The sequence below is a fragment of the Zonotrichia leucophrys genome, chromosome 17, assembly GCF_028769735.1.
Source record: "Zonotrichia leucophrys gambelii isolate GWCS_2022_RI chromosome 17, RI_Zleu_2.0, whole genome shotgun sequence".
Taxonomy (NCBI): Eukaryota; Metazoa; Chordata; class Aves; order Passeriformes; family Passerellidae; genus Zonotrichia; species Zonotrichia leucophrys.
In genome coordinates this window covers 1,007,392-1,149,380 of record NC_088186.1, presented here as the reverse complement: position 1 = coordinate 1,149,380, position 141,989 = coordinate 1,007,392, and the positions used below count along the sequence as shown (strand labels likewise).

The window sequence follows — 141,989 nt, the reverse complement described above, 5'->3', positions numbered from 1 at the left end:
TGCGGCATTGCTCAGGTGCGAGGGGCTTTGGGTGAGGCTGTGGCCTCTGCAAAGGGAGTGATTTATCCTCAAGGGGAGGAAATCCCACAACTCGCTTGAGCACAGTGACCGCTCGCGCAGTGGCAGCGGCGGGAAGCTCCGTGAGGCGCCGTGCCCTGAGGCGAGCGGCCGTGAGACGGAGGGCACGCGGGGCAGCGCAGGCGGTGCCCGGGGACCCAGCGGAGCAGCAGCGGCCTACGGTGGGCACCCTGTGAGGAAACAGCGCCCAGAAGCCGACACCAGGTAAGGCTGGAGGGGAAAGCGGCTGGAGGTGTGTGTGGATGGATGCCCGGTGGCTCCTCAAGGTGGGCTTGGCCCTGCGCGGGCAGGAGGAGGCCATGAGGGCCTGGGTGGGGATGCACAGGGGCCTGGAACTTGGGCTGGCAAGCTCACAAACCTTTATTATGAGGGACCTGGAGTTTGGTGTGTGTCACACCTGAGCCCTGTGGAGATCGGCGGCTGCCAGGCTGGCAGGCAACAGCGGGAGCCGGGCTGTGGGCATGGAGGGGTTTGCCGTGGAGCAGAGTTCAGCTGTACTTCAGGCTGATTTAAAACAAAGGTTTGTGTAAGTCCTGTATTGGCTCTGTGCTTTGGCTGTTTCATGAGGAGGTGCTGGCGCTTCTCGGTTCCCTCCTGTTGCAAGGTGTGAGGGGCCGGCAGTGCTGGCAGGTGCTGGGTTCGGCTGCCTGAGGTGTGCGGGTGCTGCCTGAGGTTTATTTCTGTCTTCTAAATGCCAAGCAGCCTGATGTGGGACAGTCGTGGAGCCAGGCCCAGCAGGGTCAGGGATGCTTAGGCGCTGGGGTTGAGCAGGTTAAGGAAAGGACTGGTGACATGTCACTCTGAAACCTGGAGAGCTGGACAGCCTGTCAGGAGACTCAGTAAACCTCATTTTGACCAGACCACTCCAGCACAGTGGATATCCACTTATTTTCTGATGCTTTCACACAGCAAGTCTGCACCAGAGCATCGGAAAGTGTGAGGTTAGGTGCAGAGCTGTTCTCTTTGTGCAGTTATGTGAATTGCATCATTATATTTCACTTAGTTTTTATCCACTGCCCACTTGAGTTAGTGACAAAGGATTTCAAGGCTAAGCATGCAAATTAAAGCAAGAGCTGTATTGTTTTTTCAGATACCTGTCAGCTCTTCTTACTCAACCTAACGCAGACTGAATTTGAAAGCAGAGGAGCCAGGGCTGTGGTATTCCTGGCAGAATGATAGCTGACAGGCTCCTCACAGCTCCAGAATCAGAGTCATGTCTGACACAGAGGAACATGTGTTGGCAACCTTGCTTGAGCCACGTTTCCAGAGCTGTAAAGAAACTGGAGCATTTCCAGGGGATGACAGGAAAGCTGCTGTTTCAGGGGAGAGCCAGAGGCCATGTCATTGTCATTCTTCTCAGTTTGGCAATCTGCTCAGATTCCTTGGAAGAGCACCTGAGAGCATTTATGGGACAGGAGAAGTAATAAAAGTTAAAGTGATGGCCCAGTACTAGAAAGAAACTTAGTAATGCAACATTTATGGCTACAAAGGTGCTCCAGCCCTGCATGGGCTTGCTGCCATTCTTTTGGGGGGCAGAGTAGTACAGACTGCTGGAGCACAGTCTGTATGATGAAAACCACAGCAAGACGAGAGCACTTATTTATTTGTTCTTTGGGAATCTGGCGCTGGTAGATGCTGGTGTCCCCTCCATGAGGTGCTTGTCATCCTGTGTGCACTGTGAGTGCATGGTGAGTGCTGCCAGGGGTACTGTGACAGATGGAAAGATCCTGCTTAGTACCAGTGATTCACAATGCTTTGCTTTGCTCAAGATGCATCTGGAAAGCTTCCCAGATTATACATCTGCCCCTTTGACACTGAAGCAGCAGTGCAAGTTGGAGGCCAGAAAGAACAGAAAACAGATTTAGTCTGGGCTGTTCTTTGGGGCAGGGATTGTCTGTCTCCATGCTTGGAAAGCAACTGGAGAGCTACCCCAGCCCAGAACAATTCCTCCAGCAATTGCAGGAGAGCTGGGTGCCAGCAAACGTGATTGGGGAAGTTCCAGTGCTGGAACTGAAATTGTTGATTTCCCATGCCTGAAAGTGCTCCAGTCCAGGCTGGACGGGCCTTGGGGTGACCTGGTCCCTGCCCATGGCAGGGGTGGGGAACGAGATGGTTTTAAGGCATTTTCCAACCCAAACCATTCTGGGATTGTTATGATTGTTTAATTCGTTTTGTTGTGATAAAATTTATAAGAATATAAATTTATTTTAAAGCAAATACAGCCCGGGTGTGAGGGCTTTGCCTGAGCTTTGCTTCTTAGGAAGGTGAGACCAGAAAAGTTCCTTATTCTTCATTGTCCAGACTTTTGACTCTGAGCAACCTGCCCCATATTAACTTTTGCATTTCTCATCAAGATGCAACAGACTTTAAATAGCATGTGCATGACTGACTCTTTTTTTTTTTTACTCCTATGGAGGCTGATATACAAAGTACCTCAAGTGGCAGCTGTCACCGGTGAGGTGGCATTTTTCTTCACTGAGGCTGACAGCAGCTGTCCAGGAGAAGTATGAATGGAATGAGAATGACATCATGTTTATTCAGGAATGACATTCCCAGCCATGGATCAGTGTCAGCAATATTTTGATAAGTTTTAGAATGAGAAAACATTTCTTGAAATGTTCCCTGATTTATCCTTTGTAAAATACACAACACAAAAAATAATTGAAGAGATTGCATGAGGACAAAGCAGGGCTTGCCTATCGTATGTTTCCACACAGTGTTTTATCCGTGCTGCAGACAGTCCGTAGGCACCAGGACTCACAGCAGCTTTAACTCTTGCCAGCCCAGCTGCTTCACTCCACGTGCTTTTCCCTGCACTGCTGCTTGCCCCAGCCCAGTTTGGAACTGGGCATAGTGGATTTCATTGCTGTCAAAGACAACGAGTAGCTGTCAGGCAAGTCAGTCAGCCACAGCAAAGGAGGCCTGGACTAGTTTTTAGGATTATCTTTTAGGATACTGGGACAGAAATAGGAACAACTTGGCTTGGTTCTTTCCAGTGCAACTAATGGGACTGGTATCTTAAATATATATAGATGGTTCAGTCAGGGTTATCATGTGGTGACTGATGAGTCTTTTTGTGGCTGACTGACCTGGATGAAATCTCTTCTGCTGCTAGAAGCTGTTCATCCTGAAGCCTAATAAAAAGTTTTAGGCATTAAGGACACAACTCAGTGGATTTGAACGCCTGAGTCTCACAGGCCTGGAGATCTGGTTCTTATCTTTATTGTATTACTTCTTGTGAACTTTCTTTGTACAATGGTACAAGTTGCCTCCTTTGCTTCTGTGAACTCATTTTCTTGTATTTTTTTGTGCCTGGGCTCCTTAATTACATTTTTGCTAATATGCACACACTAAGTTCTGATCCTTTCTCAGGTCCAGCCACCCAAGCCACTCTCCCCAAACCACATTTTAAGCATTGTTTGAAAACTGGCTGGCAGGGCCACCCACATCAGGAGAGAGCCCAGAATGAGCCCTTGGCTGGGATTGCAGCACAGGCTGCCACAGGCTTTGTTGTTGCTCTCTGACATTAACTAAGAACTGATTGTTATTGTTGTCAGTAGGCTCCAAAATTAGTCCTGAGACACCTGCCTTTTCAGAGCTTCTGACTTGCCCTCTTGTACCTCAGTCAGTCAGACACTGCTGTAAGTGCTGACAGGTCAGGGAGACAAATGTTGGTCTGAATTTTCATTCTGTCTGTAAAATTTGAAGATTTGTATGTGTCTGCCTAGTAAGAGGCATAAAGCAGAAGGACATGTGAGGGTGACCTCACTGCAACTAATACTATAGCTGAGCTGAAAAGAAACAGCCCCAGTGTGCGTCGGAGTCAGATGTGCAGCCGGGTGTTAACTTCGCAGCTTTAAATGTATTTGTTCAGTTGTGATCTCCTCCTCATTCTCTCTCTCGCCTCCAGCCTTGATTCTCTCATGGTATCAGATTCAGCAGGGCTATATTTAATTCGAGTTCAACAGAAGGGCTTATTTAAATATAAACTTGGGGAGTGACAGCGCACTGGCTCAATATGCAGGAAGATGGATGTATGGAAGCGGCTGGTGTCTGGAGAAGGGTGGGAGGAGGTCACAGCATGCCATGTGAGCAGCCAGTGCAAACAGCAGATGGGCACCTTACCCTGAGCACAGCCTGATCTCTGAGCCAGTGGGTACCTGCAGACTCCTGCTCGAGGTGATGTGACAGTTCAGCACAGGTGCCACTCAGCTGAGAGCTTGTGCAGTGTCTCAGCCCTGAGCAGATCCTCAGGGCCGCCTGATCCAGGTGTTGAGCTGAACGAGGCCACCCCGTGAGCTGCTCCCACAGCCCTGCCTGTGACCTGGAGCTCATCAGGAGCACCACAGCGGGATGGGGCTCAGGTAGTGCCTTGTGCTGCTGGCTTGGTAAGGGATGCCTGAAGGATCCCTCTCTGGGGGAGCTGCTTTCCTTCTGATGCTGATTCTGTGCAGGGTGTCAGTTGCTGCAGTCAGGCTGGAAAGCAAACCATAAATAACTGAGTACAGGAGGAGACGTTTCAGGGAAATGTTCCACTGCAGCCTGGAGAGGATTATCATTACCAACTGAATGGATTTTGTCTTCTGTTTTGTAGGTTGTTTCACACCGTTTTTTTAAATCTCAGATTTTTTTTTCTAAAAGGAGAAATATTTTCATACATTGTCATTTGCATTAACATATGAAATGCCTTTTCTGACCAAAACGACATCATTATCATGAACTTGCTTCTAGTTTTGACTGAAGGAGGATCTAGAATGTAGAGTACTTTTGTATCCATGACCTGATGCACAGTATGTCAGAAATTCCTGTGTTATACATACACGTGTTCTTTTTCCCATAGCAGAAAAAAGAACTGTAAAGAAATATACAATGTTCATCTAATTTACATTTCTAGATACACAGCTTGGGGAGGTGTTGGGAAAGAGCAAAAGCAGTGGCTGAAAGCTCTGGCTTTAGGATCAGCGTGTTTGCAGAGTGTGAAGCTGCTCCTCTGAGCGTTGAACGAGTCTTACATTAGTACTGAGGAAGCGGCTGTTTCATCTGTGCAAGCTGTCCTACTCTGGAAAACAGATCACTTGGTTGATCGCTTTACAACCACATGCTAAACATTCTAAACAATTTATGCATTTAAACTGTATGTTTTTCTCTCTCAAAACTTGCTACTCTGCAATGTTCCACAGATCTTGTTTATAACACATTCATCTAAAATTATCTCAGTGCACACAGCACCCTCCTATAGAACAGATGCTATGTAACCTGAAGTTCTGTTTTGATCTCAAATCGACGTGTTTAAGCTACTTGTGTGAATTATAAATTGAAACTAAACTAAGAAAATGAAATTGTGGTTTTTTTCCATGATGCTTCCACAGTTCAATAGTTCTACTCATTTTAGAGTGCTTTTCTGGTGTGATACTTACAGTTGCTATATAAGGTTTAACTATTTTTATATTTAAGGATCTTCTGGGTTATCTTAAAAAAATCTCTAAAAATTAACCTTTCCCAGCAACATTATTGAACTTTTCTTGGGTATCTTCTCAGTTTGTTTTTTGCATCACTTCTGAATTTAGATGAGATTTATATACAAGAGACATTTTCCTTTGTAATTAGCCTACTTATATGTCTTCAAGCATCTTGAAAGGATGGCTAAGTATCTCAGGAGATTAGCACTTGCATCCTGGGGCCTTTCCATTGCTAAATCACTGGTTATCATCCTCACATAATTATTCATACTTATTTACTATTTATATTACGATAATTCCTAAAGGAATCTCCCAGGTTGGGCCCTGTGTGCTAGGTGCTGTAAGTGCACGAATGAGACACGTGGGCAGCACTGACCTCCATACTGCTCTGTGAATCTCCTTTCTGTAGGGAGATCACATTTTGCAGTCCCACTCAGCAGAGAAGATGGACAATGGCTGCCCCTTTGCTCCTGTCCAAATTCCTGGCTTCAGAGGCCTGCCAAGATGGCCTTTTCCCTGTTTAGAGACTCTGGAAAAGGTTTCTTCTGCACTCTTCTGGCCTCAAAATATTTCAGTTTCTTAGGGTCTTGGGTTTCCCTAAGATGGAAATAAACTGATTTCCCCTCCCAGAACCTTCTGGCTTACAATGGAGCAGTACCTTTTCACTGTCCCTCTTTTGGACACCAATGTTCCTTTATAAGAGGCCCTCATATTCTTATATATGAATGAAGAGCTGAAACCAGGATTGCTTTAAAGCAGAAGTGTCAGATTCACTTTGGCTTCAGTATTTCACTACGGGAAACAAACACATAATCAAAACAGGGGCAGTAATAAGCCTTGTGCTGGGTTTCCCCTGAAACTGAGGCATTGCAAACTCTTTGCCTCTTCAGACCCCTGCAGGGTCCCACAAGAATTGGTTCTTTTCCAGCCTTCCCTAGGTTTATGGGAATCGTGTTTCCTGTTTTCTCATCCCTCCTGCAGTGAGTAGAGGTGGCAGCTCCTGGCTGTGATCCTGACATTGCTGGGGGCTCATGCCTGCAGGTCTTTGGGAATGAGGGGGATGAAGGTGAGTGAGAAGGAGAGAGAACACCTGCTAGCAGTGGGAAAACTACGAAAGCAAATAACGATGCTGTGGCCAGAATTTCCAGCCAGGTGCAAGGAAACCCAGGAACAAGGAGGCACCTAGCAAGAGCTGCTGCTGGTACACAGCAGGCAGATGGTGCAGACAACCCGACCAGCCATGGTGTCAGCTTCCCCAGCGCTCCCTGGATCCGCCAACGTGTGCTGCAAGGCCATGGGACTTAGTGAGGTCATCAGTCACTTCCAGAGGTGAGCAGCTCTGCCTCCCCTGCACGCCGGGGACACCAGCCCAGGCTCGACCTGCTGCTAGGGAGAGAGGCAAAGCGTTGGAGAGAAGTGGTAGCTGCAGGCCCTGGTACTGCTAGTGAGAGCCCATTCACAGCTCTGTGCTGGGGAGGCTGAGGCACTGCATGAATGGAGAGGGCCGGTGCAGCCGTGCTGAAAGGAATATAAGGAAACTGCTTTTGCATCCAGCACAACTCCAGAAGGACCATGGCTGGGTGAGCAGAATGTGCATTTTCCTGTTGGCTATTGTTTAATTAGGCTGTTGCTGATGCTGACACTGTGTATTTTCTTTGCTCTATCTCCTTTCCTTCTTTATTATTTCCTACTTTGGTTTGATGTTGTTGGTATATAAAATTTAAAGAGCTCTAAATTTTTTTAAAGGCCCCTAAAGGGAGCGGTGCTTTTTTTGTATTAAAGTCATTACATGAACACCTGTGAACTGTTGAGTTTAATTGGGCTACAGCTGTTGGGGAGCGAGGGGGGATTTATTGGTTTGATAGGCTGTCTTCAGATTGCGGTGTGTTGTCACGCACTGCCCTTCCAACATGTCTCTTTAAACAGAAGCACGTGTGCGTATCAGGTGCTTACGGGGACTGGGATCTTAGGGATGGGCCTGTCCGAGCAGAGTGGATGCTGTGGCCGTGTGGGGACGCAGAGGCAGCCAGCAGAGAGCATGGGAAAGCTGTGTCAGCTGGGGGAGCAGCAGATGGCCGGCTGGCCAGCCCGCCCCGCCGCGCTGGAGGGGCTGCCAAGCTCCCAGAGACATTTCTGAGCAGTGACTGATTGTGCCGTGGGGCTCCTGGGCAGTGCTGGAGAGGACAGGATGCTTCCTAGTGGGAAAGTGAGATCCTGTCTGGAGCATCACATCTGCATGGACAGCAGCAGAGGTCACACAAGAACTCCGTTAAGGAGGCAGGCAGCGGGAAAGCCAATAAACCAGGGCACCTCTGGGTCAAGAAGTCCTGCTAAGAAGAGGGATCTCATACACAGCTAGGGCAGTCACCTGAGCTCCACAGGGAACACAGATTCTGGGTGTACACAGAGATAGGGAGGGGCCATGAGGAAACTGCCAGGGTCCCACTGAGTACCACAGAGGCAGCTTGTGTTTGGTTCATTCTTTCCTGCAGGGTTTGGCCCAGTGAAGAACACCCCTGCCCTCTCCCTGAGGGTGCATGGCATGGGGTGGGGAGGGTGACCCAGGGCAGCCTGAGCTCAGGTGTGCTCTGCCCCTGCAGAGGAGGCAGCTGGTGCTGTGCTCACCCAGCTGGGTGGCACCTTTGGACCCTCATGGCCTCTGGCAGAGCCCTGCAGGCACTTTGTGCCCATTCCCTGCCTGTGTCTGTTCTCAGCTGAAATGTCTAATGAGCTGAGAGAATGTTCCTGCTCTCTCTACAAGTGTCCTGTCACCTGCACCTTTGTGCCAGTGTCCAGACTCTCAGGGCCCAGTAGCACCCTGGTTACCAGCTCATCCTCTGCTCTATTGTTCTGAGTCAGTTCACTGTGTGTGTTTGTGAAGGATATGGACAGAGATACCTCTCTACCGTGCCTCAGGGTAGGGGGAAGGGTAAAAAAATTCCTTTTGATTCCTTTTTTTTCTGTTGTTTTCACACCATTAGAAAATAATTAACCTCCTTAGTGAAAGCATGTCTCCTTTTCACCTGAGTAGGAAAACCTTAAAATATACATACAATATTTTTAACACTAAGCTTAAATTATGCAGTTGCTGCATTTTGATGATAAATATGCAGATGAGAAGATTTCTGCCTCTTTTATCTTGTGGTTCTAACTCTGTCTAAAAACAGATTGTCGCAGTCACCCTAATTCTGAGAAAAACAGCCTTTTGTGCATTGAAAAGCCAAAACAAGCAAGTCTGATGATCAGATCTTCTCTTCCTAGCTGGCATATGTCTGCCATGCTAGTGAAGGAATCACTTATTTCTCATGGTGACGGCAGTTGGTGCCATCAATTCCTGTCAGCTGGGGAAAGGAATGGGAAGCCAAATTCATACACTGGTGATTAATTCTGGGAGCTCACACGAAGAAAGACTCTCTGAATACCACTGGAAAGCGTTGAGATTGCCCATTCTGCTGCAATGCAGATATATTCTATACAGATGTGAGTAGATAATCCTTGTCTTTCTGCATCCTGGGGAGAGCCCTGAGTGGGAATCCACTCACGTGAGCTCTGGGCTGTAGATGTCCAGAGCAGACCAACACAAGATGGGATGGGTGAGTTGCAGGCATTAGGAAAGGGCTCAGTCAGCACCAGATCTTGTTCTGCATCTGTGCTTACCTCTTTCCTGTAGTTTGGAAGGTCATTGAAGGCCACAACTGCTTGAGCAGTTTGTGGACGGGGTGACCCATTCCTCTTCTGTGGGAGGCAGAGCTTTGGAAAAATCACCTGGTGCTTCCACCTGTTCTTCTCTCCCTTGTCTCACGTTTTCTTATATGTCTTATTCTCATATATACATGCAAGCAATCATTTTGTCTCCAAAACAGGCCTGGTGCCCTGCTTTTTGGTCTTTCTGGCCATAGTAACATCCCTTCTGGTACTACCTATCACAAGCAACAGGGAGTTGCTGTGTTTGTCATCATCCCTTTGCCTTCTCCTGAGTGATCTCTGTGGTCACTGGCTGTCCTTGGACTGGCCACTCACACCACGAGCTGCCAGCTGGAGGCAGCTGCAGGGGTGCTGCTGGCAGGGCTGACGGCCTTACCTTCCATGTGACACTGGGCACGGCCACAGCAGACAATGCCTGCCGGAGCCAGCCGGGCACATCCTCCTCCTTCCCCACCCAGGAAATGCACTGTGCGTCTCTGACATTGCAAGTGAGGGTAGGGCATCTGGCAGAGCACAGTGAACAACACTGAGCAGATCTGGAGTTCATGGGCCCGAGCTCCTAATCCCATCCTTTGATCACTGTGTAGCCCCATGCATTTCTCTGGACACCTGTCAGATTAGTGCTGCAAACATCACCTCAGACCTTACCTCAGCCAGCAGAGAGGCTGCGAAGTTGGGCCCTACCTGAACTTACGCAGATGATGGGCTCTGGTGAAGCCAATTGGCCTTGAGCTACTTGTACAGAAACCCCTGTAATGTCATGGTTTCCAGGTAAACAGCATAAAATCAAAGAAGTGTAAAAACCAGTAACAGTCTGCAAGGATTGTGAAACCTTGATCCCAGACAGGGTAACTTCTGATTTGACCTGTTAAAATCCCACAGTCAAACATGAAGAGCTTTGGACTCTTAACACCATCTGTGGGAATGTGATCCATTGCCTAGTTTGCAGCTGTTCAGCACTCTTTCAAGATACACTGGAATTGCTAAGTTCAATTGAAGTAGGCAGTGAAAATAAGTGTGAAGGGTTTTAATATCGATCTATGAAGATTATAGTGTTCATAGGCAAATAAACACTCTTTTGTTATGTTTTTTTGCACATAACGTGCTTTTATTTTAGGCTGAGGAAAACTGTAGTGAAAAGGAACAGAAGGCAAGTCCCCATGACAGCACGGGCTGTGTGTCTGCACACACATGTCTGTCAGTCTTTTGCAAATGGTTGCAGACACTGAAAACAAAAGTGCTGTACAGAGGAGAGTTCTTACAGCCATACAGATAGAAAATAATGGGCACTCGTGCTTTGGGCTGCATAATCCATTTGCACTCACACTTTCAGATATCTGAAAATACACTTTCTGATCTCCTCAGAAGACCACCCCCCCATTTTAGGCTGTTGGGTAATGAGGGTGAGTCAGCCACATTGGGGCTTCTATTCATCCTATTTCATTGTGCTTAAGCAGGCAGTAGCTACTGGAATTGTGCAGGCCATCTCTGCACCAACTCAATAGCGCTGCTTATTTCTCCATCTCTTTTAAAGCCTGTGCAAAAGTAAACCTGCTGGGGCTGTTCATTGGTTTTCTTTTCACTCCATAAGCTTTTCCTTTCCCAAAGAGCCCAGCACCTTGCTGCTAATCGGCTCATATACACAGTATAAAGTAGAACTGTAGGAGATTCTGTGGAGAATCTCCACTAGTTTTTAATGGTGTTTTCAGTATTTTCTTGATTAAAGAGTTCTGTCAGAAGAGCAGTGGTCCTGGGGGCATCTTTCCTCAAGAGACTGTGAACAGTAGTTCCTCCTCTTGGCACCCGGATCTGGTGTCTCCTTTTCAGTATCACGAGTCCTGCATGTTTAGCACATTACAAGTTCTGTTTAAATTGAACTGGTATTTCTGCAGCTGCATCATGTGATCATCCACATTAAAATGGTTGTTCTTGGATTAATAGTTCTTTCTCTACCTTTTGGACTGTAGCTTCCTTTTCCAGGAGGGGCAGGAAATCACATCCTGTGTTTTACATTGGCAGTCTTGGCTCCTTCCCAAAAAAGAGCAGAATTTAGTGCTGCTGATGCTTGCAGCTCAGTAAGATTGTTCAGGGAAATGGAGAGTGTGCTGTCCCCCAGCGGGATGCAGGGGAAGCAGGGGAAGCGACATTTTGACTGAGCTCTGCTGACTTCGGGAGCGTCTCCTGGAGCAGGGACGGTGCTCCCGAAGTTCTGCCGAGCGCAGAGCGCAGCCAGCGGGGTCACGGCCGGGGAACGGCCCTCGCACGGCCCCGTGCAGACAGAAATACACGTGCATGGGCTGCAGGTGCAGGAGCGCAGCGCTGCCGCTCCAATGCTGGCCGTCCGCAGTGAGCGAGCTCCAGCAGCTGCCGGGGCCGGGCTGCCGGGGGAGGAGCGCCCTCGGAGCTGAGCAAGCCTGCGGGGAGCGGGGCTGCCCGTCAGACTGGTTATACATAGCGTTAGCATCCTTCCGACATGACGCTTGACACATCTCACTGGCCTCCTAAGTGGAAACCAAGAAGAGTTAAAGCAGCTCCTCTTTGTGTTCAGAGCTCAAGAGATTGTGAATGTTTCTCCAATCTCAGCATTGCTGCTATGCCGTGTTAGTGCGACCACTCCAGGAACCCACGGAGGACACAAACTCTCCCCTTGAGAAGGGCAAATGATTCTACACAGCACAGCCTCTGCCTTTACAAATGGCTGCTTCCAGCCTGAGGTTCTCCCTGCTTTTCTCAAAATCTGCTCTTGATACAAGTTATGGATGAGCTGGATATTGTGTTTGTTTGATAGCTAAATGGTGTCGTTTTCCTTATCTAAGTATCGTTGACTTCCTGGTTTTGACCTAAGACAGCCCCACTGTAGTGCAGCCACCCAGCACTCTCTTTGCTGTGGCCTGCTTTGGATGTGGCACCTCCAGTGCTCACAGTGCTCCAGTGGAGTGGGCTGCAAGGCTCACAGAAGGGTTTGAAAACCCTAAAAACCAGAGAAGTTGAATGAGAGGCCATGTAAGGATCGATACCAAAAAGCTGTGTGCCTTTTGCAAAACGGAGCAGAGCACAGAGCACCATGAACAGCCAGGCTTTCGGATGCTGGGGTGTGCTTTAGTGAAACCTGATGAAATGCAACAGGATAGAGAGGAAATGAAAGAGTTTGTACAAGCTATAGGGGCAACATATGGCAGACTGGGGATGGGGAGACCTTGGAGAGCAGTTTGTGGCCACAGAGATACTCAGCTTGTTTTACAGCACAGCTGCTCAGAACAAAAGAGTCTGTCTGGATCGCTCGTGTGTTAGCTAATGCTGGTGACAGGAAGTTTGGGAAATGTCTAAAATATTGCTCATTAAATGGGCAAGTGCAGTGCTCAGGTTTGCAACATACTGATCAAATATGTTGGTCATAACAGACACGTCAAGAGATGGGTCAACAATTCAAAGGAGTGGATGGAAATGAGGCAAACAGAACCAGGATAGCAAAAGGGAGCAATGTGTTGTTGGTTAGCACACTTTCAGGAGAAATTTTCCAGTGTAAATCCATGTAATTGAAAAAGGCAAAGCAGAGAGAGTATGTATGGATGAACCATATGAATGGACCTCAGAGTACCTCAGCTTGGATTCTTGGGAAGTGGATCAATGAAAATATCTTTTTCTGGAGCTGAGATTCACAGTCACAAGGAGCAGATGATTATTGGGTATCACAACCAAAGCACACCTTGCCCATGGTGATTACCTGATCTACTAGAGTTTCTGTAATTGAGCCCTGATGGTGCAAAATGTATTGATAAGTTCTATGAAAGTGTAATCTTGGAAATGAATTCTTCTGGTGACAGATGTCGCACATTCAAAACCAGGGATCAGTAGGATCCACTATATTTCAGCTGAATTTGCTATGGGGTATGAAATAGTACCATCAGGTGAGGAAAATATTTTCAGTAATGTTTGCAGAATTTATTCTTTCCTGACATTCTGAAAGTAATTATGGATGAAAAGAGTTTTTGAATCTGGGTACACAGCACTGCTGCTACTTTGAGTGCACAAACAACCCTACTATTGGGGAGCATTAACTTGAATTGCATGAAAATGAGATTTGTTGTGATCAGGTCTGTGTTACAGTCTGTAACTACTGTGCTACAGCATACAAGAGAAATTAATTACCTCAGAGTTTGTTTTGCCCTGTACAGCAGCATGGTAAAATCACAGGTTTTTTTGACATTAAATAAAAATGTATCTATTTTCTATTATTCTTGAAGCAAGGGATGTTTCCCCTTGCAGCTAAAGGAGAATTCAGAGCTTTCTGTAAAATTACCGTGGCATTGCTGCCTTTGTATTCCTGCAGATGCAGAGCAATTTTGGCCATCCATCTCTCTGGGTGTGGGGTGGGCAGCTGCCTTCAGCATCTTGGCTGGAATTTTGGCTCAGTGTGACCCAGACATTTTGCAGACCCCCTGCACATTGCAGTGCCCATTGCTGTGACTCCAGCTCCTGGAAAGGATTTCTACTTAGAAAAATCATTGGCATGTAATGAGTGAGGAGTGCTTTACCCAGTCTAGCTTAGATCTTTGCTCAAGAACTGATTCAGGATAATAACAGGCTGAGATAAAATACAAATGGCCACTTTGCTAGACAAAGACAATTGCTTGTGTAGAGCTTTGGCTACCATGCAATTAATTTCTTTTCAGAGCCACGCAGCTAATATGTAACAGTCATTTGCAAGACATTGCTGATTTACATAGTGCCCCCACGTCTCCTGCAGCCAGCACTGAGAAAACGAGATTGGCTGGAGGCTTACAGAGATGTTAGCAATGAATAATACATCATCTGCAATCTGGGCTTCTTTAGCCATATTATTTGCAGGCTTCAGGGTTTTTTTCTGGCTTAAGCAATATGTTTTTAGTGGATGTGTTGGAATCTTGTTTTGTCCCTTCTGCCATAGCTGTGCCTGGGATGTTTGGACCTGCACATTAACACCAGGAGCTGGTTTACACAGTTGGCAGCACGTTTATAGCTCATCTTTGTGCTGTTTAGTGGTGGGACGGAAACAGGCGGAGGGACGGAACCCGGTGAGGGAACCATCGAGCTTGGTGTGTGTCAGCCCCGCGTCCCCGCCCTCCCGCTGGCTTTGGGCGCCCCTGATTTCAGAGCCCTGGAGGAGTCTGGCGGTCAGCGTGCGCAGTTCGGGCTGTGAGTTTGCCATCTAGTGGCTACTGGCTTGGATATTGGCGGCCGAAGCACCCCGGCTAAAGCCGCGCGGTTCCGGCGCTGCTGCCGCTCCCGCTGGACTGGCGGCAGCGCAGGGAGAGCCGCCAGCCGCTGCCCCTTCACCCGCTGCCGTGCTGCTGCTGCTCGCGGCTCCGCTCCCCTTTGCTGGCTGGCATTTGAGCTTCGCTTAAAGGTGAAACATGCTGTCAGGCCAAAAGTCCCGGACTGGAGGCGGAATTTGGAAACATTTGTGTCAGGTTCGGCCCTCCAGGGCCAGGGGCCAGCTCCGTGCGCAGTCCTGCTGTGCCAGGCTGACGCTCTGAGGTTCCTTCCTGGCCTCAGCAGCATCTCAGGCTGGCTGCACTTTCCTGAAGCAGAACCAAATTCTCCCCACTGTAGAGATCCAGCAGCTTATGGTTCAAGTAATTTTCCTCCTGGCTTTGTGAACGAGAGCAAAGCTGTTGTGTTGCTGCCACTAAGTCTCCTGTGCCAAGGAAAGGCTTTTCAGGCTGGTGATCTGCCGTGTGCTCATGTGTATGTGTACACAGGTGAGAAAGACTCTCTCCAGTGACATGAAATTGTTTATTTGGAGCAGCCTTTGCCCCACTGATATCATCACACGGTGCAGTCTGTGTGCTTGGGTGGGAATATGGAGGAGCACCAGTACAAAGAATAGATATTAATTTGGGTAGAAAAAAGAGCTGTGCTGGAGAAATGTCCTCTGCCCCTTCCCCCACTGGCGTTTACAGGAGTTGCACTTGTTTGCTGTCCCAGGTACCAGAAGAGATGAGGTGCTGCTCTCATGCATGTCTGTTTTGTGCCTGACTCTCTCCTCCATGATCTCATGTCTGAATCAAAGCTTGCCTACAGGTGGTGATCGAGCCCAAAAAGGCTCATCACTTACCAAACAACCGTCTGCAGCTATTTGTTTGTCCTCTGCAGCCAGCTTAGTTACTTATTGATATCAAATGTTTGTCTCACCATGTTGTAATGAAAAGGAAGAGATAAAAGCCCCGTTCTTGCTTGAAGTGCCAAATTAGCTAAGAATGGTGACATTCTGCTACTGTTCTCTTGTGTGCTCAGATAGAAAGGCATAAACCATTGCTCTTTATACACGGGGTAGCTTGTTACCGTGGGACAAGGCTGGTGCGAATGCTTGAACTGTGAGCCAGAAGCATTTGAAGGATTTACTAGACAGTTAAAATAGAGGAGATGCTGCCTCGTGCATTGGGCATTGCTCCAGGAGCCAGGATGAAGGAAACATTTCCTCCAGGGTAGCTGCAGTGGAGCCTAAAGCCAGCAACAAGGCCAAGGGTTTGCTTTCAGAAATCTAGTCCTAAGGCACTTGTAGAACATCCTGAAAGAACAAATCCCCATTGTCTGAGCAAGGCAGCACAGGTTCTGTGGCGGGAGCACAGAGGCAGCGCCTGCTCTTGCCAGCAGCCTGCATGGTGTGGTGCAGCATCTCGGCATCTTCTGGGGGTGCAGGCAGACTGCTCCAGGCAGTCTGGTTGCACAGAATTCTAGTTTGGGCCCTGCTGCAAGTCAGTGTTTAAAACCCCCAGGGATTTTGTGTAAATGTGCCTTGTAAGATGATGTCTGCAGACATTCTAAGCAGACCACAGCATTTTGATGGAAGCCAGGGTTCGAATCAAAACCACCTCATTTACCTCCAAACCCTGTCTCTCCATCAGACTCGTCTGGATCCCATTTGAAATGTGTTAATCAGAGAAAAATGACATATGCCTCTGCTGTGAGGTCTGTATAAATTTAGTGTGACATTGAGAGAGACCCAGTGCTCCATTCTTCACCAGACTTGTGCTCCTGCTGTAAATGCAGGAAGATTGGAGATTCTTTTTAAATAGCAGTACATGTAACATTGGAAATATTTTCTTACAGGTGTGAGAGAACTGTCAATCAAGAAAAGCCATGCTTGTGTTCCTGAGGGTTTTGGGTGGAGGCAGCAGTGAGAGCAGAAGGTTTGCTCTCTGACTTTGCCTAGCTGTTCCTGAGGCAGAACTGTTATTGGGAACAAGGTGCTCAGATCATGCCCTAGAAGAGGGCTCACTGCATCCTGTTGATAGTGTGACTAAATTCTGTAAGATTTGATGGGATTTTTTTCCTTCCAGATGCTGAAAGAAATGGCTTTTTGTGCAATTTGAGCTCTTATATTATGAAAGATATTTCTAATCTTTGTGGTTTTGTGAGAACGTTTTAAGACATGAAATGAATTCAGTGAATGGACCACAAACCAGAAGGCAAAGAAAGAGAAAAGAAAGTATATCTCTTCTCTCCATCACGTGGTTGATCTGGGGAGGAAGAATGAGTCACTATTTTTTAGCACATTAAAGTGGCTGTGATTACCCCCGTTCCAAACCTGCCAATGTGCACAGAAAGAAGGAGCTGCACTCAGCACTTGCCCAGGCTCTGTGGAACCGACCTGCCCTCCGCAGGGAGGTGAGGACCCTGGCAATTTCTTGGCAAGGGATGGGAGAAGAGCGCTGAGGCTCTGCCCCCTCCTGTGCCCGAGCCACCGGGGCTGCCCCTCTGCTGGCTCGGCCTCCTGCTCACCATGCCTAACCTACTGGGGAGTCAGTACATTGGAACAAATTCACATGTTGAGTAGTCTCTCATTTTAATTGCTTTCTGTTAGTCAAAATTATCTTGCCTTTTGAGGCAGATAAAATCAGGACAAAGATGGATACATGGGAAGAGCAAGCTTTTAAAGTTAGAGCACATGTCGTTTGTTCAGTATGAGCTCCCCTGGAACTGAGAGCTGGAGGAATCCTGCTGGGCTGGAAAACAGTAGTTCATCAGAATAACTACGGAGCTGGGGAGAAGACAGAGGTGGAGGCTTCAGATCTGCTCTGTTTACAGCCAGGGATGGGAGCAGAATGGTCTTCTCTCTCCTGGGGTTTAGTGCCTGTATAAACTGCCAATACCCCACTTTCCTGGTAAGGGGCTGCTTGTCAAGGCAGAAGGAATCCTTGAAGGCCCTTTTCTTGAACTTAGAGAAAGGTCCCAGCCAGCCCAGAGCTGAAGCAGCACTTTTTGGTTGTAGTTTCCAGATTCATCAAGTTCTGCTTTAATTCTTGGTGCTCACAGTTTTAATTTCTAAAATCCTGCCACTTCACGATCTCCACCTCTGAGATCCCTATTATCCCTGTTGTGCAATTACTGTGGATCACAGTTGAATCTATTTTTACTCTCTTGTTTTTCCCTTCAGTTTGTAATGCCTCTGGGAGTGAGTTCTGGGAAGAATCTGCTTTGGTTTTAAGCTGTATGGTGCTGCCTCCTCTCCCATTATCACTCTCCGGTTTCAATGGCCCCATTGTGCTGTGTGTACTGGCACTTTGTTTGCTTTGAAGTGTGGGTAAGAAGTTGCTCCGTCCCTCCAGTTTTATGCCGTGACTCGCGGCACTGACCTTGCTGCCGGGAGCTGTGACAGAGCGGCCATTGCTGCTGGGGCAGGTCCGAACTGCCGCGGCTTCCCCGCAGCCCCGCCGGCACCCGCGCCTGCTCCTGCGCCGCCTTTGCCTTGCTCTGCTCCCTCGTCCTTGCATGAGAGGAGTCGGGATCCCACGGATCCCATGTTTGTAGTACTTTGACAACGAGAGTTTTTCCTTGGGAAATTTTGGCTTCTGCCATTGATCGAGAGAGACAAAAAATTAATTCCAATGAGGCAAGAAATGCTGTAAAGCAGAATTGTTCTAACGTAATTTCTGACTGCATTAAACTCCTTCCACTGTGCATTTCTCAGGCTTTATTGAATCCCAGCCAATTTCCTTCAGCTTTGTCTCATTTCCCTTCAAAGTTGGCGTTTCTCAGCTCCAAGATATTTGTGTTGCTGCCCTTTCTGCAGACCCTTATCTGCATTTCAAACCTGGTGAGAGATTACCATCCCTGTATCTTAGGTATCTCTGTAGTCATTTAGTACACCTGGCTCACATCCAGCCCTTGGACGCAGACTTCTCTGTGATCTGGCTGACAGTGTAAAGCAGCTGCTCTCCTGTACTATCCCCAGGAACACAGGCCCTTCCGTAAGCGTCCTGTTGTTTCCCAAATGAAGTAAAATCCCCTCTGGACCACACTGCTTGCCCTGTTGACAGACCTCCCAAGTCTTTTCCCTTCCCTTTCCTTTTCTTAGGCAGCCACAGTCACGCTGCTTGGTGCTCTCCTCGGAGGCTGTAGCTCTGTGCCCATATGTTTGGCTGCAGCCGTGGCAGGTCCCAGGTGCTGAGTGCTCTGCTGGGGCACGGGGACAGGCCAGGGATGAGTCTTTGTGTAGGCAGGCACCTGGATGTGCTTCTGATGAATATGTAAGATCTCACCGTGAGCACTGGGCTAATGAATTGCAGTTCTAGCATTTACTGAAGAAGTGTCACAAACATAATGGGGACAAAATTTGCTTAAAATATGTTTTGAACATCTGTGGCATTTTTCTCTCAGTTTATTCAGCTCTGCTTTTTGTGCATCTTATTTATTTTGGACTGTGAAACTACACTAGTTATTTTAACTTTGCTTGTTTGTTTGTTTTGAATAAACTTTCTTTTACTATTCTGGAGACAGAATGGTACCACAAACTGTTTGCCTTACTTCCAGGAGACATTATATTATTAATGCTTTCTAAAACTTTTGGTTTTATTTCTACTAAAGCTTGGACTCGAAGCCTACTGTCACTGTTCAGAAGAGAGGTATTAGCTGTGACCCACTTGTACTGTGTGGAATGCAAAGGTGGGATTAGATGGGGAGAGTTTTCAGTATACTCTGAGTGCACAAATCCTGCAAAGCTCTTGTGGTGCTGGTCTCTCCCTGGATGACTCCCTGGCAGAATTTCTCTCAGTCTGCCCCGAAGGCCCATCCCTGAGCTGGTCAGACTGTGCCCTGTGCTCGGGCTGCTGGGGGTGGCAGTGTCCCATCCCCCTGAACTTGTCTCACAAAGCAGTTCTCAATTGAACAGCGTTAGCCCACGTGATGGGTGAATCCAGGTCAGAGAGCATGGTCCCTTCACATCTGCTCCGTGCTTGCTGCTGACATTTTCATTCAGCCTGCCTGTACTGGGCAGCAATGGAGGTCTGTGAAGGGGGGACAGAAACATCTTTCTGCTGGGGGAGGACAATGGCAGGACCTCCCAGTAACTGCAGCTGTGTCGGGGCTCTGAATACAACGGGCCACTCTTGGCAGTGCTACTGAGGTCTGGCTCTTGGAAAGCAGCACTGTGATTCAGCTGTCACTCACCTCCCAGCAAAGGGAGCTTTGAAAAGGCGCCTCTGCTGCTCTCCTGGAGTAGCAAATATTTCCTAGGCCTGTGCTGCTGAATGGGAGAGATTGCCATTGTCCTCCTTCCCCTCTCAGGCTTGCTGGGCTTGCTCTAAATGGGCCTTTTGCAAGGGAACAATAAGCCCAGCGAAGGGTCCAGGTTGCACATGTCTGAGCAGTGAGAACACTCCAGCACTTGTTCATTGGCTCCTGTGATGTGAAAAGCTGTGCTGCCAACAGGGCAGGGGTTTTCCAGCCACAGCTGTGGTTTGTTTTCTCTCTCAGGTTGTGCTGCTCTGGGTGTACATCTGCATGTTTCAACTAATTTCCTAGAAAATATTTTTGCCCCAAGATTTACACTGGCCTCAGAAATCTGTTTCCTTTTGCAGCTGGAGCTCTGTGATGAGTTTGCAGTGAAACCCACCAGGCAGGTGGGAGCTGAGTTCAAATGGCTCTGCTCTGATAAACTTTAGCTTAGGTTTGGTAGAATGTCCCCAAACTTTCTATTGCCTCGTGGTTTTGTGGCAAAACCACATGCACCTCTCTGATTCAAACCTGGCTGAACAGCTGTGGCTTGGGCTGACATTCACAACGAGCTTCAGGGCTAGAAGAAGTTGCTTCTCAGGAATCTGTATAGAGACAAAGGTACAATTTTCTTCCTGGACCATGGAACATTTTCTAGTTTTCCTCTGACCTTCTCATGAAACTTTCAGTGGCACAGAATTACACACTGTTTTTCTACACAACTGAGGTTACTCCTGCTCTCTTTCCCCCTGCTGCAGCTGAAATAATGATTTTTGTGTATGCAGCATGGATTTGCAAGAATGTCTTAGTATTCTGAAGCTTTTATTTATTGGGAAGGAGGACTAGGTCCTACCCAAGGAAGAAATTGGTTTGGTCTCCCATTGGAAGCGTTAAGCTGTACAATAGAATACAATAAAAACTTATTACAGGGAGACAAATATAAACATATTGTGTTACAATCTGGATTTCTTATCTGAAAATCAGAAATATAGCCATAATCATCTTTGGGTCATTAAAAAAAAAGTCTTTTAGTTTTTAGACCCCACCAAGATCCCAAATATAGTAGAATATATTCACTTGCTCTACTTGCAGTATTTCTTTTTAGGGGTCATTTAGCAATGGTGTGTCTAAGAATGCCTTAAGACTAGGAACAGCATTTGGTGGCTCACAGTGTCCTTACTCCTCCGAAGTGTGGCTGACACGATTGGCTTTGTTTCCCAACATTGCCTGTGTAGATGCCTGAGGGATTGGAGAATTTTTCAGTATATATAATCTCTACTTACATACTCCTACAAATCAATGTCAGCTTTTATTTAAAAACACTATCAGAAAAATTAGTTCTTTCTTCTCTTCAGACATTCGATGGTCTGATTTTTCTCCTGTGCTACTCTTGCTCTAGTGCAATTTCCGCTGGTGCTTTTCCTGATTTAGGGCTGTCTGAGTGAAAGGAGAATCAATGCTTCCTTTGCAAAGTGGCTCGGACTGCAGCCTGGCCGCACCACCCGTCATCAGGAAGTTTGCAGAATTGAGGTGACCGCACCCTGGCTGCGAGTCTGGGGTTCTGCGCTGTGGCGTGTCCTCCAAACGCCAGTGAGGAAAATCTCTTTGGAAGTTTCTGCCTTGCTCATCCCATTTACTGAAACTAAATTTCAGGAAGCTAATCGGGCAGAGAGTGCAAAGGATGAAATGTTAGAAATCAAATTAATGAAGCTGAATCACCAATTTGTGACCTAGAAGACTATTAGGAGTGATCAGAATTAATTAACTCTCCTTTGCGATGCTTCAGAGGAGGCCAGCGAGCATGGAGGCAGAGGACATGGATGGGATGTGACTACCTGGGCTGGGCTGGCCCCAGCCGGGCTCCAGTGGCCGCTCATGGAGCACAATTGGCAGGAGCGGGCAGGAGAGCTGCCATGGTCCATTCCCGTGTCCTGCTCTTCTCTGCTTGCTCGGGGACGTGTGGATGAAGCTGTGAAGAAGCAGCCATCCTGTTATTTGTGATGGAAGTGCAGGGCAATCCAAGGGACTGAGTGGGATTTTGAATTTTCTAGTAGAACGGTACTGACAATTCCTAGGAAAGGTCTCATCACTGCTCCCGTTCTAGTACTTCGTTTCTTTGGCTCAAGCGCTGCTTGCGGGTTGAGGCTGGGGGTATCTGATGGCAAGTGGCCACATTCCATCTTGGAAGCCTGGCAGCAGCCACCAGAGGCAGAGAAACCATGGCACAAAATCTTACTGGTATTTTCCTGGCTTAATCAAAGCCAAGATTGAGTCCTAAACACTTATAGGGAAAGATGATACATGTATTAAGTTGTAGCTTTTTTTCTTTCAAAGGTCAGAGTTTCAGACAGCTCTGGTTGATAGCTGCCAAAATTAATTGGTCATTTGGGATACTCACTGAGATGAAGTCAACTTCTTATTGAAGTGAATGTGAAAGGTAATATCTACTTTAGTAATATTTGGGATTTTTAAAGAAAGTGAATATTTTCCTCACCATTCTTTTTGGGACAAATATGGAGAAAGAAGATACGTAATCATAATTATTTTCACTAACCAGAACTGCAGTGTTTCTTCTTGCATCAATAAATTCTTTTCATATTCTAAACTGCCCATGGGAGGAAGAATTGGTGAAGAGATGGCTCCAGTTTCTTGAATAATGCATTGTTTAGTAAATGGACTGTCCGATCAGGAAATTGTCCTCTGAATATGATCAACATCGACATTGCTGGCTGGACAACTTACAAAGGAGCATTTTGAAATTAATTTGATGATTATGAAAATGTCTTGGATCCTTTGCTGAAGGCTAAATAAACACAATTAAAATATTCTTAGTTTTCAATGTGCTTTGTTCAGTTCATTAAGTGTAACTAGAGCTTCCAGTTATCTGCATTTAGTTTTTCAAAAAATTGGAGGGTATTTTTAGAGCAATGTAAAGCTTATTGCTAATTACACCTGGGGGGAAATCTCATTAGATATTCATTTGCTCTCAGAGCTTAAAACAATTCTAATGAGCTGCATTAGTTGTGATAACACTAACTGACTCTCTCTTGTCTGCTCCCTCTGGCTTGTCTGGAACAAACAAAGATTCTGTGGAGCCTGGAGCTCAGCAAATGTGACCTTGGCTATCTTTTGGGCCAAGGGGAAAGAGGTACAGTCCGGAGGACAGGGAGAGTCTGCTGCAGTCACGGCTTGGAGCTGAATGACCTCACAGCCAGGACACCAGAGCAGGGGAGATGCCTTGTCCTGGCCCTGCTGCAGCCCTGGCTGTGCTGGGGAGGGCCAGTCCCCCTTTCCAGCCTTTCCTGCCACCTCTGCTGAACTGATGCTTTAAGATCTCTTCGAGGCCCTAAGAGGCAGCCTGGAAAGCACCTGTGAGAGGCCTGACTTACCTTCTCCCCTACAGAATGAACCGTCCCTAGGCCATGCCTGGCCAGGTGGGTGCAGCTGGGGAGCCCTTGGACTCAGAAGAATTCAGGAAAACCCAGAGGAGCAGCTGTTTTTCCACTTCACGTGGCTGCTGCTCAGAGTAGCCCACAGTGTAAAGCTTTGTCAGCCAGGTTGTCTGCCTGGAGCAAGGCCATGAAGGGTGACAAGCTTGGTTCTCAGTCCTCTGCTCCACCAGCTGCCAGAAGAATTGCTGCTTTGTTTTGCCTGCGGGTTGGAAGGGTTTCTGGCAAGGACCCATCTCTGTCTTGGATGACCTAAACACAGGACAGTGAAAGAGAAGCTGAAGGGAAGAGTTGCCTTGCCTTGCCTTGCCTTGCCTTGGTGGGAAGGACATGGAAGTCAGAACCGTTTTTACTTCTCCCTACATCAGTACATTGTGGATGAACTGGGAAGCCTGTGAAGAGTTTGGTCCTTGCTGGACTTAGAAATTATTTACAGCTGGTCCTTCTATTGCTTCACACTAAGCGCCACCAATGACTCAAACTCAAAAACAACTGCCTAAATTAAGTGTTGATGTTGCTCCTTTCCATTTTATAAATGTAGTGTCTTTGTCCAGGGCAATGAGAACACGCAGAGAAAACAAACTGCAGCCACTCCCCATGATGGACTGTAACAAGCCCATGAAACTGTGGGAATGTGTTTAAATCAGCTCTTTCTAATCATGCAGAACAACCTATTGGCCTGGGAAAAAGCCTGTTTATGTAGCTCTGTAAGCAACATAGGAATTCATCTCCTCATGTGGTGTGTGAGGAAGCTGCTTGTTCTCACAGGTATCTCAATAAGTGGCATGGCAGAAAAGTGGCTGTGAGTTGAGACACTCCTTGGAGGCCAGGGAGACTCAATGTGGGTGCAAAGTGGCACACTGAGAGGGTTTACTGCTGCTTCTGGGGGAGGCAGGTAATGGTGTAGGAATGATCACACACAGAGCAGGATATATGGGATTCTTTGGTAATTGGGGACATTTTGGCATTGGAGCTGAGCAGGTGAGAACAAGCTGCCAGAGTCTGCTCGTCAGCAGGAAGAAAAGGGCTGGCTGCAAAGATAGAAACTAATTTTGTTCTAATCTATTGGTTGTAGAGTAGGGAAAAGGCAAGTAGAAATATCAGGCTTGGCTACTGGTAGAGAGAATACACCTGAGTCAGAGAGAAGCTGCCTGGACCAAAGTTGTAAGTAGAAAGGTGGAAACCAGACTTTATTCCTCAAAGGCTAAGAGAGCACAGAAAATGAAGCTTTCAGGGAGCTGAAGGGTGTGAAGTGGATGGTTGGTACCAAACCCCCTACTCCATGGCTCTCTTATTAAAGAGGTTAAAGGAACTGTGGGTCTAAATTGGAAAGGTTTTCACAGGCACTTCACAGAGCTGAAGTGTTTTGCAGGAGATTCCTCAAAGGTGGAAGGCGGACAGCCTCCCACCATTATTTAAGGAACGACCCAGATGTGCACCAGGGTCTTGCAGGGAAGTTCGTTTCCCTTCAGGTGAAGACAAGTCTTAGAAAATGTTTTAATAGATGAAAGGTGGCCTGTTGAGAAACGCACAGCTTGACCAAAGATAGCCAGTATGGTTTCCGGAAAGGACCTTTTCTGCCTCGCTAACTTTTGGAAATTTCTTTTTTTAGAACATACACTCCTGTCGGCATAGACAAGAGGCTAAGCAGGAGTCAGGAGAGGCTTGGATCTTCAGACGGTGTTTGACAGGGTCCCGCGTCGGAGGTTAATGTCTAAAGGTGGGGAGTTGGAAAGGGGAAGAATTGGCTCACTGATTGAAAATTGGCCAGAGGACAGGAGCAGAGTGGGGAAAGGAGGCATAAATAGAAGCCTTTCAAGATGAAAGACAAGTTAATAAAGGAGCGTGTACTGTAGGAGACTGCACTGGCAGATCCTGGTCTTTCTGATAGTTACAGTGTATGAAAGACTTGGCTGAGGACATAGAAAGCAAGATTTCCTAGTTTGCAGATCACATCAGGTTTGGGAGGAGTGGTGAATAATGAAGAATTCCAATACAGGCAAAGTGGAGATCACTTCTAGGCTTTGATATGATGACAAACACAGACCTAGACAGAGCAAGACATTTTACAGCCACATATTGGGTTACTGGTATCTAACTTCTTTTTAAAGAGTCTGGGATGGTCATTGGTTTTAATACTTCCCAGTAGGTTTTATTTCTTGCCAAGCTGCTGGAAGAGGCTCACCGAGAGTCTGCTTGTGTACATCGTAAATTTTATTTTCTGTTTTGGCTGGTAGAACTCATGATAGAACAACTGCACATGTTTGAAAGAGCAAAGGCATCTTGAATTGAAAAGGGCAGAAAGTAAGACTGAATGGACCAGTTTAGAAGGAATATACAGAGGGTCCTTTCAGGTTCAGCCCAAAGGTCAGAATAGCTCAATGACCTTGGAGAACAAACCAAATCCACCAAACCCACACATATAGTAAAACCCATCTGCCTCAAAATTGAAGTGGCATCTTTCCAGTATGTCTCGTTCCTGCAGTGGTGAACAACGCTAGCCAAGATGAAGCCTTTTAGGAGCTTCAGTCACACTGCACAGCTGGGGAGGTAATTCACATGTCTGTGTGTAACCTAAAGGAGCCTGGTTGATGGTGGGGGAGCAGATCTGTGCACTGGTCTATCTTGGCTCTCTTGAATTCAAAGGATCAATGATGTTTTCCACTGTCCCACAGTAAATACTGTGGTGGTGGAAGGAAGGGGTGTCTGTGCTAATGCTTAGGTCAAGTTTCTCTAAGTCAGCTTCAGGTGTTTGGAAGGAACTGGTGGAAGAGGGGGATTCTTGGAAGCCAAGTGCTGCGACGAGAGTCAGCCCCCCGCAGCCAGGCTGAGCGTCACCTCAGTGCCTCTGCCAAGGCAATGGACACCAGGGCCCCCAGTCTGGGCTGGGACCTGTTTGGAGATTGCTGACATCAGCCACATAAAATCACTGAGCTTGTGGAACGAGATGGAGCTCAGCTGTCTGATTATGGCACAGAGACTCTCCTTGAGACCCATCAGAGCTTCTCCCAAAATGTCTGTTTTGAAAGTTAAACCTCTGAGTGTTTTACATCAATAGTGAAAGTGTCCTCACTGGGGACTCTCCCCAGGCCTACTCCTCAGTGATTTATTTCTTGTCCTCCAACTAGGCTTGTGTAAATTCCTTAGGTTATTTTTTTGGGTACTAATTAACTGTGCAGTAGAAATCATATTATACAACTGGTAATGAGCAAAATCTCAGACACACTCATACACCAACCAAACCTTGGCAAATAGTAATTAGCTCAGGAGTTGATACTCCCTGATTCTGCATTTCATTTTTTTTTTTTTCCTGAGGAAAAAAAAAGCCCTACATAATGAGCTCTTTGAACCTAAATCAAACAACATTTTCAGTGGGGACAGGTAATGAAATGTTAGTCAAACCCATTGCAATGGGCAGATCAATCACTGCCTTGTAAGATCTGAAAAGGAACTCTGAGATAATGGTGGCAGAATGGCTCCCATTGCAAATCTTCCAGGCCCAGCCTCTGTGGCTCACCCAGGTATGGAGCAGGGAGCTCTGTCTTTCAATCCCAGCACTCAGAAAAGCAAGTTGCCACTTTGCTGAAAGCAACGGGATTGAGACAAGAAAAGAGGCTTTCACTTTTGGATCAAGCCAGCAAATTCTCTGTGCCAAGAGGGAACCTGGAAAGGGTATTAAGTCTAGCAGGAATGTTGAGGGAACTGAATATGTGTTCTTGGCCTCATGGCAACAACAAGGGAGCGTATAAAGCAAACAGTTGTGAGCTACTGAGCTCAGCTGCTCACCAGGGAGATGAACGGTTTGCTGGAGCTCCAGTTTCCACATTAGCATCATACAACAGCCTCATCTATTAGTACAGTGTGCTCTCGTGTCACAGATGCTGTTGCAGCACTGAATCACTTCCCAAGGCACTAACTTTTTAGTTTCTCCTCAGCAATAAGGCTTTTTGGAAAACAAAATATTGGTCCCTCAAGAAATTCTAGTATTTCAGATTATTTTTTTTGGTCCTAAATTGTGATTAAAATCAAAATGTTGAAATGTTATATTAGTCACAATAGCTGAAATATTTCAGTTGGGAAAAAACCTGCAAAGTAACATTATCAAACCATTACAAATCTCTTATACTGAAGCATTTCTTTGCAATAATTTCCAAGTGTCAGAGATGATATATAGCAGTAAAGTATATAGGGATATACAGTTCAGAATGGAGGAACAAATTGTTCAGAAGTATTCCTATTTCAAGCTTTGTTGAGCTGCCCACGTTCCCAGGGAGCACTTCTGTTCTTGATGAAATAGCATTTCCTGATTTTTGACATTTGGTCAAAAGCATTTGGAGCATCTCTGCTCAGCCGAAGTGGCTGTGGTGAGGGCAGGCACAGCTCTTGTCACCCAATTTGTTTAATGTTTGTTTTTGCTTCAGCTGTAACCCTGAAAGTCTCTTACTCTTGCTGTACCTTTAGCATTATCTCTCTCTGCATTATTACTGCATGATTTGGAAATTAAATCCAGGCTGTGACACTTTGTCATGCATGTTGGAGGATTTGCTTCTGGAGCAGACCCTGGCACTGATGGCATCAATGGCTGTTTCAGTGTCCTGGTCCTCTTTACTGACAGGCACTCCTCACCTGTCAGTGTGCTACTTACTGTCCTCCAAATCCATGGGACACTTCATCTGTCTGTCTGTCTGTCTGTCTGTCTGTCTGTCTGTCTGTCTATCCATGGTCCTCTAACAGGGCTGCTGAGCCTTGGTGCCTGAGAGCACACACTTTTGGTGACACCATTAATCACCTGCCTGATGAGCTGCGCTTTGAGTTACTTGAAATACATAAAAGTGCTGCTGGTAATTTGGTTTTTCTGATTGTTTCCCTGGGATTCAGATCATTGTGGCTGAAGGTGCCTGGTCCCTGGAGGTGGAAGGAGGAGCACCATCCCAAAGCAACCTCTGAGGAGGGGTTGTATTTCTGTTTTCCTCCTTTCTTGGGCAGAGATGCTGGTGCAGGTTAATCCTTGAGCTGGGCACCTCCACCCTTTGTATTTTATTGTCTGGCATGCATTTTGCAAGCCAAATTGATTAGTGTTCAGCAAGGCAAGAGCCCAAGTCTCTTGGCCTCTGCAACAGGCCTTCCCTGACATTCAGACAGCCTCGGGGCCTTTACTATCTTTCTAAACACTTTCCTTCTCTCCTGTAGAGCTGCCTTATTACAGCAATAAAAATAACAAGGTCCCTGCAGACCTCTTTATAAAGAACAATTTAGAGCCAGGAGTAAGTGTGAGGATTGGGATGAAAATAGGCTATCACAGTGCTAATGTGATATACAGGTACGATCTGTGTATTATATTGGCACGGGGAAGTTGTGTGTCTTGGGAAGCAGGGACTCAGTGTGTGACTGGTTTAGGTGGCTGCAGACAGACAGAAACAGTGGGTTTGACACCCACCTTGGGAAGGGCCTGGGACAGCCTGGGGTGACCGTGTCAGGTTTGGAATGGTTCTGTTAAATGTAGGAAATGCAAACACCAAAAGTAATGTAAATCTATCCAAGGACAATATTAATGTTTAGATGTGTTAGACTGGAACAACAAATACAATATGAAATCCTGGATCTCATGTTTTCCCTCATTTCTGTGGGCATTTTCAAGTCCTTTTCACGGCCTCCATCAGAAGCAGCTGGGTTGAAGAGAGATGTAGGAAACAAAGGCAAAAAGGTGAAACCACTCCAGATCCCACCTCCTACCTCAAGTTTTGCTGTGTGTCTGCCCCTCTGATCTGTGTTGCTTCAGACAGCTGAGGAGACACAGGTACAAAGCAATGGCAGATCAGTTACTGAGCTTGCCCAGGGCAAAGCAGAGGGTTAAATGGCTTGCAGGGGTGGCAAGAAAAGGTAATTGAAGCTTTTGCTGCTGGTCTGGGGGAAGAGGAAAGGAGAATGGAGTGGTGTCCCTTATGGAAGAAGTATTTCTGAACTGAGAACCTGCTGGTGGTGGAACTGCTATTTTCTTCCAAAGGTCAAAAATCCCAACTGGTACATGGAGCAAAAGAATGGGCTCAGCTGCAGCAGGGGCAAGGGCAGCCATACCATGGAGACAAAAGGCAAGAACTGCAGAAAATGAAAGGATTTTACTCCCCTTGCCTGCTTCATTTCAAATGGAGGGTGAAGATGAAGCAGACTAGGATTCCTAAGGAGGATTTCAGGCACGTACATTGCATGCACTTCTGTCGGGAGGGGAGCAGTTTGAAGGATGACTTGTGATACTGGTACTAGCACAATATTACTGCATTATCTTTATTTTATTTTAAAGACCCTGTATGCATTGCGAGACATGTGAAAAAACAGCAGCCGCACATATCAGTGAGGTGGAGCAGATAGAAATATAAAGGCTTATTAACAGAAGGTTGATGTATGAATCACAGCCACATGTTTTTTTCCTCCTGCTCTACACACAATTTTTTTTATTTTATGTTGTTTTTCAGAGGAAGTGAGGTGTTCCTCTGCTTACAAAGAAATGTTGAGTACCTGCTGCAGGGCTGTTTTATTCTGTGATCCTTTCTTCCAGAGTGGTTGCTCTCCGGTACCTCTCAGTCTGAAAGGCTCCTGCTCTGCCTGGCAGCTGGAGGAGAAAGTGCTCCAAGCACGGGAGCCCCGACAAGGGGGCTCTTCTACTGACTTCCACTGAGGTGTGCTAGATTCCAGTGTTTGCTGTGCAGGAGGAGCTGCCCAGCGCTGGGATTTCCTGTGCGACATCTGCCCTGCCGGCAGTTTGAAACACAGCAACGTCAAGGTCCTGGAAAACCCAGAATGGCTTTACCTGGAAACCTCATTAAAGGGAAATGAAATTGCTCTTGCTCTAACCACACTCAGTGATAGCTGCAGCAGCCTGGCCTGTCACTTCCTGTTGCCACCCTGCTCCTGGGGCTTGGCTTGGCTGAAGAGCTTGCAGTGCTGTGAGATTGCACCCAGAACCTTGGGCACTTACTTGTCCTGCATCTTCCACATCCAGGTGATTCAAAGCCAATTCTAGTGTTGCAGCTGCATGGACATAGGAGAGGATTGAAGTCTGTTGCTTTCATTTTTAAGGTGTAATGAGAAATTACAATCCCAGCTGAAGAATTCAGAGCTGAAGCTACACTTTTCAAAGGGTGCAGTAACTCCTGGTGATCACAGTGGCAACTCTTGCCCCAGCACAACAGCTGGAGTCTCAGACAGACCCTGGGGGCATCACACAACTTTATAATAAAAAAGATTGATGTGAAAAAGTGGTTTTGTCACTCAGTATAGCTAAGGGAGAAAAATCAGATGACAGAGGAGGTGCAGTTTGCCATTGTCTGGTGCAATTCACAGAGCCACATGCTTGGTGAACATCTGGCCTCAAGGCTGTCGTGGGGATGGAGGAGGGAGCAGGAGAGGAGTGAAATGAGGCAGCAGGATAAGGCTTTGTCTGAAGACTTTGAAATACAGGTGTACATAATGCTGAAAAAGCAGAATGAATCATAACCTATTTTGTGGCTTTTTGATGTCTAACTTAGCTGCCAGTTGTGGTAGCAGCTTTGTTGGTAGCTGTCTTAGAACAGAAGGTGTGTTGTTCTTGCTGTCCTGCTCGTGCTGTTGTTGGGAAGAGGGTTTGCCCTGAACATCCTGGCTGAAAAGCAGAGGCCCCTCTCTCCCCCAGTGACCCCCAGCACCAGCCTCAGAGGCCAGGGCTGAGTTAGAGCCTTTCTTTCAGCAGCAGACTTCATGTCTCACAGACCTACTTAGAAGTGCCCCAAAGGGCTGAACTTCAGCTGGATGGCCAGAGGGACGTTTTAGCTGTGGGCTTGCCAGTGTTTGCCAGGGGACCAGCTCTGCTGGCACTGAGCTCCACTGTGGCAACAGGCACTGCCCTGCTGAGCTGGCAAGTGGGATGGGCACAGCTTTCGCAGGCCCTGTTCTCCTGGTCCCGTCATTGGCCACGTACCTGGGCAGCTGAGGCCAGGGGGAACAGAGTCCTGATTTTGTTTGGCTCAGTACTACTCCATTCCATCCTCTTGTTTTTGTCCTGGCTCATTCCTTGGCTCCTCTAAGATGTAACTTGGCAGGAGCACAATGCCCAGTGCACACACTTGGCAGCCCAGCTCTTGCTCCATGGCTTGAGTGTTGCTAAATGAATGATGCAACTGACTTCTGAATCCAGGCCTCTCTTGCATATTAAGTTACTGTTGCCTCCTCAATATGTTTTTCTGTACTACAGGCAAGTCCCTCTGGTCTTTCTTTGTGCTTTAGTGAGGATTATCTGCCCCATGTAAAAAGCCTACCAGAGCTGTCCAACATTTGGGCTGGTCCCAAAGAAACTTAAGGACCCGCAGGGCACTGTTTAAAAAATATAAAACAATGTCTTTCTGTGCTATCCTCCACAAAACCTCCTGCTGGCCAGCTGACTTGTTCTCCAGGCAGTCACCCTGCAGCCCCCAGCTCTCGCAGTGCTGCTCAGCAGGACATGCAGCCCGCCAGGCTCGTTTGTCGTGGCTGGAGGCGAGCGTGCAGCGCTGCTCTGTGCCTGCCCTGCCAGGGGCGGCTGCGGGAGCCCCCTGGCAGAGTCTCCTCCTCGACTCGATCGAGGCTTGCGAGCACGAGATTGCTGTAATATTGAGCAAGGTTTTCCAACACATGCTTTTCTCTGGCAAATCGCCACCCACAGTGCCGTGTGCCAACATAACACTTTGACTTAAAGAGGGAAAACTGCCAGATAAATGTTTTAGTTGCAGGCCTGTTTCATTGTTGAATTCTAAAATCTTGGCGAAAGCCTTTGCCAGTGGATGGGGAAGCAGCCTTGCTGTCGATGCTGGTGAATAGGGACTAAAGCAAATGTGCTCAGGGATGACATTTGGTGGACATCACCCGCCAGCTAATTACGTTCTGTTCCCTGCTTCTGCACCAAAGGCATGCAGAGTGGATCAGGGACAATGGAGTGAGGGACCCTTTAATTGTCCAGTGATCAGCAAGCAAGAAGATTTCTTGTGATTTTGGGGAATATAGCAGTGATTTGGGGGTACTTTCTGAGTCTGCAGATTGCTTGCTCAGTGAGATACTGGTCTTTCATGGTTAGGGGGATTTGTTCCTAGGACCAAGCAGCGCTTCACTGGGGCAGAACAGTAAAATAACTAAAGGAAAATTTTCATTGCACTTGAGTGCCTGTAACGGGATGGAACACAGCTCTGCTCCCCTGTTCCGTGCTGGAACCCACCTGCTGGGGTGTTGCCATCCCCGGGCTCTGTTAGCTGCATGCAGCCTCTGCAGCCACCCTGGACACAGAGAAAATGGGGGCTGGGTGCACAGTCCAGGCACAATGTCATCAGCGGATCATTCTGAAACAACACGGATTAATACTGCTTTGCTTCCCTCTGCCTGGAGCTGCAAGCACAGAGGTGTCAGAAGAATCTGTGCTCTTCTGCCCCAGACCCAGAGAACCAGACAATAGCAAAATGTCAAAGAGTTAAGCAATAGGAAGGAAAATGCTGAACTTCCCTGTGAAAGCACTACTTGCAATAGAAAAATCTACAGTAATTGTTGTTTTCTAAAGAAACCCTTGTTTGCATGGCCTGTGTCTTCCAGGGTAGCCACCTACACAGTTTTTCTTCATCAGGGATCATTTATTTTGTTTTCAGATCATTGTCTACACTAATTGTCTTAAACAAGAGTAACTTCCTTTCTCTTTATTCCCTGGTGGTCTTGATAGGTTTTAATTACCTTTAGGTGGTTCCCCGTATAATTGCGCATCAAGTTCATTAATGATCACAATATGTTCACCTAATAGGTTTCCATTAAAATCCAATGGGTTCCCATCAAAATGAGTTATGGGAACTGACAGAAAACTCACTAAAATCCCAGTGTCTTTAGTTACAGTGAATTAAACATTGTGTCTATTAAGAAAGATAAAAAACAAATGTCAAGACAAAAAAAAATCATCTCACAAATTGATAAATTTATATGTACACAGTTCTGCAGAAACTAGCAAAAGGCTCTTACTGCTTTAGGTCCAGTTGAGCAGTGAAGTTTTGCTACCTTAACCATATCACTGAAGTTCAGCTAAATGAGCAGGAAAGAGAAGCTAACTTCGTTCCAATGCACTGGTTTTGGAGGAACAGAGAAGTCTGGATCCCTTGCTGATCTCAGTTCAGTCCACGGAGAGCACAGGGCTGGGTGTGCGGGGAGTGAGGAGCGAGTGCAGGCAAGAGCCAGCCGGGGTGAGAGAACGAGGGGCAAGGCCAGAGTGTGTGGATGGAGCCTTCTGGGCCCTCCTGCCCCTGCACCTTCCGCTACAAGCAGGTCCTGCCTCTCTCATTTGCTCCAGCCCCTCTCACTTTCCCTCACTCCCAGCTGCTGTAACCTTCTGAGGCCCTGCAGCAAACTGGAGGAGCTATTTTTCCATTCTGCTCTCTTGACCCTTGATCTCTTCAGTGACTGGCAGCCCAGGTGCTTTCCAGGGATGGTTGGAAAGGAGAGGTCATTCCTGCATTTTAACTAGGAATGTCTGGAGGCTGTGAGGTGATGTCAGCCCTGGGGCTGTTTGTATTCTCTCATTCCATCTGGATCTTGTAGGCTAAGAGCATCTTTGAGTTGACAAAGTGCCCAGGACAAACCTTTTCATCTGTACCTGAGCTGCCCCTGCAGTGCTGAGCTCCACTGAGTGGTTCTGCTGCTACATATGGGCTTCTGCTACAGCAAGCAGGACTTTGGAGAAAAAAATCAAACTGCTCTAAATTCCAGTAAGCAAATCTGTGACTTATCATGGCAACTCCACATTATTCCCAGGTTGTTTGCTATTTTCTCTGTTCTTCCTTCCCTGCTGCCTTCATTATCACGCTGAATATCACCAGGGCAGCATGACAAGAATCTAGAGAGACCCATTATTAGGACAGCCATGTTCATACCTCTGAACTGCAGCGTTTGTTAACAATTCTGAGCTTGAAGAGGGGGAGGATAGCAAAATCTGCTTTGCCAAATTAGAAAGATGTATTTTAACAGTGTGTCTAAGTGAGATATGTACTCCAGTGGCTAATAAGTGACACTCCATTGCTCCGGCACATAGAAGGCCCCTTGGAGTGGCACAGACCTGGCAGGGGAGTGTCAGATGTGCCCCTCCAGGTGTGCCACGCAGAGCATCTGCACTGTTACCCTGGCCTGCCCTTTGCACTGTGGGTCCTGTTTCCTGTGCCCAGGCAGCCTGGCCCCACACAGCAGTGACAGGGCATTGTAGAGCTCTGTGTACTCAGAGCCAGGACGGTGACTGGCAGAAGAACTTCAGCAGCACTGACCAACTGGCTCCTTAAAACCAGGGGCAAACTTGCAGCCCCTGCTCTGAGCCTGCATGGGCCACGCTGGCAGAGCAGGGGCAGGATGGCAGCGGGAGTGGCTGGAACCTCAGGCAGGCGTGTCTAAGGCTGGAATGTGGACACTTCAGTGGGACCTTATGTGACATGCCAAAGGACTTGATTTGTGATGAGTTCAGCTTTCCTTTTGTTGCCACAAAGGTTGTCTGCCTTTTAATGTTTGTGAGAATGCTGCCATGAGTGCAGAGGGCAGTACCTGTCTGTGTGCATGGACAGCTTCAGTCTGGGCTCAGACTGCCTCACTCTGGTCCTCCAGGGAGATTGGCTGCATCGCCTTGAGAAACAGAGCTTGGGAGAGGAAATCTGGGCATTACTTTTCCTCTTTTAATTCCCTTGTGTGGCTGAGTTAGGAATGCAGAGCTGCCGGACACAGACCTGTCCTTTCCTGTTCCAGCCAAGTGCCAGCAGCCTTTCAGGGGCTCCCAATGCCCTCAGCAGGAGACAGAAAGTGAACAGAACTGGCTTCCTGCCACAGAAGGGCTTTTGTGCCTGTTTCAGGCAGCTTCCTATGGTTCCCTTGGTGCCAGGAGGGGACCAGAGGAAGTTCCTACAGACAGAAATGTGTTATTACTATTTCCTGTTATGAAAAGCTACCAATGCAACAAATCTAAGGGGCTTCATTTGTTTATCTCAAAATGAACTAAGAAACTTAAATTTTTTTTTTTCACGTGTAATTAACTTAGAATTTTTCTCTGCAGTTGCTGGAGGTAATTTAGCATTTTAATTAGGTCTAAGCTACATGCCTGACCTTAGAAAGAAACAAAAACCTGTTTTCTGGCACTTACAAGTAAATAAAATAGTCTCCTCTTGCCATCATCTTTTATTTAGTGCTCCTGAAAGGTACCAGAATGTCAGCTTTGGAGATTGATTCTCTGTCCTAGCCTGGAGACTGTTCCTGAGGAGGTGAGTGCTGCTGCTGAAGTGCAGTGGGTTCCTGTGCCGTGCTGACCCTCTCTGCTTGTTACACTCAGTCACAGCTAAATAAGCATCTGCAAGAGAATGCAGCAAGGGCAGGACATGGAGGGCAGCCTGAGGTTTGCAGAACTGCCTTCTCCCCTCCTCATTCCTTCTTTTTCTGTGCCCTTCCCTCATTCTTTGGCTGCAGATGTTTTCAAGCCATCCTGATTGCACTGGTCTCCAGTTGGTCACATTTTTTGTTGACTGGCTTTATTTTCTTTCCAGGAACACATGTGCATTGCTTTCTCTCCAACTCTGTCACTTTTTATTAACTCAAACAAAATGTCGGGAAGCAAACACCTCTTTGAAAATACTTTCAGTCATTTGATATGATACTGTCTGAGAAATGCTGAACCCATTCCAGGGCTCCAGGAGAGCAGACTGCGGTGGTGTCAAGGAGAGCTTTCCAGCACGTGCAGCTGGGGCACAGCTCCTGTTACAGCCCGTCAGGGCTGGGGGTGCAGCCCGCTCGGCTGCCGCCGGGAGTTCCAGCAGGGATCGCAGGGCAGCGCCTGCCGCTGCCGTTCAGGCCATGGGCAGGGCGTGCGCATCGCGCAGTCACTTGCCCAGCCCGGCTTCCTGATAATCCCTATCCCATTCAAGCCATCTCGTCTCAGCTTGCAGGCAGTATTTTATACATTTGGAACACTAATATGGGCCAGACAGTGGACAGCTCCACGGTGTCCTTGCCAAAGCTGGATCAGAGCACCAGTGCGAGTCTGTGGGTCCAGCTGACCTCAGTGCAGTCCGGCTCATTTACATCATTTGAGCGTCTGGAGTATTGGGAATACAGTGGGCTTGGCTTCAGAGCTGAGGAATGGGGACATGGAGATCTGGACTTGCAGGGTTTGTGCTTTCAGTGAACATAAGGCACCTCCTGGCTGTGACAGGAGTTGTGAGTGCTCCGTGCTTCTTAAAACCAGACCTAGTATCTGACTTAACACACCCAGTTACACAGTAGTGTGTCCTCCTTGAGGCAAACTGCACTTAACTTTGGCATGGCTGAAGAGAGACAAAATATTTTCACTTTAGGAAGAATATTGATTTGTCAAGAGACACTGCTTAGCAGCACAGACCAAAGTAGGTAGGTGTGAAAGCCACACACAGGAAGGCTGAGCTGTGCTGCAGTGCCTGACTTCTGATGCTGCACGAGAAGGGAAAGCTGTACAACATGTGTGTGGAGCCCCAGCTCTGCTCCATTTTTTATGGAAAAGCTCAGGTGTTGTCCAAGATCAGACATGAGATGTTGTTTGACACATATGACTGCCAGACCAGAGAGGAAAGATTACGTTTTCATATTAACAGTTCTTGGCAAGCTCCAGATATTTCAGCTTCTCATGGTTTGCAGAAGTGCCAAGAATGGAGGCAAACAAAGGGTGAAAAATATTTCATTCATCCTGTGAACAGTGAGTTCAGGGACACCCGTTATTAATTGAGTCAAGTGCAGAGCTCTGGATCCAGCCCTGGGCAGGAATGCTCTCTTTTGAGACCTGCCTTCTTTGGATCTTTGAAAAGAAGAAGAATGCTTTCTGCATGTGAAAGCAGTAAGTGGGATGGAGCAAATGCAGGGACAATTTAGTGAAACTCTGCTTTCTTGTCAAATTGAGCAGAAGATGTAAGTTTGTACATACCAGAACTGAAAGGCACTTGCACTCCAGAAAACAGTTCATAAATTTCCTTGTGCTCCACACCCTCTCTGTAAGGTCCACAGCAGAGAACCCCTTTTTATTGCCAAGGGAGACATGTGCCCCAGGAAGGCTTTAAGGAACCATAGCTACCTCCTGAATCTTCATTAACCTTCCCCCATTTCAGCCCTGGGGCAGTTTCCACTACTATGAAAACTCTTGCAGAGACAATGTTCTGCAAAGCAGGAGTCTTAAGATAACAAAAAAGAGAGTCTTCTTTATTCAAATTATCCTTTGAATTTGGCAAAATTATCGTATGCAAAAAAGGGCAAAAAAAGTTATTTGTCATCTCGGTCTGGATTGTCTCATTACTGCTGTAGAATAGTGAGTTTACAAACACTGGTGGTTCTGGGCTGGGTACCCAAACCTGGCTGCTCAGGCACGAATCACCCTCAGCTGAAGGGTCAGGGGAACTTGTGCCGTGGGCACAGCACCCTGGGCAGCACCGCTGGCCCTTCTGTCCCTGGCAGCTGTGGGTGGGCACAGCACCCTGGGCAGCACCGCTGCCCCTTCTGCCCTGGCAGCTGTGGGCACAGCACCCTGGGCAGCACCACTGCCCCTTCTGTCCCCGGCAGCTGTGGGTGGGCACAGCACCCTGGGCAGCACCACTGCCCCTTCTGTCCCTGGCAGCTGTGGGTGGGCACAGCACCCTGGGCAGCACCACTGCCCCTTCTGCCCCAGCAGCTGCCGCTGGCCATGTGGGAGCTCCAGCCCGGCTGCTGGGGAATTCGGGGGTGACAGCACCACGGCTCAAGCAACACCTTTCATTGTTGTGGTAACATCCAGCAGTACAAGAGCTTTGTTTGGCTTGAAAGGCACAGGTGCAAACTGATGGGGATTTCAAACCTTTGTGAGGAAAATACTTCTTGCTCTTCCAGCCTTGATATATCAGACGAGTTCCAGCTTTCAAAAGCAAAAGGTATCAACAAGCATGAACTGCAGCCAGGCACAGGAGAAGTGGCTTTGCTGAGCAGTGTGTTTCAGTGGAGTGATTTAGGGAATCTCTCTGTGTACAACTTGTGAACTCTGGCTGAGGTTACAGAACTGCTACATGAATGTTTCAAAGTATGTTGTTCCACGTGTCACATATCTTTCAGATCAAGCATAATGGAGGTCCCTTATGTGTGAATAGGTCCCACTAATATGACAAAAAGGAGGGTTGCAGCCTAGGAAATGCCTCAGATGATTCTGTCTGAGAGCTGGAAGAACTGGAGAGCCAAATAGGGTGAAATGCTGGGCTTAAACACAGCAGAATCTGAGAAGCTGAGGAAGAATTCAGACTCCCTCCTGCACAGAGAAAGTGTGATTAGGAACACAGTGAAGAGATTATGCTTTCATCTGATGGAGAATGTTGTGTCCTTTATGACTCTTGGACCAGCCACATTAAAGGATAACATTTGCATAGGAGAGGAAGAAAGAACTAAAGATATTTTACTGTCCTTTGGAATGAAGAGCTATTTTCTGCTGTCTCCAAACACCATTTCTCAAGCATGCTTCCTGATGGCTTTCAACAAGCCACTGAGTTACTTTACACACTTAAAAAGCATTCCTAGTAGCCACTTTTCAGTTATACACATCATTTTTGAGTTAATTCAGTTTCTGCAGACTCATGATAGGCTGCCATGGGCACAGAGAGCTTCAAGTAGCAAGGTGTTGAAGAAGCAGACTGGCTTCTCTGAAGGAAACACAGTGCTTGAAGTACTTCAGTTCTGAAGGCCTCTCTTATCCAGTGGTAATACTGCTGGGAGTAATCAGCAGAGCTAATAGCATGTGCACAGGGAAAGAGTTTGCCTTGGTTTCCCTGTGCTCATGTAAATCCAGGCCCAGCTAATAACAGAAGATGAACACACTATATGGAATGAGCTCCCTAGGTACAAATGGCAAAATGGATGTTCCCAGCATAGGTGGCACAAAGTGAAGGGAGCACACACATTCAGGGCTCTTTGGAGAGCCCCTCTCCAGAAAACAGACCGATCTGATTTCTATTATGGGAAGGAAACCAGGGGGCAAAAGCTCAGCTGGTCACTAGAGAATGACCAGCATGCACAGGCAGCATGTCTTGGAAGTGTGCAGGAATGCAGCCTGGACATTCAGTTTGGGATGCCAGCTCTGGGAATGGGCACTTCCCAGGGAGCAGCAGCCGGGGCAGAGTGGTGCCAGGCTGTGCAGTGCAGAGCCATCCCCGAGTGTGTTCACAGTCAGCAGAACCTGTGCTTTGTGCCCTGCTGGGGCTCAGCCAGGGCAGCCCCCAGCCGAGGAGCTGGGTAAACACAAGGGGCTGAGCACCCCCACGCTCTGAGTGCAGCAGCTGCACAGGCCTGGGCTGCTTAAATCCTGCCCAGCACTCCTGCCACGGAGCCCACTTAGTCACTGCAGTGACTGCAGTGTAGGCAAACCCCATTAGAAATAATGCATAAAGGTTAATGAAATACTTGTAGCTGTTTTAATAAGTGATTAATCTTTTATTACATACTGTTACACAGTCCAGCAGAGCAATAGATTGCTTTTAATTGTAGCTTATCATTATCTATGGTAACTTGCTCTGATGTGCTGGTAACCATTTTGAACACATGCTGCTTATATATAACAGGCCAACCACTCCAATTCATTATTTATTAATGCCTTTTGAGCAGTGTAAAACTGGGACTGTAACATGAAGCATAATCAGGGCAGGTTTGTAAAGTGTCTGTGATATTGCAGGACTGGCTGGGAATGCTTGGAAAGATAGCAGTGTTTGGTAGGGACACACACAGGTGGCTGCAGGAGAGTGTGAGCAGTGGGGCTGGGAGTGCTGTAGCACTTTGGGAAATCTGGAATGCTGCCATGCTTATGAGGGAAATTCCAGCTCAGCCTGGTGTGTCTTTCCTTGCATGAGCCCCTAAATGAACAGCTGACCTGGGTCAGCCTAACAGACAGTGGCCTAACTTTAAACCCTGTGTAGGCATCTGTCTTTGGCTACTGCTGGAGATGGGACACTGGCTCCATGAACCTCTGCTGTGGCCACACACAGCTCTGTACCTCTACCAAAACCTGCCAGTGCAATACATGAGTGTCTGTGGAGGCTCCTGCAAGCGTCCTGCAGGCTCTCTGCCATGGTTTGCTGTGTGTTTCCAACTGCAGTGGCAGTTCAAGGATGTGTGACACAGAAGGAGCCCATCTGGCAGTGAGATAAGGGACTCTCCCTTATGCTCGTGGTTGAATGCAGCCTCCCACTCTTCTGCTTTCAGTGGTGCCTGAAATTTGCCTAGCAGCCCCTTTAGTTTTGGAATGTAGATCAGTGATTTGGATTTACACACTGCCTGGGGTTTGTGTGGCTGTTCTTGCAGCGTGAACACGAGTGTTCAGTTTTTAGGTCTCTGTGCACAGAGAGCAGTTCTTCTCATTGTTAGCTCTGCTTAAATAAAAGCTAGTAAAGAAACCTCTGAGCATGAGTCACTATCTCACTCTCTGGGTCTTGAAGTCACTTCTTAGAAAATGAAATGGGGAGATACTGTTGCATCCCTCTGATAATTGTCAGCAAAGAGGGTGATGTGAGTAATGATCTAATTTTAGCACGTTGTGGTTTGAAGAGGCATCAGGCTGGTTGCAGGTCTGCAGTTAGAGTTGGCTGGCATGGGGTATCTGACACAGTCCTCACCCCGACTGAGGCAAGGTGGAAAACAGAGCATGAAGGGGACACTCAGCTCAGGGTGCTTTTTGTTCCATCAGGGAAATGCTGGGTGTTCCAGGACCAAGCAGTCTGGTTACTCTGATCTCACTGTGCTTCAGTAAACACCAAAGCGATCATTAGCTCTGAGGAAAATTCCCTCTTTTCAAAGCAGTGTTGCTCTGAGTGGCCCCTTTCCCTGTGTCACCCTGTGGATACATGGGCAGCTGTCACACTGACTCCCCTTCCCAGTTATTCTCCAGCTTTGGTATTGGACCTGGCTGGATGGGCTGGAATTTGCCACATGATCCTTAAAAGCATCAAAGAAATGAGACAAAGGGCAGGATTCACCCAGTTTATCCATCAGGATTACTTCCATGTGTTTGTTCTCAGCCCAGTTTCTGCTACTTTGCAAATCCCAGGGAGTTGTGGTGATGAAGATTCCTGTGGAGTGGGTAGTCCTCACCCTGTTGAATAGTCTGTTTGAACAACAAAAATTTTCTTGAAATAGCAACATCAGTGGGCAGAAAAATGTATAAGAGGTTTGGTTTGCCACAGCTTTCCTGAGGAACAAGGATGTGAGTCAGCTGTAAATAAAGCATTTATAGGGACGCTCACCTTGGGGCAAATGTCTTGCCTAAGATGCTGAGTTGGGACAGGTGGGGACAGCAGAGGGAGGAACAAAGACACTGGAACCTACAAAACCAAATTACAGCTCTGCCTTAAGAGAGCATTGCTAACACGTTCCTTTTCCTTCTGACTGACTCCAGGTCACACGACCCTTCTGCTTCTGCAGCAGTTTGATGAGTGTGTTTGTTAGTAATCCCATCTCAATGTGTTCTTTTTCCTTATGTCATCCTGCAATTTACTGCTTTTGAGAAACCACAGACTGATGTGGTGCTAAAACACCTTGGATGGCAAGAGTGTGCCAAGAAAAGGGTTTCCTTTTTTCTGGAGATGGAGAGAAGGCAGCTGCAGTTCAGCAGGCAAAGAACACTTTAGATCTAGGAGAATAAAATGCAAACCAGTTTTTGTTATTTCAGGATCATGGACCCAGTTCTAGACCTTGTCTGAAAATCTACCGAGTCCTGAAATTATCCTAGGAAGCCTTTCCTGTTGATCCTGGGTCCCACCCAACTGGCAGTCCTCACAGTCACCCCAAACATCTTTGTTTAATGTTTCATTCAATATCTGTAGATAGGTCTCATTCTCATGCTGGAAGGTGCCACACGGAGGACAAAAAATGGAAGCATACACTGAGAAAATGACCTCTCAAACATGCACCCACCACTCCTCTCAGCTGGGCCTTAGGGTTTAGGTGCAAATGAGAAGCACCAGGGTCTCACTACCCCCTCCAAGTAACATTAAGTATCAATAATGGAAGTGCTTACAGATACCCTGTACAATTCAACCCTTATCTTTTATTTATAGCTGACAAAGCTCAGAGAAGGAAAAAATATCATCATACTTTAAATAATAGAAGGTAGAGGTATTAAAACTACCCAGGCAGTTACAGTAGTTGCAGAAATGTCTCCCAGCAGACCTGAGTGTGTGTACACCGACTGCATTTTTAATTTTTAAAACATATTTCTTTCAAAATTATTCAGCAATACAAGAGAGCCACTTTTATGGGGTGATAAATTACTGTAATAAAGTGTCTTTTGTCCAAGCATACAGACAGAAAGCCATTGCAGGCAGCAGAGACAGGCGTTAGCCCCCAGAGAGCCCAGACCCATAAGCAGAGGAGCATGTTGATTTGTCTCACATGTTTTTAATTACTTTTAGAGCATCCTCTCTGTTTTTTAACTGCAATTTTGCTCTCAGTTAACATTTATATGAAGGTTTGATTTCTCTGTGAGTTTTGAATGCAGCATTAGACCTTTGCACGGGTTCTGGAGGGCTCTGCTGCCCCTTCCCTGCAGCCCAGGATAAATGACTCGGTACCTGTCATTTACGTGCAATTAGAAATACTTTGATAAGATTTATATTCCTTTGAAACTTTAGAAACTCCTTGCAAGCGTTAACTGAAAAAGGAATCACGAGTGATAATTAGGGGTCTGATGGAGCTCCCTTCAGGGCCAGTGTGTTTTTATCACAGCTCTGTCCATCGCTGCAGCAGGCTGCTGGGTATTGCAGGTGCACATGGAGTCACTCGGCTCTCAGCGGACTTAGTGCCAGTGGACACAGGACCTTTCCTTGTCCCTCTGGACAGGAGTGTCAATCTTGTACCCTTTGCATCTCAATTAATCACCAGCATTGTTACTTGGTAAACCCAAGCAGAGCGTCTTTAACCCCAGTCCTATATATACCTTATCCATGTTCTGCACGTAATTCTTGCCCCCAAAGCTATGGCGTTTGAACTTCACAGAATAAAGTACATTTAATTGGACCTATTATTTTCTTGCAGAGGCAAAGCCTTTCAGATCAGGCTTCAGCCTCTCTGTGCCAATGAAAATACACACGCCTAATTATTTCCATTTTTCAAAGAACCTCAAAGGCAGCTGATGAAAGGAACCTTTTGCAAAAGCTCACAGCAAACAGAGTGAAGTCACCTAATGTGCAGCGAGAGGAAGCAGTGATCTCCTCCTGTGTGCACGGGGCCAGCGACTCTCTGCAGTGCCTTGAAAGGGTGTCTCGCTGTTGCTTTGGAAAAGAAGATTGCTGGGAAATCTCTGAATTCATGTCACCAAAGAGGGTTTTTTTGAGTTTAGAGCTTTGCGGGCATCAAGTCTTTTGAGACAGGACGAAATGTTTTACCATGCTGCTGACACCTGCACTCGCAAGAGGCACGGTCCACTGCCCAGATTATTCAGGTGTGTTTCTTCCTCAATTTGAGAACAATTCTCTTCAATTGTAATTTTTATCCTAAGGTCTTCGCCTTCACTGACAATGTATTTTCTTTCCCTAGGTGCTGTGTACATAGTGAGTAAGAATTTGCTGTTGCCCTGAAAGGCTCACGGTTTAATGAGCAGCTCTGTTGGTATCAGCAGAGGGTTGTGTGATCAGTGGTTCTGTGCAGTTCCTCCCTCTTGTCCCAGTATTGCCCAGTGCAGCCCAGCAGCCCCAGACCACCCTCCCCAGGCAGTCCAAAGGCCTCTTACTCTCAGCTGGCATCTGTTGGCCTTGGCATTGTGTGAGCTGAGACTCCATCCTTTTCTCTTTGTGAGCCAGGTGCCGTAACTTAAAATGTAATACAAGTTTCCTCCACTTAACAGAGGTTCAAAATCATTCCCTATAATTTTTATCCTACTCAGATTTTAACATACCCCTAGGCCATGGTCTCACCCAGGCAAGTCCCTAAGCCCTTCCCTGTTTCCGTGGGCTGGAGGTAGGTCAGACAGACAGACAGACAGACACACACACACACACAAGCACACACACACGGTGATGGACCGGCAGGGAGGAGCCCTCTCAGCTCTCTCCCCCTCCTGAGCCGAGGATTCAGTGCCCTGATGGTCCGGAACGCGCTGTCACTGATCAGTGAGCTGGGAAATCTGGGAGCAGCCTGACAGGGCCCTGCCGGCTCTCTGAGGACTCGGGCAGCTCAGGGGTCCCTGTGTGTGCTGCCCAGCGTCTGCCCATGGCATCCCCTCCTGCAAAAGGAGCGGCTTCCCCCGGCAGGGAGGGGAGGGACACGGCGATCTCCTGTGGGAGAGCTGCAGGCCTTTCTGCACCGCTCTCAGCAACAGAAGTGTGCCCCAGCTAGGAGGGTGGGCAGGGAGTGGGATCCCACAGAGTGCTGCACTGCTGCCCAGCTCAGGAGAAGGGAGCAGCTGGGAGCTCAGGCCCCTCCTGCATTTTTTCATACAAAGCAGAGGAAGAGCAGCTCCTGTTCAGCTCTCTACAGACACCTTTGCTCCACTTGACTTCTGCTGGTGTTGCTTGTAACTGCTCTCTCTCTCTTTGGCTGTCAATGGAAAATTGAAAGCTTTTTTCCCCCATCCTTCAAGGAGAGTGTTTGTTATGAATTTATCAGAGAGAGCTTTGTATAGGCCCAGGCAAAGAGTTTTGTAACAGCAGGACTTACTTGAAACAAAGAGTGAACTTAAATTAAAACTATTATGGGTTTTTTGCTCAGTCTGCAATCGTTTGCTCAACTTTTACTGACTTTCCCTTGTCTATCAGAGGACATTTTTTCATCTGGACTTAAGCCCAGCTGAACTTAAGCACATGCTCAAAGCTAAATATGAGTTAAATTACTGTGCTGAATCAGGCCTTTTCTTCTTTCTGAGTTATTTTGCTGTGAATGCATTTTTGGCGCGCATGAATATCAACTGTAGCTGTTATGCTAATAAAGTTGAACCTCCTGATTTTAATATTCTATATTTCTTTTCATTCTACATAGAGACGGTGATGACTTCTTTTGTATCTGAGATTTACATGCAGTCCCATATTTTAACAGTGACACATAATTTACATGTGATTAGATCAAAGTATTTACTTCCACGAGTTTTAAAACAACAAAATCTGATATTGAATATGCCTATTTTCCACACCTTTTAAGTGAATACAGAATGGAAATAGCAGCTTGAAGCAGCAGAAATTTCAAGAGATCTGAATTTAAGAGAGAAATTTCACTGCACTCTCCTCCTTTCAACTGCTGCTGTCATGGCTGGGGAGTGGAAGTGGCAATGTTTTTAGAAATGTTTCATGAAATATTTTATAAGTGCAGTTTAAATTATTTTTAAGTTGGGTAATCTGCCAAAGCTTTACATTGTTAACAGAGAAGGAGAAATTGCTGCAGAACTGAGAGGTGCGCTCAGGAAATGGAAGCGCAGCTCCTGCCGGGAACACACTGTGCTTCCCAGAGAGTGTTCCAGCATCTCTTAGCTGTGTCCAGAAGCAGCCCTACCTGGAAAAGGTAAGCATGTTTTCTGAGCAGCACAGGAAATCAAAGTACGTCTGCAAGGAAATGAACCCAGACCATGTGCCCTCCCAAACGGGGCCCCCATTCCTTTGGCAGAATTACTGCTGAGCGATGGGTGTCTTGTACTGCCCATTTCCAATCAAATTCAACTGCAGAAATTCAGCATTCCTGAACCTGCTTTTTCTGAAACTCTACTTAAGCCCTCTTTCTGCCCGGTGGGTGAATTGTCGCGGTGGTTTGTATCAAGTGCTCTGTGCGCCTTTCGTCCAACGCCGGCTGAGCGAGTCCGGCAGGGATCCCGACTGGGTGCCCTGGGGCTGCCCCGTCATCCCTGAGCTGGGCACGCACAGCTCCACCTCGTACGGGCTGCGGGGCTGCAGAGGTCACCGGCTGCATTGCAGCTCCTTGCTCCTTTTGGTTAGGACGGGGCTGAGCAGAGCTCGGGCACTGCCGCCGGCTTCCCGCGGTCTGTCCGTGCAGGAGCTGTGGGGCCGGGGGCTGTCCTGCGGACTCAGCTGCTCGGCGGGGTTGGTCTGAGCCGTGTCAGGCCCTTGCAGGAGCGACCCTTCCTTGTTTCAGCGCCGCTCGGGGGTGTGGACGCGTGCAGGGCTCCGCACGCCTTGTGCAGACCTGAGCCGTGCCGGGCTGGGCCGGGATTGACTTCAAACACTGAGCGAGCCCTAATTCGTCTGTCTTAGAATTCCTCTCCTAACACAAGGGAATCGTCTCTCTCCACTCTCTGCCCGGGCACAAAGAGCAGATAATTAATTCTCTAGGGTAGGGATGAGGCTCTGGGGAGGCTCCAGACGCAGAGTCCTGCCCTTGGAGAAGCAGGAACAGCTGCACTGGCCCTCCTGGTTGGGGATTTTTTTTTCAGCTTACCCAGATAATAAGATCCTTTCTCCTCTTAACCTCTTACCTAGAGTGCAATTAGGGGTAAACTGAGCCGGCTGCTCTGTAAAGAAAGATGTGTCCTTAACCTGGTAAGAACAACTCCTTAATTATTAAGCCAGCAGTGGGAAGAGTAGTCTGAGTCTGTCTGAGCCAGGTGAGCAGGGGAGCCTGTGAGACTCACCTGGCTCAGTGTGAATGCCACACAGTGCTTTGATGAGATTTCATCTGCTCAACAGGCTCTGTGAAGGAACAAGCTCAGCGAAATGAGTCCTGACCAGAGCACAGAGCCCACCCCTCCCTGCAGACCTGCTCCCAGAGCCCATTAGCACAGTCCGTGAGAGTGCCCAGCAGGGCCACACGTCCTGTCCTGCCGTGCCCTGCCCAGGGCTGCTGGTGTGAGCAGGTCCCACCCTGTGCGTGTGCACGGTCATGCTGGTTAACCAAATCCAGCAGTCTCTGTGGTGTTCCTGTGGGAGCAGGCACAGTTAAATGGATCACAGGACACTTCCCACCTCTATTATCTGATTTCCCCTGAATGCATTTGTTCAGGCTCTGCTGCTGTTGTTTGGTGACAGCTGTGCTCACCCAACCATTTTCTAAAAGCAGAGCGCATCCAGTTAGCCACTTCACCTGGTACAGCAGTGCTCAGGCTTGGGCTGGGGAGCTCCCTGGGAGCTGCCTCTGTGGGAGCACGGGGTGAGGCTGGTGCTGAGGGGTCAGATGGACTTACAGCACCATCATTCCAGTGCTGTGGTCCTGGTGCTTTTCTGTGCAGGTCTTTTGTGAGTTTTCTTTTTTTTTCTCCTACAGGCAAGTAGCAGACAAGATAAGCTGCTACTGCAGCAGATGACTTACATAAATGTTAATGAGCATCTAATGTGTACATAATTTTCCTGCAAAAGGTGATCAAAGGTAGGAGAGTTTTGACAGGCCTCATTCCAGGGAGCAAAGTGAGGCAATCTCAGCCCAGGGGCCAGAGCTCAGCACTGGAAATGGTGCCTCCAAATGCAGCTGCATTCCAGCTCCATTTGCCTCTTTCAGACTCCCTTTTTAATCTCTGCTTCAGCTGCCTTTCAAGTGAGCAGGGATTTTTTTTCCCCATGAAAGAAATCCTACTCTCTGAGGCTCCTTTTTACAGTGTGTTGCTGCTAGAGCAGCACCATTCCCATCCTGCTGCACCACCCACCTGCCGGGATGCCGTGAGGACCAGCAGCACGTGGGCAGACCTGGGAACACACGTGTCCCTGTTGGTGCCATCCCTTCCCTCCTGAGGCAAGCCGGGTGGCTGACATGAAGCCCTTTGCTGTCAGACAGAGCACAGGGAGGATGTGAGACACATCCTTAATTTTTGTGAGGGAGTGAAGGCGTCTTCAGCACAGCATCCAGCTATTCCCACAGACCGTCACTGCTTTGTTGTGGGCAGTGTCAGCAAGTCCATGGGCTAGAGAGGCTTTGGGTGTTGAGCTCCTCCAGCACATTGCAGGGCAGGGTTAATGCCTGGCTTGGCTTCTCTAAACCCTGCTGGTGCCCTGTCTGTTGTGCCTGACTCCTCCCTGCCTACAAGCCTGCTCGTGACACGCTGTCTGGTTACTGATCTTTCTTACACCTTATCTGGGTGTCTCCTTAGTCTTCAGTAGAGCTGAAACTTCCCCATGCCCACCCATTGTAAATCCTGAGCTGGGAACTGAATTGGATGGCATTGCAGTTCAGGGCTGCAGCCTTCATGCTGAACTACTCCAGATGATAAATACTGGTTGGGCTGATGTCTGTAAAGGCTTTACAGCTTCTTAACTGAAATCAGAGCTTTTCCTTCTGATTTGCTGAGTCCTGGTCCCTGGAAAGGGAAAGGAAAGAGGACCCTGCAGAGCCCTGCCTGTCCCCTCTGGATACACCAGACTTGGAGCAGGAGTCCCTGAGTCGCCCTGGCTGGTGCAGATGATTAAAGGGACTCAAATGATTTAAACATCCCATTTCCCATTTCAAGACGTCCATGACCCTGTAAGACAAGATCTGGGAGATTAATTATTGCAGATACTGTTGTCAGCAAATTATGCCTCTTTCTCTGTTGTCCCTGATCAGATCATGATAATTACATTTACGCTTTGAAATGACTGAGGTAGTAATGAGGAGCTCTTGGTCTGCAGTTTGTTTGTGACAGGAAGCTGCCAGCCGGTACAATTGAAGTTTGCATTGCTCTGGTTTGACATGCAGTGCACGTGGTAGCATTTCCCTTCCCAAACTAGGGGAGCATAACTCATGGTATCAGGTGCAAAAGCTGGTTTATGAGCCCATAATTCCCTTTGTGGAACATTCTTTCAGGGTGGTTTAGGACTTGCTGGGCTGTGATCATTCCTACCAGTAAACTGGCATTCCTGGGATGTTCGCTGCAGGCTGATGTCAGAAGAACATTTTATCCCTCAAATAACAGCCTCTACATAGTTTAAAAACTTTTCTCTGTAATGAAAAAAGACACAGTGAAAAAATTGAAGCATTAGGCCCTTTTCTTAACAAAAATACTTGGAACATTTCCATTAAAAACATTCCCTAAGAAAAGAACATTTTCATTCCAGCCCTCTGATAAGCACATTTTGCACAAACAGTACTTCTCATTTCCTACTCACTTTATGACCAGTCCTGGGTCTGACTCATTCCTGTCCATCCCACCTGGCCACTGGTTACTGGTAAGAAAACAGGCTAATAGAGATGAGAATGGCCAGTTTTTCTCTCCAGAGGACAGAGGTCTCTTGTTCTTTGCTGTGGTTGTATTTTCACTGCTTTTTATTGAAACATAAATAGCCTTGAACAGCTCTGCTCTCCTGGAAGCTGACAACTGACTGTAGAGGGACGCTGTTATTGTTTCTGTGCAGGTAGTTGAGCAGACACCTTGCAAGTGGAGTAGGAAAGAGGATCCGGGGTTATGTATGAGCATGGACAGCTCAGCCATCTCTGCTGTTAGGTCTGAGATTGAGTTCTGGCAGGAGAGCAGGAATGTGTGACTAAAGAGAAGGAAGTTGTATCTAATAAAAGGCCAGGCGTGGGAAGAGATGGCAATGGAGAGGGTGTTGGGTGAGGAGACAGCCCCTGCCTTCTCGTGCCTGCCACAGCGACCCCCTGTGCCCCTGTGGAAGCAGGGGCAGGGCCGCCCCCTCCTCCCCATCTTGTGTGTGGAGGCAGCAGATTGGTTTCCCTCCTGGTGCTTCCTCGAGCAGCTCTCATGTGGCAGCCTGCCTCGTGCAAATGAGCTGAGCTGCAGCTGGGCAACCAAAAGAGGTCCCAGTTTGCTCCGACAGAGCAGATCTGGCTTGCAGGTGGCCTGCACTGAGTGCCAGCATGCTGGAAACTGCTACCAGGAGCAGGGTGGCAGCCGGAGCTCGCTGGACCTGCAGCAGTGGCTCCGTTACCCGGCGCGCTGGAGCCAACTCTGCTCCTCTCAGTTCCCAGGCACTGTGACATATGCTGTCTTAATGCCTCTGGCAAATTGGAATCAGCTTGGCTTTTTCAAAAGCCCTTTCATACAAAGGGGTGACATTTTCTGTGCTTTATTCTGGAGCTGGTTTGGGTTGTTCAAAATTATACCCAGTGGGTAGGAGCTGCCATGCTTCCAGTTCCTTGTGTGGCTACTCTGTATTTTATTACTCTCTTTTTAAAAAAAATTTATGTTGGTGTAAGGAGAGGAGAACACTGTTTTGAAACAAGTCTGTAACAAGATTGTAACAAGACGTTGAAATAGATCTGGGGAAGTGCAAGTGGTAAATACCTGTCTGAAGAACAAACCCCCCCAGCACCTCGAGGACAAGGCCTCCAGCTGTTCGGTTATTCTGCCTGGATCACGGGCTCCAGCTGTAATTTCTGTTTCACTAGCTTAATTCTACACTTTTTTATACTGGCTTTTGAAAAATGCATGTTTATTCTCTGCCATTCCCCATTAGCTGTAAATGCCTTTCAGTGGGTCACACTCTCAAGTGCACTTGTGTTTCTGAAGCTGTGCACGGTGCTGCACTGGGACACTGAACAGCAGTAGGAGACAGGCACCCAGCATGGACCTGGCCCACCCACAGGGCTGAGCCCAAATGGAGCAAACATGGCAACAGCACAGCTCGCTTGTCCTGGCTGAATGTCAGAGCCAGAGGCACAGACACACACCCCCAACAGCAACAAGTGCACTGCAGGTCTTCATACTCATCTTCCAACAGACCCTGGGAATGCAGGATGTGCTGCCTGCCTTTTCCTTGGATCTTCATCCAGCGTTTTTTCTCTCATTTAGTGGAGCAGCTCCTCTTCACGTACCTTGTGGCAAGGCTGGTGGGGTCATTTTCACAGCAGGGAAACCAAGCAAGGCTATGGAAAGAGATGTGGGGCAAAAGGGTGAATGGAACCCTCTGGACAGGTGTGTTCACAGGGTTTTAAAGGGAGACATAGCATTGGAGCAGTGGTAGGAATAGAGAGGAATTGGGAGAAACTGCACTGGGCTGGGAGTGTGCACTAGAATGTGAATTATTTTTCCCAGGACGTGGCACTGTTTCAGCCCTGTGACTCTGTGCTGGCCAAAGCACGAGGGTGCAGCAGTGACTGATCCCCTCCTGTTCTGTGCCTGTTCCTGGAACATGTTGCAGTGTCGGAGCAGAGCTTGCACTTCTGTTCTGCAACTATTTCAGATTATCACTCTCTGATTCCATATATTGATCACAGATATTCCAGACTGCAGCTCTGCCCTTTTGGCCTGAGGGTGACATTGGCCACAGGCTTGTTCCTGGTGCCTAGACTGGGGAGGCTGAGTGCCTTGTGTGGGAGGGACACGTTGGGCTGGTGAGTGAGTGATGCTGACTCAGGTGACTTTGAAATTTCTTTTCCTGATCACTTATGCCAAGGACTGCTCCCTGGAGTCAGTCCAATAAATGCAGAGCTGCCCCAGAGGGACGAGTCAAAGGGAATTTGAAGTGCCCTGGCTGGTGACTGTATTGTGGGGGACAGCACAGAGCAACCTGGGGCTGGGCTGTGGGGCTGTCTCTGTCCTGACCCCCCACAGCCTCAGCTGAAAACAGTCCTGTCGCTTCCCTGGGCCAGGGAAACTGGGCCACAGGCTCCTCAAACTCCTTCCCTAAGAAATGCAATGTGGAAAATCCCCTTCCCCTGCTACGTTCACCACAGAGCCCCCCTAGTTGTGGCTCCCTGCCACCATGTCCCCTCACGGTGTCCCTCTGTCTTGCTTGCAGGGAGCATTCTGTCCCTGAGGGAAGGCAGCTCCTGTCATTAAGGGACTGCATCCTTGCTTTTCTGTTTGCCTAGTTCCTGCATTAGCTCAATCCCATGGGCCATGTAGAGGACCTGAAGCTAGAAAGGGTTGATTTGTCTTGTTCTTGCATAGTCTAATGGCTGTTGCCCCTTTATACCATGCTCTGGAGCTTTAGTGAGTCCACTCCGGTCCATTAGATCACCCCACTGAACTGGAGAAAATGAAACGTGTCCTTTCTTTGGCAGTGGCTCTGTAAACAGTAAGAAAAGAAGAGAATTAAGCCCTCCCCAGTAGGCAGATTGCTTTAACAATTATTTACTTTGAGCAGGCATATCTATATTAATTTGCTTTGGGTGTGCTTGGTTTTCTTGATGAAGATTACAGAAGACAAGTTTTAGAGGAAAGCAAATTGCTTAATTGCCGTTCAATACCGGGGGTATGTCTTGGCTTTCTGCATTTGCAGAGGTTTTTAATAGAAATACTAAGTTTGGGATGAACGAAATATGATTGGAAGTGTGTGTGTATCTGTGGGTATGTGACTAAGCAGCAGCTTATATTTAAGCACATCGTTAAGTGGGTTAGTGAGGAGGGCAGAGTTGCTCCACCAGCCTGCTCCTCCCTTTTACAGACATGCATGGGTGGGTATTTGTAAGGCTTTTGTTGCAATTTCCTAATGAACAGTGGGAAAGAAATAATCAAATGCTGTGCAAAAGGCATTTCAGGTGTTTCTACCTGGAACAATCCATAGGATTATGGCAGTTCAGTTGCAGTTCAGCTCTGCAAATCTTCAATCTGAAGACAACAGATATTTTGTATTTCCTCTTTTAACTTGACATTTGACAACCTGAAATGAAATCTCTTCCAGTGATTGTTTGTGTTAAAGTGTGATTCTGGCAATGCCCTCCCAGATTTCTATGGTCTTGGTTTTTTCTTTTCAGTGTTCTGCTGCTGAGCATACAAATCAGTAAACTTGTTCTTGACTCCTTTGGTAAATTTAATAACTGTTCATGGGACTCAATGAGAGTTTTGTAGGGTTTCATTTTAACTTTCAGTAGAACTTCAGAAGTACCTTTACATCAAGCTTAAATTTCAGACTGTCCTTCGAATTCTGATTTTCACGGGGGAATAGTTTAAATGGCAGGAGGTAGAACAGAAGCCTCAGTGAGTCTCCCAGCCCTGCATGGGCACGGGCACACTCAGAGCAAGTGCCCAGTCCCAGCCTGGTCTCGGAGAGGGGTGCAGAGCAAAGCAGGACAAAGTGAGGAAGGGCAGCATGTGCCAGTCTCGGCTGCAGGAGCTCTCAGCTCCACGACTCTGACACTGGAGATGAGGCAGAGTTCACTTTTTCCATGCCTGGGTCAGAGCCCAGCTGCCCTCCTGGGTGTCACTCAGCCCTGACTGGTGCTATCTTGGAGTTCTTCTGACTTGACTAAAAATAGGCACTCTGGACACCTCCTGAGAGCCCTGGCTTTGCAGAAGTCTCTCACCGAGCTCTGCAGAGCAGCAAGCACAGGGACATTTCTGTTAAAAATCTTCAAATGGAAAGAACCACCTTAGCCTGTGGGATTTTCCCCCTCAGTGCCCAGAGAAACATCTCCTGCCCTGGTCATCCCTGCCGTGCTCGGTACAATGGGGATCTTGCAGAGCTTCCTTATCTGGGAGCGCGTGGCAGCTCCTGCAGCTTCAGTTGTGAAGGCAGCATAGCAGGTGAGCGTTGGACCAGGGATCCCACTGTCCTGTGGACCAGGGACCCGACTGTCCCATGCCCTGGGGCTCACCAGGGGGCTGTCAGCATGTTCCTTGCTCTGCACAGGGTTTTGTGACCGAACCTCCCTTGGTGCTGCCTCCACCCCAATAGATCAGCTCTGCAAAATGCCTAAATACATGCTTCAAAGCTTGATAAAAAGGTGATAGGTGTCCTAGAATTACCAAACTGAACCCCTTTAAGTTATTTTGCCCTGTAAGCTGGAATAGACCCAGATAATTTCAGCATTTCATAGTGTCATCTTCAGTTTAATACACAAATTACTTAATGTGGAGTTGTGACTGCAGGAACACATTGCTGTTTCCTGTCCTGGTCTTAGCAATATTGAATTTCCCCAGCGCTACCAGGACTCAGCTCCTCATGCCAATCACAGAGATTGGTCATTAAAAATGGGAGACAAGAAAACAAGGAACTGTTCCTGTAAGCCGTGTGCTGCAGCTGATGGGAAAGGCAGGAAGGAGGAGATGGGCTTTGCTCCTAATCAGCCAGAGACGCTGCACACTGCAGAGACAAACCTCACTGTGCTCAACACAGAGCCACAGACCTTGCTGGGGCTGGGCTGGGCCTGTGTGTCCTGGCTCAGCAGCAATCCTGGCATGTTGCTGACACCTTCTCCTTCTCTGCCACAGAGCTCACACTCCCAGGGTGGCTGCCCTGTCCGGGCTCAGGGGAGGCACAGGGAAGGTTGGACAGCAGACTGGTCCCTGGGATGGAGGAAGGTGTTTTTATGGAGTTTAGGGAAAGGTTGTAGTTCCGCAGCCAGGAAAGCAGCCATGTGCCATGTGCTGTGCCAGGGCTGTGCCCTGAGCTGCCCAGGGGCTGTGGGGGCATGTTGGGCACACCAGGGGCTGGCCCAAGTGCCACAACGGCGCTGCTGCAGCAGCACAAACACTCAGCCTGGGGCCCCTCTAGCAGGTTGTGGGAGCACAGCAGGCGCTGCTCCACTCTGACAAGCACAGGGAGTGATTAATGAGCCAGGGAAAACAGGGTGACACATGCAAATACTAGAGATCTACAGAGGAAATGCTGAGGATCAAGTCCACCTTTGTAAACAGAAATATCTCTATTATTGCGGAAGACAAGAAGGGAGCAGAGAAGCTCCGTGAGTTTCCCAGACAGTCTCTAATGATACTTTCTGCAGTTTGCATCAATCCAGATTAAGCTTTGGGCTGACACAGACGGGTCCTAACTAGGCTCTCCTCCAATGGAGTTGCGTGTTCCTGTGCCCCGCTCTCCCTGCTGCTGAGCTGGGCTCCATGCCTGACGCAGAGTGTCTGCACATCCCCTGGAGCAGCTAACCCTGCTCCCCTGATTGCTCTGCCAAATGAGGCTCTGGTTTCACTGTGATCAGGAGTGCTGCATTGATGAGGACAGTCTGTGTGCGGGAGGAAGTGGGTTTGGTCTGTAACTTTAGTTGTTCCAGGCAGAAATTGGAGCAGCTCAGAGAACTGCTGAAGGAGGCATTCTTGGTCTCCCAGGGTACCTCTGCCAGTGTAAGGCCACTGACATTGCCAGCCCCTGAGAACTACGGCTTCATTGTGGACTAAGCCTGAAAAACATCTCCCAGTGTGGGAAACAAATCAAAGCAGAGTTGTGGGAAATGGGAAATGCCACTGTAGAAGCCTGGGATGTGCTGAGCCAGGGTGGGATGAATGGTGCACAGCAGTGCTCTTTCCACTGCTGTGTTGAGAGCAGGGAATGTGGCTTCTGGTCCCTCTTAGCCTGGAAAAGTTCACATCAGGTTCTGCAGTCTGCACAGTGCACAGACCAGCCCTGTTAGGGCAAACCTGGGCATTTGGCAGTCCCAGCAGTGCTCTGCAGGCACCACTCACTAACAACTGCTGCTTCTCAGAACATCACCAGCAACTGTATTCTCTTTTGGAAAGAGATTTCATTGGGGCCTCCAAAGAGGAGAGCAGTAATTATGCCTCTGCTCTCCATCTGGGGAGGAAAGCCTTGACCTCCTGGCACATGGTCAGACACTGGAAACTGTTTCCTGCCAGTACAAACTTCTGAAAATTTCCCATGTCGCATGAGAGGGGAGGCTTTAGTATGAGATTACAGAGCTGTTTTGGAGCCCGTTTTCTTTAGACAGCAAATACTGATGGAATATCTGTACTCTGGTATAAATAAGGCTGAATAAGGAGGAAGTCCTTGAGCCGTACTGCAGTTTGCTGGGACTCATCCACAGACAGTTATGGATTCTTTTGCAGCACCCTGAGTCTTCTCCCTGTTCCTGCTGCTCACACAAGTTGTCCCAAAGCTCTGTGGACACCACTGTACAAAAGCAGGCTCTCAACACAGCCTGGTAAACCTGGAGAATTGTTCTGGGGCAAGTGGGGACATGAGGAGCATGGTTGAACATGCCATGTGTCAGTCAGCAATGCCATACCTTTAGCAGATAAGGGAACAAGGTAATTGACTTTTCCAGGCTTGTGTTACCTGGAAACTTTCTCCCAGGTGGGGAGAGTCTGCAGTAACACAGAAGTGTTGGTAATTGCGATCAGCACGGTGCACATGCTGCTAAGGTGAAGCCTTCTACCTCTTGAGAAGGCGTGAGCTTGGAAGGGTTCTGGGCTTGATTGTCATTCTAGACAAGTGTATCCTGACATCCTTTCTTTTTTACTATAAATCAGAAGCAAAATGAATAAATTAGTTATTGAAGTTCCTTGTGGGCTTCATTGATGCGATTGCAGGTGGAAAAGACAGGTAACATAACCAGAGGGAATTGGTGTCAAGGCTGCTCCTTACAGACCCAGATTATGTCACCAATCAGCTGGTGAAATAAAGAGATTTCCCGCGTATATTTAGTAAATCAACATGACAATGTCATATACAATCGGAGTTAATTAGGCAAACCTTCTTGCTGTATGTAGCATACCTCATGCCTTAGAGGTAGAGAGGCTTCCGTCAATGCTGCAGCTCTGGAAGCGTCAGGGGGAGCGGGCTGGGTGCAGCTTGGTGTTCAGAGCCCCCTCAGCACCCTCCTCCTCCCCGGGTACTGCTCAGGGTGAGCTGGGGCTGGGCAGTTCCATGGCGGCAGCTCTGAGACCGCTACTGGCTGTAGCACGGGGCGCTGCTGGGGTGGGACACAGCGGGGAGGCAGCAGCCGTGCCTGGGAAGCCTCGTGTTCCCCTCTGCCCCCAGCACTCCCCAGCTTCCCTCAGCGCCCTGTGGCTGTGACCTGCTGCACTGCCAGCAGTCCCTGCCTGTCCCCCAAGAGCACACACTGCTCTGGGGTCAAGGAGGGACACGAGTGACAGGAACCCCTGCCCTACTCGAGCTGCTCACTGCTTCCTGCCATGGCTGCAGCAAAAGGCTTTGATCCCTGAGGGCCTTTCCTCGCCCCTGCCCCGGAGAGAGGCTGAGTGTAGGGCAGTGGAGGGGCTTGTCCAAGGTCAGCCGTGTCAGGGCCGGGAGCCCTGCGCCATTTCCTCCTTCTGACCGTGGGACTCCCATCTGGTTTGATTCAGCTGTCAACCCTGGAGCTGAGAGTGGCAGTAACAAAAGGCTTTTTCAGACATAATCCCACTAAACGGAGACAATCCTGTTATGTTTCCAGGCGACAGGAATTGAGACTTTAGTGCCAGAGTATGAGGACTCTGCCCTAAGGGCTTTGTTTCAGGACTTAATGTCAGGTGATCTCAGGGCCAGCCTGGTCTTTGTGCCCTAAAGCAGCACAGATTAAGCCCTAAAAATGTATTTTTAAACTGAGAAAAGCCCAAGAGGTGTGATAGACAATCTGGGATGGGGAGGAAACACCAGACCAGCATCCCAGTAAGAGGGATTAGTCTGGCCAAGACAATAGGAGCCGTGAATCTCCGAGGGGCATGGCCTGACGTGCCAGCTGAGGGCTGGGCTGCCCTCCCCATGCCAGCTACACCAGCCTGCCAAAGTTCAAATGTCTGACAAGCATCACACTGCAGCTCCTGTATTCCCAGCCCATGTGTCCCTGATCCCCACCAGAGGCCAGTTAATACCCAATTAACAGGACTCTTTCTAATGAACTGAGCCTTAACTGCCAGCCACTTCATCCTTTAATCTCTCCCAGGCAGTGGAAGGGCTTGGCAGGTGTCACTTGAGGCTGGGGTGACAGGGCAGATGTGGCCTGCCGAAGCACAGCCACATGGTCCCTGTCCCCTCCCTGGGGCCTCCTCCCCGAGACACCACTTACCCCGGGGCGGAGAATGTCCCTGTTTCCATGGGCCTTGCAGCTCTGGAGTTCACCTCTCCTTGTCCCTGGAGCTAGGAGCTGTTCCCTGGCCAGGGCAGGTATCCCAGTTTCTCTCAAATGACTGTCTTGGTCAGTCACCCTCTGTCAGAGCTGTTCTTCTTCCCCTGTTCCCTCTTCCCTTTTGTAGCCATGCTCAGTGTGAAGGACCCAGTGCCACTCTGTGTGCCCAGGCAGCCCCAAATGTATGAGTCAGCAGTCCCTTGTGAAAGGCCAAGGATGAAAGGAAAAACAGACTTCACTTGGAGATACAACCATTCTAGAGCCCTCATCAAACAAACTAGGACTGGCTGTCTTTACTTGTAAGTTTTAGAACAGAGGGAAGCCACACCCCGGTGTCACGGGTCCCCTCAGTGGCCCAGAGGGCTGGATCTGGCTGTAGGAAGCCTTAGGGGTGAGCAGCTCTGGAGTTACCTTGGCTTTGGGAGCATCAGGGCGAAGCTGTTCCACTGTGCAGAACAGCTGCCTTGCTTTACAGGGGCTGGTGTGCAAACCAGACTTTCCCTTCCATGTTCATCCCAAAAGTAGAAATCTGTGATATGGAACAAGTTGGGAAATCCTCTGCACATCCAATCTCAGCTCTCCCAGCCTTATCTCTGCTCACGGAGAGTGTGGGCATGCAACGCACAACAGCCTCGGGCAGGGCAAAGGGTGAAGATGCAGCGCAGTGTGGGTGCTGTGGAATTTGGGGTTGGGGCCAAATGAGGCCATGGGGAAAGAAGGATCACATGAATTGTAATTCCTAGAGGCTGGAGACATCCCCTGCTTCTCCTGTGCCTCTCTGGCTTCAGGTAACAGCAGCAGAAGCTGGGGGCGGGTTGTGCTGTAGCCAATCCTGCCCTGAGCACCTGATCTACCTGGGAGGTGCCTCAAGCCTCACCAAGAACTGGTTTTCAGTGGGGAGTCTGGAAGAGACAGTGCTTAGCACATGGAAATGATGTTATAGCACTCAAATCATCCTTAAGGATGACACCAGCTTCTGCAGGCTGGGCTAGCACAGAGATTGTTTCATTGCATTTTCCTGTTTCTTTCACCTGCAGATCTCGACATGCATCACATGCACTATTGCAGACACTGTCCTGGGCAGGGCTGGGATAGCATCAGCCCGGCTCACAAAGCGGGAAGTGGAGAGCAGGAATGCATTCAGCATTGGCTTCTGTCTCTGTCAGGTGCATGCAAGAAGCTGGGCCAAAAAGTGTCTGCTTAAAGCCCCAGAGCAAATGGCTGGAGCAGGTCACGGACTCTGTGCCGCAGCCTTTGGCTGCCTCAGCCACAAAATAGCTCCATCCCCATGTCTGGGACAGGAGACAGTGGGAGAAGAATATGATTTCTTCAAGGTCACAAGGCTTCTCTAGACTTTTGGGGAACTACTGGCACAGCCCCAGTTTTGGGGAACTGTGGCACAAGCTGCTGGCACTCCTGGTGCTGTGACAGGATCTAGCCTGGCCTGAATTGTGTCCACTGCCCTGATGTTACACAGAGGCAGGCAGCTCCTGCCGTGTGACACTGCTGTACCCCAGCCTGGCACAGAAAGGTTTGAGCTGTTCAGTCACTTGTTTTCTAGAGCTGAAGAAGCAGACTGGATCCTAAGGGGTCACTGAGGATCCTGTGGGATCTATACTAACATATTGCCAGAGCAGCTTGTGCAGCTCCCCCCACTTTGCAGCCAGCAGTGTTGAACAGCAGAATTGAGTGTGAAACAGCTTCCCCGCAGACCCCATTAGCCTGAGCTGGAATTGCCAACATAAGGCCGGGCCCCCAGCCCTGGAGAGATGCTTGAGCTGAACAGTGCATCCTGTCAGAGCTTCCCAAAGCAGGAGGGAGTGAGACTCAATGAGAAACGGCAGTGCCCTTTTTGCTTTTAGGCACAGGGCCACCACTTGCCCTTTTCTTCCAAGCAAAGCCCTGGTCCCTGCCCCATGCCAGCAGGATTCCCTGAAGGATCAGGCTGCACTGAGGGTGTCCTTCTGCCTCTGATGGGGTGGGGCTTCTCTCTGCCTTAATTTCCTCCCAGATGAATTTCTCCTGTGCCTCTAATTAAGCTTCCTCTTTGGCTTAGGACTGTGGACAGTCTGAGCATTTGTAAATTAGCCATCCACCAGACAGGCTTTGTCCAGCTCTCAGCCCTCTAATTACTCTGTTCAGCCCCCAGAGATGAGGGATCTGCAGCAGGCAGACTGAGCAGAGCAGATCAGGTGCGACAGACCCTGCTTGGACAGCAGCCCTGGGAACCACAGTGCTGCTGCCCAGCACAAAGAGCAGCAGGGACCCAGCCTGAGCCTGGGCCAAGCAGAGCTCTGTGCTTGCACGTTGGGAAGAAGAAAACTCTTTACTTGTATGTCTGGGCTGTGTCAGAGTCCCCCAGGCCGTGTGTGCCACCAGCCGGTGCTCCCCCGTGGCCCCAAGTCCCGTGGAAGTGCAGAGCTGTGGCAGGTGCCCCTGGGCTGTGCCCAGCCAGCCTGAGCCCAGTGCCCTCCTCCCTGCCAGCGTGCCACTGTGTGCCCTGATCCCAGGGAGCAGGAGGTGACTGTCCCTGACTGAGGCCGTGACCAGCAGCCTGAAGCACCAGCGTAGGTGACTCCAGTTTGCTGTCTCACCTCAGAGAGCTCTCTGGGGCAGGACAGCACCGTGAATCAGTGCAGGAGGCTGCTTTGGGAGAGTTCGGACTTTTATATAACACAGCCTATGAAACTCAGTTCAGCGTTTGAAGGAGACACACTGCAAGTCATTTGCAATCTCCTCTGCAGCTTCTTCACCAGCAGAGCTTGAGCAGCCCTTGCTTGAATGTTTGGATTTGTTTACAGAAAGTATTTTTACAATGTGGCAGTTCTGGGTTTTCTGTTTTTTTAAAAACTAGCATGCAGCCGGAAGTGTTGGGCTCATACACTGAGCTTTGCAAGACAAGGACTAAAGAAACTTGTCTGGCTGGGCTTGACTGGGGAGGCCCTGAGAACACAGAGCCCAGCTGACTGCTGCTCCGGGTGGAGGCACAGGCAGCCCTGCCCAGTGCCTGGCACTCACTGCCGCGGACACAGCAGAGCACAGGGGCATCTCTGGGGGCAGCAGTGTGTTTGCCCTGTCCCCCCCGGGGCAGGGCAGCTGCTGCAGGATCACTCTTCATGCATAGATTAAAAGAAAAAAGTGCTCCTCTCTGAGCTTGCTGCTTTGTCTAAGTCTTGAATGATTTTCTGTCACTAGGTATCAAACTGCAGTTGAAAGGATTTCCCGTTGACATTTAGCAGTATTAAATTACAAAATAACCACAAGTCAGCCACTCAGTATGATATAAACAGTGGGATTTGACAGAGCTTTTTCTGGCCTTGGGGACCAATTTACTCATTTTTACAGTCCCAACTCCAGTCATCCACTGGTAATGCACAGTGCCTTTTGGACACCACCTATTTGGAATTAGAGACACATATGGCAGAGTGTAATTACCTATTTACTCTGCTGCTGAATCAGCAAACTGAGGCTAGTTAACATTACAGCTCATAAGCCCCTTTCATAAACATGGGTCAATGCTGGAACTGAGCAAAATTAATTCAAAAGAAAGAAAGAATTCCTCTCAAAAGGGAAGCCAAAAAAATCGGATGATTTAACAGGGAAAAAATGGACCCTCAATGCTTTCTGTAAGGAAGAAATCTGAGGAACCCCGGCCAGGCTTCTGGGAGGAGGGGCCTGGACCATCGTTTATTCCCACTGCTGTAAATCGGGAGTAGCTGTGGAAATGTCTTGCTGAAAATCTAAAATAAATGAGAGGGAAATCAGGCACATTGGCCAGAGCTCCGGCTCAGCTCCCTGAGGAAACAGGCAGCTGCTCTGAGCTCTGGGCTCTGCATCCTGCTCCCCCATGGGCTCCAGCTCCTGCCAGGCTTTGTGCCGGCTTTTGGGGCTGGGCCGTGAGTCCCACTTGTTTGCATCGGGAATTTTTTAGCCCCTTGCCAGCAGTGGGCTGAATGTGCACAGGTCCTGGGTGAACACCCCCTCGCAGCCCTGCCCTGGGTAACAATCGGCGGCAGAAAGAGCTCTGCAGCTCCGTGAAGCTCAAACATTTCCTGGTGAGTAAATGCAGAGCAGCCAAGCTGGGGAACGCTGCCCGGGCAGGAACGCTGCGGGGAGGCACCGCTTGGCTGGCACTGCACAGGGGCTTCCCCAGCCCGCAGCCATGGAGAGCCCCAGCCTGAGGCACCCGGACAGCCCCAGCCTGAGGCACCCGGACAGCCCCAGCCTGTGGCACCCGGACAGCCCCAGCCTGAGGCACCCGGACAGCCCCAGCCTGAGGCACCCGGACAGCCCCAGCCGGTGGCACCCGGACAGCCCCAGCCTGAGGCACACGGACAGCCCCAGCCTGAGGCACCCGGACAGCCCCAGCCGGTGGCACCCGGATAGTCCCAGCCTGAGGCACCCGGACAGCCCCAGCCTGAGGCACCCGGACAGCCCCAGCCTGAGGCACCCGGACAGCCCCAGCCTGAGGCGCTCCACCAGCTGCAGAGGTGGCACTGGTGGCATGTGGAGGAAAGGGTTAACTGCCACCAGTACCAGCTGCTCCCAGCAAGAACCCAGGAGCGGTGTCCTGCCCTCTGGGCAGACCAGCCGAGGGGAATCTGTCCAGTGGGTAACTGGATCTCCAGCCCTGTGTCTCGAGGGCACTGGGAGCTGCTCTGTTCTGTTAAGTGGTTCATGTGCGGCACTCCGGGGAATTTCAGCGCCCATCCACTCTTGGCTGCAGGATCGAATGGATTCTGTCTTAATCCAGGCACTGGCATGTGGGTGTGGGTGTTGTGTCTTTGTTCCTGGGGTTTGCATATTCACGGTCTCTGATGAATACGAGCATCACAACAGCAGAGCTCAGCGGGACATGACTGGGAATGTTGTGGAGCAGAAAAATGTCCCTGTCAGCCTGGGGTGTGGGAGAGGTGCTCCAGTGTTCTGTAAAGTTTGCCAAGTTGCAGTATGACACGTGTTGGGCCTGTGGCTGAGGAGTGGGGAAAGGTGACCCTTGGGAGGGCAGGGAGGGCAACTGAACAGCTCGGACGTGGAGCTGGGTCTCTGCAAGGGCAGTGTGAGCCCCTCGTTCCTCTGGTCACTCCAGTGGCCTGCAGGGCTTGGCAGCTGCTTGGCCAGTCAAGGGCAGGGGAAGGAGGTGGCTTGCCCTCCTCTCCAGATGTGACAAACAGGCAAAATAATAGGAATCTAAGCTGGCAGCAGAAAAGTGAGAGACACTTCTGGAAAGCACCATCTAAAGCTGTAGGAACATGTTTCTCCTCCCACTGACTTTCAGGGCTTTGCAGTGATTAAGACACGTCACTGCCAGGACTCCTCTGTAAAGCTGCTCTTAGGTGGTTTCCCTGTGGGACAGGGTGAGGTACAGGACTTCACAGGGATCTGAGGTGAGATAGGAGATGAGGCGTTGATCCCTGGCTCCATCCATGGCTGCTCCTGGCTCAGGCGTCTCTCCCGTGGGGAGCTCTGTGGGTCCTGGTGTGGAAAGCACCCGTGAGCTGTGCTGTTCACAGGGCAGGTGGTGGCATGTTGCTACCCCTGGCCTAATTTGAGTCTCACATGGCTCCTGCTATTCCAAAATGGAAAGGAGCCATTTTAATTTCCTCCCTCTACGTTAAATTTGCCATGGTGACCAGTCATTGCCACTAACAGAAGGAGAGAACTGAGTTCCTTGGCTGAGCTGAGGGGCCACAGCTGACAGGGAAGGGAGCATCAAAGCAGGGTGGGCACAGCCACCTGTGTCTTTGCCCTGACAAACCTCATGGTCTGCACAGACAAGTTCCCAGTTGTACCCAGCACCCTGGTTTGTACAGCTGTGATATGGGGACAGCAATGACCATCTGCACTGCCGTGCTACAAAGGCTGATGTTTAACTTGTACTTTAAAGTGCTTCAGGGTAAGACGTTACTGTGAAGTGAGTGTGGCATCCTGGAGCAGGGTCCTGCCACCAACACCACTGGAACAGGAGTGGCCACCAGCTCCTAGAGGTGCACCAACTTGTGCTCCTTCTCTTTTTATTTCCACTCTTCACAGGGCTGGGCATCTCCTAGGCAGGTAGGTGTGTGGGGAGCTGGGATTTGAACTCTTTAGCTTTGTGCAGCCTGCAGCCTGAACTTATGTCTGCAGCCTATGGAGAAACAATTTTGTTTCTTGGTTTGGTTTGGTTTGGTTTGGTTTGGTTTGGTTTGGTTTGGTTTGGTTTGGTTTGGTTTGAGAGGGGAGGAGACCAAAGAGAGAAAATGACGAGCACTTGGGAAGACCAGCTTGTTCTGGGTGAGGTGCTGCCCAGTAGGAGCAGCAATGCCTCAGAGGCAGCTGGTGAAACTGTTCCAGGGGGCAGGACTGACATACCCGTCCCTCTCACTGAGCTGAGGCCTCATTTGCAAAGAGGGATTTGCTGAGCAAGCTTCTCTGTGGCTGCTGCTTGGACCTCTCCTGCCTAATGCGTGTGCAAGGCCGACCCATGGTGCATCTCCCGTTGTGGAGGCCTTGTTTGGTACAAGCGGGAAATAACACAAAATTTCTTCCTTTTTGCCCCATCCTCCCTGCACGGGGACTGTGTGGAGGAAGGGGAGGCTCAGACCATAAAGCTGGGCGGCAGGACTTGCATGTCTTTAGTTAATATTCTCTCTGCTAGCATGGATTTTTAACTTGAAGCATTAGTTTCTCAATCTGTAAAACAGAGATGGAAACTAGAAGCCTCACAGGAATATTCTACACACTTCAGATGAAATTTGTCTTATCTGAATTCACATCTCCCTGCCTCATCCCCACAGCCCTCTATCTTTTTCTTTCTCTGTGATTTCAGATAGAAATAAATCTTGTTCCAGGCCTAAATTAAAAGACTGCTCAGAAGTCAAATCCCATCTGTGGCATGCCCTGTGACCTGGCAATCTTCCTTTACATCTCTTGAAGCTGGCAACATCCCAGAGTCTCAGGGAAGTTCTGCAGAAGGATTGTCAGGCTCCTGGGATTTAGTTTAGATCAGGATTTCCATCCCCAAAACCCGTTTTGGGGGGAAGGGAGAGAAGAAACAGTTTGACGCAGAGTTCTAAATCGGCCATGGAAAGTCCATACACTTAAACTGCGAAGTAGTCTGTTTTATATTGGAATTTGTTGGATTCTCTTAAAGGCTGTGGAAACTTAACTACAAGAAGTCCCCTTTCTCCCACACTTGCTTTGCCTGGGTTCTGTGTTCTCTGAGCATCCTGCCCTGGTGTGCGCTGCAGCCGCTGGCAGTGGCGGGGAAGGGGCTGCAGCTTGAAATCCTGAAACTCTGAGAAGTCTGATTTTTTATCTCAAGTAAGTGTTTTTTTAATATCTTTATTTAATACCAGCACTTTGAAGTGTCTGAGCACTGCACCAAATGTACCTAAAGAATGCAGAGGAACAAAACAACAGGAGGCTGTTATAAAAGCAGCAGGAGATGTGATTGCACCAGGGCAGGATCAGGCTCCGGCCCTGCTGCCCTGCAGTAGGGGTGCCAGCACCATCTCCGCAGAGGGAGACAGAGCTGGGAGCCACTCCAGGACTTTTCCACGGGAATTCAGCAAGACCTATTTTCTGATGAAGCTGAAGTTGGCAGCACATGTAACCAAGCCAAGGAGTTCACTCCAGAACATGGTGATTTTTAATAAAGTCACAATTGTTGCTCTGTGCTAAATGAGTCATTTTAAAGTCAGTCCCTCATAAAACAATCACTTCCCAGATCCTGCTTCCTTCTATACATGTCTCACCAGCACAGCATACTTTTATGGCATAAACACCACCTTCGCTTATATTGCTGCTCAACAGTTACTGCTTGTTCTCAGCGATTTCTCAACAGTGAAATCCAGGCCGTGCACAATGCCAGGGAGCAGCGTGCTGGGAGGAAGGGCCGGCAGCATCCACATCCACAGGCCACGGCGGGACAGTGACAAGTGCCCTGCTGTGTGCGTGTGACACCGCCCTGCTGGGCACAACGGGTCCCCTGTGCCCTGGGCCGGGGCCGGCCGTGCCCTCCCGGCCGTGCCCTCCCGGCCGCGGGGCTCAGCACGGACACTCATCTGTCTCATCGCTTTCTAGTCCACTGATCTTCTACAAACTTTGGCAAACTGAATTCCGTGTTGGAGCCTTTCAGCTGCCTGCCAAATTACATAAAATTATTTAAAATTGGCCAGTGAGCTAAAAAGATGGGGGTGGGGGAGCTGGGGGGAGATGACAGATGGATGGTGTGAATGCAGGAGTCTTGCGTCCTTAGGAAGCCAGGCTTAAAACATTCAGGAAACCGAAGAGGTCTCTGATCCATGAACTCTTTGTTCCCAGGCACTAATCTACCCAACCAAGCAAGCTGTTGAAGTGCAGGATGATTTAGTTTACTTTGTTTATTTGCTTTTTGAGGAAGTGTGGGCCAAAATGATGGTTGAGAGTATGGCACGTCTCGCATTATTGACTGCGGATCGCAACCTTGTAAAACAGCATTTTTGTGAAATACACTGTGAGCATTTGTAACCTGAACGCAAACTGCCAAACACACGTTCACACAACTCTGGTATTTGGTTTAATATGTATATATTTTCTTTTACAATTTGGACCTAATGAAAAACATGTGGTTTGTGCAGAGTAAAAGGAATAATAGAACTTTGTGCCGGCTGCGTCGGTTCCTGCTGGGCATTACCGACCGCATGTGCTCTCTTGCTGCCTTGTGACTCCAGATAGTGTGGAATGACTTGAACATGTTCCTCATCCCCACCCAAACCTGAACATTGTGGTTTTCAAAAACGCTGTTGTCTTGGCAACCTTCCAGATCCTTTCTGGGCATTTAAATCTTGGCTGAAACTAGTGGAGCAAAAGCACGTTCCAAGTATTTTCCCAGGCCTCTAGCACAACACCTGACTGCAACGCTGGTTTATTCCCAATACTCTATTGCTTCAGTTGTCTTTGCTCTTCTTTCAGCAGCAGTGGCACCCCTGTGGTACCTTCCTGTTTCCTTCCGGTTTAAAAGAAAGCCCCATATCTGCCCAGCATTTAGGCCAGGGACACCAAAACATTTTTGTTCTGTGGTTATTCACATCTGAGAGCTGCAAACAGTGAGGACAGCGATGCTTCACAGGCTCTCCAGAGAGCTGAGTCAGCACTTTCAACTTCCTGAGTGGTACAGACTTAAGAGGGCATGAAACAGGGCTGCTGCTTTAGAAATGGCACAGAAACCCTACAAATGCAGAAAACTGCTCAAAGAAATGTAAATTTGAATGAGAGCCATTGAAACACACAGGAAAATCTTTCATTGTGAATGTAAATTTAAACAAAATCGTCTACCTCCTGCCTTCCCACACAAAGGAAACCTGCTGCCTCTTCCCTAGGAGAGTGTTTTACCAAGCTCATATGAAACTCTTTTTACAACATCCCTTTGTCTCTCTTGGAACCTGACCAAGAACTATAAGCCTTTAAAGAGAGCTTTTTGCTTGTTCAGGCCCAAGGGGAGTAGCTGAGTATAAATAATAGATTGGCCTCTTCTGTCTCCAGTGTTTCTGTTCTGCTGCTCCTCACAGACACAACCTGGGAAAGGTGTGGCGGTGCCTGCAGCAGCACAAGAGCAGTTATCTGGTCTCCCTGGAAGAAGCACGATGATAAAGTGAGAAACAGCTGACAGGACCAGAGCTGGTATGTGCAGCCCAGCGGACATGACGTTCCAATTTTGGAAAACTGCAACTGGGGAGACTTGCTAGCTCACTGGACCTTGCTGCTGTTTTCCATACAGGGAGCCTCGGGAGAGCAATGCCTTATCTGTCCAGCCTGCTCAGCAGAAACAGCCCCTCATCCAGGCAGCTGATGGTCAACAATTAATACCTTTGGAGCATACACCTAGCTAGTGAACAGTGTTAGGGATTTGCAATATACAGGCAGGCAACATGAATTTGTTTTTCCAAGGTGAACAGCTCTACCGTGTCGTCCTAAAAAGCCACAGTTGTCACTTGTTTTCAGTTTTGCCAGTGTTGCATTTTCAGTGTCATCCTTGCCTGTGAGCGGCACTGTTGTAACCCAGGGGTCTGAGCTGTCCTGCTTCTCACCCGCCCCACTCCCACCCAGCCCTGCCTTTCTTCTCCTTTTATCTTGTGCCCTCTCAACTGTTAAAACCCACCTCCCCACCTTTGCTAACAGCTACCCTTTAACAGTTGTCTCTTCTCCCTCAGTGTCAGATTCTGCCTTGAATTGTCAAGTTTGACACTGGCAGTTTGTCAGAACTCCCCAGCCGCTCCTTCTCCACTGCTGTGGGTTGTAGGAAGGGAGGTAGGTGCTGTTGGATAGACCCAAAAGGAAAGTCTGTATTTATCTCTTGGCAAGCAGAATTAGGAACCTGAGGGAGAGTATACAGGCTTCTGCTTTCTCCTACTCCTCAGTTCCCTTCTTGGTCTCTCTGGGCAGATTAAGGCTTTTGTGATGTTTTTACCAAGGTCAGCGATCTATTCTTTTGTATTTGCTGTTCTCCACTCAATTAGTTGAGGGCGTTTAACATGGATTTTTCATATTTGCATCGCAAATTCCAAATGATCCATGAAAGGCAGCTGTTCAGAAACTTCTGAATTCATTATCCCCAGTGTCTCGAAAGAAACTTTGCCAGCCATTTGACTGGGGCCCTGTGTAGTCAGTATGATAGGAAACTGTCAGTCATTTATAGTCTGCATTGAAGAATTAATGTGATGCTGTGGCATCTGGTTTCCATTTTACATTTCCTGCAGCCTCTTCTTCACCTGACTTGCCATTTACTAATAGTTGTGTTGACTGATGAGTAGGTGGAGAGCTGTGCAGCAGCCCCCCAGGCCTTTGTCAGCAGGGCCATCCCAGTCCTTGCACATCTCACTGCTGTGCGTGTGCTGTGCACCGTGGAGAGCAGCCCATGCCAGCCCACAGCCCCCTCCCTGCTGCCAGGGACACGGGCTGGGAGCGGGCACAGCATGCACAGGTACAGCCGCAGAGCACTCCTGATGCTCTTCTGTGTGACACACGCGCGTGCAAACACACCCCACAATCACATGCACAGGCTCCCAGCTCTGCATTCCCACCCCAGGGCTCAGCTGCATTCCTTGCTGCAGGAACAGCATGGCTGAGAGCCAGAGCCTGCTCTTGCTTTCTCCACTCTTTCCTTCCCTCCTTCCTTCCTTGGCCTTGCTGGGTGTGACAGGCTGAACACAGTTGTTTATTGCCTTCGGTTCCCCATCTAATCAGATCTCTTTCCCTGACATTATGCAGCTCAGCACAAGTACTCCAGGTGGGATGAATCCAGTTCAGTGCCCTCCTCCCACCCTTGGCTGCTCCTATCACTAATGAACTGCAAACAACCATGTTCCCCATGTTCAACCTTCACCCTGTCCGATGCATCCATAATCTAAATATAGGCCATAATTATTCTGCTGGCGTCTCTTGGCCCATTGACAGAACTGACAGTGGCAGAGGTCAGGAGACCCTTTGCACCTTTAATATATTAACCATTATTTAACCATTTCCCTGCCACTGGTTGTTACAGTCCCCCTAACACCCAGTAAATGTCTGGGGTTTGTTCTTTGGCTGTTCCAAAGCTGTTCCTTAGCCTGCTCCATTAGTTTACCGCCGAATGCTGATTATTTTCTTCCCTCTAATTGGGACACTTGGTTTGTTTATCTGGTTGTGCAATCAAAATGTGAACCCAGGATGCTCTTTTCCAGCCAATGACCTGCATCTCCCCCAGATGCAAATCCCAGTGCCGGAGAAAATGAGTGCAGGAATCGATCTCTTGGCCAATGCACTGTTTCCATGTTGGAAGCAGAGGCACTGACTTTCCATATTATTATTTTTATGGCCCTGTGGAACAAACAGTTGAATATGGTGCTGTGGGAGTGAACAGTGGGGAGAGAAACTAATTTGTGCTGTAAGTAATTTGATTGCAAATCATTTAGAGAATGTAAATTGTAGGGGAGAGATGTCACTCCTGGCAGAAGGTCGCCTGTGTCACCTGTCAGACAGTCCCCAGTGGCGATCATGAAAATTTCTTTGTAGGATTATTAATAAATAAACATAATGCTCTGCATTTCTGCAGCACCTCTCAGTGCAGGAACAGAAAGCACTTCAACCTTAAGAGCTACACTCTGCAATTATTTTAACTTCCTTTCAAAATACTATTTTAAAGGTTAAATTTGTAATTTGTTTGAATGTTTGAGTGTTACCATCATAAGATGGTATTAAATTTAAATGACATTATTTCCACCTCCACCCCAGCTCATTTTGAGCTAAAGTGCAATCTCCATTTGACATCTTGATGAATTAAGTGAAGTTACAAGTCATTAGTTCTGAGATGTACTTTAAGTATTTGCAGCGCAGTAGCTCTTGGAAAGCACAACAGTGGTCAGGAATCCAGTGTGCTCCTACAATGCACAAAGTTTTTGCACAAAGTCCCACAGAATTTATAGTTTAGTTCAAACCTAGGAGCAGCAGTAGAAGAGAAAGAAGGTTGGAGGTTGAAGCGGCCGTGGGCTGTCCCACAGCACACAGAACACGAAGTTATGATTGTAAAGTTGTTGTGCTGTCAGTCAGCGTGCAGTGCTGTGTGGCTGCTCTGCCAGAGGATGGGCCCTGGCTCTGCCCCTCGGTGTGGGCATCCCCAGAGCTGTCCACAAGCTACAGGAACACCTGGGGCAGGCAAAGAAAAGATGGAAGAAGAGCTGTTGATGTTGTATGATCCCTGTGTGTTCTGCTACCAATAGTGCCTCATTTTTCATTTGCATTCTTTTGTCTCTGTGGATCCATATGATTAGTCTGAAATGTAAAACCACCCACAGCTTTCTCTGGGCAGGAGTCTCCTTTTGTCCTGTTTTTTTTCACAACAACAAGCACAGCTTGGGTCCTGACTCATGAGTAGGACCAAAAATCCTTCAGTTACCAATCTGTCCTGCTGCCATTAAAGTTTATAGCAAAATTCATCCCACTTTCCTTAGCTGTGAAATGATGCAGCTTTGGTGCTATGAATCAATCTTCAGAGCAAAGGAAGAGAACAAGTCACAAAAGAAAAGTATTACCCAGAATAGATTACTCAGAATCGATTCCCCGTGCAAGGGGCTGGGGGTGGGAAGGTGCATGCCTGCAGTGTCTGGCAGGGTCACCCTCCTAACATCTGGCTGTGAAAGCTGGGGAGCTGTGCCAGCTCCTTTGGAATAACGAGGCGAGCTGACGGAGACAGAGCTGTGCATTCCTGCGAAACTGGCCCGGAACACTTGGAAAGGGTCACCGGCAGGAATGTCAGCACAAACAGGGGCAGGGCCTAGGACTGTTAAAGCCAGAGCTGCTCAATCTGGCTTCAATTGCTTTTCTCCTGCTCTTTCTCTATTTCTTTCTTCTCTCTTCTTCTCTGGCTGCTCAAGGGAAGGCATTTGAGCCTCACTAATGACCAGGGACACTATATAAACTATATAAACTGTATAAACAGGGATCAACTTAAGGCAGTTCATTAAGAAAACAGGGAGACAGAGCAATAAAGCTTGTGTCTTGCTTACACAATAATGAAGTACTTAGAAGGGTTTATCTTCACTATCAGCTTAACATATGGTTTGAGTTCACACCTGGGCCCAGGCTCTGCAGCCCCAGTGAGCCACATTCACACCCTGCCCGGAGAAGTGAGAGGGAGGCACCCGAATGAAGGTGCTCCAGAGCCCAGCAGCAAGGGCAGGGTGAGCTCTAACACGAGGGCATAGTGGCAGCTCCAGACTCGCACAGAGGGACAGCTCCAGGGACAGAGCTGCAGAAAGGAGAGCGTGTGAGTCAATATTCATCCATATTTCATGATCTGTAGGCTTGGGTGCTGTGATGCTCATTAGCTAGGCATGACCTTAAAAACTGCACTTGATTGAGAACACGGCAGCCCATCTGCTTGGCAGCCCAGGCTGCTGGGGGCCTCACCCCAGCACGCTGCTCCCTGCACTGCTTCTCTGCTCTGCTGGAATACACATTGAGGGCACAGGCTTCATCTCCAAACCTTTTGCTGGGGCTGAGACAAGGCATCCACCACCCTTTCTCTCTCAGGAGCACAGTGAGTGCTACCTGTGTGTGCAGGACACTGCTTACTCTGTGTCTCAGCTCCAACTCCGTACAGCAAACTTTCTCCTCCTCCTCCTCACCCCAAAATGAGCTGCAGCCACAAGACTGGGTGCTTGAAAACCTCCATCTTCCACTTGTCCTTCCACAAAAGCAGCAGTAGCAGCTGCCCCACAGCCCCTGTGAGGCAGAGTGGAGCTCATGCTGTAACTGTCTGCAGTTGGGGTGGTGTAGGTACCAGTGAGAGTGTGCAAAGGCCGAGGTGTTCCCTCCCAGCTGTCCTCTCCATGCAGGACAATGAACAAATTCATGAATGAACATGCACAATTTCCTGCTCTATGAGAAAGGACAACAGGCTTCTTCCACTTTTTCTGCACTGCCCCACCCTGGTTTCAACTGACCAGAGAACTGAATGAGAACTGTTTGCTGCCACTTCATCATTTCAAACACACAACCACCAGAAAAGAGGAAGCGATTTTCAGTTTTCTGTCCATGTGAAAAATCCTTCTGCTCCTTCCTCCAGACACCTTCCTGAGCCTGTTTTTGAGCATCCCTTCTTCTTTAAAGGAAAACGTGTCTTTCTTCTAAGCAATGAAACTCTATAAAAAAGGCCATTTTCCCCATCATACTTTCCCATCTCCCCTTTCCTGGATGGCAATCACATCCTCCAGATCTCATGCTGAGAAGGATATTCTGCCACTGGTCACATCTGGTTCCCTGATGAGATCTGCAGGCGGCCGGGCTGGAGCTTTCTGAGTCACGTGGTGGCTCTCGGTTCCTTATCTGCCCCAACACCAACGCTTTTTAATCTGCCTTGATTCTGTTTCTCTCCTTTCGGAGCACGCTTATCAGTTTGAGACTAAACTGCTGCACAAATGCTCATGAGATCAATCTACAGATCTTAAATATGGTACAAAAGAGGTGTTTCTGTGAGCAATCTGTTGGAGAGATTTTGTGCTGCCTTTTCGCCTCGTTCCACGCTGGTATGCATTCCTTCAGCATTAATGCTTCCTCTGGGACCCAACCTTATGGAAATCTGAGCCGGAGCGTGCAGGCTGCAGCCGCTCTGTGCAGCCCAGCCTGCGTGGAGGGAGCTGCAGCCCTGCCTGTGCAAGGGGCAATCCACAGCCTGCCTTCTCCAGCTACTGCTGGAAGGCTGGCTCTCCTTAAACTCTACAGTTTACATTTGAAGAAGAAGGTTATTTTGGGATTGTCTTTATTTTTGTTTGTTTGTTTGTTTGTTTTTTGTGTTGCTTTTCCTTCCCTGAAAAAGAACTTCCAGCAGTCTGCTCTCTGTGTGCTATTAGGAATGGAAAATAAATAAGTCAATAGGCATATATTAAGTCAGTAAGGCCAGGAATTTATCGATAATGGACTGAGAATGAAGGATACAGTGACAGTTGCATTTAGCTCTCAGGATAAAGTAAATCAATCGAATTGACTGTATGTTGATTTAAAATCCTTAAAGATTTGGGTCAAGATCATTCTAGTTTTCCCAAAACGGATTTGTGAATCTCCATACCCACAAGTAGCACAGGAATGTTCCTGGTTTAATGTTCTCAGCCCCTGATATTACAGTGCTCCCTTGCTGTGCTTGGCTCTGTTGGATCAATTACCATGAAGTGGCCTCACTCCCAGTGGGTCAGTGCTACAACATTGGGCTGATAGTGAGGAGGCCGAGGGTGCTCTACAACCCTGTGAGTATTGGCTGTAAATGCGTTAGAGGCATAAAAAATGATTTCTTTGTCTTTTAGGTTAAAAAAGAAGTTATTTAAATACTTTTATTTAGGTAATTCTCCATTCCTTCCAGACTCACAGTAACTACTAAGAATTCCTTTGGACAGTTGAATCAGTGTGATTTTAAGAAGTGCAGATTAAGATGTACATCAACCCATCCTTGAACTGTATAAGATAATTAACTGATTAAATGAAATTATTAGCTGGGATCTGTGAATGATGCAACCCTCATTTAGATGCGTGTGTATAAAATACATTTTTTACACTTCAGGAGACTTGATCTGTGGCTGATCCTACAGACCCTGAAACACATAAGTAGTAACGTAAACATCTGAAAGTTCTCACTTCAGAGGTTGTTTGAAAGAGAATTTCACACAGAACTGTAGCACAGATATGAACAAAAGTCTATTTCTGTCAAGACTTAATTGAGGAAATTTAATTTTCTTTCTTAACTGAATTGCTGTTGATAATTTAAATTAATTCTGTCTGGTCTGTCTAATTTAGCCATGAAAAACCTGGATCTTGGAGCTGTGCACAAGAATGTAGCAGATTTTAAAAATCAGCTTTACTGAATAGAAAGACGGTAACTTATGGCAGCCTAACAATAGATATTTCTTTGTTGTTTTGATGTAAAGCACTTAAGTTCTTCCACCTCAATCCACTGACATTCTCATTTTAAGAGAAAGAAATGCATTTTTGCAAATGGTACATCAACAGACTTTGGGAAAATTGAGTTTGGAGAAAAAAAATTGAATTAATTTTGTTTCTCTAAGCACTTTCCCATGTTTCAGATTTTGTACTGATAGATTGATGATATGATTTGCTTTAAAACCAGGTGGCCTCTTAGTTTCCATCTGTTGTGTCTATTGCTCTGTCTCTAGTGAGAAGCATTGCAGAGCTGTGCAGGCATCTGCACCCCGGAGAGAAACTCTGCGCCATCAGAAATGCTCCAGGAGAGAGAATCGACTTTCTCTGTCTCTTAAATGGATCAGAAACTCAAGCCCTGGATCTTGTTTATATTCACCCAAACTGATAGTGAATTTCTATAGCTAGGTGTAAGCAGCTTTATAACAAAACCAAAACTGAGTGATGTTTCCAGAAGAAACAGTTAAAATCTTCCCAAACAACCACGGCAGTTTTGGGTCTCTCTGGATGCTGGAGGTGGCACTGCTTTAGCAAGAAGGTTTTCCTAAAATATGAGTTTCTATGGATAAAAGCCATTTGAGCAAAGGTCTACCATCATGTTTCAGGTTCTGTAAAACACAGAATTATTTTGAAGTCTGTAAGTGGAGCCTACTGGAAAAAGTGACTTATTTGAACTGAAATGTCTTGGGCAGCAGGTTCCGCACAGCTCTGGTGTAGGTGGAGGTGATGCAATCAGTCTAGAGAGAGGGGACAGAGCAGCAACACGCCACGAGGGCTGCAGGCACTTCCTTGGAACACGGGCAGAGAAGCAGAGTGGGGCCTTTCCCGCTGCTCCCGGGAACGCGCGCAGCAAATCCCCGGCGCTGCGGGGCAGGGCGGCTCCGTGTGCCGCTGCCTGCTGCAGACAGCTGCAGCACACCTGGGGATGGGCAAACGGCGGGGCCGGGCCGCGGGCAGCGCGGGGAGAGCTCGGTCCCGTCCCCAAGGACGGCGCTCACCCACCGCGGGCCCGGCCTCAGCCCCGTCCCGTCCTGCGGGGACTGGCTCCCTGCTCGCTGCTCGTCTGCCCTACAGGAGTCATCGGAAAGAAGAAAAAGCGCTTTAAAGTAGTATTTTTACTAGCAAAGGGCTGCATGGAAATGGTTAGAGTGGCAAAGGTGCTTTTGCTGGCACAGCATGTTTCATTTGTGAGCTGCTCTAGGGCTGCTGTTAGCACTGAGCCGTGCCAGCGCTGGGAGCTTCCCGCCGTACCAGCAAACACCTCCACGGAAGTTTGACAAAGGTGACAGAACTTGACAAAATAGGAGCAATTGCCCTGGTCCCGAGCCCCGCCGCTGCACAGGGACCACTGCTGAGCCTCGCTCGTTTGGTTTGTGTTTATTGCCACGTTCGTGCTCACTTGTGAAAAAAACCTGTTGAATTTGAGGTTCAAATTCAATCTATGCCGAGTACTCATGCCTTAATTTGCAGACTGAGGATTTTCTATCCCAAAAGCTGGATAGATTCTGGAGCCAAACCCGTTCAGGCCGGTTCGTGCAGGAACTCGGCTGCGCCGCACTTGAGGCCCGGGGCTCCGAAACGCCTGGGCCGGACCTGCGATGGGTCCCGCTCCGAGGCGAGCGGCCCCGGCCGCCCTCCCGCAGCCGCGGCGGGAGGGGATGCCGGGCCCGGGGAGCCGGGGCGGGGGGAGCGGCGGGCGGCCCTTGGGTCCCGCGGGGCAGCGCCGCGTGGCCGTGGGGCCGTGGGGCCGTGGGGCCGTGGGGCCGGGGCCGCTCCAGGTGCGGGGCCGCAGGTGGCGCCGAGCGCGCACGCGCCGCCCCCCGCGCGCGGCCCCCGCCCGGCCTGCGTGGCAGCGGCGGCGCGCGCGCCCGAGCGGCGGCGCGTGCGCGGGAGCGCGGGGCGGGCGCGCGCGCGGCGAAGTTCCGTGCGGGACGCGGCGCCGCTCGCTCGGTCCTGCGGGGCTCCCGCGCCCCCGCGCCGGCACCGCCGCGCCTCCGCCGCGCCGCAGGTGAGACTCGGGGCCCTGCGCTCCGCCGGGCCGCGCCGCCCCGCGCCGGCGGTGTGTGCCCGCCCGCCGCGGGCCCCGGCCCCGCGCGGCGCCTCCGGGCAGCCCCGGCTGGGCCGCGGCACCGAGCGAGGGGCGGCGGGGGGATCGAGCGGCGGGGCCGTGCGGGAGCGGGAGCGGGGGGTCCGGGCCGCGGGGCCCGCACGTGCCCGGCCGGGAGCGGGAAGCGGCCGGGAGCGGCACCGGGCGGGTCAGCCCCGGCGCCGCCGGACGGGCCGAGCGGCGGCCTTGCGACTCGAGCAAAGTTGGGACCGTGGCACCAACACGAGCGTTTGCGCGCTCCGGCGTCGCTCGGAGGTTTGGGGGGTTTCCATTTCAGCAGCAGCTCTGCTCCGAGCCCACGCTCCCCGTTCCTGCCCCGCGCCCCTCCGAGCGCCGCTGCCCCCGAGCCCGGGATGTGCTCGGCTGTGCCCTCGGCGGTGCCCGGGGCTGGCGCAGGGCGGCCCCAGACCGTGCCCGGTGCTGCACGCTGGGGTCTCCTGAGAGCCGGCCCGGCCGTGCCCCGCTCCCTCTGCCGCGCTCTCTCGGAAGGTGGGAGCCCGCGGTAACCCCGCTGCCGGAGGAGGATTACACATGGCATGGGGAGAGCACATGCTACAGCTGAACTATCAAATACCATCTTTTCTCTCCAAAGTGTGATTTATGCTTGGTTCGAATAACGGTGAATTTCTGAGCCCATCTGTTTGTCTGCCTGTTCGCACACATGGAATAGCTCTGCCCATGGTGATTGCCTATGGCATTATTGCAGGAGAAGTAGTTTGATAGGAAATATTGTAGCAATTAGAAGTCCAGTGATGCAAGTTCCTGACACATTGAGACTGTCTTGCTGTCAGTTCTGTATCTCCTTTAAAAGTTCATTTTTTTGGTGAATCACTGTAAGCAACCGTTTAACTTCTGCAGCATTTCTACAGCTTTCACATTTGAGACATCTCTTGACATTGAGTCAAACTCTTTCCACTGTTATTTTTTTCCTGTAGACATTCTTTGTGACAGTCATGTTCTGTTAAGCAACAACAGAAAAAAAGAAGGAACTGCTTTTAGATAAGACTGTTGCTGCCTGTTTCCTCTGGCTCTGAGTCTTAGAGACCTAAAAAAATGGGAGCTGTGAGAAACTTTTATTGTGATGGAAAAAGAGCATCTTCTGTGGGAAGTGAGATTGTAGATGGAATGTGAGTGACTGCTGTCACCCCGAAGGAGTTGTCAGAGTAGAACCAAACTTTTGCTGTCTTAACACCTGTGATGTATAAAATGTTTCTGCTTGTTTAATTTTCCCCTCCTTCCTCTGGAATTCTGTTTTTTGACAAATAGGTATTTTGTGAGAGAGGATGGATGCATAATTGGAATGTTTTTATATACCTTTTCAAATTCTTCACTGTTCATTTTGTTGGGAGAAAACCAGATGAAGATGAATAACTTGAACCCCAAGCCCATATTGGGAAACAGGTTTTTTTGCAACACTTGCCCTCTATGATCCTGCCCGAAAAATTTTATGTCAGTCTGTAACACTGACTTATACATTGAAAATATTGAGCCTACACTGGCTTTTTCTTATTTCTTGCAGTTATCGAGGCTGTACTGGAGAAAATAGAGATTCTGATGCTTCTCATGCAATGTATTTTTGGGCTTTATTCACACCTACCTGTTGGTCTGAAGGGCTCTTGCAATGGCTTGAAAGAGGTTTTTACATAGAATGAGCTGTTGTTTACTCGGAGTAAAATGAGTATTTTTGTTTGAATGGGGGTAGGAGGCAGAAATGCCTGTGTGGTCTTTTCTCCTGCTCTGCCTCTGCTCTCTTGGCTGCAAAATGGGGGTGGTTACCAACAGGTCCTCTTCCTGAACACCTGCAGCTTTCTAGAAGTGTAAAGGATTAATTAGTGGATGTATTTTAGCATCTTTTCTTCCTTTATGTGATGCAAAATATATTTGACCTCAAGGCTATGAAAAATGTATAATAACAACCAACCTGGCAGAACAGACCAACCCGTGTGGCTGCAGCAGCCAACAGCTGGGGCAGGTGGGAGAAATCAAATGTATTCAGTCTGAATTTAAAGCAAGAAAAAAAGGAACTGTAGCTGGAGGAGCAGAGGAAGGACTTGCAGGAAGATTTCAAAAATGAAATGACGAAAGTGGAAATCTGGGCCTTGTAGGACATTTGCTTTGTCCTAAATGAAAGCTTAGATGGGCCCTTAGGGAAAATGAGTTTAATAGCCGAACTTCTGCTTTAGTGTTTGTCATTCTGACTTGCTTTTCTTAGAGGTTCTTGTTGCAAAGGAGCTTGTTCATGGTGATCTTCAGCAATGAGAACACTAAGTACAAGGAACCTCATTTTAGAAGCTGGGCTCACCTTCACCACTGAACAAACCTGTTTCTAATTGCAACTTCCACAGTTTTACTACAGCTCAGCACTTGTATAGACAGAGAGTGGTTGTGATGCTTTGTGTGGTTTGAGCACAGAATTATGGTTCTGGAAGTCGTGAATGGCCGTTCTGCCCATGACACACACTCCTGCATTTGCCTTGGAAACTCACTGAACCAGTCTGTTTTACCTTTTATGGGCAGCTGGTGACTAACCCAGTGTACACCTCCCCAGGTGCTTGACTGGGGTGTTTGTAGGAAATTATGTGATGTGTGTCCTTGTAGCCAGTATAAATACAAGATGCAGGAAAAAAATCTTGTAATATTGAAGGCAGAAACTTCATAGCTGAAATATAGTTTCTGATGATGACCTTGATACCACTTGTCACTGAAGATGCTGAAAGTGTAGCAAGAGAATGGTGAGCTGCTCTGCTCCTGGCTGTGGGACAGGCCCGGAGGCAGAGGAGGCGCTGTGCCCGTGCCACACTCCATGGACTGGGCAGAGTGGCCTTTCCCAGGACACAATCACGTGGAAGTTAAAGGTTGTCTAAAATGGGCAAAGTGAACACTGTCCTCTTAAAGGCAGAGGCCTTGAAAATAGTTGTTTTCTGTTACCAAACGCTGTTAAGCTGTGTTTATTGTACTCGCCCTCTGTAAAGCTTTCAGCAGAAGGACATGCCAGTACTCGGGCAGGCCCTGCTGCTCTCCTGGCAGGTCAGGGAGCGCTCTGGGAGATAAGAGCACCTTATCTGCAGCTGATGGGAGCAGTGGGGAGCATTCCGTGTGTCAGCACCGGGCAGTCTCCGTGGGCTCATGTCACTCCCTGCTGCTGCCCTGGAGGGTTCCCTGGTGCTCCCAGGCTGGCATTGCCCGTCCTGTGGGCTGCCTCAGCTCCCTGGGAACTGCTGCAGAACCCAGGAGCCCAGAGGGGCTGGATTCAATCAGAGAGCTCAGGGCCTGGCTCTTTGTGGCTGGGAAGGGCAGGTGGTGCTTTCCCAAGCTCTGTCCTTGCCTTTTCCCCTGGTGGGACTGAGGGATCCGAGCCTGATTTTGGGGATGGGTGCCCTGGGAACAGGCTGGACCCTGGGTCTCTCCACTTGTGAATTCCATGTTTCACTGCAGAGCTGTGTCTCTAAAGTTAAATGGAGGAACATGTAGTATCTAGGAGGTGAAAGAAGAGTTCAAAGTGTTCAAACTGAGAGGTGATGGTGGCCCAGTCAGTGTTTTTCTTTTTGAAGAAAAAAACCCAGAAGCCAAAACATTTGCTTGCAAAATCTGGATTTAGGTCTGACTTGAAGGTCATAGTGCTTTTTGGAATTGCTGCAGTGTGTCTGAGTTACATAGAAAATTAAACTGCACAAATTACTTATGGAGGTGTGTGTTTGTAAAGCCGGGCTGGGAGCTGCTGTCTGGAGCTGGCTGCAATGCAGGACGGGTAGAGCTGAGGTTCTGAGTGTGTGACCAAGAGCCAATTCTAGAGCCTGGCAGTAAAGTTTTGTTTAAAACCAGAAAAGCACAAGGAGTTATTTTTAATAGTGGTTCAAATGCAGAAGCCTGTGAAAGTGTCAGATCTTTTTGCAGGTAGATAAGTATTTTTCTATCTTGACATATTTTTTATATGCACCTTGAATTGAATCAAGATTACTTCAAGTTCCAACCTGTTCTAAGTATTTAAACATCTGGACTCACTGTAAGCGCCATTGCTGTCCAGACATGAGAAGGCTCTTGCATTGTTTTTTAACATTTAAAAATATTTCAGCAAAAAGCTGCATTTTCTCTTCTGTTAAAACAGTATATGTAGTTTCCAGTGTTAAATCTTGTGACATGGCTTATAACATGGCATGATACAATAAATTGCAAATAATTGTACAGTGTCAGTACAATTAAAGAAATTAAATTTCTAAATTATTTACTTCAGCGTGGTGCTACTTTAAGTGTCTGCTATCAGAGATTCCAGGCAGTGAACAGCTGTCTGTCGCAGATGGGAGAGGAAAAAAACCCTTAGCTTCTTCCTTCTAAAAAGGTTTCCATATAAACCCTGTAGTAATGTAATACAACCTTTTAGTCAAATTTGAGTTTCCTGTTACACGTTTAAGTGAACCGACAGCAGACTCGGATCTATTTGAAACCAAGTGGTGTAAGTGAATGCAACCTTGGGAATTTTGTACTCCAAAGCATTCTTGAAACCTCAGAGATGCTTGTTGAGCTGTCAGATGTATTATTTATTGCATCTTTAAAAAAAAAAAAAAAGGCCTTGCAGGTAGTTCATGCCTTGTATAGTCTGCTGTGTTTTGGTGAGATCAGGTGGTATTGTCTGTCCTGTGCTTGCACTGTGTTTCACCCAAGAAAATCAGGTGGTTTAGAGACTGTCAGCAAATCCACATTTTTAGTCAAGTCCAGGTATAAGTAAGTCTGATAAAAATTTCAGGCTTAAGGTTGAGTGTTTTCTGCTGAGGTCTTGAGATGGCAGAAATGGAGTTTTGCACAGAACTGCATGAAGTTTGGGATTATAAATTGGATGTGCTAGTTCATTGTTCTATGAGCTAGTTCACTATGGCAATTATAAACTTACTAAAATAGTTACGACATGTCAGATCACAAAGTGCAGAAGATGGTAGGATTATTCTTTTTAAATGACAAAGTTGTTGCTGCTGTTGGCATCCAGTGTCTCCTTTATAGTGATTTCCTTGTTGTCTTTCTTGGTTTAACCCCTCTGGACTATTTATAGGCATTTTACAGTTCTGAATCGCTTCTTAAAGTTTTTGTGTTTATTTGTTTTGAGTGACTTTGGTCTCCAGTTCTGGACTCCAACCTTTGAATTGTGCTTCACATGATGAATCAAAGTATGTTCCAGTCCATCCCCAGACCTTGGGCACCAGTCTGGACAGATCAATGCATTTGGTTTAGGAAGGCAATACATTTTGTTATTTTATCCAAGTAGTGCCTGGTTTGGGCTGTAGTGTGAGGCAGTTCTGTCTGTGAAGCTGTTGAGCTTTCCCTGTTGGGAGCAGCGGTCCCTGCTCGCCTCAGCTCCCCAAGCTTGATGAGGCTGCGCCTCTGGGTGGGCTCATCCCAGTCCAGGCTGTAAAAGGCTTTTTGCTGAATTCAGCAGATGGATGGATGGATTATTTGTATAACATCAGTTGGGAATGGTGTTGGAATGCTGATTTCCCAAGTGTGGAGATGCTGCTGCTGTTCCAGCAACCCTTTTGGAAGTGAGCCCTCTTAGCAGGCAGGGACCAGTCCTGATGTGCTGTTGGTGGTGGCAGGAGGACACATGGGGGGTGTATGAGTTCAAACCAGCCAAGCTGGAGGAACCAAGGGTGACAAACTCGAGTGTGGCAGTGCTGGAGAAAAGGGCACAGATTCCCCTCAGAGCAGGGTGATAACATTTGGCACTGCACAGCACCTTCCAAAACGAGTGGCTGCCAGAGTGTTCCCTCCAGCCAGGGCAGCACTGCCAGCAAACCTGAGGGACCTTCCAGGGGAGCTTTCAGTGTCTTGTTTCAGTGCATCCTCCCACCTTTCAGCCCAAACACCCTTCCCTGTTTGATGTGGTGGGACTCTGGGACTGGCTGTGCTGTCCCTTTGGGGGAGGCTGTTGCCATCGTGCTCCTCCACGCAGTGTCTGCAGATGAATCACGGTCTCGTCAGCACGTGGGTGGGATTGCAGGGCCAGAAACCGCTCTGATAAGGGCTGTGACCCGGTCCCAGCTCAGCCTGCTGACAGAGCAGGTGTTGCTCCACACCCTGGGGAGGATTTGCAAGTCTTTCGTTTTGCAGAGCTCAGTGACAGATCCTGTTCTCCAGTTACTTTTGTCGTTGGGTCTTTGGGAAGCCCTCTTGCTGTGAGGGAAGTATCCACCAGCCTGTTAAAAACTCATGGTTTTTGGAGTGCATGGAGTGCAGCTTTAAGTCCCTGCTGAGAGCAGAAGCAGATGCTGGGTGGTTGGGACTGCTGCCTCTGAGAGCTGGGGTGGCACAGGCCGAGCCCTTTCACCCCTGCTTGGTGCTCCCTTCCCACACCACCACTGTCTCCTGCCTCAAGTGCTCCAGGATAATGTAAGTTCTGATTTTTCTTTCCTTAGAGTCAGCTATCCCCTTTGACTTGGGAAGTGACTTTTTTCTTAACTTGGTGATTTTTAAACTGCGGAGTTGGAGAGGAAAGTCCCTGCAGAGGGTGCAGTAGTTGGGGAATGCCCACCTACAGCACAGATGACAGCTTCAAAGTACATTCAATGTGATACCTTCAGGAATTTCAGTGTCTTGTTGCTGCCATCCTGAAAAGGCATGAGTTTTCTCCTTGTTGGAACACTGTTTCCTGTTTCCTTTCCTCAGAATGTGAAGCCTTTCTTGGAGGGTTTGTGGTGGGCTCTGCTTCTTGAGGCAAATCTCTGTCATTGCAGTGAGGACAGGGGGAGAAAAGCTGTAGGCATTTGAAGTTTCTTTCCCCAAGAGTAGGGTTTCAGGGTACACAGATACTAAACATGAACACAAGTTCCTTCCTCTTTCATGGAGATTCTGATTAATTCTTTGTGCTGCTGATGTTTCATTAGCTCTTCTATCAGAGTTGTAAAGAAAATGAGAGTCTCAGAAATATTAAATTGTAACAAAACCCCCCAAGAAACGATTAAAAGGTTTTAAAAAACATGACTGTATTTTAAGGAACCAAGTAAGTCACAACCATGTGTCTGTGTGCCACCCTATGATCAGCTGGGAAACCCAAGGAGTGACTCTCAGCTGTCAGTGTATTAAGAAGCAGCGCTGCCTTTTGTGGAGTCTGTATATACTGAACTCAGGGCCATGGAGTAAATATTCTTGCTGTGTGTTCATAATCATTCTACTTAGAGTAAGCGCTTCTTGGGTGGGTATTACAAACCTGTTAATCTTTATGGTATTTATAGGGTAATTTTTAACTCTCTTGAGCTCTTTACTTCCTTGTGGGTCAATTACTCAATTTATAACATTGTGTCAGATGTAAGAACTTTACCATCCAAGAGTAAACAGTGTTGGGGATGGTTCTCTACCTGTGTTTGCACTTAGTTCTTTGTGTATTAAGGTATGCAATAACTTATTCTGTGACTGACTTATTGGGATTTCTTTTAGTTCCTGTGGTTTGTGCTTTGAAGTGACTGTAATGTCTTATTTTAGCTTTTCTGCTTCATCACTAGTGCAGGAAGAGGGACTGTTCTGCTTTTGCACTTGCCTTGCCACGTGGCTTCCGACTTCCCTGGTCAGGCATAGCTGCACCTGGATTTTGCTGGACTTGAAAAATTTCTTTTGATGAGTTGTAGTGTGTTATTCACAGGTATTAATAAGGTGTCAGCATTGGGGAGATTAGGAAAGAAATGCAGGCTGGGCAGGACTCTTGTTTCCATGAGTAAGCTCATGGTTTTTAATAATCTGATACTACTGAGTTTATGCTTCAACACTGAAGCTTATTAGACCAATAGAAAATGGTTACAGAGGGCAGAATATGGTGGGAAATGTGATTTGTCTCTTATACAGAGCTTGCACATTTAGTTATAATTTTCTTGAAAGGTTAATTCCCAGCTTCTCTTCAGAACATTCTGTGCAGGCCTTTCTGTAGGGAAAAAAAATTGGACCCAATTTAAATAGACAAGTCTTGTGAATCCTGAAAGAATTTGGGCATTTAGCCCAGGAAAGGGAGAGTTCTCTGCAAGAACTTCATTAACCCTGTCTGTCATCAAAATAAGTAATAAAAGTAGCTCTGCAGACATTGTAAAGAACAGATCTTCTTTGTTTTACCCTGTGGCCTTGGTCTGCAAGGTACTGGTGAATGAATCTTGTTCTTTAGGGACAGCTGTGCCCGTGTGGGAGGGGAGATGGAGATGTGCTGCCTGCAGGGATACTGAAGGGGGGAGATGAACCAAAGAGCTGCATTTGTTTTTGGAAAACTTGTGCCATCAGTTGCAGGTACTCAGGAATGTGCAGGGAAGCTGACTTTTATTTAGTAGCAGTATTGATAATGCAGTCTCACTCACTCGCTTTTCCGCCCCGGTTATGCTGGGGTGGAAAACCCACAGATGCTATTTCTAGCATAGCTATTTTTGTAAGTAGAGAAATGTTAAATATTTTTACGTGGAGAAGAGTTTCTGCTTCCGTTTGGCTGTTGCTTGCAGGATCCAGATGCTGTGAAGCGCTTCCTGCGATGCCAACATCTGGCTGCCTGCACATTTTGGGTAGAGTTTTATGAGGTGGCTTTGAAGTTGCTTTTGGATTTGAATCACATGAATCCTTGGATTGGCTGGGCTGCACAATTCTCAGCATCATTTCCTTTTCCTTCTGATTATGGGAAATGTAAATACTTCAAGCTGTTGTTCTGATGTTTTGAAGTTGGGGGAACATATATCTCGATTTTCCTCCATTCGTTTTCTCTGGATAAAAGATATAATTTGAGTCTTTAATAGCCAACAGCACGGCTGTAGAGAGAAGCTGCATGAGCAGAGTTGGTTCCAGCAGGTTTTGTGGATTTTGAGCCCATCTGACATGGGCTTGCTCTCGTACTTTGATCTACCTTTCTCAAACATTTCAGAAATTTCAGCAGTATTTCAGAAGTATTTTTGTGAGGTTTGCTTAACACTTCTTGAGTGCTTGGAAGTGTTCTAATTAAAAGATATTTGTAAGTTCTAAGTGGTGGTGTTTCCAATCATATATGTACATAAAGATTTATAGAAAACTTTGTTAAACTTTCTGAGGACGGGCTGGGCTGAATGGATGCCACGTTCAGGGTTTGCCCCTTTAGCAGCAGAGCTGATTTTATTTTTTAATAAAATAAATTTATTTTTAAAATTTTTTATTTAATTTATTTTTTAAACTTTGGATCTTGGTTCTGGTTTTGTCTTACCGGCTTAAGGTGGTCTGTTCACTTGTGCTCCTGTGCGGGATGGGAGGTCACTAAAGGTGTCTGACAGGATCCAGCTGTGGAAGCAGTTTGCATTCTTTGCTGTGTCTGATAGAAACTTATTGTAGGGGTTGGTTTGGGTTGAGGGGTTTCACCATAGCCTCAGAACAATCCATCTGCCCGAGTGCTTGAGTTTTGGCTCTTCTCCTTGACAAGGGTCCTTCAGGTGCTGCAGGAGAGTGGAGCTGTGTTTCAGCTGTCACTGTCACCTGGCTGGGGGCTCAGAGATGTTCCCTCCTGTGCCAGGAGCCAGCCTGGAACGGGGGTGGTGCTGCTGGTACAGACAGTGTGTGTTCCACGGGATGGGACTCATTTCAGTTAGCATTTAATGATGTGAAAATGTCTGGCAGTTTCTGTGAACATTTACGTTATGAATATATTTCCAGCCTATATTTAATCTTCCCTTCATCAGAAATGAATGAATTCCAAGAAGGATAACAGAAGTGTTCTTAAATAATTTGGCTTCGTGTTTGAAAGCTTTATTGCATTATAAATTAAAACGTGAGCATGTTGTCACATGCTTGGTAAGCAGTACAGTAAAATTCCAGGTAGATTTGGTATGTGTTTATTTTTGACATGTGTTTCATTACCAGCCGTGGTGGCCTGAGAGATCTGGCTCTAATGGTTCAAAGGTGATAAAAATGAATACGGTGAATTTTCTGGAGGGCTCAAAATTGCAACTGCAAGAATATAAACTAAAGTTGGCTTGTTACTTTACTGAAACACACCTAAGTGAAAACTGGTAGGGGAAGAATGCGGCCTGCTGTTGCTGCACCATGGTCACAGTATCAGCTCTCTTCAGAGGAACTGTTGTCCCTTTAAATGCTGCTGCCTGCTATCCATCCTGACTTTTGGATGTGAATATGTATTTGATGTTTACATCCTACACAAACATCACACATAAATATTTACATGTAGTGTTTACTAGGAAATTGAGTGCAGTGGAAGAAGGGGTGGGAATAGTCCAGTTAAGCTGGTGAGAAGGAGCATTTACCTTAAAATGTGAATCACCAAGTGCTCTTGGCACTGATCCTGGAGCTGTTTAATAGGAGCCCTGTGAAACCATCCCTTGGAATGGATGGATCTGCAGAGCATCTGAAATGTGTCCAGAAGACTTAGACAATTATGTTTTCTGGTTTAGGACCAAGTTCTAGGGAGCTGGTACTACAACACAGGAAAAAACTGACCAAAAAAACCCCAACCCTTAACTCTGCTAAAAGTTTTAAAACTTAAAACTAGAATTAGAAGTCAGCTGCCTGCCTGCCTGGTGAGAGATGGGCACTTGAAATGTTCTCTCAAAAGTGTTGTATTAGCTCAAGTGGCATCCTCAAACACAGTGATCCAGCCAAGCACACTCTGCCCAACCTTGCTATTTTCCAGCCACTGTACTAGATTTTCCCCCAAACTAGAAGATAGAGTATTTGAAGTTATAGTGTTGCTTGCTTAGAATGGGAATACAGACCTGAGCTGGGTGTAGGTAGTGATTTGAAACAGAGTGGGATGTTTCATACAGTTAATTATTGGCAGGAAGCATTTGTTTTATTGACATCCACAGAGAGATGACTCTGCGTAGCTTTAAATAGTTGACTTAATGTCATTTTGCTTCTAGGTATGGAACAGTGAATTATGGTGTCTGTCACAGCATTTGTTTAATGAGTATCAGTTGTTGACAGGGTATGAAAAAGCTCCAGGGCTTTTCAGCCATTTCATGAAAACATTCTCAGTTAGGGGATTTGGGGTCTTTGAGGAGCCCATCCCTTACTGGCTGTTGAAAATCTGGTTTGCACAAAGTCTTAGCAGAAACCCATCTGCATCTGCTGTCAGGGTAAATCCAACCCTCTGAAATGTGAGGTGTGACTAAACCACCATCTTCTCTTCAGTGGTCAGTTTGTTACAAGGACCCTCGTCCTTCCCAGGGGTTACAGATTGCAGGTAACTCACACTGTGATGTTTGTGTGTGTGACTCTAGAGATGCAGTTTCATCGTGATGCTAGGCCTGAAATTCAGAAGCTGTGTCTGGGTGATTTACTGGGCTCTGTTTAACAGTTTTTGCTTGAATTCCCTCAGTGCAGCCAGAGCTGTTGGTGAGAGAGGCTCCAGTCCCTCTCACAGGGCAGGGTGGCCGTGCATGAGCACCACCCTCCACAGGCAGCTCTTGCTGGGCACTTTTTTACTGAATCACATTCTCTAACGGTGCCCTTGCAGTGTTCTCTCCTCAAGCGTTTCAGTGCCATTCCTCATGTTGTTTCGTTTAACATTCATATTCATTTTTTTTTCAGTGTTGGCAGGTGTGTATTTCACATTTACATGAGGGGTTTTTTGGATGTTAGACTGCTATTTGCTTATGGTAATTTCCAGTCATCATAAGGTGACTGTTGAGAGAGATGAGCAGAGAGGAAAAAAATTGTCAGGCATTTACAGTAAATACTCTCTGCTTTTGGAAACGCTGTCAGAAGTTTAATTGTTAGGTTCAAGTAAGTTTGTCATGTGCCAGACAGAATCAGTCTGCTGTAATGAACGGGTTATGCACTTCACCGGCAAAAAGGGAGAGTGAGAAACCAAGGGATGCTCAGGATTTCCTGTCACCTTGCACTGCAGAAGGAACAGGGTAGGCTTTTTAACCTAGCCTGTAATTAGGTTTTGCATGGAAGCATATATTACTGTGCTTGCTTTGCCAAAGCTCTTCAGTATGATGGATGAGATTTAAAGGTTGATCTGACTAAATTGCAATGAGAATACTAACGACAAAGATATTTCTGTTGTGAACTATTCCTACCAGGCATCATAGCTGTGACAGAAATGGTGTAAAGTAATGGACAATAAAAGTCACTCGAAAATAATACTCTCCTAGGATTGGGCTGCCTTCCCCAGAGCACCTACCCTGAACCACAGCGATAATGTAATCATAAGGCCAGATCATCATTTAAATATATAGGTAATCTCATAGAGTATCCTGGCAGATTTATTTTATGAGCAAGGAAGAGGAAGAATATTATTGGGCAGTAGAGAGGAAGAAAGTGGTGCTGATGTGGTTGTGTTTATTCTGTAAAACAGTTTGCATTGCTGCAGCCTTTGGGGAGCCTGCAGTGAGCAGCACAGTGGCTCCAGGAGGAGTGGCAGCCTGCCCCCCATGGCAGCACATCCCTGTGGGTACCACAGCCTGCCCCCCATGGCAGCACATCCCTGTGGGTACCACAGCCTGCCCCCCATGGCAGCACATCCCTGTGGGTACCACAGCCTGCCCCCCATGGCAGTGCATCCCTGTGGGTATCCCAGCCTGCCCCCCATGGCAGTGCATCCCTGTGGGTACCACAGCCTGCCCCCCATGGCAGTGCATCCCTGTGGGTATCCCAGCCTGCCCCCATGGCAGTGCATCCCTGTGGGTATCCCAGCCTGCCCCCCATGGCAGTGCATCCCTGTGGGTATCCCAGCCTGCCCCCATGGCAGTGCATCCCTGTGGGTACCACAGCCTGCCCCCCATGGCAGCACATCCCTGTGGGTATCCCAGCCTGCCCCCCATGGCAGTGCATCCCTGTGGGTATTCCAGCCTGGCTCTCATGGCAGCACATCCCTGTGGGTATCCCAGCCTGCCCCCCATGGCAGCACATCCCTGTGGGTATCCCAGCCTGCCCCCATGGCACTGCATCCCTGTGGGTACCACAGCCTGCCCCCCATGGCAGCACATCCCTGTGGGTACCACAGCCTGCCCCCCATGGCAGTGCATCCTTGTGGGTACCACAGCCTGGCTGCCATGGCAGTGCATCCCTGTGGGTATCCCAGCCTGCCCCCCATGGCAGCACATCCCTGTGGGTATCCCAGCCTGCCCCCCATGGCAGCACATCCCTGTGGGTACCACAGCCTGCCCCCCATGGCAGCACATCCCTGTGGGTACCACAGCCTGCCCCCCATGGCAGTGCATCCCTGTGGGTACCACAGCCTGCCCCCCATGGCAGCACATCCCTGTGGGTACCACAGCCTGCCCCCCATGGCAGCACATCCCTGTGGGTACCACAGCCTGCCCCCATGGCAGCACATCCCTGTGGGTATCCCAGCCTGCCCCCCATGGCAGTGCATCCCTGTGGGTACCACAGCCTGCCCCCCATGGCAGCACATCCCTGTGGGTACCACAGCCTGCCCCCCATGGCAGTGCATCCCTGTGGGTACCACAGCCTGCCCCCATGGCAGTGCATCCCTGTGGGTATTCCAGCCTGACTCCCCTGGCAGTGGGTACCCAGGGTTGGTACTCCCATCCCTGTGGGTATCACAGCTGCCTGGGGGCCTGCTGGGTGTGCCCTGCTGCATTTCAGTCTCAACCTCCCCATGTGTGGTAAAAGATGGACATTTGTGCACTAGGTTAAGTCGTGTACTTTACTGGTTTTAATCGGCTTGTGGATTTCTGGAACCATATATGACTTGCTGTTTGTTTCTGTTTGTTTTACACAAGGTACCCAAACAGACCTGCTTGGCTCCCCCACAAGTCCCTGTGTAGGAGGATAAGAGAGGCATACAGTGACTGAGGGGGAAGCAGATTTGTGTGTGTGACATATCTGTGCTTTAACTCTCAGTTCTGTGTGTATTTGTGTGTGTGACATATCTGTGCTTTAACTCTCAGTTCTGTGTGTATTTGTGTGTGTGACATATCTGTGCTTTAACTCTCGGTTCTGTGTGTATCTGTGTGTGTGTGGTGGGCAGCAGCAGGGCTGAGCACGGGGCACACAGAGCAGCTGCTGTGTCTTGCAGGAAGGTGAAAAGTGCTGGTACAGAAAGCAGTTGTAACGCTGAGCACAAGCTGCTGCTTTGCTGCCTGCTCAAGAGGTGCACGGTCCTGTCATGTTGATTATACATCTGGGAGCAAATCATTTGGCCTGCAGTTGAGTTGGAGGCATCCTGAGACACATGGTGATACCCGATCAGACTGGGCACAGCTGCTTCACCAGGAGCACCCGGGGCACCGGGGCGGCTGGGACTGAGTGCCAGGATGCTGATGAGGTTCTGCTCCTTAATGAGTGTCTTGTAACTAATGATCCTGGCCTTTGCTACCAAGTGCCCTGGGCTGTTCTGCCCTGAGAATCCCACCTGTCAGGCACCTGCAAGGTATCAGGGGTTTGATGGGATTTTGTGTTTTGCTCTCTACTGATTAGGTGTATGGACACTGGTACCCAGAGAGGAATTGCAGCTGGGGATGTGGCAGGGGAGCTGACTGCACAAGAGAGTTTTTGTTTTCCCTGTATTTAGAAAAACGCCAGGTTACCTGTGAGTGCTGCTGCATGGAGTAGTAACTGTACAGAGTAAGGTGACAGTAGTGTGGGAGAAGGAGCTGTTCATCCCATGTGGGTTGTGGCCATTTTTCCCGTGATGTTAATGATGATCCTGTTCTTTTATTCACTTTCTGGAAAGCCATGTGATGCTTCATGCAATTCAAAGATGTTTTGGTTTACAGTCATAGTCAAGACTCAGTGTTAAAATGTGTGATACTGCAGAACTCTGTAGGAAATTTGGAAGCGGGAATAAAAGGGAAACTGCAGAGCTAAGACAATGCCAAGTGAAAACAAGGCAGTGTTCAGAGTGCACCTTTCGTGCTGCAGTGCAGTGCCTGGGTGTTGTTGGCTGCTATTTGAAGATCCCCTTCCCGGGGATTGCCCTTCCCTGTCCCTGTGCAGTGCCAAAGCCTGGAATAGCCAAGCTGACAGCCTGGGCAGGACACGCTGTCCCGAGGTGTCAGCGGGCTCCGTGCTGTCATGTGAGCTCTGCTGGATCTCTTTTCAAAGCTGCTATTTTGTTCTTGCTCCTTCCTCTGCTTCCAGCTGCAGCACTTCAAACGAGCAGTGCCCGAGTGCAGCTCCTGCCCTGGCCCGTCCCTGCCCGTGGGCTCTCCTGGGCCCCGAGTCCCTGCCCTGGTGCTCCCTCACAGCAAGGATTGCTCCTCGAGTTTCCTTGGGGCCCCTGGGCACTGCCAAGGCTGGGCTGTGGTCAGGGCGTTCAGGTTCCCATGTCCAGAGATAAATCAGTAAATGCCTCCCCTGTTTTTGAGCGTTAGTCCTTCGGGAGGCAGGACACAGTGGATGCCCAGTTTGATCAGTGTCAGGCTGCAGACACTTCAGTGGCCCTGCCTGGACGTGTCTGTGCTGGGAATGTGCCCTGTCCAGGTTCCTGTGTTGGAACCAGGCTTTGCTCTATGTGTGTGGGCTTGGAAGAGCGAGAACATGTGGCTCTCCCTTCAAGTAAACTGCCTTTCTCCAGATCTTGAATAATAAAATAATTAAGATAGTTCCAGCAGTATAACATAAGGTAGGAATTTCATAGGGCACTGTAGTGTCAGTATTGAGACATAGTTTTATCTAGGTATCTTCACCTGGTTACTAATAAACCTACAGATGCTTGAGACTGAAAAGATCTTAAAATCAAACTTCTTCATACTAGCAGTGTTTCTCCCTCCCCCACTGGAGTTTCATGGTACTGACTTTGAAAAACTGTTTTTATTGAGAGCAACCCATGTGTTCACCTGTGTAATGTATCAGGAGCTGCAGCTCTTTTGTCAGAGTGAAGGTTCATTTGCTTGAGACATGAGAAGAGCCTCTCTCTGCTTTCCCCTTGTGTTATGGTAGCTGGTGTTGGGAAAGATCTGCCAGAGCTAAGGGTTTATTTCACAGACAACTGTTAAAAGAATTGAGCACTACTTGCTGCAGAAATTCTTCTTCAACATATTTTCTCCCCCACTCCCACAAATATTTAAAATACCTTTGTATTTTAAACTAAGACTTAGTCATTGACCAAGTGCCAGGCACGCACTATTAATACACTAATGAGGTCAGGTTGTGTTCTTTCACTGAGTGAATACTTGCCAAAACTCTAGAAATAAGTTTCTGCAAATGCTTGTATTGGCCACTAAATCTTCCCTTGTCTCCATTAGGCTTCAGTCAGTGCCAAGGACAGGAAAGATGCGTCTGGGAATGGCAGGGTTTGGGAAAGGGATGACCAAAACCTGTGAATGGCCTTTTCTGGGTGTATTTATTGTGGGTGTTCTCTAAGTGCTGTGACTGTGTTTTGGGGCCTGACTTTGCTCGGGGCCAGAGCCTGGCCCCAGAGCTGGTGTGGAGCGGGGAGTGCTGTGATCCAGTCCTGCTTCCCTGAGCAGCCGGCAGAATTAGCAGAGTTTGTCCCCGAGTCAGGCTTGAACACAAATGGTTCAAGTAGGGCTGGACAATGTGGGTGTGTTGGTTGTTTCTCTGCAGGCAGGGGAGGGGTCCCACAGCTGCCCCATCAGGTGTGCCTGAGGTGTGTGCACAGCCCTGTCCCTGAGGATCACCTAACCTGGGATCACACTGTGGCTCCAGCACTGGAATGCCTCAGCTGCCTCTTGGGCAGCTCTTTACAGCTGCTGCAGGTTCTGGTGCCATTTTTGAAGGGGATCAGACTCTCATTTCCCATTGCTGTGTTGGGCTGGCCTGAAACCTCTCCCCTTTCTTTTGCCTCAGCAGAGCCGAGAGGCAGAGTTTGGTATGATACCATGGAAGGGCAGCACAACCATCCTCATCATCTAGGGGACCAGAACAACCCTCTGTGCAAGCTGCCAGGGCAGGAATTCCAGCATGATCCTCAGGTAAGTGCGGGTGGCTCTGATCCCTCTCCCTCTGTCTTTTCTTGCCTTCGTTCCATAAAGGTCTCCTGATTTCTTAGCATTTAGCTGCTTTTGTCCCCCTCCTTTTGTTTTTAGTGCAGTTGTAGCAGTTTTAGGGAATATCCAGTTTGGGATTCTGCCAGACAGACAGTTTCCTGAACCCACTTCTTGATTATAATAAGAGAAAGAGGAAATAGTTTGAATTTTACTTAAAGCTAGTGTTTTTAAATCATCTTATGAAAACATACTGAGTTGGCTTTCTCATGTCTTTGACTCTTTGAAGAAAAGGCCAAAGTAAAATAGATTATTGTGTAAGTGAATAAATGTATTTTATCTCTTTTTATAGTAAGTGCCGGAGAAGTAATTACCAGATAAAAGAAAAAGCTCATTCTCCATGGAACTGTAGGCTCCCTGCAAGTCTCTGGAACTCATCCTGCAATGTGTTTTGTCCACACTATAATGAAGTTTCACTGTAGCAGCTCCTCTCTCTTCCTGCCTTTCTGCAGAAGGGAGCTAAAACCAGGATTAACCCACAGTCTGTGTAATCATGAAACTTGGATTTTGTGAATTCTGGCTGCTTGACTTTTCAGCCTGTTTTCTGTTGATCAGAGCAATTCAGTTTTGCCCCTGTGTTGTATTAAGGAATGAACCAAAAGCAGCATGGAAAGCTGTCAGAAAGAAGAGAATTGCAGCAGTGGGTGGGATGTGACCATGGGGAGGGCTGGTGAGCATTTGTTGTTCCCACTGCAGAGGTGAGCAGGGTCCCTGAGCAGGGCAGGGCTGAGCAGGTCCCTGAGAACAGCAGGGCTGAGCAGGGTCCCCAAGCAGAGCAGGGCTGAGCAGGTCCCTGAGCAGGACTGAGCAGGGTCCCCGAGCTGGAGCTCAATCCCACTTTCCTTGGGAAAGCTCTGCCAGTGCCCAGCACAGCCTCTGCTGAGGGGGAGTTCTGTGCACACACACTGAATGCACTGCTGGGAAAGTACCATGGTGTGGAGCAAAGCCCCCTCTCCTAATGTAGCAATTTGTCATATTAAGTCATTTAATAATAATTGAATCCCCTTGATTAATCTCCTAGAATTAGCCAGTTGCATTTTGAGCAATTAGGGTTAATTACTGCCTCATTTGGCAGGATAGTGCCCCTGTAATTATTTCATGAACAAGATTAGGAAGTGTTCCTGTGCAGCAGATACATTCATGGCATCTTGGAGCACATGTTAGAATTTGTAATGACATAGTTAAGTGTAATTAGTAGCTAATAATCTGTGTTCTGCTGTGATGCTGATGCTGAGTGGGCTCATTTTGCTCTATGGTCATTGTTCAGTGAAACCTCCCCTCAACTCTGGTAATACCCAAGTCCTGTTAATGGAGGGCTCTAGTAAACTGTTCTGAGAATGGTCTAATTTGGAATTAGAATTGCAGGAAGACTGCCTTTGGTTTTGCTGTCAAAATAACATAAAAAGACCTGAATAACAAAAATATACAGTCTACCAAGGAACTGGAAAAATGCATATAGAAAAGGTACTGTTTAGAAGCCTTCCCTTGGTGGCATGATAGGGTTGCTGATGACGTATTTCTGTTTTTCCTTTTTCAGGAATATATTTATATACATTTTTTCAAATCTCTGATACTTTTTACCTGGAGAATCTGAACTTAGATCCTTTCTTTCTTCTGAAAAATCTGAGTAATGCAGACATGCTGTGTAATGGTTTGTGGGGGGAGGTTTGGGAAGATAAAATTAACCAAACTGGTCTTATGAGAAATGTCATTAATGGCAGAGATAAAAACTTAAGCAGAAAAAACCAGAACATGAGTTCTTAGAGCCTTGGATGAGGAGGGAGCTTTGTGTGGAACAGCACTCTCTTCCTTGCAGCCCCTTCCTTACAAACTGCTGTGCCAGCCCCCAAAAGTCCAGAGCAGCAACTCCTCTCCCAGAAGCTTCTCCTATAATTATGCTGCTTCCTAAAGCTGCTTTTTTTTGTCAGTTCTGACAGAGGTGTTGTTTCTGCTTTATAGCTCATCAGTACAGAATATGAGTCAGGCTTTTCTGTCTTTAACTGCTGTAGTTCAGCTAATAAGATGAAGCCTTTGAGTAATGCTGGATACTTAGAAGTTATCTGTAATACAAACATTTTTTTAAAATGTCCAATAAAATGACAGTTTTGGCTTTTGGCTCTCATACCTGCCCAGAAATACCCCAAGGAAGTTCATTAGCAAGAGGGAGAACATTTTCTAGTAATGTTCCAGAATGAAGGTGTTAATTATTTAAGTCTCCAGATTACTTAGTGTGTAAACACTAAGTAGCAGTGAGCAATAAAAATTATTTAGGAGTAAATCAGTGATATAAAAATATAGAGTTGTAATTTTTCACTTAGTTTTCATACTAAATAAACACAGTAACTCACTTTTAAATAGCTCTTTTATATACTCACATTTTTGCAGCAGAGCTGTTAAGAGATTATTTCTATGGTAATTTTAATTTCTTTGTGAATGTCACCTTGTCCTACTATTTCCAAGCTGGTATTTTTCTCTTCCCTTGTGGTGTAGTAGTACAAATGTCTAGATAGGCCCAGAATATCTGGATATCAGGATAGATCCCAATCATGCTGACAGGGGTGCTGAGACTTTGAAACTTAAGCCAAGTTCTTCAGCAAACTTTAATTCCAGGTAACAAGTCAGGTGAAGGATATTTTATGACTGTGTAGTCTAATTTTGAAGCTCAAATTGAAAAACCTGATGTATTCTTCAATAATTACTTGGCTACCTGTTTGAAGGATAATCCATATTTTAAAAGTTTCCTCATCTCTTGCAAGCTTAGAAGTTCCTTCTTTAATCAATCTGTTCTAATGTGTTCTCATAAATTCACACTGGAATTTCAGCCTCAAAGTATGCAAAATTCTTTTCAGGTAGGCATTATTGAATGGAGGCAGGTGTATAATTTTGGACATCCTAAAAGGGTTTGAAATACTGATGTTGATAGTAAATCATTGCTTATGGTGTGTGCACGTTCTGCAGGAGGGGCTGGAGCTCCCCCAGTAGCACTGCAGATGTCTTTTAAAGGTGAAATTAGTTACAGTAAATGTCACTCAGATGAAGTATGCACTTTAGAAGCAAGGAAACCGTTCCTTTAAAATTAATGATGCATTGCAAATATCAGAAAAAACCTTATATCCAGCGTAAAGATAATTAAAATTCAGGTCAGAAGTGTATGACTTAGTCGGGCTAAATTTTTTAATGAGATTTCAGAAAATTAATTGGGCGAGTATGTTTTTACTCTTCTAAAGAATATTTCATTTCATGGCTCTACAGGAAAGATGCTTTTATTGGCATCTGAAGATTGGACTGTCTGACTTTTTAACTGTTGGTTAACTAATCCTAACAGTTTTTAGGTTGATTACAAATACTCTAAATGCCTGCAGCCCTTTGTGCAGGGCTGACTGGTGCCTGTTTTCCTCATGCCAATCAGCAGTAAAACAACTGACTTGATTATTAATTAACATTAGCACTCTGGGTTTCTGTAGTGTGCCAATTAGCAGTGAGCAATCCCCTTTCTCAGCCCTGGGCTCCCGGTGCCTCTGGGGGAGCAGGGGACAGGCCTGGCCCTGCAGTGGGGCTGTATCTGGGATATTTTGCTTTCACTCTCAGGGTGCTCCTTGGCCCAAAACAAGGGCTCAGAGGCTGCAGGCACAGCTGCTCCCACAGCTCTCTTGGGGCTGGTCAGGTTTTCCCTGGATCTCAAGTCATTACAAAGAGGTAAATGTATTGGCCAAGCAGTAATTGTTCTGGAGATTGAAAGTCTTTCTACAGAAGAGTTTTTTCTTATTCCCCATCCCAAAACACAAATTCTGGACAACTACTCGTGAAGGAAACTAAAACACAACAAATGTGTTCAGGGTGTATAGGCATCCTACCTGCCTCTCCTTAGAAACCTTACAAATTCTGTTCTGCAGACAATCTTGTAACACCTCAAAATCGGAGGCTGAAAGCCCTGGCAGGATTCCTCCTGACGTTCTGACAAGGGCTGCCCTTGCCTGCTTTTGCCAGCTTTGGAATTTCTGCTCTGGCACCACTGGTTCCATCTCACAGAGCACATGTGTGCCAGAGGAGATGTCCAGAAGAGCTTGTTCTTGGAATGAGCTCTGCATTTCTTCTTCAAAATGAATGAGGTTTTTATTTGCATGAGGAATTCTTTGGTGCTTTTTTTTTTTGATGGAGTAGGAGGAGAATGAGACTTCCTTGTGTGCATGAAGAGAGCAGCCTTTGTCTGAAAACAAGTTCTTCCCAGACTGTGCCCTTCCTACAGCTGCCCTGGGAACAGAACTGTGCAAACAGCCCAGTTTTTGTACTGTCCAGGGTTGGGGTTCCTTTTGCTTGGTTGGTTTTTTTCTCCTCTTTTCTTGGCTCATTTAGGTTTGTTTTTGGTTTGTTTTTTTTTTAATTCAAGCTCCATTGTTGACCTTGACACCTGATCTGTAGAGGCAGGGGCTTGATTTGACTGCAGTTATGGAAACCTGAGCCTAAATCTGTCCTAAGAATGAGAAAATGTATTTTTAATGGACGAGTTAGAAGATGACGGTGGTGTCTTACTACACACAATTGATATCTGTACATGAAAACTCTGAGGTTTGCAGAAATAAAGATCATGGGTTTGAATGAAGAGGGATTGGTTCTTTGCCAGCTTTCTGAAGAATGGTGGTGGTGAGTTGTGGAAGGACTGGAAAGCAGTGGAGAGCCCCATGTGAGGAGTCCTGACTCAGTGCAGTGTGTGCCTGGGGAGCAGCTGGGTCCCGGTGCTCTGGGGGTCCTGCCAGCCTTCACCTACAGCAAGAAGGGAAGGTGGCCTGAGATCAGAGGGAGCTTTCTGGTGCTCTTTGGGCTCACCTGAGGATGATTCCTGGTTTGTTCCACAGTCGAACATCTCCTGCCCTCTCTGAAAGCTCCGTTACTTTAATTAGGTCTGATAGGTTGTGATAGCCCATGCAAATCTAGGTCATTGCATATGTAAATGTGCAGCTGCAGTCCTGGAGGTGCCAGAACACATCAGCAGAGGTGTCCAGGCATGGGCAGCAGCACCAGCAGGCTCTGGGGCTCTCCGTGGCCAAGGGGCTGGGGCACATTCCCCTCACACTTGCCTAACGTTTGTTTATGCTTTCAAGTTCAGGAGTTGGTAGATATTTCTGGGCACGTGCTTGAAATATTAGTTTACACGTAAGCACTCTTGGTGTAAACACACACTTTAATGGTTTAGGAAAGGTGAGTGGAAACCGTCCTTGATTTCGGTGTGGATTTCTTTCTGAAAAATAAAGTTTTCTAGTAGTTGCCTCATAAAACGCTGTTAGAAGTGCTGCTTCTATTGTAAATGGTGACTGCAAGTTAGAAAAGCTTTTGCTTTGACTGCAGTTAATAGCTGGTGACTTGTTCCAGAGTGCAGGGGAGACAGGAGGGTTCCTAAAGTGAACCATGGCCTGAACTGCTTGAAGGGAGCACGTGGAGAAATGACCTTCCTCTTTCTGTGGGACTTGCCTTCAGAAATAACGCTGGGCTGAAAGCTTTTCCTGCATTTCAGATGCCAGTTCCAGCCCTGTCCTGCTGCATTAGGAAATGGCAGTGCTAGCAATGGTCATTCCTTAAGGCTGCAGCCCTGCCGGGACACTTGTGCTGGGCATGGCTGGGCTGCAGGCTGCCTCCTCCCTGGGCAGCCCTTCCCCACCCCCTGCGCTGGCAACTTCTCTTTTTGGGGCTTTTGGTGCAAACTCCGAAGTGGCTCAAGATGCTGAAACTCAAAGTGTTCTACTTGGCCCGTGTGCTAACTTGGAGTAATTAATTTTGGTAATTTCTTTTTGAAGCGCTGTTTGGCAGCCGTGCTGTGCCAGAGGAGCCGAGCGGGGCTCCCGTGGCCCTGGGCTCTGTGGGGTCCCTGCTCCTCGTCAGGCTGGGCCTGCTGGGCTGCATCTCCCCGCTGACACAGGCAGGCAGAGCTGTGAGAGGCTGTGCAACCCCAGAGCAGCTGGGGATCAATGAGTTACTTACACGGAAGGCAAGACTTTCATTCCCTTTGTGAAGGAGTCCTTTGGCTTCCTCCGGGCCGTGTTGCTGCTGCGTGTGCCAGGAGTTGGTGTGTTTGTGGTGGATGTTCCCCACTCCCGGGGCCAAGGGGAGCAGGAGGGGCCGAGTGGCTCTCTGGGTCCCTGACTGCCTTTCCTTTGACAGAGACATTTAACGTCGTACCCGTATCGCTGCACCTTGGCAGATTTTCAGATTGAGAAAAAGATCGGCCGGGGCCAGTTCAGCGAGGTTTACAGAGCTACGTGTCTGCTGGACAGGAAACCTGTGGCTCTGAAGAAGGTGCAGGTGAGCATTTCCTGCAGCCCCTGCTTGGGGTGGGATGGGAACCACCCCGGGCTGCCAGCTCTGCCCTGCAGGGTCTGGGCCCTCATCGCCCCTCAGGGGTTCCTGTGTCCCCGGCAGGATTGCACAGCACTGCTGACGTTTCATATTTATTTCAAATTTCACCTTTGACTTTGGGAAGAGGGCTCACCAAAGAGTTGTTAAATGTGTGAGACAGCGAGGGCCTGTGGCTGTGCTGGTGCCATGAGGAGCTGCCATCCCAACACAGCTGAACCACGGGAACATGGAAGGGAAAAAGGCTGGGGCTTGCTGGTGGACTTGGAGAAGAATTTGTGAGAACTTGGATGTCAGAAGTGTAGATTTTTTTAAACTTGGCTGAAAGTATTGGGCAGTATTCAGAACAGCATTTTGTTTGAAGAAATTTGCCTTTAATCCTTCAACAAATCCTCCAAACTCCCATTTCCAGTGATTTAGTGATCATTGCAAATGAATATTAATGCTCAAAGTTATTGTTAATTATTACAGAGAAATCAGTGGAAGCTGTATCTGTTTAAAAGAGAAAAGTAAACATTTTGTCTTTTATTTACTATATGGAATTGATAATAATTAAACCAATGAAAATCACAGCAGCAAATTCACAAACTTGTATCTTTCTTTTTTGTGCTGGTTAGAATATTGCCTATGGGTTTTAAAATTAGTTTTACCCCAATGTTATCCCTGTGGTGGTTTCAAAATAAAGAAAACATTGATCTTTCTTTGATCTGGGGATTGTGTGAATACTCATTACAGCAGAGGATGTACAAACTGGGGAAGGAAACACCAACTGCTTGTTAAAGTATAAAGTACTTTTTTGTTGTTGTTTCATTTTTATCTTCTATGCTTTTGTGTTTGAAGATTTTTGAAATGATGGATGCCAAGGCAAGGCAAGATTGCATTAAAGAAATTGACCTCTTGAAGGTAAGAATTTTTATAATAACTTTTTTGGTTTGTTTTAAATTTTTCTTTTCTTGGGGTTTTGTTTTTTGTTTGTTTTGTTTTGTGGAAAAAATTGTTTTCAGGTTGGCAAATAAAGCTTACACAGTAAAGGAGAAAGCAGTTTTGGCTGTGCATATCATGTATGTGTGTGTATAAATATCACATATGAAAAATGATAATTTAGATAAAGGCTCTGAAACCAGAGTGTGTTTAAGTGATTAAAACAAGTAATGATTTTGATGCCTTAGTAGCTTATTTTAAATTGTTGGTTAAAAACATGGATGTGTTGCACTTTAAATACCTATTTTTAGTGAATGTAACAGACTGCAAAGGGCTAAAAATTTAGTTTAGCAAGTCAAATTTCATTCTAAAAGTATTAAATAATTACTTCTGTTCCTGTGATTTTGGGGATTTCTGTTCAAATTCATGCAGTTGTAGCCTGAGTCTGTAGGCTGTAGGGAAGGATAAACATGAGCCAGTTGCTCAATATTAAGGAGGAAAATAATGCTGAGGTTTACATTCAGAAAGAGGATCTGTGATATTTTTGGGTTCCAGGAAAAAAATAAATTCAAGCATCAGTTGTGAATGTAAGAATGAGCTATACTGAAATGAAAGAAAGGAATTAGTGAAAAAGCCAGCATAAATAATCAGATACTGACATGTACAATTTGTGTGGTTTTGTCCTCCTTCAGTTTTAGTTTGAGCTGTTCTTTTAAGGGGCAAAAGACCTTGAGTACTGTAACCAACATCTGGGGGTTTGTTTCCATTTAATGGGGGGGAAAATTGATTATTGCTTAAGAAGGCCTCCTTCAGGACATTGCTTTCCAATGTTTTACAAGTTTGCAGTAGAAGAGGTTGTTTCACCCTGTTTGGTGGAACTGCTCTTTGCCAAGGACAGCTCCAGGGTGATGCTGTTTGTGCCAGGGTTTGTGTGGGGCAGTCTGGCCCAGGCTGTGGTGCCCCTGTGGCTCACAGAGGTGCAGACCTTGTAACTGCTCCTCTTGCATTCCCTCCCTCTGCAGCAACTGAACCACCCCAACATAATTAAGTATTTGGATTCTTTCATTGAAGACAATGAACTCAACATTGTCCTGGAGCTGGCTGATGCTGGGGATCTCTCTCAGATGATTAAGGTAAGGATGTGTCTGTGCTGGAGGTGCTGCAGACTTGCAGGATTAGGCAGGCCTGAGGCAGTGGGGTGAGCACAGCTGGGTTAGAAACACTTTTTTACTCCCCTTGCAGTTTTGCACACCCATGGGTTGCTTCCAGACCTGAACCCAAGTGGCTGGTGGCATTTTAAATACCCCAGCCATGCCCTGAGTTTCTGGTCCCTGCTGCAGAGGGAAGTGTCTGTGATCTGGTGGGACACGTGTGTTATTTGCAAGGTTGATTTACCCAGCCCATGATTGATGGGGACATTTAATTACTGGTGGGTTCACTATTCACATCGCCTGTCTGCCACTCTGAAGACATTCAAGGAAGTCTATTGACTTCCTTTGCAATGGGGATTTGGGTTTGAGAAAATGTTTCAAGTACTTGTTCTTCTTTTATGTTGCTCTTAGGAATACTTGTATTGCTGCAAACCAGCTTTAGTTAAGCTGTTACCACCTGCTTTTATATTTTCTTTGACATGTTAATCTTTAGACATACATCCCTTGTGAGAACAGATGTGTTATATCATGTTTGTTAGCACTCTCAACCTTCTCTCCATGTTTTACCTGGTTTTTGCCATCATTATTCTGTAATTATCATAAATGAATATTTGGAAAGTTCTCCTCCTCCTTGTTGTCACAGTTAAAATATCTTATTAACAGATTTGTTTTCTTTGCCAGCAGAGCCATGAGGCACTAGGCCAAAGGCTGTCAAACGAGTTCCCCATTCAGTCCATAGTCAGTGGCTAAATTTCCAGGATCCAGGAAAACCTGCTGGGTGTGAGAGGAGAGCCCCTGGGCGAGCGCTGGGAGCAGCAGTGGCAGAGCCACCCTGGGCCAGCCCTGGAGCTCCAGTGCAGCCTCCCCCGAGGGGAAGGGGAGCCGGGGGGCACAGCAGCTCTGCCTTGGGCTCCCCTTCCCTTGGGGCTCCTGCTGCCTTCTGCCCTTTTGCCACCATTTCCTGGGAGACTTGCAGCTCATCTCAGCCCCTTGTGCTTGTGGTCAAAGATGGAAAAAGCCCAGGGATTGTGGGAGCAGAAGTCAGGGCTGTGTGAGGCCTCCCTGGGCTGTGCAAGGGTTCTGCTTGACTTTGCAATCTTGGCTTACAAAAGTTTTACCTACGGAATTGTAAGATCTCGTTATATGAAATATTTGTATTTTTTAGTCTTCTGTAGTTTTTAGTTCAAAAATACTGACAAATACCTTCATTTACTTATCAGGGTTGGCTATTTAAATTTTAAAAATAACTTTCTGTGTCATTATAATAAGAGTTACATTTTCCAAAACATAACTGGTAGAGTCTCGGATTGGTGCCTTGCCCAGTTCTGGATTGTGCTGGCTTCCAGTGTCCACAGCTCTGTGTTCCCTCTGTATTTCAGACATGAAGAAGATGCATTTCTTTTTTCAAGGTCATATAAATGAAGTTTTTCAACTGGTACAAATCTAGGAATTAAATGTTTACAATTTCTAACAGAGGTAAAAAACCCAAACCCAAGCCCTAAAGGCAAGAGGGAACAAAAGCTGCCTCCCCAATGCAGCTGCACTGCAGCAGGGGAGTTTCCCCACCAGCTCCTCCGTGTCACCCCCTCTCTCCCTGGGAGCTGAAGCTCCTGTCTGGGTTTTTGGTGGAGCAGCAGTGACAACCTGGCAAGGTGTGAGGGTGATAAACCCAGGGCCTGTCTCTGTCATGCCCCGATGCCTGCATTATTTATGAGGGATGTAGAGCTGCAGGAAAACCCACTGGAGAGTTGGGACTTCCTTGTAAATGTCAGGTGAACCTTATTGGACATGACATTTAGAAAATTATCACTTGTGGTCTTGCATATCCACTCTTAAATATTTTAATGAGAATGAAATAATTTTATTGTGTATATAACACTTTCTCCCTCACCCTCTGTAATTCCTCTGTGCTCTCTCTCCAGTTTTGGGTTGAGACTGTTGCAATCTGTCAGATTTGCTGCCTGGGGAATTGCACAGTCGTGCCCCTTCACAGCTGATCTGCAAAAGAAAATTTGCCATTGCTTGAGTCAAACACGAACTGGTAACAGCGTTTCACATAAAATAGGGAATGTGACAACGGACATCAGATGTCAGTGCTGAGGGGGAAAGCATGAGATGCAGAAAGGGGCAGCAAGCCATTGCCTTCCTTTATTCCTGCAGGGGGGAATCCTCACGGGTGCCATGCAGAGGCAGCGCAGCTGTGCTGGGGCAGGGGGTGCGTGGTGCTCCCAGTGCCCCCCCTGGGCAGGGCTCGAGGAGCAGTGGGAACCTCTGCAAGTGTTGAAGGGTATTCTGTTAATGCTCTGGCTCTAGAGCTGGCTCAGTGAGAAGCCAGGGACCTCCGATCCGAACCCTGCAGTGCTGGGATGCCTGGGTGCGGTGCCAGACACGGCTGGGGTGCCCCCCTGCAAAGGAGGGAGAGCAGCTGAGGGCCTGCAATGTTTGGCCTTCCCTGAAGTGTGCAGCTGGCTCTTTATTCCTGGAGTGGCTTGAAGAAGACTCCGGTATTGCAGGGAGCCAGGGCCACGCTGCCCTCGGTGGTGCTGCTTTGTGCTGCCGTGATTCCGAGAGCTTTGAGCACCCGAGGCCCTGGAACGGGGCCCGGCTGCGCTCGGCGCTGCCTGAGCACACCCAGCTGGGCAGGAGAGCCTCTGTCACTGCACAGTGCAGGGCATTTGGAATTCCTATTATGCATGAAATAGAATATATTATTCTACCTGATCGCAGAAAGAACACGGATGCTTTATTGATGCTCTGGCCATCTTTTAAAAAAGGAAAGCAGATTTCCTTATTCTTGTTAGTAGACAATGCAATAACGAATGTTTACAAGGGGGGTGTTTAATGGCCTTTTGTTTCTTAAGGCAAAATATTTGAGACATTTGTTGTTTTGAGGCATTAAATATGTTTTGCAAGGTAATTAAGGAGATTAATGCTAATCATAATTGTGTCCATTCAAAAATGTCAAACCTATTTAAGCATATTTTTCATAATAGTTGTTAATTAGCGAACTGCATCGAAGTTTCCACACAGAGAGGAGGAGTTAAAAGCTAATCAGAAGAAAAGTCATGCAGCTGCAGATCTGGAAGACGTGAGCAACCTGCAGCTGACTAACACAATTCCAGGAACGAGTCAAATATGTTGCTTTTTCACTGATCTTTTATTTATTTCCTCCCACAGTATTTTAAAAAGCAGAAACGGTTAATCCCGGAAAGGACGGTGTGGAAATATTTTGTGCAGTTATGCAGTGCAGTGGAACACATGCACTCCCGCAGGGTGATGCACAGAGGTAACATTAATTCAGTCTCTTTTCACTGAATAATAATATAATGTTCCAATTAGTAAGCGCCTACATTCAAAAACAATTATGCTGATGTTCAGCCAATGCATGTTTAGAGAGGCTGGAGCCTGCGAGATGGATTTCTCCTTCTGTCTCTGCCTCATCGTTAAAGCATTCAGGCCGAAGTGAGGGTGGTATTAGGAAGATGAGCTGCTTTGTATTCCAGACACTGATATTAAGTAGAAGTGTCAAACTTGCCATTAGAAAAGTGTCAGAAATAAAATGCTGAGACTCCTGGATACAGTGAACTCTAAGAAATAGTCTTCATTATATTAGCTGTGACCTTAGAGAGTTGAGAAGAGTTTTCCTGTCTAGCAGGCTTTTCTGAAATATTAATACAAATATGTCCCACACTCTCATAACCTGTTCTCTATTTTCATTAATTATTTTTGAGTCTCTTGTCTCAGAACATCTTATAACTTTGAGCTCTATCCAAAAATTACACTATTGCTTTCAGTGTCAGTGAGGTGCTTTGGGAAGGATTGGACTCAGGAAGTGCAAATTTCCCAAAAGGTACCAGCACCCATCTTGGCTGCTTGTTATTTCCTTCTCCTTTGAAGGAGGGATTCTTCACTGTATTTTTCAGCAATGTGATATCCTTTTTTGCTCCATTACACATCCCCTGATGCAGTGTATCACTTGTACCTGAATTAGGGCTGTAGTGGCTGAAATGGGGAGCTCTCACATTGGGTCTGCTCATGAGCAAAGAGCCTCTCACTCAGTTCTGACATGACTGCTTGGGAAACTGCGGTTGTAGTGATATCTACCCTCCATGAACCAGCTGGGCTGTGTAGAGCCCAGAGTTTATGTATATGTGGAACAGTAATTACCCTTTTCATGAGGGGATGGTGGTGGGCAGTGCAGTTTCCTGTGCAAAGTGATCGTTCCCAAAGAGAACTGGGCTCGTGTCTTTGATTTCCAGCAGTTAAAGAGGTTGCCTCTGTTCTCTTGAGCTGTTTCCTACATTTTCCCTCATTGGTATTTCTTGTGTGCTGGGAAGTACACTCTGATTTTTGTGTCTGTGCAGAGCTGGAAGCCTTGGAAGGCTGAGCCTATCAAAGCTCTAAAGAAGCAGGTTCTGCTCGAGCCCCTTTGTACCGTGAGCGCTCCAGGCGATGCTTCTATTGCAGCATTAGAACCAAATAACCTTTTGTGGCTTTGACCTTTTACCTTTTTCTTCTTGCAGACATAAAACCAGCCAACGTGTTTATAACAGCCACAGGGGTGGTGAAGCTGGGAGATCTCGGATTAGGCCGGTTTTTTAGCTCTAAAACCACTGCAGCACATTCCTTAGGTAAGCTGTTCTCGTTAGCAGGGCCTGGCGTGCGCGCCCAGCTCTGATGTTCACGTGCAGGGTGTCCCTCCCCCGGGGTGACACCAGTGGGAGTCAGGCCATGGGCACTGCATTTTAAATGCTCTTTGCAGGCATTCATAGGTATCTTCTGTTTAAAAACCTGTTATTTTTTTCTGGAAGGCCTGGCCTGGTGTGTGTTTTACAGCACACATGGCAAATGCAGCTTTTCCACTCTAAAGAGCACTTTGGCTGCACGGTGCTTGCTGGAATTCAGTGTTTCACCCCAAATACCTTTTACCTTTTTACCTTTGCTGGTCAGGGCTCTGCCCTGACAGGGCTGGGAGTGCCTGAGGTGGGTGAGCCCTCATGGCTGATCTGTCCCAAAAAGGAACTTCACTTGAAATCTGGCCTATGCTTTGAACATCCAGCTTTTCTTCACACCTTCCTCATATCTCAAGGTTGTCTTCCTCATTTTTAGTTTTAACATTAATTCTAGTGCTATAGAAAATTGCATAGTTATGCAGTTCATTCTTCAAGTCTTACAGTATAAAGTATTTCATAATTGTGTCTGTAACCTCTTGAGAGGTGGCTGATTTTCAATTTTTATTAAGGGATCTGAATTTTTTGAGTCCCAAAGGTGCTTCTGTATTACAGCAGTGAAGGAACTTTGGCTTTTGGTGTAATATTTAAGCTCTTTTAAACTAATGTCTCTCAGTTGCCTTTGAAACACATAATATTTGTTTCACATTTTTGTTTGTGCAATTTCCTCTGCTGAGTGTGTCTTGCTGAATCCTTTCTTGGATGTGAACAAATTTCATTGCTAATCCTGGCCAGTAGCACTGGGCTTCTCAGTGCACAAGGAAGGAAAATACCTTCCTTGTTTTGTGTGTGCTTAAAAAATAGAGGAAGCATTTCTGTAGTTTACTCTCGTAAAATAGGAGATTTCAGATTACCCTTTGTATCAAAAGCTGTCCTAGGATATATCCCCACCATACTTAAGAGATGAAAATAAATCCTCTTCACAGGAAGTTACAGTCACATCATCTGAACAGGCCAAAATATGATCATGTCTAATTATATGATCTTATCCAGTTTGACTGCTGCACTTATTATATTAATAAGAATAAATTGGGGCTTGGAAACTGGCTGCACATGTAAGCCAAGCCTGTGACCTTTACCAGGGCTGCTCCCTCTTAATTGAGAAAGCTGGAGTAGGAAGAGCTCAGCCCCTGGTGCACAAACCCTGCCCTTCCTCACATCACCAGTGTCCTGCAGACAGGTGAGAGGTGTCGGACAGAGGGAGCAGTGAGAGGGACTGGAGGTGTTGTGGGCGGGATGGACACATCACCATTTCCAGCGGTTCTCGGATCCAAGTGAAAAAGAATATTTTAACAATCAGAAAATACGCACATGTGACGTTTCTCTCTATTTTTTGGATAATTTGCCAGAGCTAGAGGTTTGCAGCAGCAGGAAATGGCCTGGTGTTGGGCTTGGTTTAATGAAGACGTTTGCTGAAGGAGCTGTGAGGGACGGACACCCCAGACCAGGGCAGGGCACGGGGCGCCAGCGGGGCCGGGCACTTCCCGCTGCTGCGTTGCCCTGGCAACCGCCCCGAGCCATCATTTCTCTGGCTGCTGACCCATGAATTGAACGTGCGGCTTATGCAAATATATTCATCTCATTTCTCCCTTTGCTTGTATTTGCTAGCAGCAGACTGGCATGAAAGGGCATCAGGCAGCCCCGACCCGGCTGACAGGTGTAGCAGGGGCTCGGCAGCGCCCGCCGCCGCGGCGGGAACGGAGCCGTAATTAGAGCAAGGAACAGAATGAACGTCAGATGAATTACCAGGCAGCAGATCATATTTGTCAGGGAGGATTGCATACATAAAAATTAAGTGACAGTACATGCCGAGGTAATGAAAGAAAAATGAAAGATTTGCCTGTACACAGCTCGTGAGATGCCGGCGAGCGCCGAGCTCCGAGCGCCAGCGGGAGCCGGGGCAGAGGGAACCACGGGGCAGGGAGAGCCCTGGCCCCTGGGAAACCTCCATGGGCACACCTGGCACAGGGCAGCAGGGCACCTCCAGCCCTCGCAGGGCGGGGACAGGCAGCAGGAACCGGCTGGGGCTGCGGGAGCTCACAGGGTGACGCCTCAACTGCCGCCGCCACTGCCCCTGGGGAGACAGGAGATGCTGCTCCATAGGGAAGGGCTCTTCCTGTACAAGCCTGACCAGCAAATTCATGTTTGAAAGGTACTGGGTGTAGCTGAGGTGAATTTTGCTACTTGTTACAACATGGTGGTTCAGCTTCCTTCCTAATTTTAGACTTGGCAAACTTAACATTAATCTTGATAGATCTTGTTTTAATAGGAGCTAAAATAAATACAGAGAATTTCCATTAATAATACAATGGATAACTTTTTTGAGAACTGGTATAATGTCCATTTTTAGCCAAATAAACTTGGCATTGTCCAGAACTTCTGACTGGCTTTACATTTTGAAGAAACAAGAGGAATAAGAAAAACATCCAACCAAACCCCAAAAGAAACCAATTTTACACAGAATAGTCTTGTTTTGGAGCAGATGATTTATTATTTATTCTTGGACAAGAATATACTTGGAGCAGATTTTCCTTCTGGGAGATTCACATAAGTCAAATCTTCCCAGTTTAGAACATGCCAATAGCCCTGGATTGGAGTGCATGGGCTGTTACACGTTCCTTCTGGTTCCTGCTTGGATGTCAGGGTGAGCAGGGAGGAACTGAAGAGCTCTTCAATAAATGGACCATTTGTCTGCCTTCTTTTCTTTCTTTTGCTTGCCAAGCCAGTTTGCCATCTGAAACAAAATCCCAGGGCTTGGAGGGGCTGGTAATCAGGACTTGGTAAGAAAAAAATGGACACAAGAAATCCACTGAAAACGTCACCAGCCAAGCGTGTTTGGAGTTCTTGGTTTGCCTCTAGTTCGGTATTTGTGGAAGAAAAGAGCTGCAGAATTGCTGCAGGTAGATTTTGCTATTTATATGTGAAAAACTCAGCCAGCCAACCAAAAAACCCAACCCAACCACAGAACTATAAGGAGTTTGATAGGGTTGTGTGATTCAATGATATGAATGAAAAAAAAAAAAAGAGCTGAGGACAACAAGTCTTGTACCAACAGCTGTGATATTATGCACAAAATATTTATTGTTTCTCTCAAAGAGTAAGTAGATTTCATCTAGGGATGAGTTTCCGAGGAAGCATTGCTCATTGCTGAGCCATGTTTGCAGATGTGAGAGGAATGGAATTTTAATTTCATTTTTGGAATAACTTTGCCACCTTTGCCTTTGTGTTTTCCTTGTGAAAGAAGAGACTCTGCTCCTAATCTTAACTGGGAATAATTAGCATTTCCTTACCTTGGATGTTGCAGCTATCCCAGGGCTGTTGTAGCTGCCCATGGGCAGTGCTGGGAGAGCAGGAATGCTCTGGATCTCTGCAGTGGCTGATGTTCCAATGAAGGGCTCCAACTTCCAGAAACAGAGCAGGAAGCTCCTTCCTTTACCATAATCTTCCCTGTGGTTTTGCGACCTTTATAACTTCAAATGCATTACTCTACCGCCTGGTGAGTAATGTTGAATCTGAGCAATATTTTGTATTTGCAGCAGGGCAAACGCTGAAGAAAGTTTCTGATTAATAGTCTCCGATTAGACTGTTCTTGTCAAATTGACTAATGGGATGCAAGGGCGAGCCCCGGCTGATTGCACTGGAAGCCTTGTGTGCCTTCCTAGAAGATGCTCATTACAGGAGATTCCCATGTAATGTTGGACAGGCCAGAAAGAGAATTGGCCTTGTCAGTCTTTTATCATGGCAGTTATTTAAAAATTAATGCATCAGTTTGGAAACGCAGAGCCCTGCTTGTTTGTACATTTGCTGACAAGACTACAGTAATGATAGGTAAATGTGCAAGGTGGGCTCCACGAAATGAGCTCAGGCGTGGAGCGCTCCCGGAGCCATTAATGGGCTGGAGCAGCCCCCGTGCCCCCACAGCGGGGCTGGTGACGCACTGAGCCTGGCCATGGCCCTGTCACAGCCCTGCCATGGCCCTGTCACAGCCCTGCCACGGCCCTGCCATGGCCCTGTCACAGCCCTGTCACAGCCCTGCCATGGCCCTGTCACAGCCCTGTCACAGCCCTGTCACAGCCCTGCCACAGCCCTGCCACAGCCCTGCCACGGCCCTGCCACGGCCCTGCCATGGCCCTGCCATGGCCCTGTCACAGCCCTGTCACAGCCCTGTCACAGCCCTGCCACAGCCCTGCCACAGCCCTGCCACGGCCCTGCCACGGCCCTGCCACGGCCCTGCCATGGCCCTGCCACGGCCCTGCCACAGCCCTGCCATGGCCCTGCCACAGCCCTGTCACCGCTGGCACGGCCGGGCAGGCGTGATCTGAGCCGACAGGGGGCCCAGCAGAGCTGCTGCCCTGGCAGCGGGGCCTGGCTCTGGAGCCCACATGCAGTGACCTCGAATAATGGAGTGCCAGAGCAGCTCCTGGCACTGGCACCGCCCAGCCTGGGCACGAGCGGGGCTGCTGCTGTGCCCCTCCTGCCATCCCCGTGCCCCTCCTGCCATCCCTGTGCCCCTCACCTGTGCCTCTGCCACCTGTGCCTCTGCACCTGTGCCCCTCCTGCCATCCCTGTGCCCCTCCTGCCCACCCTGTGCCCTCCTGCCATCCCTGTTCCCTCCTGCCATCCCTGTGCCCTCCTGCCATCCTGGCCCTCTGCCAGCCTGTGCCTGCCTGCATCCTTGCCTCCTGACCCTCCCCTCCAGCCCTGTGCTCCCCAGCTCCCGCAGCTCCTGGCACGGCTGGCAGAGCAGCAGCGAGGAGGAGCTGCAGCTGGGGAAGTGCCTTACGCTGCTGCTCCGTGGGGACTTCCAGAAGTGTCTTCCACAGCTTCCTGGAATGAATCACCATTTCTTCTGCAGCTGCATATTTTTAGCAGGAAAATGAATCAGTGCTCTCCCAGCCAAGTCAGTTCTTGTACAGAAACCTGGCAGATGTGTGGGAATTACTTGGAGAGCTGTGCTGTCCATGGTGTGGACAGAGCCATGGAAAGCCTCAGGAGGAGCCCTGTCTGCTCCTGGTGTCCCAGGCAGTCACTCTGGGTAGCCCAGTAAGAATCCTTAACCACTGCCAGGGCTCAGGTCTGCTCCCCACACAGGGCCTTGCACAGGCAATTGAGCCCAGCCAGGCCTGGGGCTGTGCCAGTCTGACCTGCACCTCCTGAGCATGGAAACCAAGCCATCTCCCTGTGTTGTGGTGTTTAGAGAATTTGCAAAAATATAACTTCTCATTAGGATACTCTTCACATTGAAAGGGAAGTAATTTCTAAAGTGAAGGACCTGGAAGCATGAGCCGAGTTCATCACACAGGGCAGCTGATTGCTGAACATCTTGAGGGTCCAAATAAATTACCTTCTGTGTGCTGGGTCACATGTGCAGGTGCCAGGGCCTGGGTTTGCCTCTCCAGGTTGTTCTTGGTGCCCCAGAACTCATTTGTTTCCCTCCATGGGGATGCTGGGGAAGGTGGTGGCTGCTCTTCCACCTCCATAACCATCCTTCAGCTTATTAGTCCTGCAGCTGTCTTCAGGCAGCATTTCAAACAGAGAAATTGTAAACTGAATATTACAGGCAAATTAAGCATTTGCCATCTTGTGAGAAAAGGTCTTTAATTAGGAGAAGGATACACTGGAATGCCAAAAGGAAAAAAAAATTGACAGGGGACGGACAAGCAAGGGGGAAGCAGGAGAAAAGAGCATATACAGTCCTTGGATGTTTTAATAAATGATGTATCTGAGGATTATTTGATGTAGTTGAGACTGCCAGGATGTCTTGTATTTCCAGTACCACAACTGAAACTTATTTAGGATTTTAAAAAGAACCTTTTTGAGGTAAGGAATTTATTAATAATTTCCTGTAACTTCTGTCCAAAATACTGAGTAAATTTCTTTTGATAAAATACAGACTTGTGGAAGTACATAGAAATCCCCCAGCTTCTGACATAGCTGCAAGCTGGAGCCGGGTTTCAAAGCTTGCAATTATTCTCTTGGTTTTTTTCAGCCAGGTTTTGCATTCCTGGCTGGTCTGGGCTTCGTGTCCCTGCAGTGCCTGGGGACTGCCAGAGTTCCCCTGTGACACTGCCCTGCCAGACCCAGTGGTGCCCAAGGGCACGATCCCTTCCAGTGGCTCTGTCCATCCAAGAAAGGTTCTTGGGAGCCTGGAAGGGAAACAAAACGTTTCCCAAAAGTCAGAAATACAGGAAATATTTTCAACCACGTTCACCATTCTCTGCCCTGTTGATGATGATATTTGATTCTGGTCAGCTCTTTGTGCTACAGCTGAGCCTAGAATGCAGTGTGTGTGTGTGTGACACGGGTTGCACAGTCACTTGTGAGGCACTAACCCCTGCTCTGTTTGTTTTTGCAGTGGGAACTCCCTACTATATGTCCCCAGAGCGAATACACGAGAACGGCTATAACTTTAAATCGGATATCTGGTCTTTGGGCTGTTTACTGTATGAGGCAAGTACCTTCTCACTTTTTTCTCCTGGGTTTTCCATAACCACTCAGTCTGGGACAGGGACTGAGTAGGTCAGACTGCCTGCAGTCAAGTTGTTGAGAATCCTTGGCAGAAGCATTTGGTGTCCGTTGTGCCCGTCCTGAGCAGAGTGAGGGGGCTGTGCCACCCAGAGTGGATTGGGCTCACAGGAGATGTGGAGGATGGAGCTGTGAGCAGCAGCTCCCTGCATCCCCCTTCCTGCTGGGAGCACAGCTCTGCTGGGGCAGCGCAGTCAGAGTTCTTCCTGACTGCCTTTGTTTTGAAAAGAGCAAATTCATTTGAATGCAATGTACTGGTTTCTTAGATGGATTTCTGACTAATTGCAGTATTTTAATCTTGGGAGCTTCCAGTGAGGAAAAACAGAGGTTTTATGTGATGTGAAATCAGTGTCTCTAACTACTGTATTATGGCTGGAGTTTTTTCTAATTGTACATTGTCTTACAGCTTGAGGCTGTAAGAGCAGACACATTTGGATGAACTGCCCAGTGTGCAACTTGTTCTTAAAAGCTGTTACATGTATTTTGAAAATAAGTTATGATTCAGTAACTGTGCTTTTGGTTTTATGATTTAATTTTTAGCAGGGATCAAAGGGTATCAGTGTTGTACCTCTTTATAATCTAATCTAAATCTTTTTTAGATGGATGGTCCTTCCAATTCAAGTGACAGTGCATGCCAGCATTTAGAAAGCTTTTATCCCCCCCAGAGAATTAAAAATCCCTGGGATATATAGTCAAGAATATTGCTCACATCCTCTTTGGTTAACAAATTATGGGAACTGATGACATTTTGCTTCTCAACACAACTTCTGGTAATCCCATGAAATTAGAGAGTAAACAGAAATGTAATTCATTTGGTGAGCACTCAGCTGGCTGATTTAACAAGCGTTGTAGGACATGATAACAGTGAATCTCCCCATGACATGTGCAGGGCTCAGAGCTGGGCCCAGTTGGACTCCAGTGCCCGCGGCTGCTGCAGTGCCAGGGTGCTCTGAGTCACTGCAGGCTCAGCTCCCGGGGATGGGATTCCAGATTTATGCAGAGAGAAATATTTAGCGTTGTGCTAAGATATGTTTTTGTTGCAGGCAATATGGTCCCCTTATGGCACAGGAGTCTTGGTACTCCTTGTATTTCAAGAAGCTGAATTAATTGCACACTAAACATAATTCTCTGGTAGGAGTAGCAGTACTACAGTAACATCTGAAAAATTTGGCATGTGAAGCGTTTTAAATTTCCTTCCTACGTAGGTAAACCTTAACTTAGGGAACAGGAGCTGTGAGATACTGCAGATTCCAGGGAGGACTGGACAGCTACCAATTTTATGCTTAGTAGTTAAACAACTACTTGACTTCTTAAACTTTCTAGAATTTTGAAAATGAAGCATCAGATCTGCGTGTCTTTGAAGGAATTATTTTATCTGCTTTTATGTCTTTTAAGGAGAATGTTTTTCCATTTGGCTTAGAAGTAAGGGAGGGATGCTTGTTTGGGTATGAGTCACTTCTGATATTTCTCCAGATAGATTGTGTAGATAAGCTGCAGAGAGATTTAATGTACAAATTGCCTTCAGAGACATGTGTGTCCACTGGAATCCACTTAGGGAACATTGAGGGCTTTGGGATATGATGCCACATAGCACCACTTAACTTTGACATTGATAATAATAGTGATTTTTATTAAATCTTATCAATATAGTAGTAACTGTCTTCATCCCTCACTTCCTGTAGATATCTGTCAGCAAGATAACTTGGAGGGGATAAAAATAACTTGTTAATTCCCAGAATGTAGCTACAAGCAATGACTTCAGCAGTTCTGGCAAGATGATCAATTTAAGCACTAACAGGGATTCCCATCTCTGGATGTTTGAACCAGTGCTGCTGCATGGTGGGCGTTTGCCATGGAGATCTGCCTGGCCTGGGGTAATTGCTCTAATCAAAATGTCAGGAGCAAGCCCCAGTGCAGCATCACAAACTGCAGTTAGTGAGGTCCTCACAGTGCCTGTGGTCATGGCCCTGCAGCCCTGGCTGCTGTGGTCACAACTGGGTGCTCTCTCTTTCCACTTTAATTCCCTGCATTTACCATCCCAAACCCCACAGTGTGTCCTTTTCAATCCTTTCCTTTTGCACACGAGCACTTAACTAAACCTGGAATGAAAAGTTAATGGGAATTGGAAAACCCCTCTCAACCCCCCTGGCATTATTGATGTGTGTATTGAGATCCTGGAGACCCTGTTTAACTCTTGCTTGCTTTCTGTGTTTTCCCTAATGTCCCCATTAGTGCTCTCCCTGGAACAGTCTGTGCTGGGCTCTCCAGTTTGTTTTAGCTGATTGAGAGCAGTTTGCTATCAGTCCTACTTGGGGAGCAGAGTCTCTAATTGGACTGTGTAATTTTTCTCCTACTGAGTTGCCTACTACTGTCATGACAGTAATGAAGTAACAGTGACACCTTTTGCCTTCAAAAATCTTCCAGACGCTCTTGCCCAGTGCTGGGGTTCTTTGGGACCCTGTCAGGAGACCCTTCACCCTCAGGTCTGTGGGTTTGTGAGGAGTAACGTGGTGTTACTCCTGATAGTAGTGGTGAGGAGTGAGGAAGAAACATAATGCATCAGTCCTGGTTCCTCAGTGTGGGGTGAGAGATTGGAGGATTTGGTCTTGGCTCTCTCCAGTCCTGCTGGGAGCTCTCTGTGGCTCAGGAAGAGCCAGAGTTCTCCAGACACTTCCACTGCACAGGTAAGGAGCAAGAGACCATTCATCATCAAACACCCCCTTAATGTGCAGTGAGAAGCATCAACTTCAGCTGGCCTGGGATGAAGCTGAGAGGAAAAGGAGCAGATTGATGAACATTTTCAGTAGTTTTGTTCTCATATCTGCCTGGGATACTCTTTTCTAAATAGCAGATTTCTGGCAGGAGATACGTTTGTTTTGAGGTTGTTTAGGGGTTTTTTAAAAGATTAAGTACATGCTCATGCTTTCAAGATTCTTCATCTTCTAAGCAGCTAAATGTTCAAAGATAGAGAGAGATGATTGTATCTGAGAGGGTTTCAGAGTTGTCTTAGAGCCAGCTGAGTTCTTGCTGATGGGCTGCTGGTCTGAGCATCCTCTTTCTTGGGGTTTTTTCTTGGGAACTCTGGCAGAGCCTGGCACCAGCCCTACAGGGCTGCAGAGCTTGGGGTCTCAGAGCAGCCTGGGCTGGGGAGCAGCAGCATCCCTTGCTCTGCTCACTGGCACAGAACAGAATTGGCTCGTGCAAACTGGCAGCACCAAGGGCTCTCAAATCCTTTGTGTTTCTGAAACATTTTCTGGTTTTTTCTCTCCAGATGGCAGCTCTGCAAAGTCCCTTCTATGGAGATAAAATGAACCTGTTTTCTCTTTGCCAAAAAATAGAGCAATGTGACTACCCACCTCTTCCAGCTGAACATTATTCTGAAAAGGTAAATTGGGAGTGTGGTTGCAGGGGAATGGGGAGGTGCAGTGAAGGGAAAGGCACAGGGAAAGGGAAGCCAGGAGGAGAACCCCCCACATCTAGGGAAGAACAGGGGATGGCCAGTGGGTCCTTGGGCTGAGCAAATTACTTTAGTGGTGTCTCAATACTGACAAGGTAAATCAAGACAAAAAAGATTTCTTAATGTGAGGAATATTGTGAAACTGAAAGTCTATGGTGCTGGCAGAAACCAGCAGTGAGCTGTAGGAAAGCCCTCTCCTTGTTTCCTTTCCCATGAAACATTTCATAAAAGAGCACTGATATGTTTGTTTATGAATTCTTCAGTGTGTGACAAAGTGGGGAAGGATTCATTTTAAGAAAAAAAAGTAATTTAGTTTAATGCAATAGGACCTGTACAGCAGCTGTGCAGGTTTGTGTGTCTGGACACGAGGGATGGGCAGCAGCATCTGAAGCAGAGCATAAACCCAATGTCCCAGTTCCTGCTGGCCCAGCTGCAGACACGTGTGCTGGGTTTCCTCAGGGCCCCTTGAGATGAGCTTGACTTTTTTCTGCCCCACCTAGACAAAGCAGCTGGATTTCCTTAACCTCCTCATTTCTTACAGTGCCTTCTATTTGAAAGGAAATGGCTAATGGCATTCTGAATGTTCACTGTATCCTATGGGGTTTTTCTTTTGTTTCACTCTGCCTCAGCATCCTGAGGAGGAGCCAGGAAGCCGGGAGAGCACGGCCTGGCCTCCGCCCTGGGAGGGACCCGGCACAACTTCACTTTTTGCTTTGTTTTTCCTTGCCAAGTAACTCGTGCAAAACGGTGCTTTAAGAACGAGGCTGTAGAAGTGAATTTTACCATTTTTTTGCCCCAAGCTCCGTGGCAGCACCCAGCTCCATGCATCCCTTTGCTGTGCTGCTGCAGCTTGCATTTCAGGATATGCCTGTTGGCAGCAGGAATTAGTGTAAGTTGACAGATGTGTTTCCTGTCTTTACAATTACTGTCTGTTTGCTTCCCTCTGGCAGTGCTAAAGAGTGTGTGGAGTGCAGTGATACAGTCGGGGTGAGAAGGATGCTTTAGAGCTCAAAGGCGCCGGGTCCCAGAGAACTGCAGATGGTTCATGCACTATTAACAGGATGCTGGGGAGGCTGTGCCTGTGGCTGCAGCTCCTCAGCTGCTGCTGGTGCTCACTGGAACAGCACAAACAGGGAATTAGAGCAGGGCTCCAGCACCAACAGCATCCAGCGTGAACTTCCTTGGAACAAGAAAGAGGAATAAGGCAGTGTTTTTTAAGCTTCAGTTTCCTTTCAGGGATGTTCCTCTCCTCTGTGGCTTTTTGTGCCTCACCAGTCCACATCCTCCTGTGAGTAACTGCATGCTGCTGGAAGCAGGAGGAGGAGCTGGGATCCAGCCAGGCTTGGTTTGCTATATTGGGAACAGATTTGCTGGTAACTGGAGATGCTGATCCAGGCTCAGCCTGTGGTTCCTGTAGGGGCTGGTGGATGCCTGTGAGGACAGAACTGCCCGGGCTGTGTCTCAGTGCTGCAGGCACAGGGAGCACAGCTCCTGTTTGGACAAATAGCACAGGCCCTGGGCAGAGCTCTAGGAGCATTTTCAGCTGCTGGTGGGAGTTTTGTGGTCAGGTCTGATTCGTGTTCAGTCTTTGGGGTCTCAGGGTTGTGAAGGCTGCAGTGTCCCTGCCCTGAGCTGGGCAGTCACCAGAGAATGGGGCAGGGCCAGGCAGCAGGTCTGGGCTGGGAGCAAGGGCTGGCCCAGCTCCATCCAGAGCTGGAATCCTTGGGTACGTTCGTTAATGCAGCTGAAGCCGAGTGCTTGATGGCTCTATGGCCACGCTTTTAATTACCGGTGAAATAATTGGCACTGTGGCTACTGGGAGGATGTGAGAAGATCAGAGGCTCAAGGCTGTTTTTCCTGGTGCCTCAGGGGTACCAGCAGCTTTCAGTGTCTGTATAATTAAAAGCTACAATCTTTCATGTGCACAATAAAGAGGGCTGGGAGGTGGGGAGACTCCAGCCCTTCTGCATTTTATTTATTAGACATAATCAATGACCAGTTTCTCTTCCTCATACAGGTTTTTTAGGAAGCACCAGGGTCTCACAGCTGTGTCCAGTAGCTTAGGATCCACAAGTGCTGGTCAGACTCTTCATGCTGAAGGCTGGAGTTTAGTGCTGGGTGCTGGGGATGGTGCAGGAAGGGCAGCACAACTGCAGTTCCTGACAGCTCTGCTCAGGCTCCCCCTTTCCTCACTTCCCTTTCACTGGCAGGTCCCTCCACACCTCCCACCTCAGTCACATCTTGGAAGCGATCTTGGGTTTCCTTCCTTCCTTTGTGTTCTGCTTGTGCCACAGTGCCTCCCTCTGTCCCGTGCTCTCCCCAGCCCTGGGTGCACAGGCTGGCTCCTCCTTTGGGATGTAAAATATTCTGGAGTTGAGGAATATTTAAGTCTTGAGTGAAGATTCGGTGGGAAAGATTCTTCCTGGCTCTTTTGGAGGTGGGACACACGGACACGAGACAGACACACGCCTAGACTCTGCCCAGCAGCAGAGGTTCCCCTCTCCTGGTTCCCACAGCCCTTCCAGGAACGCAGAGGATTCCCTCATGTGCCTCTTCTGCTCTCTTGCAGAGGATTCCCTCATGTGCCTGTCCTGCTCTCTTGCAGAGGATTCACTCTCTGTGCCTGCCCTGCTCTCTTGCAGAGGATTCACTCTCTGTGCCTGTCCTGCTCTCTTGCAGAGGATTCCCTCTGTGCCTGCCCTGCTCTCTTGCAGAGGATTCACTCTCTGTGCCTGCCCTGCTCTCTTGCAGAGGATTCACTCTCTGTGCCTGTCCTGCTCTCTTGCAGAGGACTCACTCACGTGCCTGTCCTGCTCTCTTGCAGAGGACTCACTCACGTGCCTGTTCTGCTCTCTTGCAGCTGCGGGAGCTGGTGAGCATGTGCATCTACCCCGACCCAGACCAGAGGCCCGACATCAGCTACGTGCACCAAATAGCCAAACAAATGCACGTGTGGACCTCGAGCACATGAGCCAGAGCCAGCACAGCTCAGTCTTACTTGAATTCTTTTTCTCAGCTGAACGCGACTGGTGCCAGGTCACACAGGTGGGAGGTTGAGCACTCGCAGCAGAGGCTCCATCATTTGCAGGTTATTTGACAAGGACTCTTACAGGTGGTTGTGCTTTAACGTGAAGATTCTGTGAGGTATTGCAAGTGATTCTTTTTATTTTTTATTTTTAAGGCAAATAATGTTACGGATGTAGATCATTTAAGGGTCCTTTCTTAAAACTGTCGTGTGTAATCTAGGATAGCAGCTACTACCGAGGGCTCAGCGTTTGCCAGACCTTCTATCTTAACTGTAATGTGAAATATTGAAATAATTCCTTCAGTGAAATCACTTTATACTAATGTAAGGATTACCATAGATTTTGTGTAATTTGTATAACTGCTACTTTGCCTCTTCTGCAAATGGTTAATAGCAAATTCAGTTTTTACTTGGCATATTTTAAAGCAGCCATTTATGTTTTTATTAATTTCCTCCTCTTCAGACTTAGGAACTGGGAAGGGTTGGGGGGGGTGGGAAACCCTTTTGTTTCATTATTTCTTTTTTTTTTTAATTGAAAACTTAAGAGTATTTTGCTGATGCATTTCTCTGTCAGAGATGAGTTAAACATGAGCCTGAGGAAAAGAAGATAAACATGCCAAGCAAACCCCTACCAGCCTTGCTCCTGCTCCTTTCCCTCATTTTTCCCTTTTGGAATGGTTCTTCACCTCCAGGTTCCTGTTTAAAACCAGTGTTTATCAAAGCCAACAGAGACTTTTACATGTTCAACAGTACATCGGGTACTATCAGTGGAACTTCAGCAGTGTTTTAAACACTTGGAAAATTTAAAAAAAAAATAAATGAAATGCTTTGTGTATGGAATTCTGCATAGGATCAGCCCCTTCTCTCAAACTGTGAAAGCTCATTACAGAATGTGAATGTTTATAAAATCTCAACGTGATCTGAAGGAGTCATCGTCTTTAACTGCATGAAAATTGTCAACCAGCTAAATTCATTCATTGAATCAATGATTTGTTTCCTTACTGCCAATGGAAATACTCACTGCCTTAGAAGAGCCGTGGATTCACGTTCCAGTGTCTCCATTCCATGTGCCTGTCGGGAGCAGCAGGGCTGTGCTCCAGAGGAAACCCTCCAGCCTGTGCTGCTCCAGTGCCCTGCCAATCTATACATTTGTGTCAGACAGTTCAAATGCAGCCTGTGCCTGGTTTGTTTTTTTAAAGAAAGCTTACATCTTTAACTTTTTTGAACTAAGATTAGGGTTAGGGGGTTACATACATATATATGCTTTTAGTGGATTTTTTTAACCTACCTTTCTTTACTTAAAGGAAAACTGCAGTGCCATCTTCAACTACTTCCTGTAAAATTTGGGAATATTTGTATAGGGTACCAAGAAAAGCCATTAATTGCTGTGAATATGGTTGGTATCATTAATGGAAGATGCCACTTACTGAGGCTTCTCAGCAGAAAGTTGAGGCTGCTGCTCTCAGGAGAGATGTGGGAAATTTAAATCAGCAGGAGAATGTCGTGGAGGCACCAAATTGCTCCCACCATTTCCATGCCAACCAGCTTGGTTATTTATACCAGCTCTTTTAGCACTTGCCAGAGTTCAGCCTGAACCTCTCTGGTTCCACTGCAGCTTTCCTTGGAGCCATGGCTTCCAGGGAAGCTCAGCTCAAATACGAGTATCTGGAGAAGTCTGGTCACTTTCTTGCTACATGGAAATTTGTAGTGCTTATAAAGAAATGTATTTCAAAAGGTAATTTTTTGCAACTGTGCCTTTTTAGATAAATAAAAAAATTATTTCCAAAATAAACACCTTTGTTTAAAAAACAAAAAGTCCAGTATTAAAGGTCCAAGTGGAGGTGAATAACAAGACAATCAGACTTGAAATGATGCTGGATGTGCCCTGCATATACAGCAAAGAGGGAAGCAGTAACAGCAGCAGCCCCTGGTGCCCAGTGAGAGATACCCTGCAGTGAGGCAGGAGAGCAGTGTCTGTTGGAGGGGGCAAGGGCAGCAATTCAGAACCACCAATGCTCACTGTTTTCTTACATTCTATTAAATCAAAACTTATCAAATTAGACTTCTGCAGAGCAGTGTTACTCCTGCTGTTTTTGTTCCTGGAGTGAGCTAACAAAGCAGCTCCTTTCCTGCCCCCAGTGCCAGGTGGTGCCTGGAGGGGAGCACAGCTCTCACCTGCTCATTCATTGGGGTCAGTCCCAGAGCCCTTCAGGGCTGCTCGAGCTCCCCTGCTCTAAAGGAGGAGGGGAGAAGCAGCAGCAACAGCACCAGGCACAGACACACAGACAGTGGGCAGAGCCTCTTTATTCTGTACCAGCTGCTCTCTGAGCACCCACCAGGCTCAGGACGTGTCCATGGTTTGCACGGTCTCATCCACCACCTCGAGCTCCAGGTGTGCCACATTCTCTGTGAGAACAGCAGTTGTTCCTTTTTCACACTTGTACCTACCAAACCTAGTAAAGAAATGGGGAAAAATTAGTCTTGAAGATGGTACAGAGGAAAACTTGCATTTAAAATTTTAGAACTGATCAGCTTTAGACATTTCCTGTAAAAGTCCAAAGTAAAGAAGCTGTGCTTACTGCAAAATCTGTACTGACTGCAATAACTGAAAGAGTTTCAGATAAACCAGCACTGCAGGAAACTGCTCACAGAAACACTGCCACATAACTGAAGGGGTGGTTATTGAAATCAGTGGGCTCTCAAAGCGGGGAGGGACATTTGTGCTAAAAACCAAAGAACAAGCAATTTACTTATTTTTGCAACTCTAGAATCATTCCACCAATGTATTTGCCTCCGTTCAGCTGCTGCTACAGCCGCTCCTTTGCACTGTGCAGTTGAAAGTTCTACAGGCAGGGAACAGTGACAGAACTGGGCATTACTGCAAACAGGCCCTGCCAGGCAGAGCAGGGACCCCACAGGAGCCCCAGCCCCACTCACCTGTCCCCCTTCCTGTTGGCCACGTCGTAGGGCCGCAGGAAGTCCAGCTTGCTCTTGCTGATGACGCAGATGTCGATGTTGCTGCCGGAGCCCAGGTCGTTGTAGATGCCGGCGGCGATGGCGTCCCGCACCAGCTGCTTGGCCTCCTCCTCCTGGCAAGGGAAAAGCTGTCACTGCCCCCGGGCTGGCTTTTCCCAGGACTCTGTGTCCCTGTGCCTGTGGAGGCTGAGCTTGGAACAATAAATGATACACCAACCCCTCCACTCGCCTGCACTGCAGTCAAAATGCCGAGATTGTTACGTTTGTACCACTGAAGTGAAACAAAAGAGCAACTTTTGCTACATAATGGATCTAACTAGGACACAGTTACCAGTTAGAAGGAACCCCTGTGCAACAGCGCCCATATTACACAACAGCAGTCAGGAGTATCTAAGAAACATTTCAAAGTCATCAAAATATCCATTAGACTATTCCAGCAGATCTGTAAGATCACATATCCCCCTCAGCAGTGCCCGGTGCTGCTGTGGAGCCTGGGGAGCACTGATGGGGCTGGCAGCCTCTCCAGCAGCCCTGGCTCCCCCTGCAGCTCCCGGGCAGGGCTGGGGCTATTCCAAACCAGCAAAGTGCCACACTCAGCCCAGGGCCGTCAGCAACTACCTGACATGGCCTCAGCTCCTGCTGAAACCTTTCCTGATGTATCATTTTAAATTGTGTCAAAGGATATGTTTTCACTGCCAGAGCCCCTCAGGCCAGCCCTGCACCCTTCCCATGGCACCACAGGCCTTGGAGAGCCCTGCCCAGCAAGGGGACATCCTGCACCCTCAGCTCCACTGAGCCTGTGCCCGTCACCTGGCCAAGGGGTCAGAATGCAAGGAAAACATATAAATATGTATATGGACATATGCATACACCATATACATACACAAATCTTTTCAGTAGCCTAGAAAGTACACATCACAGAATGGGGACCCCTTACTTTCTCTCAAAGGTGTGGTACTTGAAAACTAGAGCTGCCTGTTCCAGTACACAAGCAGCAAGGCTGGCACACATCCATGGACACAGAGGTGTGGACTCATCCCCAGGTTGTGCAGCAGTGGCTGCTCAGCTCACCCAGCAGATCCTGCTGGGATGCTGAGGCTGCCAGGCTCCCTCCTCACTGCTTTGCTGCTGTTTCACACCTTGGAATAATCTTCTGCCACCAGACACCAGGAACAAGAGATAGGGTCAACGCTGAATTTGATAAATGCACCGGCTGTGAAAATGCCTCATTTTCACAGCCAGTGTGTGCCAGCAGCAGTGCCAGGGGCTGCAGTGCCAGGGGCTGCAGTGCCAGGGGCTGCAGTGCCAGGGGCTGCAGTGCCAGGGGCTGCAGTGCCAGCTGCTCCAGCCCCGAGTGTGGCTCAAGGAGCCCAGAACCAGCTCAGCTGCCTCCTGCCTGCCCTGCCCTCCCTGCTGCCCCTCCGGACAGTGGCAATGGCAGCATTCCTGTGCCAACAGCCATGGCAGCAGGGCACAGCCTCCACCAAACTGCAGAAACAGCAGCAATTCTTACTTCACTCCCAGCTTCACAACTATTACTCTTTATAAAAAATAATAAATTGAATTACGCTTCCTACCGAGCTGACTAGAACAATACAGCCATGCTGCAAAAATAATTCCTGTACCTTTCCTTCAGTGTTTTGGGCAATAAAATCCTGATAAGCAAGTAGTTCTTCACTTAACTGACATAAGACTGTCAATAATTTGTTGCAGACAAAGGTTATTTTAGTACTATAGGGAAAGTAAATAAACCAAATAAGTATGTGTAGGTCTAAGTGGTAGCAAAAGCAGAGTAATTTTAAGCTATATGAGGGTTAGGTGTAAGAAAAGCAGCCTAGGAAAACTACAGCAGATAGGTGGAGTTTGTTCCACTCCTCCTTTTAATTGCGTCCTTTTAAGTCAACACTACAAACCTCACAGACTCCTCTAATTTAAATCTGATTTGCTTGAAAAATGAACTCTATCATATTATCAAAATAGTTCAAAAAATACCTAATAAAGTGCAGTTGGAAGAGCTGAGCTGTAACTGCACTGAGGCAGCCACTGCACAGAGAGCCCAGCTCCTTCACTGACACAGTGCAGCTCAGGCTGTGAACGTGGAATAATTGCCATTAGAAAACCCTGCCTCAGTGCTGCTTCATGCTCCTCTTCTGACAATCTGCAAAGCTGAACAGAAGAGCCACAAGAAAAACTCCAAGTATTCCTTACAGAGATCCTGCACGGAGTTCAGCAAGGACTGCTACTTACAGTCACAAAATAAGGGGTTAGCAGGAAAGTGCTGACACAGTCTCAAGTCCAGGGCCCTCAATGAGTCACTATAATAATTAATCTTAAAAAACCCTAAAAGTTCAGAGTATATAAAAGGAGCACTTCGTGCTTTATGGTTGCAAAGACCAAGCTAACTGGGAATATCCTCCTCTGGGGCCCCCAGCGCTCCTTAAATGAGATTACAGCCGCGTGATGGAGTGCACGGCGAGGCGGCGGTGACAAGCAGCACTTTATGGGGTGATCTGTCTGTCCCCATCCCAGAGCCCTCCATGTGTCCCCTGGCTCCAATGTGCAGCTCCATTTACCCGCGCCTGACAAACGGCAGCGCTTGGCGGCGCGGTCAGCGCGGAGCTGGGGGACAGTTCATTACACTGACCACAGCCCTGCAGGGCCTGCCCAGGGCTGCCTGAGGAGCGGGGCAGCACAGGCTAAAATAAATAACTCAGCATGGAAGGCTCATCTGAAACGCCGTTTGATAAATTATTTATAACGCAGACAATTGTCTGCATTTAATATTGGCGCTACTGGTAGCATCTTTAAAAGATGATTTATGTGTTGTAATGCCATTAAGCTTTATATGGGCCCACTGCTGGCTATAAAGTCTGCTGAGATTTAGAGAATGAGTTTTAAACTGTCACTGCAACATCACAGTAGATAGAGGCTGTATTAAATCTTTACTTTAAACCTGTTATCTGGAGAGTTGCAGTTTGCAGACACTCAGGGCTGATGGATTGCCTCTCACAGCTGCTGTGCCACGAGTCCCAAACAGCACCAAGGAGCAACTTTTACACATTATTCTTGTATATGACTTGGATCAACTTTCTCTGCTCACTTGAGCAATTTCCAAATTTCAAGTGCTACTGAAGGAAAAAAGAGACTTTCCTACAGGAGATGAGGCTACTTCTACATTGTATTAATACTGTCTTCACTAATAACCTGTAAACAAGTTTATCATTATGCTCCAGCAGCAAAGGGAGCAGCTGCAAGGGCTTTGTCAACACTATTTCCTCCCATTTTGTAACTTCACAAGCAAGTTAAACAGGAGATGTTTTTTCCAGATTTTAAAATTTTAGAAATTCCTGATTATTTTTTTTTTCTCTTACCAAAATAAAATTAATCCTTTCTGCAGGTCATTGGAATGCTGTTAGAGATGCAATGCATTGTGCAGTTTTCCAAAGCAATTCTTAGAAAGATTTGAAATGCAATGCACAATCAGTACAATATCAACATAAACAAGTATTTTTGTAAGAATAAACAAATGGAAATACTTACCATAATGGTCTTTTACAACGAGATTTTTTCAAATACTATCACATAAAAAGTTGATACTACTTAAAATGAGAATCCCCAAGACTTATGTGGGAAGCAAAGAAAAAAAATCAGAAGCTTCAGGAAGGACAATGGCAACAAAAAATAAATCGATAAAGGAGTGTTGGGAATTTGGGGGTAGAAAGCAAAACCTCTTGAAGGACATAGAGCAGCATAATCAGAGTCTGGAAGAGAATCAGCAGCGTATGGAGAGTGAGGGGCTGGGGTGGAGATCAGTCTGTACCTGCAAAGATGCTGAAGTCTGCTCTGAGTCCAAAGAGAACAAACCTGAGCAGCAAAGGACTTTCTGTTTCTGGTAAGGGGAGGCTGGAAGGCTCCAGCAGCAAGAACAGATTTGGTTTGGCTGTCAGGAAAGGGGCTGGCATGGGTCCTTTAAACCACTCAGGTTTAACAAGTCTCCCCCCACCCCAAAAAAGAGTGTTTCCAGTCCTGCCTTAGAATAAGGAATGACCCAATCTGTCTCTTTTAATTTTTTTTTTTAATTAGACCTATGTGTTTTATGTTTGGATTCATTGTGGCTGAAGTGTCAGTAAATGTTTATTTTTCTAACCATCTTCTGCGAAGAACTTTCAAATAATCTGCTCAGTAGTCCCTGGTAATTATTCTCAGAGATAACAGTTTTTTCCTGTTCTGAGGAAGCTGCCTGTGAGCGCAGGCTCATCCCCACCCCCTCTCTGATATCATACACCACCAGTATAATAAACCACGTTAATATTTCATACCAGGGTGAAATATGCTGGAGTATCAATTCAACATCTGCTGTCTTTAGGGTACTGGCGTCCCGCAGAGACACTTTCAATTTGTAATTGAGTTCTATACTGAATTAATCAGCAGTTTATCTTTTTTAGTAAAATAATGTCTTCCCCACTAACCTGGATTTACATTAACAATTTATGCCAAATTACCTGCCAAGACAAGAAACTTATATGATTCGGAACTACTATTCAATAACATTAGTTGCTGTATGTCATTCCCTACATGGGGATTAGCACAATCCATATTTCCGATGGCACAGAATTAAATTACAAGCTCTTCTCACAACTATGGGATTTCTTTTAACACTATTCCCATTCTCTGAACTAAGAATGATTACAAAAACTCATTCAATCCATCACTTAGTAAAGTTCATGGGATTTTAGGGAACTGATTCTCAAAATTGGAACTGGCTTAACAGCACCAGAGCTGTAAATCCTGCCAGGCTGCAGCTCCTCCTCTGGCCCCTCTGTGCTGCTCTGCAGTAACACACCGACCCTCAGCCACCCAGATATGCAAACCCTGCAAAACACTACAGCTAAAGTTACTTTATGTTACTGTATATAAAAAAAAATAATATCAAGCAATAACATGTCTGGCTTCAAATAAAGCAAACTCTGCCCATCTGACCACTGCTTTACCTCTGACAAAAGGATGGAAGGGAATGAAGGTCAATGTTTTATTTGGAAAAGCAGCCTTGGGCCCTCTGGTAATATATCCTTCCTAACACACCAAAATGCTCCACAAAGGCCAGGCTGGCTCCCTCCTCCTCCTCCCCGCTCCCTCCCAGCAATTGCCCTCAGCCCCGGCCTCGCCGCGGGAGCATGGTCGGGCTGCGTGCCATGTGAAATATCTTCCAGGACATTTTGCCTGCCTTCTGCAGTTATGGGAGATATACAAACTGGAACAATTTAAACTGGAACACCTGCTCCTGAGAAATGCATCAAAAATAATTACCTGTCCTCCCCCTACCCTGTGCAGGGAAATGATCCCTTAACACAGAGCCCTGCTTCTGGCCGGCTTGTCTACATTATTACGGACAAAGTTTAACTGTTACTTTCATAAAGGTGAAGAAATTGTTGCTCTTTGACATGCAGCAAGGCCCAATTTAAACAAAGGTAACATTTATTTCCCTTGATACAGTCTGCAATCAGCAAACTGGAAGGCAGCACTGCTGGCTATCTCTGGGATCTCAGACTGGTGCTGCCGGCAGCGTCCCATCGACTTCAGCACACAAAGCAGGCTTTCATTCCTTCAGAAAGCACCCCACAAAACACCTCTCCTGCAATCCCACCATGCCAGAGCATACCTAGCTGGCATATTCCAAATCAGCCCAGATTTCCTGTTTAACACTAGTTCCACAAAGGAAATCGATCCACGGCACAGTTCTGCGAAAGATGATGAAAACAGTACAAACTGTCCAACGTGTCAGGCAGAAACCAGGCTGCCACGGGATAATTGTGATCTAACCTAACAATAAGAAACAGGTATGATAAGCCTTTATTTTCTGGCTGACTGTATGCACTAAGACCTGATATTTACCCATGGAAATCCCTGTCTCCAGGAGACACGAACACAGCTATGTCAGGAAAGCTGAAAACTGCAGTGCCACAAGCTCTGGCAGCAAGGAGTGAAGATATGCCACTAACAGCCTCAGTTGCTGTCACTGGATAATGAAATACACAGGCACAGAAACACAAAGTCCTGATTTTTGCTCACCAAGTCAGATTTCGTCTCATCTCCCCCCCCCATTTACTTAATTCCGTGTTTGACACCAACAGGGGTTCAAGTATCTCAGGCAGGCTCTCCAGCCTAACTCCCATAGTCTGGCTTGATCTCCATTGTCTGCTGCCAGAGTGGAGCCCCCAAACCTCGCAGCAAGTGGTGACTGTCCTGCAGAGTCATTAAAGCAGCAGTGGCAGCTGCGGGATCGGCGGCTGCCACACCTGAGCCCAGAGCTGATCACCATCGCTAATGAACCGGGCTCATCTGCAGCCTGTCACCGCTCCCTCCCTGTCACACGGCACCGGGGCCACGGAGACAACTACTGCTGCACATCAGAGACCGGTGACAGATCCCAAAAATAGCTCAGCATTGTTGTCACTAGCTCATAAACAAAAATAATTCTACCACATTGAGGGACAGTAGGAAAAGTGAGCACAGGAACATTTGAAGGATCTGTGTGTCAGCTGCTTAAAAATGGAAGAAAGTTACGTGTTTTCATATTTTGTGCCTGATGCATTTTTTTACTGAAATTAGAGGTGCACAGCAAAAGCTGCATTAGGCTACTTCGCATTTCGATACTGCAAAGATCCCAGCGCACATGGAGCATCCTGAGGAAAGCTCTGTTCCTCAGCTACTTCACTTATGGCTTAGGGGCTGCTCAGAAGTGCCTCAAAAACCTCTCTTCCCAAACGTGCCTGCCAAACTGCTCACCAGATGGCCCCCAGCCCCTGCAGGTCCCACCCAAACAGGTGAGCCAAAGCCCCCACTGCAGGGGGGTCACTGAGGCACACAGGGGACAGCACAGCTGCTGCAGCACCGAGAGGTCTGTGCTCCATGTGCAACACCCTCACAACACTCCTCTCTTATTCATCTTTCTTACCCTCCAGGGTATTTTTGTTTTTATTCAGCACCACTTGATTTCCTGCCACACTTAAGAAATGGTTGAAATGACTGTAAGTACAATCTCACACCTTTGTGGTGATCTATCCTAGAAATAAATATCTGTCAGACTGTCTCCTATCTCCTGTCTTCCACCTGTTCTTCTCCTAACTTGCTACTCCAAGATTTACTTTCTTTTCTTTGCAAAAGTTCTGTTTTCTGAGGCTTCTGATTCTCTTCCTTTTGGACCCTCTTTTTATTAAATCTGGTTGTTTTGATGAAATACAGAAAAGAAATGAAGTTACAAGCAACCTTTCCTTGCTTAAACAAGAAGTCTACAACGTAGCCCCACTGAGCATCAAGTAATTCTACAGACAAAATGCTTCTACTTTTCAAACACCAGAAATCAAATACCAGAAGAAAACACATCCCCCTCCCCATCTCCTGAGGAATTCAACCACCACAGGATAGATAAACGCAAAATTCCAGCATTTAATACTGTAGACTTTTTTCCCCAGCTCACAATGCTTCCCATATCCACTGACTCGAAGTACTTCTTTGCTATTGTTTAACACCAGAAGGCACAAATGCATTTACAAAATGACCGTAAGGTTTAAAACCAGCGGCGAGTCTATTGGAAGAAAAATTGGCTCCAATGAAAGATCTAAGCTGGAAACACTCCATTAGATGTGCTGTTCTTCCACTTACGTTTTTTAAAGCAGATCTATAGCTGCCCACATGACAGATTAATATTGTTCCACAGTAGTTAGGTGCTTGGCATTCCATTTTTGAAGCATCTAGAGGCCTTCAGGGCTGAAAGTGTTCCCATCCTCAGCGATCTATAATGGTTCCTCTAGAGGCCAGCCCTCCTTCCCCACAAACAAACCCTGCCTCCATAACTCAGGCTCGCGAGGGGCGCTCGGGGACGTCACCATCCATCTCCAGAGCTGCCTGAAGGACGGGGAAAGATCCTCTCCCAGCACTGCAGCCAGGGAAGGACCATCCCAGCTGGCACTGACAAAGCATGTGCTACTGAAATCTGAAGACACACTAAGTCTATGGAAAAAAACACATCCTGCTGGTGTTAGCATGCCTCAGGCACTGGGAGAAGCTTCAGCAACTCATCTTCAAAAGGCAGAGAGCCAGGGCCCTAGAAACCTGCAAAAATTGGCTAAGCCTGCAGTCTTTTTTTATTTTATTATTTTTTTATTTTTTTTTAGTTGAGCATCTTCAAAGTCTACGATTCTAACTGTAGGGCACAGCAGCTGCCACTGCAGATTTGATCCTCTCAGCTTTTGGCAGCTCTCAACTTGAAATTCTAGCAAAAGAATTTTTCAAGTTGCTATTATTGCCTGTCATGGATTTATAAATATTGTGCACTATCTGCTGTGGCATGGCTCTCCTGGGACACCAGTGCATGCCAAAAGCATAACAGAATGAAAAACAGTTCCTATTCTTCAAATAAATGCTAATTTTTTTTAACTGTGCTCACACGATGCGTTTGGTGATCAGCTTCAATAGTACAGAATATATATCAGAGGCAAAAAAGCTGATTGTCTTTTCCAGTAGTATTCAGCTGCTACTTTCATTAAGCTTGTTTAATTACATTCCAGATGCTAATTTGCAAGTTGATACCAGAGGGTGCAGGACAGTTTGCCTTTGAATCATTTTTCTGTGATGTGATGGTCTTGAAGCACACCACTACCCTCCAGTAGCCCTAGCAAGCTATTCTGACAATTAGTGCAAAAGAAAGGAGCATTGATCTTGACAGAAAAAAATAATAATTTTCTACCAATTTTATTAAATGAGTCTCCAGCAATTTTACCTTCATTGCCATTTTGTAGCCAGTTTTATGTAAAATATACATAGCATGTTTCAGATTTAATTTGGATTCATTTCAATAGAAATATTTGTTATTTTATTAATTAATTGAAAAAAAAAATCCCACATCTGACTTAGAATGTAAATACAAACTCACAGCCATAACAGAATATGAGGAAGTGTTTAAGGGTACCATTGAACTTTACCACATGAAACTTCACTGGTTTGGTTAATACAATTCCTGAACTGTTATTAGATAACAGATTACCCCGGAAAACCAAAGGAAGGGTTAAGGTGCATGCAAGTCTCAAAGATCTAAATATCTATTTCAACAAATTGGTAGGCTGCATTTCTACAGGCTTGTTATAAGTGACTATCTGCTGCCACTTATGGTTGTGTGTGAAGACAGTTTAATGAGGATGACCTTTCTAAATAGGAAAATTTAGAGATTTACCAGTTTTTGGTGCCTTTTTTTGGTTGCTCTAACACAAGAAATGACTTAAAATCTAAGCCTGAAAGCTAGCTGAGAATAAATGAAAACTTTAGTTGCAGAGCACAGCTCTTTGCCATTTGTATCTCGGAAAGAGGAGCGCTGTGCTGGAGCTGCTGCTCGCAGGGCTGCAGTCCGTGTTTGCAGCGGATGGCACACATGCCAAGTGCACAGTCACACAGGAGGCTGCACAAGGAGGCTCTCACTGCTGCAGCAGCACGGGGGGAGAGGGAAAAACAGAGCCTTCCTCTCTGTCTCGTGGCTCCATCAGCCATCTGGTGTGAGGATCCTTCCCAGAGACACCTGGGAGCCCATTAAACATACTCCAGTATCTCTGATAACAATTGTAAATACACTTCAGGCCAGAAGTCCAGCACCTTCACATGCTGCCCAAATCACAGCAATCCTGATCCCACTGCTGTCCCTAACTTTGCACACCTACAACTCTTGCTTAGGTACTGACAGGAGGTGCCAGGGATAACTGGAGAGCTGCTTTATACTAATGCTGAAGCAATTAACCAATGGCAAACTTCTCAAAACAAGGTGGGCCAGTTGACTGCTTTTTTAAACATCTGCTGGAATTGCACACTGTGATTTGTCAGGAGATGTACCAAGGTACAGGAGATCATCTCACATTTTAAACTTCATTTACCAGCTTTGTAGAGAAGAACTGTAGATTTATAGGACCATCACTGACCCACAGCAGCTGCACTACAAAAATGAGGAGCATCTGAAGACTTTTAGATGCATTCTCTTTTCAAGACTGAGACAGATGGATAGAAGGACAGAAAAACAAAAATATTGACTGTGCAGGGGCTGGTAAATTGCTGAAGTAAACTATAACCAGTAAGCTGTATGTTTTTAAAGCCTTCACCTACATTCAAATCACACGTTATCCCATACATATATACAGCTTCTTGCAATTTATTTATTTTACCCGTCAATTTTTACAGCTTTGCAGAAAGCTGACATTAGTACATTTTAAGTGCAGCAACACCAGAGCATATTTACCTAATTTTTACAATTTCAAACCTCCTAAATTCTTATGGTGATGAGGATTGCTGAGAGAAGAAAGGCTGAGGTTTAAAAAGCCAGGACTTACCTCCATGTCGGGTTTGTATTTATCTTCAAACACCGCCATGGCCGCGAGCGATCCAGAACCTGTGGGACAACACCAGGACAGCCCTTCAGCCACTGCATTCAGGTATGGCACTTTATTTTAGAGACAAATACACTACATCTCATCAGCACCAACCAACCAAGCCCACCACAGCTTCCTCTGCACTGTACAGTGTGTACACCGAGTGAGAACCCGATTTAACCCTGGGGTGCAGCTCTGGGCACAGACTCAGCACAGGCCCATGCTGACGGCCTTTCCTCCTCACCATCCTGAACATAAGGTACAAAAGTGGGGTCAGAAACAGAGAGTTAGGGGAACGCCACACTGTGCAGCCCCCACTCCTCCATCCCCCCTGCCCCTCTCTGAGGGTGCTGCAGAGAGGAGATGGCTCCAAGGCTGGGGATGAGCAGCCCAGCAGTGGGACAGGGCAGGGGCTGCTGCCACCAGCACATTTCCCCTGCAGTTAAACAGTTAATTGTGCTCCTGCTCTGTGCCATTATTTTTACAATAATGAGCAATAACAGCTGAACAAAGTGGCAGAGACAAAGGCAGAGTTTAACGCTCCTCTCCAGAAAGGACCAAGTACAAGTGCAGTGATGGAACAGCAGCCATCTCTGCCCAAAGCACTGTGACTGCAGGGTTATAAATGTGCTTTTTGTCACATTTGTACACAAAAAGCAGGATGGTACTATCTGAAACTGTAAACTTGCTTTGTTCAGAAAGAGTGAGCCTTCAGGAAGATTTTCTTGTCTGTCGGTGGCCCTACCCATATTTCAGAGAGCACTACTTTTGGGGAGTGAATAAAGTTACCTGCAATTTTTTACTCCAATTAGAAGATTTTTTGGCATTTATTACTTTTTAACTTGTTTTGCATAGTGCTATCTGTTTAGCTGGGTCACAGAGAAAGCCATATTTCCTATTTAAAATGATTTGTGTATATCGCTTGACCACCTCAATGGTTTAGTGAAAGCAAAAGGCAGCGATTAAACAGTTTCAAATGAGGTGTCCTGCTGATTTTATCAAGTCTGCTGAATGTATAATGAAAAAGGAGAAGCTGACAGTGACACTGTTGAGAAAATACAGACTACCTTAGCTGAACCATTTAAGGAGGTCCAATTATAGATCAAATTTAAAGGGTTGAAACAGCAGATTTACAGACACAAATCAATGAACATGGTAATCCTGATGAATATGACAGATATTCCTGTTACAGAATATTGCTGTGGTTGAGGATCATTACCTTTACAGTACCAAATACATCACATCTAAAAGCAGTAGGACACTCTAAGTATGCACTTGTATTGCAGGCAATGACTATTCATTTACACCTTGGAGCAATACACAACTCCATTTTTTAAACGCTGAAACTGAGAATAAAGAAGATTTTAAAGCAACTAATAGCAAAACTGAACTGCTGATGCAAACAGCTGATATCACAGAACAAATCACAAATAAAAGGAATTTTACTGACCCTTCAAACAAGGTCAAAATAAAGCATGTGCCAAAACAAATAAAGGAACCTGAACAATAAAACTATAATTCTTCTGGAATTATACAGGAATATTTCTAATGAGAGGGATAAAAAATCTGGGCTATGGTCTCAAACCAAGCCCACATTCCTGCTATTCCCAAATGAAGGCCGACCATGAGCTGAGTAGGAAGCCTCAAAGCTGGAAACAGCCCTGGTCTTGGGGAAAGGTTTACAAAATCAGAGTACAAAGACAAGAAAAAGTGCAAAAAAAGAAAGCTCAAAATGTAATATCTGACCAAAATTACTACATTAGCTATTTACTTGGGGAAAAGTGATCTTAATTTCTTAAAACTTCTAGTGACAAATAAATAATTATTGATAACACAATTGCATACATGGCTCATGCTGAATTCCTCCAGCTCCTTTTAAGAAGTTCCCAAAAGAACTATGGGCAGGAAATCAGTAACTTAGAGAGAAAAAACAGAAAAATGAAAAAGGCTGGGGGAATTTTGTGTTACAGTACATGAAATCCTTTATACATAAAGAATTACACTTAATTATTTATCTCACTATGTTACCGAGACACAAATAAATGCCAAATCTAGTATCAACCTTAAATAAATAAATCCAGACAGTCCTATAATGTAAATTTTCAAAGAGCTGTTTAAAGTCTTAACTTAATTAAACCTACATGGAGACATTTACATCTGAAAATCAAGATCCTAAGGAGGTTCTAGCAGAACAGGAAGCTGGAACAGCTGAATAGACTTGCTTCATTTTTTCTCTAGTGCTTATAAATCCTAAACAAGCTTACATTTCAAATTTCCTTTAGCAGAAGCCTCCCAGCACAGCTAAGCATCCGTGTCCCTGTCCCACCCCACTGGCCTTCCAAACAGCCCCCAATGTTCCAGCCTCTCCAGCTGCCCCCTGAAAGCTGCATTGTGACAGGAGAGCGGGCAATAAAACTGGGAACTTAAGTAAACATTGCAAGCACGGCTTTCTTATTGCAGCTCCTATAAAAACACAGAAAACTTGGATATTAAGGGTCTATGGAGAACTTGTTTGTGTGTGGGGAAACAGCTGCTCTCTTGTCCGTGCACTCAGTGGCCACCAATAATTCATTTTTAACAAGCATGCTTTGCCTTTATGCAGAAACAAGCTTCACAATTCCCAAACATAAAGTCTGGAGAAGGATAAAATCCAAACACAGCAAAACACCATCCATTAACTTGGGATGGATTCCCCACCTCATACACACGGTAACTGAGCTGAGCCACTACCAGGTCACATTCAGCAGCAGCTCAATCCCCAAATCCATTAAAACCTCCAGGAAAGCCGTGTGATAATGTGTAAAGGATAATTAGCAAAGTCATAATTTATTTGTATTATATAGCACTCAGGAAGAAATCCATTCAGATCTTTAAAATCCACTATCTTCAAAGAATGCTTACACTTGACATCAAGTAAAAAATGCCATCTCAATTCCAAAGAATTTACTTTGCGTATATTTGCAGTAAGCTACACTTCAGAACCAAATATTCAAGAAGCATTAATCTAATACCTACATACATAAAAATATTGACTGCAAACAAATTCTACAGAACTACAGAAGCTGGACGACTCTGAGGCAAATGCTTTTCAGTATGAACCAGGTAAGTTATGAAATGATAAGAGAATTTACTGTTCTCTTCATTAAGTAACACTGGTGCTTTCCTGATTTTTGCCAACCAAGGTGTTAAATTTTCTGCATGCAACTCTAATAAAATGACTTTAAAAATACCATCTGGTCTTCACTCAAGCAGTTGTGCCACTTCAGTATTGATTTTAAGTGAAAGATAATTATTGACACATAGCAAAGTGCAGCTCACAATAATTTTCACTGTGAATTAGAACTGCAGGAGCTTTCCTAAAGCAGATGCACTGGATCTTTTCAGCAGAACCTTCACTGAAGACAAGTTCTCATTGCCAGGTACAGTCCATCTCCTCACCCAAGGACCTGTTTGCTGCCACAGCCGAGGATGTGCAGAGCTTGGAGAGCAACACGGAGCACTTGCTCATCCATCACTGCCAAGGCTCCCTGACAGGGCATTTATTCACAGGCACTCATTGTTATTCAATTTGCTGCTCATCCCAGGTAAGAATTCCGTGATCTCGGCAGCCCCTTGGACTGGGATCATTTTTCAGCTGGCTCCTGGCTGGGGGCTGGCTCCCAGCAGTGGGAGTTCTTGCTCTGCAGCACGACACTGCCACTGCAATGAAGAGCTGATTTATGAATATGAAGCACCACTGGCACCAGGGGAGCAGCTCTGGCCACCAGAGACTCCTGAGCACTCCGCCTGCTTCCAAAAGCTCAGCTACACACTTCAAGGGCTTTAATTTTATGCATGCATTTCATTATAAGCCTTGGCCAGAAGCTTTCCTAGACAAGCCAAGCAATCAGACAATCTTGCATCGTTTGCTGAAATCCAATTTTGTCCTTTGTCAGCATAAACAGTTTAATTTGATGCTCTTGCTCCTGAGTAAGCACTGTGTACCCTTTAAATCTCTCCTGCAAGGCAGGACACCACTGTCCATCCAGACAGACCGGCACACCAAAATAAAACTCAACTTCTCAACCACCTTTCCTATTTAATTTCCAGAAGTTAATTTGCCATACACACCTTCCCTGATTTAATAAACCGCCTTTCTAACATTTGGGATAAAATACTCCAAAAAACAAATCTTACTTAGATTAGTCTAAGTAAGACTGAAATACACTTCGAACTATTATCTTAAATTTGACTTGTCATAGTTTTTCTGCTGTCTCGATTCTATCTTTCACCTATATGCATTACCTAATTTTTTACTAAAACAGATGCTGGTCACTGGAGGAAGTGCCAGGGCACCAGGGGTGGGAAGGTGAAGGACCCTGATGCTGAGAGGGGCTTTGTCTGACAGCGTGGCCAAAAAGAACCACACACACCTGGTACTGCCCGCAGCAAACCGAAGTTTAAGGTACACTGAACTCAACCCTCCCATATTCTACTGCCCCCTCGTTTGAACTTAAGCCTGCTACCGTGCTATTTTTGTGGAGGGAAAGAGGAGCTGCCAGCATTTCCCGACAGGCCGTGATGTAAAGCTTTTAAAACTGAGGCAGGAAAGCCAGCGTGTGCGGAGAGCTGAGCGGTTCCCGCAGCCCGGTTCGGCCCGGTTCCGTGGCCCCGTTCGGGCCGGTTCCGCAGCCCCGTTCTGCCCCGTTCGGGCCCGTTCCGTAGCCCCGTTCTGCCCCGCTCGGGCCGGTTCCGTAGCCCCGTTCTGCCCCGCTCGGGCCCGTTCCGTAGCCCCGTTCTGCCCCGCTCGGGCCCGTCCCGCAGCCCCGTTCGGGCCGGTTCCGCGGCCCCGTTCTGCCCCGTTCGGGCCCGTTCCGTAGCCCCGTTCTGCCCCGCTCGGGCCCGTTCCGTAGCCCCGTTCTGCCCCGCTCGGGCCCGTTCCGTAGCCCCGTTCTGCCCCGCTCGGGCCCGTTCCGTAGCCCCGTTCGGGCCCGTTCCGCAGCCCCGTTCTGCCCCGTTCGGGCCCGTTCCGTAGCCCCGTTCTGCCCCGTTCGGGCCCGTTCCGCAGCCCCGTTCTGCCCCGCTCGGGCCCGTTCCGCAGCCCCGTTCTGCCCCGTTCGGGCCCGTTCCGCAGCCCCGTTCTGCCCCGTTCGGGCCGGTTCCGCGGCCCCGTTCTGCCCCGCTCGGGCCCGTTCCGCAGCCCCGTTCTGCCCCGTTCCGTGGCCCCGCAGCCCTCACGGCCCCGATGACGTCACGCGGCAGGCCCGCCGTGCCCGGCCCGCCGGCGCCACCCAGCGGCCGCCGCAGCGCCCAGCCCGGCCCGGCGCTAATTGCGGGCGTTAATCAGCCCGGCCTCGCTACACCGCTACCCGCGAGAACAGGAACCGCCGCCGCCTCCTGAGCAGCTGTTCTAGCCAAAGATGCCAGCCAGAAACAGAAAATATTAATGAGAATCCATAAATGTGTATTTCCCCACCACAGAAGCAGCTCAAAAGCTGCACCAGGCACAGGCTGATTTGCTAATCTGACACAGTTTGTTTTCACATTAGTTCTCTGATATATTTATTTGAACTTTCCCTTACACTTCCACGGCTATACCAAATACAAGCTTCCTTTTAAAATAACCCAAGTCTTCCAAACAATACACAAGTTCCCCAAGTGAATTTGTACAAACCACGAGTTGGGACAACCTGCAAATCAAGTTTCTGAGGAATTTTTCTTTTTTCTTTCAGCAAGATTTTGGGAATCCCACAATTCTTGTGCTTTAAGGTGTGGAACACACAGAGCAACATTCCCAATACCAGTTTCCTGGCAGCTGAGCTTTATCCCAGCCCACGTATGTGAGCAAACAGAACAGGGCACCTGCCTTATAAACCCAGGTACAACTCTATCTTTGTGGTCTGATGCCCACCCAGCTCCCAGCACACAAGGGGCTCTAAGTGAAAGCCCTGTAGGTACCAGTGCGAGGCATTCCGTGCCCGGGCCCCGGAGCAGCACTCACCCATGGTGACGTAGGGCAGCTTGTCGGTGGATCCGTGGGGGTGGATGCTGTACAGGTGGGGGCCCGTCACGTCCACGCCCCCCAGCACCAGCGCGGCCCCGATGTAGCCCTGGTACCTGGGAGCAAGGTTTGTCTGTGAGTCTGGGGCTGCTCAACACCATACAGGGCTTGGGAACTGCTCCCCAGCCAGCGGGTGCAGCCCTGCACTGAACAGGCTGCTTTCACCAGCTGGCAGCAATAGGTGAGAAATGTACTAAAATATGGCTTATCTCAGTGTCCAGCAGACTTTCTGAGGCAGTGATTCTATTGCAAATCACTCCCAACTTTATAAGCTTGCACATTACTCTGTTACTGGTCCAGCCTTCTCACCACAAGGATACGCAGCAGTTTTCATGGGTGTGATTATGTATTAAACTAATACCCTTCTATTTTTGTTGTGTGATTGCTGCATAATTCTGTAAAACACCACAGACTCCGTTTCTCTTCCATCTCAGTTAACAAGCCCAAGAAGCAAAGGGCAATTATGAAAGAAGTCCTGAAGTTATGAAGGTGAAGCAGGCTGAGATAGGACACTCCTTAAGCATTATTTGGTGGTTCTACCAGCACAGGGAATGAACAAGAAACCCCCCAGTTACCTGAAGAGCATCTGCTTGAGCATTCTGTTGGCAGTGACCACTCGTGGCAGCCGGCCCGTGGACAGGGAGTGCAGCTCCAGGTTGGAGGAGATCAGCTGAGTGGTCATCTCGGTGTCTGCAGCTGTGCCCGCACCGCAGCAGCTGAGGAACGTCATCAGCAAGTGAGGAAAAGGATACAGAAACCTCCACGCTTCAGGCAACAAACAGAAACTTTCTCATTGTAAAATTGAGGGAATTAAGTTCTCACACAGAGAGTGAGAAACAAGAGAGCCTGCTTAAGTGTAAAGGGAATACCAAGAACCCCCAAACCTTGCTTAATAAAGTACCATTTTGAAACAGAGCTAAGTATTTGCTCTTAGTAAAGAACACCGCTAATACGCAATAACGCACCCAATAAACAATTTACTACCCAACAAAGCACTGTAACACTTACTAGATATTAGGGGAAATGAAGTGTATTTTGGAACAGTTCTTGTCAGCAACAACCATCCCCTCAGTCGCTCTCGTATCCGCTCCGAGGACGACGCCATCCTGCAGGAAGAGAGAATTATTCCCCAGGCCGCGACCTCCTCCGGGGGCAGCTCGGGGGCCGGGCCGGCCGGGCCCGGGCACACCGGGGCTGACTCAGCAGCGCGGAGCGGCCGCCGCGGGCCCGGCCCGGCCTCGCCGCCGCCCGCCTTACCTTGAAGATGACGCCGGCGATGGTGGTGCCGGTCTTGCGCGGCGCGGGCACCCGCAGCCCCTTCTGGGCGAGCTCGGCCTCCAGCAGCGAGTTCCTGCAACACAGCGGGCGGTGGGGCCGGGCGGAACGGTGCCGCCTCCGCCGCCCGGCCCGGCCCCGCGGTCTCCGCGCTCCCCCGGCCCCGTGCCGCTCCCGCCCCGGCCCCGTGCCGCTCCCGGCCTCACCGAGCGCAGTTGTCGAAGCTGAAGCCGCCGGCGGGCGCGCGCAGCACGGACACGGCCGCCATGTTCCGCCGGGCACGGGAGGGGGGGCGCGCGAGCGCTTCCGGGGCAGCGAAATGGCGGCGGGGCCGCGCGCTGAGGGGCGGGGCCTGGCGGGGCCGCGCGCTGAGGGGCGGGGCAGAGATGGGCGTGGCAAAGATGGGCGGGGCCGGGCGGGGCGTGAAACGGACCCAAAGCCGTCCCGAAACCGACCCAAAACCGACCCCAAGCCGACCCCAAGCCGACGTGGTGGCAATGGAATGGTTCTGTGGCAAAAAAACCAACCAAACAAACAAAAAACCAAACAAAAAACCATTTTCAAAATTGCAGGAGTTCTGCTGTATGTCTCTAAAATTAATTTAGCGCTTTCTGAATAAACTACATCCAGCGTCCAGTTTAACTTTTCCTCCAGTGTCCCGAACCATTAAAGGAATGTTCAGATGTATCCACAGAGAGCAGAACTTCTGGAACATCTGCAGAAAGGATGTGCAAAAAGCAAGGCAGAGAGTGAGATTTTTCCAAAGTTCACAAACAGCTGCTTTCTAGATATTAAAAGTGTCTGAAATTAAAAACCTCATTGATTAAAAAAAAAGTGCCATTTGTTCAAAATATTAAATATTAATTATTTGACACCCTTTCTCTTGCAGGAAAATGAACCCAGGGTCCCCTGTGTCAAACCAGACCTGCATGTCTGCACTGTCCCTCCTAATTATTGAAAAATTACTGTTCTCCATCAAGGTGTTCTTCAGATGAACAACAAAAACGGGATGGGTGGGCAAAGCTACTGGGCAATGTCTACTTTTTCCTCCAATGCTCAAAAACACATGCCAATAGGAGAAAACAAAAACGGGGAAGAAATCCAAACCCCAGCCTCTCTCTTGGTTGCGCCAATCTTGCAGAAAAAAGCCACCAGACCAGGCAGGACCATCCTTCAGGTAAACACCCAGAGAACCTGTGCTCTGCACGCTCATCTCCCCTCCTTTCAGCCCTTGGGTAACTGAAATCCCATGTTCTTGTGCACCAGTAAAGCTGGGAGACTGTCTGAGAGACGGAATATCCTGCTGCCAGATGCTCTTTTTTCATTCTAACACAGTTGTTTTTCTCTTCACTTGATAAAGTTAAAATAAACAGTCTCTGGGGTGAATTACAGGCATCAAAATTGGATTGGCATGTAAACTGTGGAGCAGTTGGTGGTGGGGAGTCTGGGGAAAAGGAAACAGCAGGTTTTAGCTAGAGGGGACAACAGCTTTATTTCCCTTTTGGTCCTTGACAACCAAGCAGATGTCCCACAATTATTGTTTTACCTTCCAGGAGCAGAGAGCCTCTCCCACCCTGCAGGTAGGCAGGGCTGGCCCTTGCAGATGTGCAGGTGCCTCTGCTCCCTGCTCCAGAGGCAGCCTGTGCACCACCAGCTCCATCTAGCGCAGGGAAACGCCTGCCTCAGGCTCTCACACAGCCCTGCCTCTCCCTCAGCTGCCTGGGATGCCTGTTTCCAGTGCCACTGGTGGAGATACAACTGATGGTGTGAAGGATAAAATCTTCTCTGATGGTCTGCCATGGGCTTTTCCACACCGGCTGTATTTGTATAGCAAAGTATTGTACACAGCAAAGCTGGTGTGCGCTGCAGCCAGCAGTGTCTGCTGATG

The 141,989-nt window shown here is 47.6% G+C and overlaps 2 protein-coding genes across 3 annotated transcripts; one reads left to right on the top strand and one right to left on the bottom strand.

Annotated features, from left to right (window-relative positions):
- Positions 1 to 76,139: 76,139 nt before the first annotated feature.
- On the top strand, positions 76,140 to 120,323 carry NEK6 (NIMA related kinase 6). 2 transcript variants are annotated; one of them, XM_064728079.1, is made up of 10 exons: positions 76,140 to 76,241; positions 93,057 to 93,178; positions 99,404 to 99,544; positions 100,436 to 100,498; positions 101,539 to 101,649; positions 104,845 to 104,953; positions 106,191 to 106,298; positions 112,753 to 112,847; positions 116,194 to 116,307; positions 119,240 to 120,323. In XM_064728079.1, the coding sequence occupies exons 2-10, from the start codon at positions 93,086 to 93,088 to the stop codon at positions 119,348 to 119,350; spliced, it is 945 nt and encodes a 314-aa protein (XP_064584149.1). In that variant the 5' UTR covers positions 76,140 to 76,241; positions 93,057 to 93,085; the 3' UTR covers positions 119,351 to 120,323. The 2 variants fall into 2 exon arrangements, with proteins under 2 accessions (XP_064584149.1, XP_064584150.1); XM_064728080.1 differs by having other exon boundaries at positions 76,152 to 76,241; positions 93,054 to 93,178.
- A 1,367-nt stretch (positions 120,324 to 121,690) lies between these two features.
- Positions 121,691 to 140,445, bottom strand: PSMB7 (proteasome 20S subunit beta 7). Its single transcript, XM_064728081.1, has 8 exons — positions 140,308 to 140,445; positions 140,084 to 140,177; positions 139,835 to 139,932; positions 139,402 to 139,542; positions 138,767 to 138,882; positions 132,748 to 132,806; positions 122,342 to 122,493; positions 121,691 to 121,857 (listed from the first exon to the last, which is right to left on the bottom strand). Exons 1-8 carry the CDS (start codon positions 140,367 to 140,369, stop codon positions 121,746 to 121,748), a joined length of 834 nt encoding a protein of 277 aa, XP_064584151.1. The 5' UTR covers positions 140,370 to 140,445; the 3' UTR covers positions 121,691 to 121,745.
- Positions 140,446 to 141,989: the final 1,544 nt, after the last annotated feature.

Excerpts from the sequence above, each read along its gene's own strand:
- PSMB7 (XM_064728081.1), bottom strand. The coding sequence starts at position 140,369 with ATGGCGGCCGTGTCCGTGCTGCGCGCGCCCGCCGGCGGCTTCAGCTTC. Across the intron at positions 138,883-139,401 it reads CTCAAGCAGATGCTCTTCAG|GTACCAGGGCTACATCGGGG; the intron begins GTAACTGGGGGG and ends CCTTGCTCCCAG. Across the intron at positions 122,494-132,747 it reads AATACAAACCCGACATGGAG|GAGGAGGAGGCCAAGCAGCT; the intron begins GTAAGTCCTGGC and ends TTCCCTTGCCAG.
- NEK6 (XM_064728079.1), top strand. The coding sequence starts at position 93,086 with ATGGAAGGGCAGCACAACCATCCTCATCATCTAGGGGACCAGAACAAC. Across the intron at positions 104,954-106,190 it reads CCGCAGGGTGATGCACAGAG|ACATAAAACCAGCCAACGTG; the intron begins GTAACATTAATT and ends TTCTTCTTGCAG. Across the intron at positions 116,308-119,239 it reads CTGAACATTATTCTGAAAAG|CTGCGGGAGCTGGTGAGCAT; the intron begins GTAAATTGGGAG and ends GCTCTCTTGCAG.